Source organism: Centropristis striata, chromosome 13 (assembly GCF_030273125.1).
Source record: "Centropristis striata isolate RG_2023a ecotype Rhode Island chromosome 13, C.striata_1.0, whole genome shotgun sequence".
NCBI lineage: Eukaryota > Metazoa > Chordata > Actinopteri > Perciformes > Serranidae > Centropristis > Centropristis striata.
In genome coordinates, this window is record NC_081529.1 from 28,951,784 (window position 1) to 29,067,056 (window position 115,273).

The window sequence follows — 115,273 nt, forward strand, 5'->3', positions numbered from 1 at the left end:
AAGAAAAACATCTCCCATGGTGTTACTGAAAACAGTCAGAGTGAGGGCTCAGTTATGACAGCTGTAGACATGAAATGTTCTTATGCAGACAGAAAATAGATACGTTATGGGGACAATCATGCAGCATTGTGTAGCTTCCTCAGATGACAACAGAAGTGTGCACAGAGGCTGTAATGGGCCAAGGCATAAAACAATATGGACATGTAACACTGGGGGGCAGACTACATCCTGTAAATCTGTCTTCTATGTCATTTTAGATGGACTGGTTTCATTTAGAGCAGCCATTCTTCGTCCAAATGATGCATGAAGGAAAAACAAACAGGTTTGATTTGCTCCTTAGCTCTTAAGACAGAACAGCAGGGTCCTCCTACACTCATGCTTAATCACTTTGTGTAGCATTTGTCTATAGGCTGTTTTAGATGGATGAACATTTTGAGGAACTATGTCTTTAAGAAGATCATCACTATAAATAGGCAAGTATATAATATATATATAAATAAATAAATAAATATGAATATATACAACATGTTGCTTGTGCAGGACCTGCATTTAAACAGTGCATGTTATTTACCGTGAAACAAATTTGCCTCTGTATGCTATATTAAAGGAACCAAATAAATACTTTGATAGGGTGGTGCTGCATTTGAATGCTGTAGGAAATATTGCATTTAGTGTTTGAGCGAAGTGAATAGACTGTAGTATCGAAGCCATGTTAGCATAAAATCTATTTAAATATCGTTATAATTATTTAATGCTGGTTTTATCATCACTCTTTTAAATTTTGACAACAGTTATTTGTACTAACAAGCCACATACCCCCTTTTTCTGTCACTTTTTCCACTGTGTGTTTTTGATTATATTATATTACATAAGACATGTAAATTGTTTTCGTATCCTTTTTGTTGTTTGACTATATTCATGACTTTATTTTTGAACGCTTCTACTACACCTACGAGATTGCGAGAAAAACGACGCTGTGGATGAGTCAGTGAAGGCGGCAGCGGGCTGTCAGCTGTGAAGAGGGAAGGTGTGTTTAGTTGGAGTGGGGTTTCGGGAGCGCTGTATCGTCTCACTCTCCTCTCAGGGCGCGTTGCCTCGCCTATTGTTTGATCAAACTCGTGTATTTTACCCGTCTCCCACTCATTTTCCGCGGATACACGTTTGAAGAAAAAACCGTTTATGGTCCTGGCTGAAGATTTCACGATGTCTCGCACCGACGAGGTTCACCGCTTGACGGAAAATGTCTATAAGGTAAGGTTCAACTAATGAATAAAGTTTGGAGGTGCATATGGGGATATGATTTCACCTGTCAGACACAGTGTAACCCCACCATGAATCATTTTTTATTAGCAAAGACGCAATCAGAGCTTTTCTTCGATAATCTCTTTAGGGAGAGGCGCAGTAGCTGAGCTTGTTGATTTTTTTTTCATTAGTTGACCAAAATGGTCTATCTTCCACCTTCCACACAATTCTACGCGACACGAGGTTTGGTGATTAAAGAAACCCCTTTCAAAATCAGAATGCTTTCAAAATCAAAGTCTGTCACTCAGTCAGTCTCCCATGTAGGCCCATTGTATTACTACAGTCCATCTGCTCTAATAGTAGTGTAGGGTATTCCTGAGATAGCCTACCAGTGGATGTCTATAGTGAGATTTCTTGCTGAAATGGGGACATAATGCATTCCAGAAGTCAGTGTTTGACTGGCAGAGAAGGTTGGGCTTATCTGTTGTAACAAGTAAACATTTGCCCCATAGGGATTTCAACATTCAAACCTGTTCTGCCTAAAAACCTGTGTGAACTTTGCATGCAATAGTTAAGCCTCAGTACTGAGAAAAAAAACTTGGTAAAGAAGAGGGTATAATGTTGGCATAAGGGCTGCAGCTGGGGATTATTTCATGAAATGGCAGAAACGGCAACAAATCACCGCAATCTCTTAGATCCCAAATTGCTTTTGTCCAACCAGCAGTCCAAAACTAAAATGCATTTAATTTTGCAGTGTTGTAAAACTAATACAACCATTTAATGCAGAGTTAGGATTTCTCATTAACTGACAATGCTTGGTACATGGCTGAAACATTGAACTCATTACTGAAAATTAACCAGAAAATGGTTGCTGATTGACTCTTTGTGGGACCAAAGATTGCTGTGGAATCCATTAAAACTTAGCCTGGGCTTTGTCTAAGAGTGGCAACAACCTACTGAAGGAATGTTAACAAAACTTTGTGTTCCAGCTATGAGGGCTCCGCACCTGTGTCTTGTGATAATCTCAGGTTTCTGTTTTGATTAGAGCTCACTGATACTCAACAAGGTCCCCTTCAGCATATTCCTAGTCATTATTTAAACACAATAACCATTCAATGGCACCCTACTTTTAACTGAGCCCTAAGCCAGCTGTAGTTCCCCCTAACAGAAGGCCAAGAACACGAATAGGGAAAAGACATCTATCAGAAATGAGGTCAGATGAGCAGAGAGCCTGATGCTTCTTTTAGAGCCAACAAGGGATGCAAATGTTTCAGGTGGCTATTTCTGTCCTCAATCAGTCACACAACCTACAGTGTATCCTCCTCATTGTGAGTTGTACGCCATGCTCTGTCGGGGTTTGTCCAAGTGTTTACACATACTAATGTGGGTTAATCAACATAGACACACTGTGGGTGTCTGGATATCCAACCCTCGGGGAGGACGTGGTCTTGCTCGTTCAAGCACAAACCCAGCAGTGGGGCTTTTTCTCTGGGGTGAAATCGCCCCGTCAGAGACCTGACAGCCAGGAACGCTGATGGGCGGCCAAGTGGAGAGACCGAGTCCTCCTTCCACACTGGGGACGTGACCTGGGAAGCTGGGAGGTCACAGAGAGTGTCACTGCATATTTGGCACTCCTCGAGCTGTCTTCACCAACCCCACAGTGTGAAAGAGTTTCTTTAGGGTGCTTTAATATTTAAAGAGATGGGTTCAATTCGACTCCCATCCTATTTTAGCGATAAAAAGCATCAATCTTTCAAGGTTACTGCATGTTTAAAAGTGTTTATAGCCTCCAAACCAAACAAGTTTTATCTTAAATTATGCTGTTTCATTAGTGTTGCAGGAATGAGTCCTAAAATCTGGAAATTAGTTTGCATTTTTGCACATCAGCTTCCCTCTTCTCAAAGGCAGTGAGTATTTTGACTGGTTTTTGGGAGATGCCTGATTTTCAGGTTTTGTTCTAGGACATAAAATATGTAAATATACGTTTTTATGTGTCCTGAAAAAAGCACTTGGTGGTGGTGACATTAAAGTCACGCGATCGTGGTGTACTTCATTTGTAGTCCAACGTTGGCTTTGTTGTTATTCTGCCAATTGCATTTATGCTTAAAAAAATCATAAAAGTGGTGTTTATTTGTGCAGATTATACCTCTATCTAGCTAAACAAAATGTCTTAAGTAATGTAAACTTTTGTTTGCCATGGAGCTTAGTTTCTAAAATACAAAATACAATGGGGACCTCATTTTTAAACCAGCTCAAGTATAAAATTCTACATTATGTTTCATAAAAAGTTTTCATTTCGGTCCATGTTAGGCAACACAAATACTGATACTATTATGTCAGTGATTTGGCTTACAATACCGGCCGACCGATATATCGCTCTTACTCTAAACAAAGTGTTTTAAATTTAAGTGCACGCTGTCAACTTCAATTTTATGAGCTTGTCAGTGACACTGAAGGGAAGAGCTGCAAGGCATGTTGTACTGTCAAAGCCCAGGCTCAATGACTTAGACCAAGAGGAAGAGAATTACAGTTAGTATTTAAATTTGATTAAAAAAAAGTCTTATATAAGTCTTGAAAAGATGCAAAATTGATCCACATTCTAAAATTACACTGAAATGAGCCTGTGTTCATTCCTTCATTAGTAGCCACAGACAGCAGGGTGAAGTACAACCTATGACTATTTTCAATGTCATTTTTTCTTTTTAATTTGGTCTAGAAAATTTCAGAAAATTGTGACAAATGTCCACCTCAGTTTCTCACAATCAATGTGATGTCTTTGAATGTCTTCTTTTGTCAGCTCATAACCCAAAAATATTGAGTTATTATGTCATAAAACAGAGAAATGCAGGAAATGTTTGTATTTGAGAGGCTGAAATCAGCATTTTCTGCAGCTCTAGGCACCATGATTGGATATTACTTAACATAGTGCACCCCCCCCCCCCCCCCCCCCCCCCCCACCCCCTTGAGTGACGGCTCAGTGTTGTACCTTTGACTCTTTGTTCCGTTTCCTGTTTTATAATGCAGTTGCTAATTGTTTGCCCTGATGATTGAACATGGAGGATGTCATGAACCGTCCAAGTGTTGGAAAAGCTCCAACAACCTTTCTCTAACTTTGTGGGGGAAACAAATGAGACTTCCACAACACTGGCTGCCCGCTGTAACCCTGTTCATTCCTCTCCACCATCCACATTAAAAAAACCCTCTGTAGACAGTAATTGTTTGTCTGTTCTGTATGCAAGCAGACTTCTCCTGAGGAAGAGGAGATGTAAAAACATACGGCGGCTGCAAAGTCATTGCAGCCAGCAGCTGGGCAGATACTGAGTAATCGCAGGGGAGGAGAGAGAGAGAGAGAGATAGAGAGGGGGTAACTGCACTGCTGTGACTCATGTTAGCCCAGTTGAGTATGTGTGTTTAACAGGGCTGGGACTGGAGATTCAGCATCTCACTGTGAGCGTTGTTCCTCCGGTAAAGGCCATAGACACTCCTTATTTTTTTTAGAAGGCTTTATTTTAACCAACAGGGGAGTCAACCCTGTAAAACCCAGCAATCCCAGCGTGATCCTCTGTGACTCACTTCACTTCTCCTCCCTCACATAGACAGGCAGTTCCAGACGTGGTGATTGGGATCTAGTCATTCCCGCGCTGACGGGGTGAGACAGATACTTAAGACTGACACTCTGCACTTGCGTGTGTGTGTGTGTGTGTGCACCACAGTCATCTCCACCAGCTGGCCTAGTCGCTGGGTGTTTGAGAGAGCTGGTGCCCCGGGTCAAGCCTCTTAGCATGCCGATGGATGAAGTCTGAGCAGCGACCTGGCTCGGAGGAGGGGGGGAGGGCACGCTGAAGTGAACAAACAGATTAATCAGACTAGAGGCTGAAGAAGAAATCGGTCAATTATGAAACCTTAAAATGCTTTCTACTTGTATCGAGGCGGTTGAACACACCCTTTAGCAAGATATAACTTATACGTATTTATTCAAAGTCTTTGTCACAGGAAGTGCGTCGTTCGCCCCGGTACATGCGGTGCAGGTTTTGAACACACCCTGGCAGGTAAGGGAATAGAAGGGTGTGTCTAGTCTCTACCAGCCCTCAGGACAACATTCATTTTCCCATGCAGCACCACTCCCTGATTGTCAACACAGCCTGGAAAACAGCGGATGCCATTTTCTGAAATGGCTGTTATGTTATGAGGAAGGCAAAATAGTTGTTTGACGGATCAAGTGTGATACTCGATACTCCCGGTTTAAAAGATCTTCATTGTGTCATGAGTCTGATACACTGCAGTGTGGCGTTTGATTTAAAAAAAAAAAAAAAAAAAAAAAAACGGATCTGAAACGCAGTTGTTTCTGCCTAAAAGACATCCTGTTATATAATAGGTTTCTCTCTCAGTTGAAATATTGTCGTGACATTCACTACACTCGAATGAATGATATTCTGATAATGATAAGAGGACTACAGTTTCACCACAATCTCATGTGGGAGATCTGAACAGGTGGTCTCTTAGCAACTACGTGCCATTATTCTTATGTGTTTCTGTCATATCATTGTGTTAAAAGACTTGCAGTTGGTGAAGGGCTGGAGAAGACGAGTGAGAGGGAGGGAAAGCAGTGGATTTTGTTTCCGACACAGATAAAAGGGAGATGTTGAACCTGGTGTAATTGATGAAAAATGCTTCATAAAAAGCCCGTAAGGGGTCCAGTGTAAACCAGCCCCGTCTGCTGTATATACAGTGCTGTGTGGTCCTGCATTAAGAAGTGGTCTGGAGTCACTTGAATGAAGCCATCCATCACTTTATTTACCTCTTCTCCAGCAGTATATCACATCAGGCGCCACTTGCCTTATAATGTGCAATTTAATGGAGTTTTAAATGACTTCAGCTCCTGAACATCTGCCTCCAGAATATAGTGTTTCAACAAGTTTATTCCTGCTGGTGCCCAGGGCCTTGAAAAGATTGCATTATGCGCTGCAGGAGATATCATAACATTCATTGCCTGTGGAACAGCAGATTTGTTCCCTGTGCCTTTGACTGCGATGCAGAGAGAGGACTATTGCTCCACACACCCACCTTCTCTGCACGTCCGGGGGCGGATGGTTTAGAGACATTCTCTCTTTTCTTTTACTCATCACTGCTTTTTCAAGGACGGAGACTGGAGATGCTCATCGCTAAATCCAAGGCTACACTATTGACTGCAAAGAAGAAGCTTCATCGCCGATCAGACGGAAAAAGGTTGATTTGAAGTCACCTAGTTAACATGGCGGTCATGCAAAATATTACTTATCCATCACAAAAGCAGCATAGAGAAGAATGGCTTTATAGAAAGCCTTAAAATGCTTTATTGTGGGGGTGGAAGAGAGAAGGAGATGAAGAGAAGGAAACATAGATGGAGACATTCCACATCCTTGTTGAAATAGTCCCTAATTACTGTGGAGGGTGAAGCTGTAATTACACAGACTGAAAGAGACACAGAGAGGCAGAGACAGAAAATATCAGTTAGTACTGTGGCAGTGGACAATGGCCTTACATTTCTGGGTCATGGGCTACAGTTAACATGCCTGTGGCTAGTGTTACTGTATGTCTCTGTGGCAGATGCTGCTACTTTCAGTAGCATTGGCCACACTCCACCCACTGGGCTCGCTGAGCAGGCAACCACAATGTTTCTCTGAGACGCAGAGCAGTCATGCTATTGTATAGAAGTAGGGAATTCGACTTGCATACCCACATGGGTTGAATGTTCCTTTTGGTGAGGACATTGACACGCAGGGAAACTTTGCCACTGGGATGTAGAGTGACTAATGCAACAGCAGGCTCTCACTGATGTGTAGGAGCTGCTTGATTATGGCTTAATCACAATTCTTTTTGGTCATTATTGAGATCACGATTATTCAGCATTTTTATAATAAAAAAATATTGTAAGAAATAAAATATATTATAAATAATAATCTAATGTATAATATATATTAAAATGTTGTACATAATATTTAAATATAAAAATAATATCTATTTAAGATCATGGTTATTGAGCATTATTTCTCATTCACTATAATGAATAAAATATATTTAAAAAAATATAAATAATATTCTAATATATATTTATTTATATTAGAATATTATTTATATTTTTTAAATGTATTTTTATTCACTATAGTGAATGAGAAATAATGCTCAATAACCATGATCTTAATGAAATATAATATTTATACTATAATGAATGAAATATATATGAAAAAAAAATATATATATATATATACACACACAATTTTAATAATATAAAAATATAATAAATACAAATTAATTGGACTCAACTATGTTGTAACATTAGTGCACTTCCACCACCTTCTAAAAACTACAAAACATGTATATTAATTTTATAAAAAAAAACACAAAAAATGAATTGGACCAAAATAAATTAGATTGAATATGTTGTAAAGACACAACTTACTTAAAACTCCTAAACATATATTCAACATTTTAGTGAACTATATTCAACATATTACAGTCAATAAAATAGGCAGAATTGCACCGTTGTAAAGAAAAGACGAGGTGTTGGAAATGAAATGGTATGCGGTACATTAATCATTTTATAACTAATATATTTTTTTCATAATTGTTTGAAGCCAGTCATAATTGAAATACTTCTGCTACTGTATTTTCTGCACATCCATCCATCTCCTATTTAAATGATTTTTGTGCTCTATTAACTGACAATAATAGCAGGATGTACATATGGTATGACACTGAAAATAGTGCCTTTTCCATGTTGCATTCAAATTGGCAGTGCACTGTGGGACATTTAGAAGATATAAATGTATTTTGAGATTACATCTGTTAAGCGTTAGATACATGATTTTCTGTTTATCTGGGGCTGTGTTGAAATCTGAATGTTGCAAACAGGAGGTCAGCAGTGGGACCTCCACACAACACATCCATAATTCATCAACACCCTCCCTGAAAGCTTTAAAGCCGCCATGCAAAATGTAAATGTGCTGATATCCTCTTCATCTAATCAGCAAAGTAACCCACACAGAAATGAAGTCCGTCATTGCACAATGTGTTATTTATTTTTTTCATTTGGAAAAACAATCATTTCTGTTTATTACCATCCTGCTTTTGAGCTTGGAACAATATTTTGAGGGATTTCAGAGTAATGCATTTCTATCCTCTGCCAAAATTAATGGGTGTTTTGCTGGTCAAAGAACTAAAGCTAGCAAATAAGTCTGGGTCTTGGTTGCTGTGGTAACAAGCGCCTGTGTTGGGTTAGTTGAGTGGCTGATGCCGGGCTGAGTGGGGGGTCACACTGGCTGCAGATGACAGCAAAGCAAACAAACACAGTAAATAGTTTGGTCTCTGGCGAGCAAATGATTTGTTGTGCACCGGTAGAAGCAGACACTGCAGTTCAGGAGGTGGGGGCAGGGCAAAGAACCTGTAGGAGAGGTGTTTTTAGTTTTTCCTCCTCCACCTGAGACCCCTTATAGACCACTGTGGGGTCATCAAGCCTCAAGTCTGACAGAACTTACAAAATCGTACCTTTTTTTTTGTAAAAGGACGCTTGTAATGTGTCAGTCAGTGACAAACATTAACCACACTGTAAGGTAATATGTTTCTTTGCAAGGTGGGTGGCACCTCCAACATGACTAAGCATTTTACTTCCATGTAACGTTTATGGACACAGCAAGCATATAGAGCTGCTATTTACCTTCTGCAAGGTTAGAAGAATGATGACAAATAATTAGCCTGTACCTTTCTACACACTACGCCACGTAGTCCCAATAGAACAGCATAGCAAGGCATGTTTGCATGGCAGAGAAAGGTAATACTAAGGTGCGTTAGTGGATAAATGTTAGTAAGACGTGATTCTACGTTTATGGTGATGGAGATGCATCCAACAGTTGAGCTGACTTGGTTAGCAAAGCTCTTATCTTGCAGCATGTGTCAGGTTGGATTCACATTTGCAAAAACAACATAATTAAGAAGTGCAGAACTACAGAATTGCTATCTTAAAGTGCTTATATGCTTGTCTTGGTTATCTCGTAAACAGTATAAAAGAAGTGCACAGTCACACTTATGTCACCCACTACTATGCTTTGTGTACTGTCACTTTGAAGCTATTGCCAACACTAGGATGCTTATTTTTTTTTATTTTGCTCTAAATTAGACCATTATTTCCTAATTGAACATTATGCTGTATTTAAGAGGACTTGACATTACCAGCTGATACTGAAAACCCAGAGGAAAATGAGAAGTAGGTTGATTTTCTCATATACTTTTATACAACTGGACTCCTTTTTGCAACCACTGGAGTCAAGAAACTATGTAGGTTCACTTCCACTTTGGCTTCACTTTTCAGGCCTGGAGGTTGCCGATTGAGTTCTTGTCAACTTTCTGCTGGGTCACGAGTTTTAATATGACTTCTGTGGCTATAACCCCTGATTGGATCCCTGCTACTAATAAGCTAGATGTAATAACTAGTACTTCATTTCCCCAAGTGAAAACAAAATTCCCCCCGCTGCTCTCAACAGAAACCTGAATAATTCTAAAGGATGTTGTCAAATTCACTACTAAATTTAAGAGAACTTAAAGGGCTTATCAATCTGTTATGTAAGCATTACCTATTTCCTTCAGTTTGCACTGACATAATGAAAGCAACATCATTATCCTTAACACAGGAGCAAGTGCTGAAACTGTCAGTATTTACTGCATGGACAAACAAAGGATTGCCTTGCACTTAGTGAAGTTAGGCGAACGTCTTAGGATCCCTGTCTGTGTTTGACATGACTGATGTGTTATGATACACTCTGTACACTTCTGTAACAAAAGAGCTGCCCTCAAACTTTACAGAGGAGTCTTCTCCCAGCTCACGATGTTGAGAAGTTTGCTCTTCTCAATACAACTTGGAAAGGACACAAATATTCACGTGGCATTCTTGGATTTGATGTTGCCCTGGCTTCTCCTGAAAGCACATGCTGTGCCTACTGCAGTATTAGTAAGACTTTAGCTCTGCAAGAAGGACAACCTTCTTCTTGGCATCTACTCAATGTGTATACCTGGACTTTGCTCTGAAATAAGCATGTGACATGTCTGTGTTTTCTCTGTATGGATGTGTGTACTTTAGAAAGTTCTGTTACTTGTCTTTTAGCTCTCTTGCAGTAACAAGTTGGCTGTGTTCCCTTCACTTGTACAATAGCTCTGCAGTGATTTCTGAACTCCTTCTACTCCACATCCACTGCTGTGTGGTCCCTTAAATAAATCCTGAAAATGCCACTATATATTGCAGGGAACTGATGTCCATCTCTAAATCTCTGGAGGTTTTCTAACGGACATTTGCCATCATGTCATTCCTGATCTAAAAATGGGAGAAGTCAAAACATTGACTTGAGTTTATTTTTAAGCATGACCTTTAAATGAAATCCGCACTCTTCTGGAAAAATGTAATGGGATTTGTGTGGAATGCAACATCTTACAAGTGGCTGTTGTCTTTCTAATATAGCAAGCATGACGCTCTTAGTTTAACAGGAACTGTTTAAAGGAAGACAATGAGGAACTAAATTTCAGGATTTATTTTTTTTAAACTTGTGATTCACAATGTCTTCATGTACGTAATAAACTGGGTAAGTTTCATGCTGCTGTCTATTAGTCTCCAAATAAAAAATTAAATTAAAAGTAAATCAATCTGTCAGAAGTATCGACACTTGGAAGCTTTTTTGATACCACATTTAATTATTTTACATTCAAAATTTAATTCAGGGACAGTTATACACAGTTAAAGTTGTAATTATTTTATTTTCAGACACAATCTGTAATTGTCATTGTGATATAGTTGGAAGAGATTGATTAATAAAGTTTTGAAAAGATATTCACTCTATTTGTCAAGAATAAATACCATTGTCACAACATTTCATGGAATGGTAAATGGACCTGCACATATATTGCTTTGCAACCACTCAAATCGCTTTACACTACAAACTCCGCTCATTCACACACACATTCATACTGGTGGCAGAGGCTACCCTAAACGGTGCCACCTGCCACCATTGGGGAATTCATTCACACACTGATAAATGCAGCATCAGGAGCAATTTGGGGTTCAGTATCTTGCTTAAGGATACTTCAACATGTAGGCTGCCATGGTCAGGGATCGAACCACCAACCCTCCGAGCAGTAGGTGACCGCTCTACTAACTGAGCAATAGGTGCCGAGATAGAAAATATTTTATTCCAACTTTATGTACATGTATTAAAAAATCTGTTACTATAAGTTCTGTGACTTTTTGTACAAGCACTGTGTGCATTTTTTTCTTTTTGCTGCAGTATCAAAATTGTATTGAGTATTGTTTTTTTTGTATTAGTATCGTATCAAAGTTAAAAATCTTATTGTGAAAAACTTACTACATATGCAGTAGTACATGTGATTCACTGTTCAATATGATAAATCACTTCTACAGTTGAGAGCTTTTCTATTCTCTATGACCTTTAATGCCACATTTCATAATAATCACAGACAATCCTTACTGTCACTATTCTGCTTTATTAAATTTCTCTTATATGAAGTTTCTCTAATTCCAGATACTTCCAGTATGCTCCTGAAGGCAGCATAATGTATGAGTGACAGGCAGAGTTTGGGTCCAATGACGGCAACCTGCATTGCACTTATACACTGCAAAAACCAACTGACAACAAATAGGAAATAAATAACTAGGATTAAGCAAATGTATGCTCGAATCAAGTAAAATTATCTGCCACCGCAGTAAGAATTCTTTAAATAAGTAAAAAATATCTAGGCACTGGAAAAACCAATGATGTCTTGAAATAAATCCAAATATATTTATTTTGAGCAACTGTGGCTTCAATAGCCAAACTGTAGTAACATTAAAATAAGCCAGCAGTACTTGAAACTAGCACATTTTGGTGGTAGAAAATGCTTTTTGAAATAACATTCAAACTGCATGCAACTAAAACTCTCAATCAGAGCCAAATTTTTTAGGGAACAACTCACCCTATTCAACAGTTGAATAGCTTGAAAAGCATGAAAAAGCTCACAATGTCAATCTTAAAAATAAGTCTTTAAACAACCAGATAATTAAATAAGCACATTATAATAATACTTATAATTAAATAAGCACATAAAGCTCAGTCAGTAGGCACATTGTACTCAAAACAATATAATTAAGATACTATTGTTAGACATAAGAAGAAAATACTTGGTAAGCTTACAATCGACTGACTAACACAATGCGGTAGATGCTGAGCAATATATTTACAATAACAAGCACACTCCTAACTTCCCCAGAGGCTGAACTAAGTGGCATTGATCTTAACTTTATTTAATTCTAGGTAATTTCTTGTGCACATATTTGCATACTGCAAAACTGTTAACTGGACAAAAAATAGAAAAGTGTTTACCTAGCTTTTACCCTGGCTTACTGTTTGTTTTCAGTAAACATTCCACAAGTAATGCTTCTAGCTTTATCCTTTAGCTTTAGATAATGATATGAAAACATGATATGGCACTAGTTCAGATACTACCCTGGGCAACTACAGGGTTTCCCTCAGGAGAGTGCTTAGCTGAGGTGATGAGAAAATGAGATACTGAAGTTCCTCTTCCTGGTTCCTCCTTCTTCTTCATTGGTGGAGTCAAGCAGACAGGAGATTACACAGCGCCCTGACTATTTTCTTTTGCCGCAGTAATTGGTTTATGCTAAAGGTCTCAGCTGTCATGCAGCTGATTGAGACCCATCATAAACACACACTGCACCTTATTAGGAAAGGAAAGACGGTTTTCATAAGTCCATCGGCACATTATCCTCTCTCTTTACGTGCCTCCCTGATTACATCATTAGGCTCGTCTGCCTGTGCTGCCTGTCACCACATGACGTGCCCCTACAGTCCTCACAAATACAGTAATTGGCGGCTTCAGTGCTCATCTGATCCTGGTCGTTTTCAGGCCCGCGGCTGGTTGCTGTGGAGGAAAGGGGACGATGAGGAAGGAAGGAGGGAGGAGGGAGGGAGGGGAAGGTGTGAAGGAACAGATGATGATGGCATCCTGGATTCTGATTGCGCGTGATTCCCTCTGGTTCTAATCAGCTGGTGTTACTTTGAAATTACCCCCATTGCATGTAATTACTGCGTGTGTGTGTGTATGTGTGGCAGAACCGAGATGGATGAATAATCTGTAGTTTGAATCAGCAATCTATTTAATATACACTGACCTTATTTGCTACTTCCACGCCGAGGAGAAATTCATTTTAATCCGGTGTTTTTCCTTATCTGCAGCCTTTCTGATTGTGCTCCCGACTACTCCATACTCTCCCCGTCTTACCTCCCTGCACAAATTGGTGTCAGGCAGATTTGATTCATTTTACAGGAGACATTTCTCTGCCCTCTTTTTAATTGTCTGCTTTAATTTGTGCCCCGAGTGCTGATAATGAATTCATTCAGTCCTCGTGCCGGCAGTCGCGGAATGGACAGCTTCTCCTTCTCTGGAAAGGAAAAGATTACACTTCTTCAGCCGTGACATATTTCTCATTTCATTATTTCTTTAATTGAAAGATGATACAGAGGACCATATGAATGGGAAGGGATACACGCTACATGATTACTTACACACCTTTGCTCGTAATTCTCGAAATATTCCATCCTTGCAGTTTTCTTTTCTCTCTCTCTCTCTCTCTCTCTCTCTCTCTCTCTCTCTCTCTCTCTCTCTCTCTCTCTCTCTCTCTCTCTCTCTCTCTCTCTCTCTCTCTCTCTCTCTCATTCATATATATATATATATATATATATATATATATATATATATATATATATTCCCTTTTGGTCTTTCTTTGCGTGTGTCTGTCTCTCTCTCTTCCTGTCACACAACTTCAAGTGCCTCCTGGCCCCGTTTCCCAATTAGCTGCCACAATTAGGGTAACAATGTAGTACAAGAGAACTGGGATGACAAATTTAGCAACAATGGGAAGAGATGAAGAAAGAAACTACCTCACTGTTTTTCTTTTTTTCACTCTTAACTTCCCCTTAGCTGCATGTCGCTGCAATTTATGTCCCTTTTATATAATATCTAATCATCTAATTCTTTATGTTCCATAACTGGATGTATCTTCTGTATATATTCAGTGGCAGTAGGTCAGCCTGTGTGTGAGTGTGTGTGTGAGAAAGGCGGCCAGGCGTGTGTCAGCTACCTTTGGCCTCCTCAGTGGGAGAGTGTGCTGTAATGATGCTGCACAGGGCTTTGCTTTGTTATGTAATCCTCCCACCAGATTGAAACACCACCACTCTTTATTATAAAGCCTTGTATTAATGTAGGTGTGTGCGTGAGTGCACGATGATGCACGAATGTGTGTTGCACATGTCACCCCATGCTCATCTATGAGACGCATATTACATCAGAATGAGGCAGAGCGGAGAAACACTTAGGTATAAACATTTCCTTAGCGAGGTCCTGAGGGATGTGTTAGTCTTTTATCTTCCCGGAGGCAGAGAGCGAGGGGATACCTTTTTATACAAGAGCCGTGTACGCTTGAAGATGGGATTCTCCCCAATTACGCTCCTATTCTTCTGGTATATTAGCCTAACCGAGCCGTATGGTAAATAAAGGGAGCTGATTAAAAAAGGAGTTGCCGTCGGATCGCTTTATAATGCTCCTTCTGCCGTCTCTTCACGGTAGCTTTGGAATAGTTTATGTAAAACAATAAGCTGACACGGTGCCCTCAGTAAAAAGCAATAAGCTGTGTATTCACGAGTCTGCAGTATTAATGTGCTCCCTATTTTTTTTCCGGAGAACATTTCTTCCTTCAGGAACAACTGTTGTGTTTTGAAAAGAAGTTTCTCTCCAGAAGCTCACTGTGTTCCCGAGAGCTGCTGAGCCACTGCACAGACTTGCTGCAAGTTCATTTTGCTGGAGGGCTAGACCCAGTTAACAGACAGGAACTTAACAGGGAGCACAGTGACCTGAGTTCAGCCAGCCAATATCCATGGGAACCTGAAGAACACCTGTCTTTCTGCTCACTCGCTTTACACATTTGCATTTTCTGACACATTGACTAGAATTTATGGCATGAGTTAAAATATTTTAATAACACTTTTTTCAGCCTTGCAACCAGGTATCACCTTTTGCTTGCCAAAACTGAAAATATGGTTGCCATTTTGAGTCCCCTTACATTTTCAATGATTAAGATGAAGTTATATGTCAGCCTCATAATGAAGAATAAAAGCTTTATTACTGTTGGTATGAGTAACTATTACAACACTGAACTAGTGAACTGGATGCATCACTTATCAAGGTGTATGTTGTACAGGCTTCGAAGTATAATTTTCCATCCAGCTTAAAGATGCATCCAGATTTAGCTGGCAAGCTATGGAAGAGAGTTCAAATTAAAGTTCACAATATAACATTGTCATCGTTTCTAAAACAATTACCTGCACGAACACAGGTAGATGCACATACATGCAGCTTTATCTGGCTGTAGTTCAGTATATATTAAAAATGTATTTATTTTGGGGTGCATGTTTTGCTCGTTGCTGTCCCTTTTCTTATATGTCATAAAGTAACCAAAGGCCAGTGGCAAGCTGACAGCCAATAGTGTCAAACACAGTTTTTCCGGGTTACTATGCTTCTGAAATCCAGCAAACTATGGATACAATCAGAGCTGCAACAATGTACAGATTTAGTCTATTCAGATTAAAATTGTTAGTCATGTTAGTAGAGTTTCAGGCAGAAATGCCAAACTTTAGCTGGTACCATTTGCTTCTCAAATGTCAGGATTTGATGCCGTTACCTCCACAAAAGAGGTTATGTTGGTTTTACTACTGGCCCGTGAAACTGGATGGAAGGATGCAGCATGGGCCAAGGAAGAACCCATTAAACTTTGGACTGGAAAATTTAAACATAGCCTTTCGTGTGTTGATTAACAAAAGGATTGGTTAAACTATATACAATTGGTGGTGACTTCATTTGTCTTTGTGTCTCTATTTTTGTAGTCCATTCCAGTTTTTTCTGCACCTGCTTTAGTAGCAAGCGTAGTCACAGAGAGGTGTAGTAGAATAGTTACTGTTGGTAATGAAACTATCAGTGGTTTATGTCTGACTCACTGGTTTTTCTACTGTAGGTGGGTTGTGCTTCGTTCAAGCCACTTGAACTTCGACTCCTGATGCGATGCACACCACACGCACACATACACATATACCGTCCTATCCAAATCTTGGCTCTCATTAAAAACAAAAGACAGACAGCGAGATGAAGGAAAGAGCAAAAATGCTGATGTCTGACTGAAGATAAGAAGCATATGATTTTCAGGATGAGCTGCCAGGGTTGTTTCAGGTTGACACTAGTGGCACCTTGCCATATTAGTCTGCCACAGTTTGGATCCGGGCTAGAAGTAGATTATTAAGTGTTCTCCTGCAGTATTGATGGCTTGTGTAGGGACTGCTGCTGCAGCAGTGTTGTGCTTGTCTCTCTGTCCCCTGGCTGTTCCTGACTCGCTGACTGGGGACCGGTTAATTGGAGGAAGCCCTGGAGGAGCACAGGAGGAGGAGGAGGAGGAGGAGGAAGGAGAGGTGGAGGAAACGATGATGGTGGGAGATGTCAGGCGTCATGCATTCTCTGCATTTACTCTTCCTGCAGTGTGGTGTGATACTGTATCTCTACAGTAACGCAGCATATTGCTGATGTCATGGCAAAAATATCTGCTCACTCTTGTTATAATGAAATTTAGATCATTTCATGTTAGAAGTCTGACTGATATAGGATTTTTCATACTGATGTAGTGCAGTTTTGAGTTGGAATTAAAAATATCCCTTATGTCATATGTGCAATGATAGGGTGCCTTTTTTATATTTTAAACAAATAACCTAATTTAATACAATATAACTATTATTATACATTATATATACATTGTTTTACATTGTCAACTAGTTCCAGAAATTAACTGCGAAAATAAAGAATAAATTTATAAAAATAAATGGCTAAATAAACATCATTATTGTCTATTCAGTATCAGTCGATTGCTGACCATTTAAATAAAAGGAAATAAAATGAATAAAGTAAATGGTAGGGTATGTTTAGTATTGGTCATTGCTGATCATTTAAATAATAAATAAAAATAAAATAAATAGCTAAATAAATATAACTGTATATTAAGTGTCAGTTTATGACAATTTGAATAAATATTAAATAAAAATAAAATAGCCATATGACATATTTCTTAATCAACCCAATAATCTGTTCTCTATTATATAAAACGATATAATGTTTTAGCAGTAATTTTAAATCTAGATGCTGATTTATTATGGCCAGCAGCATCATATGGTATGTTCATTTGTATTTCCTACACTACTCTGTTCTCTATTCAGCCATAATGAGCCTTTGTGTCCGTCATGTAATGCTCCAGGGTAACTCCTTGCATCCCTCGATGCAAATTTCACAGTCCCTTTTTTAGTCCAAGAGTGTCTCTCCCACTCCTCCACCACCATCACCAAGCCCAACCTCTCCCACCTCATCCCACCTGGACTATTTCTCTCTATGAGAGGGCAGGATGTGGGTGGAGGAAGCCATTCCTACCCTCATTAACATTCAAGACGAACACTTACTGTGTCCAGAGATTCTGTCGATGGCTGTTTGTTCTGTGGGAGACAGATTTTGTGCAGCTGAAGGTGGTTTGTGTACGTCAGAGAGAAACCAAGCGACAGATAGAGAATGAATAGAGCAAGGTGTAAGTCTTTCTTCTCTGCCCTTGACCCCGCTCTGCTGATAAGTGAACCTCTACCTCCCATTTATCTCTTGTTTTCTCTTTCAGACCATCATGGAGCAGTTCAACCCCTGCTTACGGAACTTTGTTGCCATGGGGAAGAACTATGAGAAGGCCCTTGCCAGTAAGTCCTTTTTTTCCTCATTTATTTTCTCTGTGCTCCCTGTTCACTGCAGGTTTAGGCACACAGCCAACCAGCACTCTGCCTGTCTCTTTCTCTCTCTTTCTCCCTGTATATATCTATCTACCTTTCTTTCTTTTTCTACTGCTAAAGGACAATATTTCAACATGTCAAATGGGCAGGCCTTATCATGCGGGGCCTCTGCCACAGCATGTATTCTATAGTGGGCATGATGTGCATTCAGACAAACACAAAAGGCATCTAATCTGATACAGAAGTGAATATAGCTCTCTGTCAGCAGTCAGATTCACAAAGGAAAACGTGTGGATTTGTGGCACCCTGAACACTTACAGCGATGAATCATGCTTCTGAAGGTTTTTCATTTCTCTGACTTTGTAAGAAAGTCCTAAAACTTTCCCCCCCAAAATGCCCCTCAGCTTAAACACAAGGCAGAAACCCCTCCGTCCAACTAATCCAGCAATTAGTGTTTCTCCCCCTCCTCAAGCCTGTGCTTCTTTCCCCTGACACACACAATAACTAATCCTGGCCTCGGTGTAGGTAGGAGACAGACTGGTAGGGACTCGCTGAGCCATTAAAGACCCACTTTGCAGGATTGGCTCGACCCAAGGGACTAAGAGGCTCTGATTTGCGAGGGCAGGGGAATGGGAGGGCACACTTCCATCCATATGGTGCAATCACTGAAATTATTCAACACCAGAAAAGCCAAAAAGGGCTTCATGGGTAGGCCTGCTGGAGCTGGATATGGGCTCGTTCCAGGTTTTTCAACACAGCAGTGAGTCGCTAAATCTAGCAGCGTTTTGGTAAGTGTAAAAGCAACAGATGCATACAACTGAGTGACTCCAACTGCCTACCAAACACAGCCTGGAATTTATTATACAAGTCCCACGGCAGCATGATGAGGACAATGTAGGTGCAGGAAATGATCGGAGTCCTGATTTAGGAATGTGCGGCTCTTCCACCTCTTCTCTGGAGTAAAGTATGAGTGATGGATCAGTAGCTCTGAGATGAGCCCCTCCCCTACCAATTGTCTGTCTGCCTTGCAATCAGAGATCCGGTAATCCTCTCCGTCTGTCTCTGCGAACCCCTCGCTACACATTTCATTAGACAGGAGTAAAGTATCCATATAGATCCAGCTTATCTACTCAGCCACCCTTCAGCTGCACACACACTCCCTCGCATGCTGCAGCTGTAGAAAAGAAGAAAAAAATCGGTTGCTTGGAGATCACTTTGAAGATCTGCCGTAGCTCCCACCATCCCACTCACACAACCCCTCACCACACATTTGCAAACTTCCATGTGCAGACGCACACCCATTCACACACACTTTCCACATCAAGGCAAGCTGGGGGTCTTTTTGGCATAATGAAGAGAAATAAGCTGTGATGCTCTGGAGGCTCTGCTCTCAGTTCGTAGGTGTTCCCCCAGCAAGAGCGAGGAAGGAGGAAAAGCACGCCGTCTTCTGCCGTTGACTCAGCTGTAATTGGGATTAGCATTAGCATATGTCCCTCAGCCTCCGAGCGGAGCTGCGAGGCTTCCAGCCTGGGAGACTTCCTCTATCACATAGCTGCATCTGTCTGCTAGAATTAGCCTGCCCCTGCCAGGCTATTGTTGTAAATGTGTCTCTCACCTGGCAGCTGTCTGCAGGCACAGGGCCCATCTGTCACCTGGACCGCTGTTGAATTCACCTCTAAAAGTAGCGGCCATTACTCACTGGAGATGGGCCGATTGGCAGGCTGTATGGCAGTCAGGCAGAAATCACTGGAAGCTGACTTTGCCCTGTGTGACCTTTGTTGGCCAGTACAGCAGCAGTTGGAATAATGGGGACTGAGGTGGATATTGATCTGGGCAGCCAGGAGTTCTCTTGATCTTTATTTAGTCAGCGAGAGAGAAGAAGAGATATGGTTGCTGATTAGGATTAACATCGCTGATTGTTTTTGTGCACCCTGAAGATCTAGAGCAGAGGTCAATTATTATGTGTGTGCATACATCCTGGCCTAGTGACCCTTGGACTCTCCTGTAAATCAGTGTAAAAACAGATTATTTGCGCAATTAGGTTACCCCATTATTAAAGCTTAAAAAGGCAACTCCTGTTACATTATTAGACCTTTCATCAGTGCTAATCATGCAGACCTGCTACCTGTAAATTAGGAGCTGATCATTTTCAAGGTTTTTTTTTTTTTTTAAAGAGTTTATTAAAAAATTGTCTGTGGTACAGATCGTTAAGCTCCGTAGCACTAAAATGTTAATTTTACTTCCATATTTTCCCTGGATTGATGTTGGAAAGGTATCTGCCGGTTGTGATAGGGTGTCCCTTATCACATGACCGATGTTTTATGTCAGGGCTATAGACTGTATATAAATAATGGACTTGGTCACCGTGACGTCACCCATTGGTTTGTGGGCTGCCCATTGGAAGCATCGAGTTCAGCGTTATACTCGTCGCCATCTTGTTTCCAATACGGGGAGCAGACCATATTTGGATTGTGGAGGAGCTAGAGGGATCTGATCACTGACTACAGCCTCTCTACACCTCAACCTGACTGAGAGAAGCTGCTGCTAATTCATGTTAGCATTAACTGGGATGTTAGTTTTGGCAAAAAACAGAAAGAAAATGTACGTTTCTTACCGAAGAAAATTGAACAGCGACTCCTTGGAGTGTCTGTTAGTCCAACCAAACGCTGAACAAGACATTTTTACTGAACAAAATGTTCAAATAAAATGTCATTAAGTGAAAACACAGTGAAAGGGTCAAAGTTATGAGACCAAACCCCTAAACGTTCTTTTTTATATCAATATAACGTATATATGACTTTATTGACATGTTGCCATGGATACACATTGTTCTGCTTCTCTCCTGATGACTGCTCGCCTTGTTAGTGACCTGTCAATCAAAGGTAGCCACGCTCCAAATCATATGATTCTTTATCTTCTATTTTCTTCTAAATAGAGCCATTATTTGAACTATTAACATCAAATTGTCTTGAAGAAGATTTTTTTACTAGCGATTGAGACTATAGTGTTGTCAAAAATTCTGAGGTAATTAATCACATTTTGCATTGAAGTGAATGGACAGAAATGTTTTTGCAGCCACACTCGGTGCCCCCTGCTGGAATTTTTGGTAGAATGCAGCTTAAGGCACTTCCTGGTTTGCCTCTTGCACAGACCCGGAGGTTGCCGCCGAACACTCAGCAAGGTGTTGTCACACCTGCTTTTAAGCGAGTCTTCCATGTGAAGGGGACCCCAGCAGGGGTGTCCCTCTGCAAGGTTGAAGCCCTATCTATACAGGTGTATTTGGCTTGATCCAAGTACTAATCAACAGTCTCCCCAAGTCACCGTGTCGCCCTGCTGTCCAGTGTTCAGACATATTGACAAAAAAAGATGAAAAGGAATGGAAGGAGGAAAAGGCCAGTGGTGGCGAACAGCATGTGGTTAACAGCGTGACATTGCTGTTTCCTTGATGGGACAACAATGTTTTCCCACAGCTACTGGTTGGCAAATATTGAATTTATGTGGTCCATTTGGTCATAGATCAAAAAGAGACCAGGAATAAAAAAAAAGCCCAAATATTGACTCAAACGCCAGACATATAAATACACATAAAAGCTGAATCACTCACTGTAATGTGTATCAGAGACATGGCGATAGACAAGCTGATGAAAATGTAACTAAAAAAAGAGTTTGAGAAAACATTAATTCAGGCTTCACTGGGTGTGAAGTGTATGGGGACATAAACCCCATCAATCCTCCCCAATATTAAACTTTCTCACATACTCTTTGTGGTGATAACAACTTTCCTTCTTATTATAACACCAAGCTATAAACAGAATATAACAGGAAACACATTTTGTGTGGCATCCCTATCGAGCACGGGTTATCTGTCAGAAAATAATTTCCTCTTTGCAATCAAGCAAACAGAATGCCAGCAAGATGATGTAATTACGTAGCCACATCAGTGTTGCTTGCTTATTTTCTGACGGTGAGAAGCTGTGATTCACTGCTTCAGAAAGCATCTGAGGAAAAGGGAAGAGTGCAAAGCGTCACTGGCCAGACTGCTGTGACGACTATGTTTACACAAAGCTAAGATGTATTACAATTTATATTTTCAAAATTTGAAGAGACACACTGCACTGTTACTTGTAACATCCTGATTTCTTTTTTGTTCTTGCTGTTTCTAGATGTGACATTTGCTGCCAAAGGCTACTTTGATGCTCTGGTCAGAATGGGTGAACTTGCCAGTGAGAGCCAAGGATCAAAAGATTTGGGTAAGTGACTGACACACACCTGATCTGTTTTCTTTCTTTCATTATGTTGGCCGCACTGGCCTACAACAACAGCAGAAGTCCTCTATACACTCACACACACACACACACATACTTGTGTCATTTACATCAGCTTTCTGTGTAAAAAGTGGCAGGGGAAGCTAAGTTGCATTCAGAGATGTGTGGGTTGATACAGGAGGTGATTTTTTTAATTAGAATTTCTCACTGAATCATTTTAGTTTTGAAGAAGTTTGTTGTTTGAGATTGTGTCCGGGAGGAAATAACTTTTCAATTTATAGCCTCCTTTTATCAGAGGAATGTCATCAGAGGTAGAAATAGGCTACAGTAATGATTGCAGTCAGCCCAGCAAGGTGGGAGCCGAACATCATTTATTTACAACAATATATAGATGATGGTAACATGTTTTCATCCGAGCTGATGATTTTTTCTGGAAAAAGTATTTTCACTGGTTAGGAGTTTGCAGTGTGGTATGTATTGATTCTGTGCGGAAAAATGTATTAGGATGTTGGAAGTGCTGCACTTTATGTGATGTGTGTATCATGCCAATTTTGTGTGTGTGTGTGTGTGTGTGTTCTGGTTAGAAACATAGAGGTCAATTGGCAACCAACACCTGGTCCTCTCATAGGGAGTTGTTTCCTAGGTGATTGGTGTCTCTGAGTGCATCTGTATTTGCTGTCACCAGCCCATGGGAAATCAGCTCCTGTTTGAAGAGATTCCCTTTACGCTGATTGTGCTTTCCGCTGCTTGATCTGCGTGGAAGTAGCAGTTGATTTGACGGGGCCTTTGTTGCAGCGGAGCTGAGATCTAGTTTGGGTTTCCTCCAGCCCAGCCAACAGGGACTGACATGAAAGTGCTCTCAGGATGTTTTATTCAGTAAGCGGCCCCTCTCTCTCCCTCTATCTCTCTATCTCTGAGAGGTTTTCTATTGATACAGCAGTATTTTCGTGTTGAACTGAGCCTCACTTACAGTAGCGAGCTCTTCCAGACATCCTCAGCTGAACTTGTCACGAAACATGTACGCTATCTGACTGACAGCTGATCTAATCTCTCCTTGCACCGCTCAACACTGGGGCTCTAACAGCAAGGAATTTTTTGAAAGATTATGTATTGTCATTGGCAGTGTGTGCTGGTCGACTAGCCCTCGTTGTTACACATATTGGCCAGGCGGTAATTTTCAGACCTTAAAAGTAAAGCCAATGTAGAACTGCCCTAACCTACATTATTTATAATGGCCAGCAGGGTGTCCCTCTAATAATTGCAAAAAAGGAGCCTGATTATAAAGAAGTACAGGTTGACCAATAGGGCGCCACAGGAATGAGTTCTTAAACCAGGAAGCATGTTAGCATTTTAGCACTTTGGGGTCTATCCTCTTAAGCACAATGAGGATTTTAAATGGGTTTTTGGTTAGATGCCTGAAATAAGGTCTGTGGTTAACACAAGCTGAAGAGATATTCACACTTGTTGCATGACATAAAATACACTTGTAAATACCCAAATTGGGAATTTTTAAGTTTTTATGTGTTCTTAAGGCGGTTGCTAACAAGTGGATAAATGAGATTTCAGTGGCTGTCAGGGACATTAAATGTCATCATGCTGGACGGGAACTCTCTCACTAGTCCCCCTCACAGCCTCTAGTCATGTTTTTCAGTGCTTTTGCAAACTCTTGCCAATTGTAGATTAGGTTAACAAACTGTTTATTAGGCTACAGTTTCGCTATCTTGTCAAAACAGCTGGTTAGCTTGTCGGAGACAAGCTAACGCTCGTGATCAAGTCATGCAACCATGGTGTCGTTGGCTATAGCAAAATGTTAGCTTTCTACTTCTGTCAGCTGCATTCATGCCAAAGGGCTTATTTTCTGCAATGATCCAAAATCCAATGCAAAAATTCCATAGGCGAATTCTGAGCCCATGACGATGCGACTTCCGGTTTTGGCTCACAAAAATATGTCATTTTGTTTGCTCTCTATAGTGGATTTTTAAAGGTTGATATAGAAATGATAGTTTGGAGCCAGATAAATGGCAGTTAGCTGATTATCCGGCTGATATCTAAGTACATTTTCAGAGAAAGTGGCCTTATAATGATCAGATATGGCAAGGCTTGCTCTTAGGACGAGCCAAATTCTAACTATTCTGTTTTCTAGCTAAACAGAGGCAGCATGCTTTCAACAGAGCCACAGTTATTTTCAGTCTAAAGCATTAATTATAACATACTATGACCAACATCTTTATTATGCTTGTAATTTACAAGCAAAGCTGTCTTATTCAAAGTTAACTTTAATTTAAATGTAACAAAGTATGCTTAATTGTGAAGCATGTTCCCTAGTTACTGATGGAAGATGATAGTTCCAGCCTCTCATCCAAATACAATCACTTCTGGCTCCAAAAACACGACAGCAATGTCTAAAATGCTAAATTTGAGACTTAAAAAATGGTTTTCCAAACCAATGAATGACGTCATTGTTGCTACGTCCACTTTATACAGTGTATGATATTGCCATGGCAATTTTTTAAATGGTGTGTGTGTGGAAGAATATCAGTTTACTCACCTTTTGTCACAAGTACGACAAGGGAACTGAAAACTGATTCCATTTTCAAAAGCTCAGCCTGGAGGAAGATCTGCCAGGACTGGATATAAAATGACTCATCCTTTCTGTCTTTACATCTGTCTGTTTTTGTCTGTGTTCGACTGAATCGCTCTGTGCAGTTGTAAGTTGTATAACAAATTGTTGTTGTGTAGCTAAAGATATTAGCCCTTGTTGTTCATTGCCATTCCCCAGTATAATGCATCAGCTTATACCCAGCACTCCCCTGCATGCCACTGTGGTTCCCAAGGGAAGCACTGGTGTTGTTTTATTTTCCAGCCACCTGCTCTCGGGTCCCCACCCTGAGGTCGGCGCCAGTGCCCTGACCTCCTGTCAAACCGTGCGCAGGGATGAGTCCCAAAGCTTAGAGTTTCCTGTTTGACCGGTGGTAGAGCACAGAAATAACCAGAGGTTGGAGGGAAAGCGAGTGCTGGAGGTTAGCCAAACAAACCGCTCGTGTTCTAAGGTTGACAACACATAGAATATAGATGTGAGATATGTTTTGAAGATAAATCTGGTTGGGGACAGTGAGAGAGCAGCGCTTGGCCCTCATTACCACCACTGAGGTGCCCTGGAGCAAGCCCCTTTACAGTGTAACTGTCTGAATGTGATCAGGGTGTTCCTGCAAAAGAGAACAGTGCCTCTGAATAAATAAAAAACCCTCCCTTTTGTAGTTAATCTCATATGTTGCCATGCAAAGTTTTTGATGGTATTTTTTTCTCTTTGAATAAAGTAAGTAAATAAGTCATTTTTTCCCCACGGTAATACGGTGTCCCAGCTAATTTCACTTGCTTTTAATGTTTCTGTTAATGGAGATTTTAAAAAATAACACTAAGGGGATATTAAACTCTTCCAAAAAGCCAAGTGAACGAAGCTTGTTCCAAAACGAGAATTAATTTGGGGTTTTCTTTCACTTATGCAAGGAGAGGACAAGTTCCAAAATTGTGTTTACAAAAATTAAGCATAAATTCCTGCATAATATGTCTTTAAAGCTTGGCGAGAGGTATGTTTTTGGTCTGAGGGGTGATGGTTGTTGCTTGCTTGCTTGTCCCATTTAACTCCACCCAGACTAAATTACAGATTTTAATTTTCTCCTCCGAGTAAGGCCTAGCATATTAATTACAATATTGATTTAGCAAGCTTTGTATGATCATACAGTAGCACCTGTTGTGGCTACATGCGTGTTTGTTCTCGTAAGAATGCCACCAACATGATACCATAAAGCCAGCAGGGATTTCCCTACCATTCTAAGACTTGGGTGGATCGCTTAAGAGTTTTTTCACAATGACTAAGACCAATTAACAGAAAAAATATTTTATTGATCTTTGACTGGGTGTACTTGCATTATTATGCTTTATCATCATCATTATATCAGTGTCATTAAATTGTCTTAAAATAAAAATTATATTGTTAATCGCAGTTATTTCTGGGACAATATGCCATCCAACAAAATGGGATTATCGTGACAGGCCTATACCCCATGTTGGGTATATGAATGACCTCAAACACTACATTCATTGTTTTTTTTCACTCAAAACTAATAACATTAGCATAACTCTAACTGATGTGACTGATTTAAGAGTTATTGAGGTGGTTGATCTGTACTTGCACATGTTCACACGTTCATGTACATGTATGAGTTTGAGCTCTTGCTGCACCTCTTTAAAGCCTGTTAATTCCATAGAGCCTCAGCAAGAGACGGGCTGCAAATGGTCCCACCTACACATCTAAGAGTCGGCAGCTGCTCTCCATCTCTTTCTTCCTCCCTCCTCCCTTTTTATCTCCCTCACATACACACACATAAACATTATGCTTAAAGTAGGGAATGAAATTACTTGAAATAATGCCCTCTGTTGCCTTTTTTATTATCGACAAATCAACATACCCTGGCTTTAGTCTTTCCTTTAGTATGTTCCCACAGGAATCCACCCTTGTGGCTATGTACTGTATGTGCATACATGTGTTCATGCCTATTATACTTGCATGCTTATGTGCATTTTCTGTGCATAAATCTCCTGTCATTTCTATGTGTTTATACAGTATGAGTGCTCTTTTAATCCACTTGTGTATATCTCTGCCTAAAGAGACAGAGTCTCTTTCGCCAGCCCCACTACTCCCACACACTCCCTCCCACATATCCTCCTCTGGTTGGGCTAATCATCGCCTGTCACTTTGCCTCCCACGCACACATGCATGCACATACACATGCTAACACACACACCTGCCCTCCCTCCCTCTCTCTCCCTTCTCTCCCTCTGTTTCTGCCATCCTCCTCTTCTTTTATCCCTCTTGGTGAAGAAGGAGTGAGCACTTACCTCAGTGACATGTGTGGCTTTTCAGCCCTTCTAGGGAAATACAGGAAATGTAGGGTTTGTGGAGCTAGATAAATTTACGACAATCTCCACCGACCAGCTCCGCTCCATTGTGTTTATGTTCCTTAGAACTAAGAGGCTTGTTATTTATGACCAGGCCTTTAGGCCAATAGGCAATCCACAGGTTTTAACTCCTCGTGAAATTCCTACTATTTTGATTTGTTGCCGTTCTAAGAGCTCCTTCATCTTTATTATAACAACTGTAGTCCAACCAATCAGAAGACTTGATGCCTCTGCTGTCTTATGTTACAAGCTGATGTTACTGTTGGGCAGTTTTACACCGTATGCCTCAGATACATCCTAAAATGCTATATCAGGTATCTGTGAGTGTGCAAGCCTACTCACTAATCTGTCACCATATTATGTCATCCATCAGTGAATTTATAACAACACTTGCTACACAAGCTGTATATTCTGCCCAATCTGTACACTACATCCTGCCCAATCTGTAGGCTACATTCTGCCCAATCTGTACACTACATCCTGCCCAATCTGTACACTACATTCTGCCCAATCTGTAGGCTACATTTTGCCCAATCTGTAGTCTACATTCTGCCCAATCTGTAGGCTACATTCTGCCCAATCTGTAGGCTACATTCTGCCCAATCTGTAGGCTACATTCTGCCCAATCTGTAGGCTACATTCTGCCCAATCTGTAGGCTACATTCTGCCCAATCTGTAGGCTACATCCTGCCCAATCTGTAGGCTACTTCCTGCCCAATCTGTAGGCTACATTCTGACCAATCTGTAGGCTACATTCTGCCATTTTTTTCTGCTACTTCCATCACTAGTTCTAGAAAGAACAATCACTGTATCCAAAATAATTGCTTGAGGTCACTAACCAGTGAGCTATATTGCTTCTTTCTTATCTCTGTTTACCAAATGAGTAATTTTTAAGCGGCGATCGCACTACTGCTTTTTACTGTTGTATTGTTTTATTAAATTGTGGCTGCACTTCAACAATTTACTGAAGGAATTGTTGCTTATTCCTATAATTATTTTTAAGTTCTATTCAAATTCCAATTGAATGTCCAAAAAGGCAAAAGAAGGTTTTATGCCATTCATCCGATGTATCGGTTCACGTTTAACAAAGGGTTTAACCTGAGCCACGCCATAGAACAATGACAGGAATCTTATCCCATCAGGGTGAGTGGTGCACAGCTGTACCCATTGCATGTCATGCTGCCCTCTCAGTTGACAGTGTGTTTTTCGAAACACCGCCCACTGGAGCACAAGGCACGGCCTGTTATGCTTACTGTGCAATTTTAATTTGAACAGATGATTATAGTTTGTGTTTTTCTGTGTTCAAATGGTATTTTGAATAAAAGTGACAGCCCTGCAATATAGCTGTCAGAGTTCACAGGCATAAAAAACAGTTTTGGATTTAATCTGGGAAAAAAAAAAAAAAGACCAGGACGCCTAGAGGTTTAGTTTAAGAGACCCATTTTTATGTACCTTTGTCCCACCTGAATCTGATGCACTGACAGAATAGTAAAGCATTTATATGGGCCATATACTGAAGGAAATGGAATTCTGGTAATTAGCCTGTTTACGAGTCACTGGTATGGTCGGTCTGTGCCTTCAGTGTCCTCAGGTGAGTGTGAGTGGGGTGTGTTCCACTCTGCTGTCCTAGTATGTCACAGTTTGTAGACTACAAACTGAATAATTGCCTAAATCCAGCAAATATATGTTGCTCAGACATGCATTTTATATCTGCTATGGCTTCCCTTCACCCTGTCCTCAGGTAAACAATATAAATAAACTCCCCCTCGGGCCATTTGGCTGATTATTCTGTGTGGTCTGTTAGAACCTGGACAGGAATGTGAAGTGCTTACAGTTCAGCCTCACCAGCCAGAGGAAATCAAATATCGTTCTCCCCTCTTATCAACTTCTGATACCTTCCTAATTGCCACGTTTTAATAACACACATGTATGATTCAGCACAAAGACTTGTCTTTTGGGAAATTACATGCGTTGGAGAGGAAAAAAAGGGGTCGTATTAATTAAACGATGGATTGCTTAGGTTTGCTGCTGGGGAGAGGGTCCATGAAGAAGAAGAAGGAGAAGAAAGAAAAACCTCATCGTCCTCCCGGTAATTACTTAAAAAAAGGAGGTTCACGAAGGGAAAATGAGGCTGCAAACTGATGAAGCATAATTGTCTTTTTTAGGTTAATGGATCTGGGACATAAGCATTAAATTTCTGCCGGTAAATGGATGCCATCTAAAAGGCTAAACGGCATGTCTGATGTTAAGAGTGGAGGTTAGCGGTGGCGGTTGAAGCGTTGTAACTGACATGCCATATTTGAATGAGCGTTCATGAAAACAGACATTGTATACACACAGTTTTTATTTTCTCTCTCTGTTTCCCCTCTCTGTCTTTAGTCTGGCCTACCTCTCTCCTCCTCCAGCACCTGTCCCTGTTTAAATGAGAGCAGAGGAGCTCTTTTCTTAGCTCTGTCCTACCATCCCAGGGGTCCCTGCCTTTCCCTGCTCTATTTCTGAGTGACGCACTGCATTATGGGAAGTCAGTGGCCCACACGCTCCCTCTCTCTCCATCTACACACATTCACATTGCCCTTCATTTGTTCGTGGCACTGACATGTGCTGCAGGTGAGGATAGGTGCAGCAGGGATGGATACGGACAAACTGGACTCATCTGTCCTTTTACACTCTTACTTACACTCCAGGAGTCACTGTGAGAACTTTTTGCTGGCATGCAACAACACAAAGAACCCCAGTTGGTGTCATGCTACACTGTAAAAAAACTGTTGTTTTTACAGTAAAAAAAACGGCAGCTGTGGTTGGCAGAACTTTACTGTAATAAATACAGTAGAACTTTTTTTAATATTACGTTAAAAAGATATTGGCACGGTTGATTTCACGTTGTAGATTGCATTGAAGTATAAATAAAAAGTTAAATAAAAGTTTTGCTATATAATTGACAAGAAAATACTTTATAAATGAAGCTTAAATCAAAGATTTTACCATTAAATATTACAGTATATTTTTGTTAGAGATATGGTGTTTAGTACAGTGAGAAAGTATTTTTTACGAAAGATAAATGCAAAAATTACAGTGATGCTTGTATACATAACAGAATACTTTTGTTACAAACACGGTGCCAGTGTATTTTACAGTGGAATAATGAAAAAAAAAAAAATACTGTTTTGGCTGATATATACATTTACAGTGTTTCATTGTTACTGAAACTGAATTAGCCCATTTATCATTTTACGGTCTTTTACTGTCATGTTTTAGCAGTTTTTCACTGTAAAATCTACAGGGGTTTTTTTTCAGTGTAATATGATCAACCAGAGTTAATATTGTGATGTGTGAGAATCTGCATTGTGTAGGTGTGTGGGTTTTAGATGTTGTCTGTCATGATTATGTAAGAGCCCCTGGAGTATTTTTGAAGTATAGAAACGTCATGATTTTATAATATCTGGCATCATGCGTGCTGTGTTTGCTCTCGAGTAACTTTTGTGTGTAGATCTAAACTCCAATGGTGGAAAGTAACTAAAGTACATTTACTCAAGTACTGTACTTGAGTATGATTTTGTGGTGCTTGTTCTTTGAGTGTTTCCATTTTAGTCCATTTTCCATTTTACTTTCAACTGAGCTACAGAGGAAAATACTGCACTACGCTTCACTACATGTCTTTGACAGCTTTAGTTTGGAGTTATTTTTGTGATGAAGATTTGACATAATAGATGATATAGCAAGCTTTTAAAATACAACACTTTGTGAAAGACTAAGCCAGTGGTTTCCAATCATTTTGGGTTCTGATATCTTAGAAAAAGCAGTATAGTCAGAGTCTACATTTCAGATGTCTAAAAGCTCCACCAAATATTGATTTTCCCTGCAAACTGTTCACATGGTTGCATTTCAATAAACGTTCAAATGATCTAATATGTCAAGAAAAATCGAAGACAAGAGAACGAGTCCCTGAACTTAAAACTTAGTTTTTTCCCTCTCCCATTAATCATCTCATGAGCTGACATATATCTGGTGTCTCTGTACCTAAAACTATATATAAAGTAAAAAATGTCTTAAAGAGTGATGCTTAAAATGATGCTTAAGGAGCTAATGCCAGGACTTGCTTTAACTATACTGCCCTACAAAGCCTAACTGCAGTAACTACATTTTTGGTTGAAATTAAGTTTTAACTAAAAATGAACTCCTTGATGTCTGTTTTATATTGTGACCAAGTTTTATATTTCAGTTTTGCTTTAATTCAGAGGAATAATGATACAAAACTTTCTGTAACTACAAAATCCAGAAAAAAAGCAAGATAAAATTATATTAAGACCAAAATATAACATTCCTTTGTAATATTAAGTCTAAAATAAAGACTTTTAAATACACTTGTATCAAAATCAATTTGAAAATATTTATTCACTGAAAACAAAATATAAAAACTGAAAGAAGACAACAACATTGTAGTTACTGCACTCTGGTTTTGCTGTAAAAGCAAAACAGTAATGCACAAACAGAGTGCAGTAACTTAATTTTTGGGGTCAAAGGTGAAATATTTGTCATGATTTTTCAGCATAAAAATTACATTTTAAGTAAATGTAGGAATAGGTGTCATATCACTTAGCTACAATAACCCTGTTTGGCTGGCCAGTTAAAAAACATTAAAGCAGTTTTTCTCAGTTTTACCCTTTGCGTAGTTACTGCAATTAGGCTTTTTAGGCCAGTATATTTTGCTGCAAATACCTATGAACTTAAGTAAGATTTTTCATGCAGGACTGTTACTTTTGTAATGGAATATTTTTACATTACTGTATTGGCACTTAAGGATTTAAATTCTTCTTCCACCACTGCTAATATCAGATTGAAATCAATAATAGTTGCATGCCTATCATTGACCGTTTCCCCTCAAAAGTGCATAGTCGGACTTTAATAGACTCTGTGTTTGGAGACCCTTATTGACCCCGGTTACTATGGGCGTTTAACCGGCTGGATCAAATTACACAAACACAGTGTGCCCCTCCTTGAATCTCCATACCTCAACAGGTAGATGCATGACTGCCACGCTGTTTTTCTTTTGCCTCCACTCGAGTGCGAAGGGCTCTGCTGCACAGCTTTGGAGAGAACGGCGCCATCATTAAGGCTTAAAATGCTTTACGAGTTCACGTCAGTTTCTTCTGTTACTTGAGGTATCACTTGTTATTACTGCATTCTCCAGGGATTTTTTCCCCTCACTACACTTTTTGCTCCACTATCTCTGTCTCTGTCTGCCTAATTTGCCCTGCAACAAAATTTGTTTCTCTTTCATCATGGAGCTTTCTTTACTTTGAACTTTATATTTTGGTTCTTAGAGGACTCTGTCGCATAGCAGAGAGACAAAAACACCCCAGATCTTCTAAAAGGACTCACACACACCATAATGTGTATGTCAGAGTAACTCTCTTAAACTGCCATCTTTTTGCACTTCTTGGTCTAACTATTATTTTACTTTTTGTCTCCGTCCTTTGTCCCTCGATGTTTCTCCCAAGTTTGTCATATCTTGCTTTTAATTCATCATCTATTCCCTTCAGCAACAAGTAAAATAAGATAAGTTATCTAGGTTTTGTACTGCAGTAATCAAAGTCGGGCTCAGGGGACATACTTGATTGCTTTTTCAGTTTTCCCATTGTAATAACTTAAAAGAAATCTGAAGCATATTTAAGTTTGTATTTTATGACCACAAGTCATGAAGCTATTTTTTTATGAGATGGTTACCACTAGCCTTGTATGACCAGATACAGTTCATGACTGTAGAAGGTAACATGCAGCAGGCCAAGACATATCAGCTATGCAGAGCAAAATGATTTATGCATAACGAGGGAGCAGGAATTCATGGATTGGAGAGCTGACACGTGGTGGAATGTTAGTTTAATGTTCGCTTGATGTTGCTTCAGCCCAATGGTGTGTGCTGAATGATGAATCACACTTAATCATAATAGTTTATTAGCATTGGTCACACTCCCTGAACACTATGTGAGGGCAGGCGTTGTACCATGTGCAAAAACTCAGGAGATATGCCACAAAAAAAGAAGAACTTTGGTAGTAATGAAATTGGCCCACTGGTAAATACATTTAAACAAAGTGAACATGTGATTTTCCAGTGCAGTAGTACTGGCATTACAATAAAATAAAAAAATGTAAACTGAAAAAAAATATTAGATTATATTTACATATTATAATCTATAATCTAATATCTTATCGAATAATATTTTTTACATTTTATTATTTATTTATTTATTATTATTTTATTTTTTTTCGTGTCCCTTTAGATTTCAAACTGATGTTTTCTTGATTCAAACTGATGTTGTCTTGATTTGGACAATTTTTTAACTAAAAAATTATTATTTTATATTTACATATTATAATCTATAATCTAATATCTTATCGAATAATATTTTTTACATTTTATTATTTATTATTATTATTTTTTTTTTTTTTGTGTGTCCCTTTAGATTTCAAATTGATGTTTTCTTGATTCAAATTCATGTGTACTTGATTTGGACAATTTTTAAACTAAAATATTATTTTATATTTACATATCTTCTATAATCTAATATCTTGTCAAATAATATTTATTTTATTTGTATTATTTATTTTGTATTTATTTATTTTGTGTCCCTTTAGATTTCAAACTGATGTTTTCTTAATTTGGACAATTTTTAAACAATCAAGAATTTAATCAAGATTTTTTTTTTTTTTTTTTTTTTATCCTGGTAATAGTGACCACTCAAAATGTTCTCATACCTAAAAGAAGAGCCAAAATGAAAATATTGGTAAATTCCAGAAATCAATGAGCGCTAAATACCTTTTATGAAGATATTGATACAAACAAAATAAGAGGAAATGTGTTTGTATATTGCTTCATGTATGAGGCTCACTTAGTTGTGGTTAATGTAACGTATTGTAAAGTACTACCTATTGTAAACCCTTCATAATCTTCTTCACATTCAAAAACTACAACTCCCATGAAGCTTTTACAGCGATGATGTAACTCAAGACTCATGGCATATGTTGCTGTAGAGCTCAAAATAAACTAGCATTGAAATGACTCTTATCTTTGTTAAAATGGTGAGATGTAAAAATGTTACAGCCACTACAGAAATACTCTTTATCTAAGAGTCCAGACTGAAAACTGCACTGTTATGCCTTGGCTTTTTACTGTTATAAAACGTGTTGTGTGGTGGTTGAGGCTGGTGGAACAGCAGCTTAAAACGAGGCCAGGATTTTGGCTCGCTGATACCAGATGGTTTGGATTTGCCACATAAAGTCTTATCCAGCAGACAATGCACGGCAGCCTACCTGAGACCTTCTTAGAATAAATGCAAAGATTACTTGCAAACAGCGCTCTGGCCCACTTCTCTATGACAGTGTTACATGTCTGCTGTTAAGCCTTCATTATGACCTAAATGCATGACACCATTGCTGGACAAACTTATATTGGGCTAGTGGGTTGAACAGCTGTGATGGCGGTGCTTCCGATTTTAGCAGCACGTCAAATGTGCTGTATGTCGATAGTTTTCTCCTGCAGGAGCCTTTGTGAATGAACAGTTCAAACAGAGTTTATCATAAAACTACAAAGCATTGGACGGATGAGCTGTAAGCACAATCTGCCCTCACTCCTAGCTTAAATGTGTTTAAATGTGGTTTCACAGGGAGTGTACTCACACACGTGTATACAAACACACACCCACATGGCCACCCAGACTCGCAGCTATTATCCACGTCTGGCACGTTACCCTGCTGCCCCATTATGCTTGCCACTTGTTTGTTTCCCCTGTGACTTGGCTTGCAATGTAGGCAGGTACTAACATCACTATACACACACACACATACTGTACACACGCTGCAGGTGGGATCACTCCACTTTCCTCCCCAGGGAAGTACAGTATACATGCTGATGTAATGACAGCTGATAGTAAGGGTGGAGAATTTCCAACAGTGTTTTGTAACACAGCACTTTGCAGCCGCTGCCCCTCATCTTGCAACTTCTCCCATGGCAACGACCCTAGCATTATCCTGCTTCCATGACAACCCGTAGTGAATCCGACTTGACCTTCACCAGTGATTCAGTTTCTCTCCATCCACCTCCATTCTCTCCCTCCCTCCCTCTCTGTCTCTCTTGTTCTCTCTGTTGCAAACTTTTTATTTTTTATTTTTTCTGCTTCGTAGCCCACATTCTGTTATTCTGCTTTTTTTTCCTTTCTTTTTCTCTACCTGTGTGGGCGTATCATCACTTCTGTTACACAAGCAGTCAATACATCTACACAAGCTGATGTCATACTTCAGGGGACAGTCTGTTCACATGCACCCGAGTCCATGTGTCCATGCTTCCGTCTCTGACTCAGTGGGTTTAAGGCGAGACACTACAGGCAGAAACATCATTTTTTAATGCACCGGCTAATTTTGAGGTGTCTTTTTAGTGGAAGGATTTGTGGAAAGAATGAATCCAAAGCAAACAGTTAGGTGTGTATTTTACTATATTTTGTAGTTTTATCCTTAATTCACTAAAAGTTTGCATTCTATTGCAACATGTAGTACAGCGAGCGAAGTCAAAACCTCGTCATCACAGGCAGCATTAGAAAGCTCAGACTCTCCTGCACAATACTATGTGTTTTACGTGTTCTACATTAATACTGCTATGAATTGGATTCAATATTTTGTCTCCAACTAGTAATTTACATTAAGAATGTATGAAACCTTTAAAAGCCATTTCTCAAATTGACTTTTTTCTCACGCTCTGAGCCATAAATCTCAACTTCAGCGTCACTTACAGACACCAGACTTTCCAGTTTTATGTCTAACTATATTCATATCCTGATTTATGTAACATATTATTCCTAAAAACGTGTTGAAAATGGCTTTATTGGCTTTTGACAGTATTTTCTCATTTGTGAAAATGATGAAAGGGAATATCCCAATTTTCTTCTTTAAAAAACTCTAATATAATCTAATATATCGACCAAATAAAATATTACTATGGAAATTTGCTGTAACCAATGTTCAGATTCATGTCCTGGAAATATATGAAAATTAGTGCATATGTAATTAATCCCCACCTGATTTGCATATCTAAACATAAAATTTCAGAAAACTTGTTTTGTAAAGAAATATTATTTTCATGTAAATTACACACTGGGGAAGTTTTATGGTGATATATAAAAGTAAAAAAAAATAACCTGTTCACCTTTGCTGTCTCCCCTTAAGCTGGCAGGCATGTGACTGCTTGTCTCTGAGCTGCAGGTTCACATCAACATGAGCTCACCTCCCCACAAAGGAGCTATTGTTTCCTCTTAGCCAGGGACAAAGGCAGGGTGGAAGCGAGCTTGGAATTATTGATACAGTAATGACAAGTATTTGAGAGTGTATTTGTGTTGTTGTGTCGAAACGTTCCTGCTGTGCGTGTTCATGAATTTGTCACTGTGGCTATCCATCGACCTGTCTGTCGCGTCGCTCCTCGCTGCTATGCGGATATCCTCGTCACTCTGGCAGCTCGGTCTACCAGGTTGTGTCACGCCTGCCAGATAATTTCTGCACAAAACAATAATGTCGCACAAAACACATTCAAACCCTCCACATTATGCCTCTTTATTGATTCTAGATTGAATTATCTGCTGTTAACTGCCCCTGAAGGTTGCAGTCCAATTTTCTGTGTTGTTGTGTGATATGATATCGAAGTTGCCATGGGAACTGTTTGCATAAGTGTGAATTTTTTTTTTCCATTTCTATGCTGTGGCATCATACATTGTGCAGTAATGAAACTGCAGATGACAAGATGAGATGTCTTGCAGATTCATTCATTCTTTACCTTTCTGGCTTCTTGCAAACACCTCATCCTGCCAGTTTACTTGATGTGCGTGAGTCTGCGTGTGTGTTTGTGTGTGTGTGTGTCTGCGGCACAGAGATGGCTGCTCATTTGTTAATTGATCCAGCTAGTTGAAGCCGCCAACAGAATGCCAGGGTTTCTAAGCCTGAAGGGCTGTGATCAGGGATGAGTATCTGTAAGCTGCTTAGCAGGCCTGCTGGGAACTGACGGGATGCTTTGGCCTGCTTCTCTGCTCCTGTGAGGCACAAGATCAGCAGGTTGCACCATGGGCAAAGGGCCTGGCTATCTTGGGTATACAGGAGTTGTAGGGTCAGTGGTTGCTCTGAGTTTAGCATGCAATAAACGGCAAAAAGCAGAAGAATCTTCAAAACACTATGTTTTTCTCCCACTTGCATGTTTTTATCGATGAAGAGGTCAAGAAAATGATTTGAATAGAATTTGACTAATTAGTAGGTCATTATTTATATCAGCCACTGCTTTATAAAGTCCATGATTGTGCAGAATGTTGAGCTCATGTGGCTCTTCAGGAATTCTTATGAAAATAAGATTAAACTTTCCAGCTTTTAATGAATGTTTTGCAGCATATTAACTATATATTGTATTTTTTGTCCCTCATATAATGTCCAATCTGCTTCACTGTCTGTCTGTATTTGCATTGTATGTGCTGTCTGTTGAGAAGGAGACCACTCCAAAGCCCTTCGGTGAAGACCAAAGTTTGAACTGTAACCGCTTCATCAAAAGTTCTGATTTAAGCATTTTAAAATAGGTGGAGATGTACTCTTACAGGTCCGCTTTTCAAAAGAGGACACAGCAGGGAGTGTGAGATTGAAAAAGCTGACATGCTCCAAGTGTTGCACTTCAGCTCCTACTCAGCCACGAATGTCCAAGATTCTGTACACAGTATTCATTCCAGCAGTCTGACAGATAAATATTACTTTAAGACAGCTAAATCTTGTCTTCGATAGTGCTCCACTTTTGCCCAAATTTGACAGATGTTTATAGATTGCGATTTGAAATGCCCTTGCTTTGCTAATACATGCTATTAAGACTTTCATGAATCATATCTAGACATGACCAGTCAAAACATTATTGATATTTTCATCACTGGCCAGCTATTAAACTCATCTCTGCTCACTTCTCACTAAAATCAATATGCGGCAATCTTAATTTTTATGGAAGCATGCTTCCAGAATTATTAATATAAACCGTAATATGAGCTGAAATCTGATTTTCCCTGCTCAACAAATTCAACAGTTCATAAGAGCTCTTTTGAAGACTTATGCACACCGGTTAGTATGATATCTTACAAAATAAAGCTGTTTTATTTAACGCAGTTTTAAAGGCGTACTATGCAGGAATTGTCGCTTACTGTTTGTAAACACAACATTTAGCTTGGCACCTCCCTGGCTCAAGATTCACTCCCGTTTTTAGAACAAGCTTTATCTGCTGGCGTTGCCCTTCACTATATTTGCATTTCAAAGCTTTGTGCACAAAAGCTTGACATCCTGAAACATCAAGCAAGAGGAAAAAAGATAAAATGCAGGCAGAGGCCTGACTCCCTCATTCGCTCCAGCAGGGTTAGGGTTCGGCTCCAAAGAAAATCAATATTGTAACCATATTGTATGGTTGACTATGAGTGACTATGACCTCTTTGAATCTCACACCCAACACATAGCCCATTACAAAAAACTAAAACTAACACTAAGACTAATACAAACTAAACTAAAACAAGCAAACTAACTCTAAAAACTAACTAAAACTAGCTGAATATGAAAACAAAAATTATCAAAAGACTAATAAACGATCCAAAACTATTATAACCTTGGTATACAATCATCAGTAGTGTGAATTTAATGACTAAATAAGTTAAGGCAAGAATAGACCAGCCAGAAAGTTATAAAGATATTCCCTTAGTTGTCCCACAGCATGGTAATTCAACCTTTGCATTTAACCCATCCTTTTACACACCAGTGGACACACACCATGGTAGGAGCAGTGGGCAGCACATTGCTACGCTGGGGAAGCAGTGGTCGGCTTGGGTGCCTTGCTCAAGGGCACCCCAGCTAGTCCTGGGGTTCAAACCGACGACCCACCGATTACAAGCCTGATTCTCTAACCTCTAGGCCACAGACTGCCCAAAACAAAAGTCTGGTTTGTTTAGAAAATATCATTCTACTGTATTGCAACTAGAGGTAGACCAAAACATCGGCCGGCCGATATATCGGGCAGATATTTGCGTTTATTTACTTGCATCGGCCGATATGTGCGTGCGTTCGCCGATCAATTAGCCCATTTCACTGAGCCAACAGCAGGCAAGGCTCGGTGCAACATCTGCCATTCGCTGGCGAGCTGCTGCTGATACCGGAAAAAATAAAAACGCATCAAATATGTAGACTCATCTGAGGCGCCACCACATTGAGGCCTATAGCATACAAAAAAGGAAAGGAAGATCGAGCAGAAGAATGTTTATTTTGTTAATGTTTCCTTTTTTTTTTATTGAAAAAACCTGTATCGGTCGACCACTAATTGCAACCTTGAGAACCGGGAAAAGGCAATACTTGCAACATAAAGATATCCAAATCTAGTCTCATCTCACAATGACGATATAATATTGATATATTGCCCGCCTCAATGCTCCCGTCGTTATAATTACAACCACTATGATCACTACCCAACAACAAATGTCAATATGTCTTAGTAAGATTTGCCTTCTTGGTCACAATTATGTGTATTATATACAAACTATCATTTTTTGTAGGCATAAAAAGTACAAACTGTGAGTTTAAACAGCGTGAACAAGTAAATAAACCATATGTATAATGTCAGACAGACCTAAGAAAAGGGGCTTTGGATCTTTTGGTCATAGAAATATATGTGTGTCTCATTTTTCTGTACATGCAGATCTCACACTGTCTTTCCACAAGGTCTATATGTGTCCTTCGCTCAATGTAGCTCTTTGTGTTCCTTTTCTTGACAATGCACTGCATATTCAGAAGAGGCAGCCTGTAGGTATATGAAAACGAAACACTCTCACTAGCTGCATGACCCTCCTTATCTATTCCCTTTGGTTATTTTTTTACGTACTCCTTTTTGTGTGATGACTTTAACCTTTCTTTGAGGTGTTTATTTTTTGTTCTAGAAATCACATTGCCTGACGTTAAGATTAATCAAAGAAAGAAAGTCAAAATGTTTAATCTCCACGAGGCATCGGCACTTACACGCTTGAAGAACCAGAATTTAATTTTTAAGCTTTTTGTCTCCTCCATTTCTCATCCTTGTCATCACTTGTTATTGTTTCATTTTCTCTGTTTTCTGTTATCTTGTACCAAAAAACAAACTTTCATCATGTTCTTCGTTGTCCCAGTAATAAGTCACGTGTCCTGTATGTTTGTGTATCTTGTCTTACTGCATGAGCCTTGCACGTTGGGGTCTCTCTCTAGCTTCCTACCTCTCTTCCTCTCTGTTTCTCTGCTCGAGGAAAGCTTGTGCTGCTGAGTGTTGCTCATGTGTTCCCTGTCTCCCTCCTTCTCTCTGTGCAGGGGATGTGCTGTTCCAGATGGCTGAGGTCCACAGACAGATCCAAGTGCAGCTAGAGGAGATGGTTGGTATTCTGAGCTCAAAGGGTTTTTAGCTGTGTGGTTCAACACTGCACCACTCTCTATAAAACTCTGGCTATGTAAAAGGCCTCATAATGTAATATTACAACAACAGTTTAGACGCAATTTATCCCCGAGCTCTGGAGCCCCTGTGGGCAGTACATGGAATACATGATAATTAAATGAACATGAGCGCGTATTGAATGAACAGACATGCTGAGCTCAAATAAATACACGCTGCTACTACAGGAGGTGGCTGGGGAAGTGGAATAAGCTAACTGAACAGTGTGGTATTCAGGGTAATATGCTTGCGTGACAAGTTATACACAGCTCGTCAATATAAAGTTAATTAATGTGTCCAGTATAGAAAAATGCCAGGGCACAAGTACTCATTATGTGGATGCCCTGCAGCTTAAAACGGCTGCCCTTTTTATGTCCCCTGCCTCTAACCACTGATCATATATGTGTAATCTTTCCAATTCCTCACACTGATCCTCCACTGTTAGCGCCTCAGCATGAGTTCAATCTAAGAAATCGGGAACAAAATTCACAGTCCTCGCTGGGCAGAAACACTTTCAGCCACTTTGAGCTGAATTAGCTCAATTAAAAGATTACATTTTCCAAATCTGATCTCTTTCGAATACTATTCTCTTTAAATTTTCAGGGATTCTGTTGGATTATTTGAAGTGAGGTTGTATGAAGTACTTATCTAAAGTCAGTGTATTATCTAAAGTAGATGGCAGCTTGGTATGCCCCCAATTTGGAGAAGCTACAGAGTATAGGCACTAAGCAGTTAGGCGCAGTGGCGGTTCTACACAGGGGCCTCCAGGGGCCACTGCCCCTGTGAAGAAGCCTTTGGCCCCTGCTGTGGCCCCTGTGTCAAATTAATAATAAAATGAACAATTAATAACGATGACCGACGGAACAATTCTTACCTATTTTTTGTTCAAACAATATCTCATTGTACACAAAAGGAACCTATAATGTGTACATTGTATAATAGTCTTATTGTGCATTAAAAGCTAAATATAAAGATCATTCTCACTGTTCTGCACTTTCCAAATTAAAAAAAAGTAATGGTGCACAAAAATGAGAAATGTCATTGTCGTATAAAAATAACTGTTAATGTTGGTAAGTCTCATTGCTTCAATCAATGTAGTTCTTCCAAATATGAGACTTTTAGCTAAAATAAAGGTTTTGTATGCTTAAATATAATTTTTGACGATTTTTAATGTGCCCTTCTGATTAAACACTGGCCCCTCCTTGGCCCCCACAGTAAAACTGGTCTAGAACCGCCATTGGCTAGGCGTCCACTCAGAGGCCGCTGGTCACCTTAAAAAAAGCCCACCTAAATTAATTTCAGTTTATGCTACATTTAGAATATTTTTCCGCTTTACCTTACGCTTTCAGCTGGGGAACAATAGCTATTCCTATGTCCTGCAAGGTAAAATTGCTGTTTTTGTCAATGGAGTCTGGTGGCTTTGACGAGATCTTCAGTTCCCCACACATAAACAGGTCTTTCTGACAGCAACTAAAGCAGTGTAAATATTCTAAATATAGCTCACACGTGGTTAAAATAACTAATGTTATCACTAACAGTTAGTATAAAGAAAATCAATGCCAGCAGGGCAGTAATTGAATACTCTATTTTGATCTGGGAGTTCTTCAGGCAGGTCAGTTTACAATCTAGTGACTAAATATTGTGTCAGATAGCACTGATAATGAAAACTTGAATTAAAAAAGCATTATTTTCGTTAACTGAAATAAAAGTAAAAACGAGTGTTTAAAATAATGATAACTAACTGAAACTGTATTGTGTGGTTACAAAACTAACTAAAACTAACTAAAATTACAGTGAAAATGTCTTTCGTTTTTGTCTTTGTAAACTTTTTTCATACGTCATCCAGTTCCTATTAGAAAGAGGATTCTGTTAATGAGCATGTAGGAACACATTGGTAAATCTGGGAGTTCTTCAGGCAGGTCAGTTTACAATCTAGTGACTAAATATTGTGTCAGATAGCACTGAATCAGTGACAGCGACAGTGATTTACAAGCTGAGAGAGGCTTCACAGGCCAGGACTTTGTTGATAAAACATTTATTCAGTGATTATGTAAATGATGATAACATCTATTATATCTATTATATACAACTTGATGTACTGTATCCACATGCATCCTGCTTGGATGCTTTAGACATTGAATTTAGCTTTCTGTTTTTGTGCTTTCTCCCCAGTTGAAATCCTTCCACAACGAGCTGCTCTCTGAGCTGGAGAAGAAGGTGGACCTGGATGCTCGTTATCTGACTGTGAGTATCTGATTGGCTCGCTCTACCGAAGCCCAAGGACAGCCTCAATCCAATAAATGCACTCCATAATTTAGCTCATTTTTAGTGCTTTATATTACATTAAATCTGTCAAGACCTAATATACCCGGAGTAATAATGGAGGTGGAGGTGAAGTTGTGTTTAAACATCTGAATCAAAGTCTGTCTCTGAGACAATTAGAGGATGTGTGTGTTTAAAAAGATGATTTGAAATAACATTTCACGTCTACTCGCCCATCAAGGACTGATTATAATAAACCCCTCCTGGAGTGTGTATGTGTGTGTGTGTCAGCACTGTGGAGCTGGTCTACATGTGATATCTTTAGAATGAGTGGGTTGCAGCCTGAGTGTAGAGCAGTGCTGCTGCGCGTTGTTTGGGGGATGGGATAATGTTGCCATTATTGTATTGTATTGTTGGAAGGACCACGTTAGGAGCTTCTTCAGCTACTGACTCACTCACACACTCTTAAAATAATTTTAGGAAGAACATTATATTGAGACAAGGCTTGTTTGTAGGCCTGGTTTGGCTTAACAATTCAGTAAATCCAAGTAGTAACTGCTGGGCTGAAAAGTGAAGCCAATGCGGAAGCGACTTAAACCTGCATTCTTTCCAATGGCCACTAGGAGGCAACTCCATTGGTTGTAAAAAAAAAAATTTTAAAAAAAGAAGCCAAGTTGTATAGAAGTCTATGAGAAAAAAATACCCTACTTCTCAATTAATTAAAGTAAAAATGTTTTTAATAAGTGTGTTGACTCATACGCTAGTTTTAAGTTCAAAACAGCCTGATGTTTATTTATTAAGTTACAGTCTCATCTAAAGTAAAATATATGATAATGTACGGTGTGTTTCAGCTCCTTTATGACTGACACGTCACTACCTTGGTGTTGCCCAGTTTGGCTGTTGTTTGTGTTTGGTCTTAAATTTGATTTCACACAATTTTAACATTTTGGTCCCATAAAATTGTCTATTTCAGTTGTACTAAAAGACAATCTAAGGACTTGTCTGTTCATTTTAGCACGTTGTGAATCTTGTTAGTGAGCTACTGTAGTATAAAATAAGTGGACATAGCTTCTGTGACATCGTGGTTGTGGACTTCACTTTTAGGCCTTTATTTTATCATATACTTCTATACAAACTGACTTATTTTTTCGCCGCCTGCTGGCCATTTAAAATAATCCATGTTTTAGCTCTTCTGCATTGGCTTCACTTTTCAGTTCCAGAGGTATCGGCTTTGTGTATATTGTAACTTCTGGCTCCAAAAAAACCAAGATGGCAGATGCCAAAATACCAAATTCAAAATGATGATCCTCTAAAACCAATGGGTGACATCACTATGTTCATATCTTTTATACTGTCTGGTAAAACTACTTTTTGTTCAAATGGAAAAACTTTAGCGTTCTGATTTAACTCCAGGTAATCTTTGACTCCACACACATCTGTCTAATTCTTGTTAGCTGTCTCAGCTGATATGGAAATGATTCATGTTTCTTACATTACTTCAGATGCATCAACCAGTTCAGACATTTCTACCGTGGCATATCCCAGAGGTTTTAACATCCATTACTTTTAATGAATTTCCTCCAGATCTGCCGCGGTGATAATAGCAGTCATTTTGCACCAGACTTTGTGAATTAATAATCTCAAATTTTGACTTCAAAAAGACTTGCAGGAGAGCTCGCTGTTTTCTAGGATGAAATGTGTGTGCTGTTCCCAGCGGTGCATGTCTCTTTGTTCTCCCTCTGTCTCCGTCTCTCTATCTCTTGTCTCACATAATGGCTTACGCTGGGTTTTACAACTCTGAGGGTCAGAGTTTTGGCATAAACCTACAATGCAAAAATCAGCCGATGAAGAGAAGCAGTTCTGGCAGATAAGAGACAAGGTTCAGATTCTTAAGTGTACCAAAGTTCATTTACTGTCCATTCGGTTTCCAATCAGATTTAATCACACTAATTATCTGTCTGCAGTAGTACCAGTGATAAAGAGTTGTGGGTACGGGCAGTGGAAAGAAAAGTCAACAGGCTTTTGATTTGTTCATTAGGAGGAACATTCCAGCTCAATGAGGCAGATGCTGTAGGGACATTATCTTGTTTACCCGACTTCACCCTGCAAATTAAAAGCAAACTTTTCACAATGCCCAATTGTGTCTTCACTGACCATTACTCAACTGCATGATCTATGTGCTGGCTGGGGGTTTTCCGCCGGGAGCCTCGGCTTCTGGGAATTAACTGCATGAATAGCAGAGCAAACCCATATTGGCTGCACTGCTTTCCTTTTAAAAAGACTACAATGACAGGATGAATCATGGTTATTGGGTAACAAAGAAAACCCCAGTGCAAAGGCATGTTGTGGCCCATTTTGTGTGGAATTAATTAAGCAAATCAATATTTCAGAGAAGCTCCTGATGTGGAAAAATGATAAGCAGTGAATACTGATAAAAAGGAAGATTATAGCAGTTTTTATTTTTATTTTGGTGATGATTCCAGTACAACTCAGACCTGCAGAGCTATGAGCACCACTCTCTGCTATGAAATCTGCACGTGTCGTACTGTTAATCCTCCAGTGACAACAACAGCTTCTTTTTGGCTTTCTCTTCAGCTTAACAATACCTCGAGGATACCTGCATCCTCTGTGTTTTGCAGTATGTAAATGTAGGTGTTGAACCCTCATTCATGAGCTCTCCTCCACCAATTCCCCCCTCGTACAGAAACCACATAAGCTTTGTCACACCAGACACAGTTACTATAGCAACAGAGCATGTTCAGCCCGGAAACAAAGTTGTTATTCTCAATAAATAAATAATTAAATAAGCAAATTAAATGAATTAAATAAACAAACTCTGGCTGCAAAAGGATCGGGCCAGTCTGTTTTTTTTTTGTTTTTTTTAATTGCTCATTAGGTTTTGATATGCAGGCTTCCTCTGATTTCTTCAATCAACTTGAAAATTGCTTAAGATGGTTAATCACTTGGACTGGGTGTTTTTTTAAGAGACACAATCAGAGAATGTGTTGCTGCAAAATGAAAATTGGAAATCAAAATGTAAGCAAACCTGGATCTTGTTAAGAATCTTGTGAATTAGCTTGTTTCTTTTGATTAAAAAGATTGCCTTTAGATGTCAAAGCCTCCTTGATCACACCAACAATCCCACACAGAAATGATGTAACGTCAGCAAATGATGAAGGTGAACTACATTTCTAAAGCGAGTTTCAAGGCTCTGCAAGATGATTTTGAATCCAGTGGCCAGGTTTATGATGCAGGAAGTGGTCTGAAAACTTTCAGAAATAGGTTGGCGGTGCTGTTATGTATTTTTCTCTTCTACGCGCCGTCTGTCACCTATAGGCTTTTTTAATTTGTGGTCCTAAATTTGTGTTTGTGTTCTGCCCCATGTAGGCTGCCCTGAAGAAATACCAGATGGAACACAAGAGCAAAGGGGAGAGTCTGGAGAAGTGCCAGGGTGAACTGAAGAAGCTGCGCAGGAAGAGCCAGGGCAGCAAGAACCCCTCCAAGTATGGAGAGAAGGAGATGCAGGTGAGTCTCTTGCTGGGTTAAATAATTAGAATGACGAGGCCTCTCATAACCATCAAAGTCCATTCCTCTGTGAAGGGCTACTCTGAGGACAAAATACCAAAGGAAATTTAAATATAAACCCTCTCAAGCCAGTTTGTAGCACTACTGTACTTTAAGCAGAGTTTGCACGCATGTGGGTGACTGTTGGATTGAAGATTTATGAGTCTTGGTGCAAAATAATGACTTAATTCTCCTTAAAGGAAAGAGAATTCACAAAACAGCAAGGATGGGGGTGGAGGCAAGTGGCGACGCAGTGCCCTGAGTGGGCTACTGTAGTATAAAATAAGTTGACATAGCTTCTGTGACATCGTGGTTGTGGACTTCACTTTTAGACCTTTATTTTTTCATATACTTCTATACAAACTGACTTCTTTTTGGCCGCCTGCTGGCCATTTAAAATAATCCATGTTTAGGCTCTTCTGCATTGGCTTCACTTTTCAGTTCCAGAGGTATCGGCTTTGTGTATATTGTAACTTCTGGCTCCAAAAAACCAAGATGGCAGATGCCAAAATACCAAATTCAAAATGATGATCCTCTAAAACCAATGGGTGACATCACTATGTTCATATCTTTTATACTGTCTGGTAAAACTTCTTTTTGTTCAAATGGAAAAACTTTAGCGTTCTGATTTAACTCCAGGTAATCTTTGACTCCACACACATCTGTCTAATTCTTGTTAGCTGTCTCAGCTGATATGGAAATTTTAAATATAAACCCTCTCAAGCCAGTTTGTAGCACTACTGTACTTTTAGCAGAGTTTGCATGCATGTGGGTGACTGTTGGATTGAAGATTTATGAGTCTTGGTGCAAAATAATGACTTAATTCTCCTTAAAGGAAAGAGAATTCACAAAACAGCAAGGATGGGGGTGGAGGCAAGTGGCGACGCAGTGCCCTGAGTGGGAAGGCAAATAGTGGAGGTTTGATTATGAATTGTGTGCCCTCGCCAATCTTTCGCACATCTATACACATACAGCAGGCACATAGACACAAACATGGAAAAGAGAAGAAGAAAAGCGATACTAATTGACGTACTGGAGGAGTACGCGTTTACTTCAGCCAATGTGTTTCTGCACATGGCTTTGATCAGCGTTTTAACAGAATGTGTAAAAGCACAGCTTGTATAAACACCACAAAATAGCTGACTCAATTATCCTCTAAGCATGATGTGCCTCAAACAGGGACATTTCAAAATAAAAGCTTCAAACAGAATTATATAATTGACTAGATTTTTGCATTTTGCCATTTTTCATTTTCATTCAGTAGTTTATTTTATGTCTTCTTAAAATGTTCTTGCATTATTAATAAGACGAAAAGCGTTTTTTGGAGTAATTATTTGTCATACAAATTGCTATGGGTTTTTATGTTGATATTTCTGTGGTTTGTTGTCATAAAACTAAGGCTTAAATGATGCTGTTGGAATGTTCTGGACACTGCAAACATTATTCGATTTGCCGTCAGCTGTTAAATTAACTAATTATTTTTGAAAGTCAGTTGATCAATTTGAGTAATTTTTTAAGAAAATTCAAAATTATCTGATCCCTACTGCCTAAATGTGAGTATTTTTTTTGTTTCTTTTCTACTTTATGAAAGTCAATAAATGTATTTTGATGACTTTATCTTGGCCTTTGGGACGTCATCATATGTCACCAATGAATTCCTATATTATAGACCAAACAACTAATTGATTAATCAAGAAAATAATCAACAGATATCGTTAGTTGCAGCTCTTTTGTAAAGATGGATTGATTTGTTTAGGGATATATGTCTCTTTTAAACAAAGCATGAAAATGTCTTAATTTAGTAAAGGTGGTTAGGTGCCATTTAACTTGTACAGCACATATGTACGGTGGCCCTGAGAGCTCACAGCGCTGCAAGTTAAGAAAACATGCAAATACACAAAACACAAGCAAATTGAGAAAACATCTTAATCAATTTGACAACACAAGCACAGCATTTAGAAAACGTGCTGCAAAAACCACAACACAACACAATAATAAAAAGCGCTGCAAATAGACCACAAAACAACAGAAGTGTTTTCAGAGGACACTTAAAAGTGATGCACAAGTCTGGACACGCTTGATATTATCATGTTATTTCAAGATAATGATTATTTCACGTTATAACCTGAAATTATCACATTATTTCATGATAATGATATTTTCATGTTATTACGTGATATATAGCGTTAGCCCGCTAGCCCGTATCAATTACATTGCAGTTAAACAAATCGAATAAATGAATGATTCATGTTTTGATTGGTCTCTCTCAAAGGCACCGTGTCTTGGTCTTGCTAGCCCGATAACGCTAGCACGATGTCGATCGCCAGCTAACATTAGCATGCTATCGATCGACGGCTACACATGTGCATCACTTTTAAATGTCCTCCGAAAACACTTCTGTTGTGTCTATTTGCAGTGCTTTTTGTTATTGAGTTGTGTTGTGGTCTTTGCAGAGCATTTTCTAAATGCAGCGCTTGCGTTGTCAAATTGATGATGTTTTCTCAATTTGCTTGTGTTTTGTGTATTTGCATGCACTTTCTTAAACTGCAGTTGCTGTGAGCTCTCAGGGCCACCGTACATATGGATAAAAGTGCTCAAACATTTCTATCAGAGACAAAGTTTTTCAGTTTCACACTTGCGGCTTGTTAAAATAGTTTCGATGTCTAAACGAAACAGTCCCATGATTCCCTGAGGGAATGAGGCAGTGTTTGCTTTGGGCGTCAACATCCAGTGATTATTTCCATTGCAAAGCAGCCTCCGACAGAGCAGCTCAGGTGATGATTTGGAATGAACCCTCGCTGTAAGACATAACTTAATTAGTTATCTGTCACATTTAGTTTCCCATCACTCGACGACCTCCTCGACCGGGGAATCGCTGACGGTGTTCTTTCTCCACAGAGACGCACACATGCCATCTCTGTATTAACCCCCACTGTAGGCCATCACTGTGCTGTTGTTTACAAGTTGTTTATTGGTTTAGTCCTGTTGCCAGTGTTACTGTCAGGCTGAGAAAAGAGTGACGCAGCAGAAAATGGTGACAGTGTGACAGCTGTTCCTTCACAAGGATTTCACTCGAAGCTGGAAGTCTGACTGCCTGGAGGGGTGGAAAGAAAAATCTCTAACAGGTCAAGGCTTGCAGGGTAATGACTGAGCTGCAGTGGGTTTTCCTGTGAAGTGCGGCTGCCTATGAATCAGATCAATGGCTGGACTGGAATCATGATTCTAGCAACACTTATGTATGAAATGAGTTCATTGCACATCATTGGGTATGAACATGTTGCTCCTAGCCTCCCAGGATCCGTTCAGGGCTGTACAGTCACACACACGGGTGGCATGACAGGGCTGGATTGATCTGACTGTTGTGTCACATTCAGTTTGTTCCACAGTGTTAGGGAAACCCCATGAGGAGCGGTTGTAAGAAGTGTCATCTCAAGGCATCAAAGCTGGCATTGTGTGCAGCAGCAGTCCAGTTTTGCATGTAGAATGGTTCTGGATGGGAGCGGTGTTTGACTGTGTAAGCTGGTAAATCTGAGTCAAGATGGCAAGTTGATACATGTTGCTGACTGCCTCATGTGTTGGATAATTAGGCCTCTGCTAGGTTAGATGAAACACAATTTGAAGAACAGAAGCAGGAATGCAGGAAACGTTTATTGCATGAGTTGTTTTTTTCCTTTTTTTATTGAGACAAACTTTAATTACCATCACTACCTAAGGCTCTAAAAACTGCAAAACTGTCAGTAGGTAAGTCCAACATGTTCACGCTCATGTATGATCACTTTTTATCTATTTAGAGTAGATCTTGACTTTATTTTTAGATTTATTCTACTTAATTATCTCTATTCTTTTTCATCTATGAAAATAAAATGAGATAAATAATTGTTCATCAGTGTAATGACGTTTTAACTGGGCCAAGGCCGGTCCGCCGGGCATAGGACCAGCAGTCACACTTGTGTCCAAAAATGAAAGGAACAGAGATAACTAACTATATTCAATCTTAAAACATGAGTCTAAATCCATATCAATGGCCCACAAATGACAGTTTTGCTAAGTATTTTATATATTAGTTTGAAATTGTATCCTAATGGTGGTGCAAGAAAGGAAATATTTATATTCTTGGCATTTCTTGGCGATCTACCCGTTGGACTTTTATATCTAATTTGTTCTAATTGGAAGTTTGGCCAGATGGTGACAGCAGACAAAAGGTCAGGGATTTACTGAGAATTGTCCTCTGAGTAAGATGACATTTTATTATAAGCTCACACTTTAGGTACAAAAATGAAGCCGACATATCCAGATACGGGTGATTTGTATACATACAGTAGTGTTCAAAATAATAGCAGTCCACTCCTTTCAACTAATTGCCCAATTGCACAGCCTTAAGAGCATGCAAATCATGAAGGCTGGGTCTTGTTGGTTTTCTGAGAATCTACTGCACCTACTGGTAACTTGTTTGCCATGTAGCAATTAAAAATATACTAAAAACCTGGATTAATTCTGTTAGTCACATTGGACTGCTATTATTTTGAACACTACTGTATATAGCCAGAGTCTGTGCAGTGATTGGCTGGTGGAGACGTGGTTCTGAGGTCCCGCCCTTACACCTACCTGACCAACTGTGGGTTAAACACAGCTACAATTCTGCAATATCATTTAGCAGATGCTATTATCCAAAGCGACATACATTTGAGAGTTCATATAAGTGCCATGGGTTGAGTTTCATTCCAGCTGTCAATCATGGCTTTACATCCCCATTTTATAATTTAACATTGGAAAAATTAACACTCATCAGCATGATAAGAACCAAATAAAAGGACAGAATGAATTACATTTAATTAGATTTTTTTGGCCCATGTCCCATTCATTAAAAAGGAGGGGGTGGGATTTATGACCAGTACAGCAGCCAGCCACCAGGGGGATGCCTTGGCTTCACTTTTGGGGAGCTGTCATGTTGTCTATCTTTTATATGCAGTTCAGTGGTGTGATACAGTATCCTGCTGTCAATGTATCGATGTGGGGATAGACAGACCAAGGCCTCTAGCACAGCATTAAAAAAAATAAATTAAACTTTGTGCATGTAGGACATGGAGATTACATCAAACTCTTGCTGAGTCTCTATAACTGATCAATTGGACCCATGTGGACAGAGAAGCAGCTTATCAGGCTCTGGGCTCATAATGTCCAGTGAGTTAGCACAGAAAAGGAAAATCAATCTCCCCTTCTCATTTTCAGCCTGCTGACTTTCACTGATCATATCAAAGCTGTGGGTGTGTGAGAGAAAAGTCAACTAGAGTCCCCGAGGGAGGACGACACACAGAGAGGGAGAGAGTCCTGCACTCCCGCAAGACCCTTTGCTTTACAGGGACATCCACTTGGAGAGGCTTAGACGTGGTGTGGAGTGTTTAGTTTAATTTGTGCGGGCAGAGTTGGGTTCTTTCAGGCGCTATGAAGCAGTTGAGAAAGTGCAAGTAAAAGTTGCGAAGTCAAGATCAACATTTCCTCCTCCTCCTCCTCTCCTCCTCCTCCGCCACATCTGTGTTATTCTAACAGATGAGAAGAACTTAGTTTTCTTTTTTATCTGCTCTCTTTTCATTAAAAAGTAAAGTACGTCTGAGCAGTCTGGCAGCGGCCACAGATGGCGGCCGCATTTCATTGATCGCTCTCTCTCTCCCTCCTTCTTTCCCTCGTACTCTTTGCTGTTGTCTCTCCCACTTCTGTCTGCCTCTTTGTCTGTCCTTCCTCTCCTCCCTGCTCTCTCCTGTCTTCACTGTGCCATCTCATCAATGGGCAAAGCCCCCTGCCAAAATGCTAATCAGCTCATTATGTGGTTCAATAGAGTGGACCAAGGTAGCAGTAGAAAAGGGGTTTCATCGAGATAAACTCCTTTGCACTGCATAGGATGTTTAATAAGAGCTCAGCACAGATAGAGAGGCGGAGTTCAGGATTCAGAATGAATGTCTCGAGATGTTTGATAAGCCCCGGGTTTCTTTAGCTCCGTGTCATAACACTGAAAAGTGATTCCAACCTGGAATTGTACATTTTTATAGATGCAGAGGGGAAAAAAAAGATGTTGTTGGTGTGCCGGTGCAGTAGATAAGCACTGACAAACACACGCACACACAGCAGATTTAAGCAGGTACTGTAGGTGTAGGTGCTTTCTGTTATGCCTCGGAGCGTTACAATTCAATTCTTTTGAATCCAAAGAGTGCTGATGATGAAGGAACAGAAGAGCAGACCTAAGCAGCTCTTAACCGTGCACGAGAAATGCTTTTGAAACCCCACAGGAAGGAAAATAAGTATAAACAATTTTGTTCTTGTGAATCATACGGCATGCTTTGCTTTAAGAAAGGTGTGAATCGCTCCCTTCCCAGTGCTTGTAATTGCTCGAAGCTGTGTTAGTGCAATATAGTGCGTAATGTCACATTCTGTCCCGAATACGTCAGTGAAAATCTGAATGTAGGAACGGGTTGCAGGTTTCATTTATATTCATAACCTTTGCAAAACAAGTCATTCTAGCTATGATGTAACCTGAGGTCGCTCAGATATAATAGTGGCTGGTGTCTGCCTTGGCTTCTCCCACTGCGCTCATTGTCTTGGGTTACTTCGGTGACCTTTTGAATGGTTCGAAAATTGGGCCATGTGGATTTGACAAGAGGAGCGAGCCCTTTAGCTTGCCGAGGTGACACTCAGTCCTTTACCTGAACACTGTGCCTGTAAAAAAAAAAAATAGAAAAAATAAAGCAAAGGATTGAACCAGTTTCAAAGCACTTAAATTGAGCTTAAGGTGTACAGATAGAACAGAATAAGGTCAGGCTGCTCTCAGGAGAAAAATGCGTTCATCATCCTTTCATCCCCGTCTTGATTTGACAACTTGGCTCTGTGGATTTGTGTAATGGTGTAGGTGGATTTCTTCCGCCGCTAATGCAAAAGGCCACTCTTTAAAAGACAAAAATGTTTGTGTTCAGTATCATTTAGTCACCAAAAATATTCCTTCACACTTGGAATCCCAATGAAGTAACCTCGTGGCTGGTGGTGGTGGGGAAGTAGTGTGCTCTGGCGGTTACTAAATGAGATGCATCTGCTCCGTGCGGCGGCACCACAGGATCTTACATTTGGCTGCAGGGAGGAACTCCAACTTAACGAACTTCATTAGCTTTTTCTATCTTCCGTCTTTGTGGGATATAATGTAAAACTTTCTAAAAATGCACTTTAGTGCTTTGAGAGTACTGAACTTGAGGAATCATGGTAATTATTCTTTTGTACGGCTCAGACTGAAATGACAAAAGTAATAACCACAGACTCATTTCTTAGTATGGAAGGGTATTGGAGTTGTGTCAGCAAACCAAAATCACTTTATTTTATGCATTTCATGTGTTATAATCTGCTTATAGCACTGCATACAGGTGCAGCTCAATACATTTGTGGAAAAGTCCATTTCCAGTAGTTCAAGTCAAATAACCCCAACCAAGTATTGAGTGCATATACATGGCCAACATTTCTATATTAAACATACTTTTTAAATTGGTCTTTTGTAATATTAAAATTGATTTGAGACACTGAATTTTAGGTCTTCATTAAATGTAAGCCATAATCATTATAATTAGAATAAATTAAAAAAATGAAGACATGAAATGTTTCATTCTGTGTCTAATGGATCTATATAATGTGTTATTTCCACTTTTTGAATTTAATTAATGACATAAATAAACATTCTATGATATTCAAATTCATTGAGATGCACCAGTATGTTATAGAAAAATATTCATAATGCTTTATTACAGTAATAATAACACATTATGAAGAATTTTCAATAACTTATGAGGGCAAGTATCAGAATACCTTATACCTGCTGGTCATTTACTGACATTTTGTGCAAGCCCGTGTCTCTAATGCATTATAGATGGCCACAAATCTCAAACTAAAACCATCAATTATGGAGGACCATCTTCCCCCTTCCTACTGTATATTATTATATTATTTTGTGAATTCCTCTAGCATACATAAAGTATTATTTGCTGATCATACAAATGTATTCTTATCGGATAAAAATTTAATATGATATGCAAAATCATCGGAATGAGGAACTAATTAATGTAGATATATGGTTTTAAATGTGATAAATTATCCATAAATAAAAGCAAGACATACTTTATTTTTATTTCATTATAAAACCGTTACCATCAGAATAAACAACCATGTTATTGAGAGTGAAGTCAGTCAAATTCCTGGGCATACATATTCAGCTTTGTTCATAATCCAAAACAAATGCATGTGTATATGTGTATTTCCACTCAGTAATTTATATGAAAAACATACTCCAAAACTAGGGTTGTCAAAAGTATCGATACTTTTTTGAGTATCGATACTTAAACGTTGTATCCAGATACAATACTCATTTTCAAAAGTATCGAGTATCTGAAGCTTGTTATCATAGTTGCAGTTTCTTTTTGCACAACTGTTTTTTATTATAAATATTTAACCCGTGGTTCTGTTCATTTTTACATGTTGCATTTTTCTTACTGACAGTAATAAAAATATTTCTGTTAAATTTTGGGGTTTTGTTTTTATCCTTGTTGTATCAAAAATGGTATCGAGTATCGAATATTTTCCTGAGTATCGGTATCAAGTTGAACATTTTAGTATCGTGACAACCCTAGCCAAAACAGACTTCAAAACCCACCAATACTCCAAAGAAAAGTTCAGTCTGTCAAATCACTGCATGTAAATATAACCCTGTCTTCTAGGTCAGTATTTCTCAGCAGATGTTACAGCATTAAAGCCATGAAACTGGGCAATGTCGACCTACTTTGATACTACAGAATGAGAAACTTTCAGCTTCTGTTGTTTGTAAGAAATAGTGCCTGACGTGTATTCACAAAAAAAAAAAAAACTAAATGCCACTTCCTCTTCAAAATAAGACCCCTTGTGGTCACTTTGTGTGTGCGTGTGTTTGTGTGTGGCCAACTGAACTGAACTCTGTGACATTTCCTGTTTTTAGAGAGCTTGTGCTAAAATAAACAGACAGCGCTGGATATCTTCCTACCTTTCCGTGATTCACTCTTATTCATACATTAACCTACCTGGTATTTGTTATTGTCCGACACGTAAAACGGATTAGTGGGTCTCTGTTAGCGGTTCCTCCTCCACACTGTGGGATCTTCAGTTATAATTGCCTTTCCTCTGTAGCGCTCGGGAGGGACAATCTGGTCTGAAAAGTTACTAAGTAAGGCTCTCTCCGTGTACAATTACCTACAAGGTGCTCTTAGCACCTAATTGCTCCAGTGGAGCTGTGCAGCGATTCACAGTATAAGACTGGCATTGACGGAGCAGCTCTTAAGTGTCAATATGAAGCAGGATGTGATTTATAAAAGTACTTACAGCTGATGTTAGCTGGCCCCTAACACCTTCTGTCCATCTGATTGAACTGCAAACATTAAGATCTGTAGATATTATGTCTTAAGTTCTTGTGTCATTGTGTGTTTCACAGTTTGTGGAGACCATCAGCAGTAAGCAGACTGAGTTGGACACCTTCATCGCCGAGGGATACAAGACAGCTCTATCTGAGGAGCGCCGCAGGTACTGCTTCCTGGTGGACCGCCAGTGTGCCGTGGCCAAGAACAGCAGCGCCTACCATGGCAAGGTAAGTCACCTGACCACCAAGATCTTTTTTTCCATCAAAGAAAGATAAGGAGCAGTGATGGGAATTTCGGCTCTTTTTAGTGAGCCGGATCATTTGGCTCAGCTCACCAAGAAGCTCCACTCATACCTTTTATAATTCAGCGAAATTTAGCGCTGTTTTGACTTGTGATTTGTATTGGAACACATATATCACTTAAATTTCAATAATTTGCTGAAGCCAATTGCATTTACAGTTGTAAAATCCCTTGTCACTCTAACTTGGGGGGCTGTGCCTCAGTTGGTAGAGCGGGTCGCCTACCGATCGGAGGGTTGGTGGTTCGATCCCTGACCATGGCAGCCTACATGTTGAAGTATCGTTGAGCAAGATACCGAACCACAAATTGCTCCCGATGCTGCGTTCATCGGTGTGAGAATGAATTCCCAATGGTGGCAGGTGGCACCGTTTAGGGAAGCCTCAGTATGAATGTGTGTGTGAACGGGTGAATGAGCGCAGTCTGTTGTTTAAAGCGCTTTGAGTGGTCGCAAAGCGACTAGAAAAGTGCTATATAAGTGCAGGTCCATTTACCATTTACCATTTACTTGCTTGAAGAACCACTCTGCTACACAAAGCAGATAGAAAATGCCTATAAAAACCTAAGCATAGAAATTAAAAGAGGACAGCAATTTTATTTAAACACAGACACCTAACAAAACAAGTAAAGTACTGAAAAAATTGAAATTAAATACAGCAATCAAGTAAATGTGCTTTGTTAATGCCAACTACTGACATCTGGACAAAAATATATATATTATATATTATATATATATATTTTATATATTTTATATATTTTATATATATTATATATTATTATTATATTTTTTATATATTTTATATTTTATATATTTTATAATATATATATATTTTTGGTAAAAATGATAATAAATAAACAACATAATAAAAAGAAATCTAATACAATGTGCAAAACGGCAGCATCCAACAGTTTTAGGTGTCAGTCTCCTCACATGATTGGTTCGCACAGCATGCACATGACACCCGTAGTCGGCGTCCGCAGCACCCGCAGGTACTTTTCCTAACGAGAAAAGTAAAAAACAAAAAGAGAGAATGCTGACGGACGTGAGCCAGCTCCCACCGTTTACTTAAAAGAGTTTGCAACCGTTTGCGACTGACACATCACTAATAGGAAGAGGTATGAACAGCATATAATTAGAATAAATGAGGATATATTTAGTGTTTAAATCGTGTGTTTGTAGCAGGACAAAGTCAATATTGGCACGTCATTATATTATATTCATGGGTAAATAGGCAAAAATCAGAGTTTAAGTTGAGAAAAAAAATATTTCTGTAATACTAATTAAGAGTTTTCCACTAAAAAAACTAATCACAGTTAATTGACAGTGTTGGCAAAGCAAGCAAATAACCCCTAAACCTTCATCATATTTTAATTGAAATGTTGCTGATTGGTTCACCGAAATGGATGACATCATGTTTTTCCAATTAAGCCCAGCCGGCTTATAATCATCGAGAAAGCAAAGGAAATTAAATAAGCTTTCATTTGAAATAAGCAAACTTTAGAACGTTTGAAAGTTGGCAGAACCTAGTGTGTCCATGTTTGTCTTTATTGTTCATCGCAAGATCTGATTGAAATTGAGGGTTTCTAATAAACACTATGCACAAATAAGAGTTTATAGTTAGAATTGGTGTTTGTCTGATCATCAAGTATATGTTTGTATATATATATAAGTATATGTATGTTTCAGGCTAATGGAGCTTAGCCTGTTCTCTAGGTGGCCCTGAGAGCTCAATGCACTGCAGAAGATTGCAGACAGACACAGTATAAGCAAGACAAGTAGCTCCCAACATAACAGAAACTGTTATGGGGACAATAAAAAGTGATGCACACAAACAAACAGGACATGCTTGTTGTTGCAACGGTTTTTGGCTTATGAAGTTATTAATGTTGGCACTCTGCTGCTGGAAAATTACTTTAAAATGTAACAGGGTTTTAGCTTGTTCTTACATTGATTTTACCTATAATAAATGATTTGCATGATCCAGATATTATGCAAAAAGCCATTACATTTTAGGTAATTTTTCAGTCTCACTGACCAATTTAAATAATGTCATTAGCCACAATGGCAGCTTTGGTAGATGCTTGATCCCAACCACTGAACATTGGCAATAGTTTTTTTTCCTACTGGTGAAGGCATGACCTGCACTACCCTACTCTCACTCCTCCTGCCTAAACCAAACCATCCCACCATCATTGGGTGGTTAACAAGCCTGACTGTGTGCATCACTCTTTAGAGTCCCTTGGAAGCAATTTCCGTATTCTTGTGAGCTTCTTGCAGCATGTTTCTCTCACTTGTATTGTCAAATTGGTCAAGATGCGTCTTCATTTGCTTGTGTTTTGTCTATTTGCACTTGTTTTCAGGAAGTTTGACCTCCCAACTAATCACAAAGATTTTCTTTTGTGCTCAATGTCCAAAGAAAGTGCTGTGCAGAGTTCCTTTTTATAAATCTTGCGTCTTACCTTTGTGCTATTGTGTTGATTCTAGCCAACTACTCCCCATTTGTCACCTTTGTTTTATTTGAAACTCGCCTGCTGTCGACAATTGTTCAACCCAAAGAGCATACTAGGATATATATAATTCAAAGTCGCATTAGCTTTGACCGCTCACAGGGGCCTCTTCATTTTAAAAATTCATTAAGACTGGAGACAATGCCCAGCTGACAGACATATCTGAAGCTGTAATCCATCATTGCACCTTGGTGCGTCTGGCCAGCTTCACTGGGTCGAGAGCTGCCTCACTCCTTCGGTTCAAGAAAGACTTTAATAGGAAAAGGCATCAAAACGCTGAATGAGGAGAAACATGCGCTGAAATCAAAGCTCAGTGAAACAAACAGGACAGGAGCTGTAAACTGTTTGTCATCTGTTTTGTTTGCAACAGGCACTGGAGGATTTTCTAATACCTCCTTGTTATTTTCACATTTGTGCTGACATTTAAAACAAACAACCTTTTGAATCCGAACAGATCCCCCCCTACTGTATATCATACCATCAAAGGTAATGGAGCGATATTAATGAGGATTTAGTTTTTTTATACTTGTTGTTGTGTCCATTACCCAAGAATTTGATATTCTTGGGTAATGAAGTATATCAGTCTTCTGGGATTACTGGTGGGTGTGAACTGCCAGCCTGAAGATGTGGCTGGAGGAGGACAGTATGTGTGTGTGTGTGTGTGGACTGTGGACTGCCGCTTCTTTTTTCAACATGGAGTCTAGTCATTAATCAGGCTGGGGGTGTGCGTGGGAAGAGTTCACCTTCAGCAAACTGAAGAACCCTCTCCCAAAGGGTTCCTAGTGTGTGTGTGTGTGTGTGTGTGTGTGTGTGTGTGTGTGTTTGTTGGTGTGCAAGACCTTGTGTGTCTGTGTGTGTGTGTGTGTGTGAGGGAGGAAGAGATGGTGAGAGCTTCAAATTAGCACATACAAAGGGACCGAACTGTCCATGTTTTGTATGTGTATCCATGCACGCATCCTGTACTGTACAGTCATGTACAAATGTGTGGATTCCTGTCCATCTATTAAACTCTGTTTGTGTGGTTGTAGAAAGAACAGCCGTGTCCACAGGCTGTGAGTCGCTGCTGTGGGCAGCACGGTTGTATGTTCGTCTGTCCTACTGCCTCACCCACGCAGCACATTATCATAGCTGGGGCAGCGGTCAAGGATACAGAGTGAGGAAAAACCTCTGAGAACTGAATGTATTTTTTTTTTTAGAGAGAATTGGTAGAAAATTGAAGGTTTAGCAAAGAAAAACGCTTAACTGAGCTTCTTTTTTTTCTCTGGTCACATTGCAGCTGCATCAGTATCATTTTTTTCCAATCTTTCCTTCCCACTCCAGGGTAAAGACCTTCTGACCCAGAAGATCCCAGTGTGGCAACAGGCTTGCTCAGACCCCAACAAGCTGCCAGAGAGGGCCATGCTCCTGGCCCAGCAGATGGGATCTGCCGCCCTCGGGGGCACAAGCCCCCTGCATACCTCCAAATCCAACTTGGTGATCTCAGACCCTATCCCCGGGGCCCAGCCTCTTCCCGTGCCCCCAGAGCTGGCTGTTTTCATGGGCAGTGGCCTGGGACACCCAGCGGTGAGTTTAGGAAACGAGAATGCTAAACATATGTCTATTTTATTTATGTATTTCTTTGTTTCTATTAGGGCTGCAACTGACTATGTTCCTTATTGATTAACCTGATAATTATTTTCTCAATTTAGTTTGGAATATGAAATGTCAAGAATAAAATAGTGAAACATAGGGCTGGGCGATATGGACCAAAAGTCATATCCTGATATATTTAGGCTGAATTTTGATATATGATATATATCCCGATATTTTTATCGTAAAGTGAGAGCAAATGTTCAGTCACAGCCAAAGCCAAATATGACATGTCACAAGTAGTTTTATTGAAACCGTTTAAGTGACCATAAATGCTGTATAACAACAGGAGTAGCTTTTTTTTTTTTTTTTTTAAATCAAAGCTCCATAAAGTGCACATTTAAATAAAAAAATATCTTAAATAAAGATAGCCTATGAAATTAAATATAATAAATATAGTCTTTTTCTGAAATATATTTATGTGAGAAAAGAATAACGAACATTACAAAAGAACTAAATATGACAAACCCTAGTAAGGGCAGCATATCCATATAAAGAAAGGGGGGAAAAAATTGAACAATATCAATATATGCGATATGGTCTAATTCCATATCACATTTAAACACACATTTTATTTTTTTTATATTGATATATTGCCCAGCCCTAGTGAAACATGTCCTTCCAAATTTGTCAAATTCCAAGGTGATATCTTTTAATGTTTTGTCAGTCCAAATGATTATTCGATTATTAAAATAGTATGAACTTATAAGTCAACTAATCATTGCAGCTTTATTTTTTGTTTGGTAAAAGAAGCAGTCTTGGATAGGACACATACAGATCACAGACTCAAACGTATTGGCAAATAATGTACTTGATCTTTTTAAGAGAAGTGAATTACATAACTAGAACTACTGCACCTTAATTTCCTCAGTAGTAGCACTGTAAAGGAGCTAACAGTCCTTTCCTAATGTCAGCATGTCCACCTCTGGCCCACCATAAAGATGCAAATCAGACAAACATCTCTCTTGTCTCACTTTAAAGATGGCACTCAGGTTAATGAGCTGTTTAGAGTCTACATTTCATGCTTTGCAGCAGCTGTCAGACTAGACTTCAGGTCAACTCTGAAGTTATAACCTTTTTTTAAATCAAGATATGACCCATCATAACTTCAGCCTAATGGAAATATTTCATGGAGTAATTGCAAATAATTTGGTTCTTACCAAGATAAGAAGTGTTAGATAATTTATCTTGTTTCAACAGTTCATTTCTTATTTTAAGCGTTCAACGGGTTTATTTCTAGATTAAAGAATCTTAATTCAAGAAATCTTGTCAAGTGAAATTATCTGTCCATGCAGCAAGATAATTTCCCTCAGATTTGGTGTTTTTATCTTGTTTTTAGACACCCCTTTTTTGCAGTGTACTTTAATGTTGCCATTTTCTTTTTTTTTGTCATTTACTTTTTATTGGTTTTTGATTTTACATGTAAATGAACAAAAAAACAATCAACATGAACACTTAAAGACAAATACAGAAAATATCAAAGGAAAAGTAAAAGCGTACAAAAGGGGATTGGAAAACACCTCCAGTCGTGAAAGTGGGGAAAAAAAGGAAAGATACAAAGAAATGAAAGTATTCTGATAGTCCAATCTGAGATTACCTGAAGTTCGGTTTTATGGTAGAGACATATGTAATCCATTTTTTTGATTGCATATTTTCAATAAATACCTCTTCTCGTGTTCCTAAATTGAAAGTGTTGCCATTTTAAAAGTTTTACTTCTGGAATTTGTGTATCTGGTTGTTTATTCCAGAGGCTGATGGGCCCTGATGGTATGTCCATGGTAAATGGGACAACAGGAGTCCACGGGGAGGAATATTGGACGGATGGAGGGACTATATCCGTGTCCCAAGTCAGGCCTTCATCCCCTCAGACCCAGGCGCAGGGCCAGTCCCAGGCTCAGCCCCAGAGACAGGTCAGCGATGTCTACTCCAACACCCTCCCTGTCCGCAGGCCTGCCCCCGCCAAGAATAAGAACCCCGTGGGTAAGATATCCCACCGCTGCTACGGATAAATGTGCAACAGTAACACTGCAGCAAGAAAATCACAAACAGAATATTTGATTGAGCCTTAAACCTATTTCTATCCTTTGACGTAAAGCTACACAGAGGGACATTTTAACGTCAAAATAAGATTATCACCTACTAAAGTCTATGCTAAATTAATTTTGGCCAGAACTGCTGCTCCTCAGTGTCACAAAGGAGGAGCAGGGGGAAGCAGCAACATACACTTGATTTGTTGGCAAGAGATTGTTAGCAATCATCTTAACTGTAGTCTTGTTTATCCATGGTGATTATCAGTTAATCTGACAGTGATATATGGATGTTTATGCAAAAGCACATTCAAGAAAATGCTTAATTTAGAACATCTGCCTGGCTGCTGACTCTGCCTAAAAAGACATAAATGTTACCTTCAGTTAGACTCCAGTTATCCAGCACATGTGGTGCTCTGAGCTCTTGAGTGGATTTCATGTCACTGACCACTGGTTCTGTCTGCAAAAACACCACAGGAGAGACACGGACCCTGCCCAGGTCCAGTTCCATGGCAGCAGGCCTGGAAAAGAACGGGCGTGCCCGCGTCCAGGCCATCTTTTCCCACGCTGCAGGAGACAACAGCACCCTGCTCAGTTTCGCAGAGGGAGATGTAATCACCCTGCTAGTGCCTGAGGCCCGCGATGGCTGGCACTATGGGGAGAATGAGAAGAACAAGATGTGAGTAATGTGTTCATTCATCACATATACAGGTACATCTCAAAAAAATTCATCATGAAAAAGTTCAATATTTTTTTGTCAATCATTTCAGAAAGTGAAACTTGTATATTATATAGATTCATTACACATAGAGTGAAATATTTCAAGCCTGTTTTTCTTGTAATTTTGATGATTCTGGCTTAGAGATAATGAAAACACAAAGCTCAGTGTCTCAGAAAATTAGAATATTGTGAAGAAGTTCAATATGTGAGTCCTGGGTCAGTGGTGGTTTGGGGCCATGTCCTCTGCTGGTGTTGGTCCACTGTGTTTTCTGAAGTCCACAGTCAACATAGCAGCCATCTAGCAGGACATTTTAGAGTCTTCATGCTTCCACAAGCTCTTTGGAGATGCTGGTTTCATTTTCCAGCAGGACTTGGCACCTGCCCACACTGGCAAAGGTACCAAAAGCTGCTTCAGTGACCATGGTGTTACTGGGCTGGACTGGCCAGCAAACTGGACTGACCTCAACCCCATAGGAGTCTATGGGCTGTTGTAAAGAGGAAGGTGAGAGACACCTGAAGGATGCTATCAAAGCAACATGGTGCTGTAGGCTGATCACCTCCATGCCACACCGTATTAATGCACTAATTCATGTAAAAGGAGCCCAAATACAAAAAGTATTGAGTGTATAGAAATGAAAATATTTTTCAGAAGCCTAACATTTGTGTTTAAAACATCCTTTTTCTTTATTGATCTTATGTAATATTCAAATTTTTTAGTTTTGTGTTTTCATTATCTCTAAGCCATAAACATCAAAATTACAAAAAATCCAGGCTTGAAATATTTCACTCTAAGCATGATGAATCTATATAATTTACGAGTTACGAGATGTACCTGTATGTCGGAATGGGGATCGGTGCTGGATACCTTGATGGTATCAAGCGAAACAAAGTAGAATTTAAACTTCTCCAGTCAAACAATATCTGCATTTCATCTTTTTTTTACCCAGATCTAGAAAAAAAGACATTTGTATGATTTTGCTCGCAGTCAATCACCCCAAGTGTTCTTCTGATGTATGCAATGTGTGATTGGCCCATTACTGCAGCAGCTACAAGCCATACAGTCTGTGGAATGATGAAGTCAAGTGCTTTGTATTTGATGAAGTTAGCAGTTCAGTGTGCTGAAATGCGACTAAAACGTGGAAAAAAAAGAAAAAAAGGTATCAGATAAAGTGCTCATTTGGTTTAAGTATCCCTTTAAATTATGATACCAGTCCCCTTAAACGATACCCAGCCCTAACTGTAAGTAGCCTGAGTCCATACTGCAAGATTGGATACATATTTGTCCTACATTTATGTACAGTGAGTGTTTAACAGGGCGTTTTTTTTTTTCTTAGGCGTGGCTGGTTCCCTTTCTCCTACACACGTGTGCTGCCTGAAAGCGACAGTGAGAAGCTCAAAGTGAAGTATGTATCATTTCCCTATCTGAAACTGTGTCCACTAAATGAGCCTGAGTGAGCTCAAGTCTGAGGCCTTTTTGTTTTCTTGCCCCCCCAGCCTGCACCATGGGAAAAGTAGCAGCACAGGGAACTTGTTGGAGAATGATGGATCACTGCCCACACCTGACTATGGCCTGACTGCCCGGCTGCTGGCACAGAGCCTAGCACAGACCCGCCCACGCCCCTACAGCATGGCAGGCTTTGGCACACAGGTAGGCACAATTTAACATGTGTAGTATCTGTGAACAACACACAAACACTTGTTACTCTTGCTCACTTAATTTGTAGCCCCCATCTGGTTTAGTCTTGTGTTGCATAATTGGATATGAGTAATCCTGCAGTAACTGAACGGGAGATTTTGCTCAGCGTCTGCTGCCACCTACTGTTTGCATGCAAGTGCAGCAGGTACTTGAATCAGAGGAATGCAAGCACACAAAGTAAAAAAAAAATGCTCCTTTTATCTTTTCAGCCTGCTATTGAGGATTATGACGGCCGCTTTGCCACAAGGTAAGTACCTTTTCTGCCCTGCTCTCTAAGTAATAACTGATATGACTGCTGCTGCCATCTGAATTGTTTAATTTCTATAGTTTGGGGAGTAGTGACTTATCAGTAGAAGACATGAAAGCCAAACACCTTAGATAAATGGCATTTCACCTGAGTTTCTACATGCTGGAAGAGACAGCAAGGCAACTGGTTCAGCAAGCAGCGTAGAAATTAAACAGGTCCAGAAGATGGTGTGTAGCCTACATTATATTCCAAAAAGTCAGCATGGATCCTAAAAAGACCTTAATTTTATGTATCTTGTTGATATACACCATTGTCTCATTTTGCAATGAAAAAAAGGAACTCATGGAGTCAATCACAGTTGCAAAATATTCAAGGACCAGTGTGTAAGATTTAGGGGGATCTCTTAGCACAAATATTACATTTATAAGTATTATTTCATTTGTGTATAATCACCTTAAAGTAAGAATCGTTGTGTTTTTGTTAGCTTAGAATGAGCGCTTCGTATCTACACAGGGAGAAGGTTCCACGGAGCCCGCCATGTTTCTACGGTAGCCCAGAATGGACAAACCAAACTCTGGCTCTTGAGACGGTCTTACCTGTTTTTATGTAACCTGAATGACATCATAGGTTCTCCGATACGCTGGGAAAGGGAGGGGTTAGGGAAGGGGTATTAGGTTGTTTGCAGTCACTAACCTCACCGCAGGATGCCACTTAAATCCTCCACACTGCTCCTTTTAAGACAAATAGGAGACAATGATAGATAAAGGTGGATGCGGCAAAAGAAAAAGCAAAACTATTTAATGTTTGCTTTCATTCTGTGAGTCTAATTGGCAGAGGCATTTCAAAGTCACATTGTAAAATACATTAATTACTGAAAAACATATATATATTAATACATGATGTATACAGTTAATATGTTATATAAAATCAGGTAATGGACTACAGTTTAACACAGTGCCTGAAACAAATATCAAACACAATTTCATAGCAGTGTCTATAGATTTTATTTTTTGTTTAAAATAATGGCCCAAGTCAATTTTTGACAAAGAATATATACATTTGGCCTAAATCATCTCCTCATGATCTGGTAAATCTGAAAATCCAGAAAAACCTGAAAAAATGGCCATTATTTTAAGAGGGTGTCGATATGGGAAGCTAGACCCAGATATTTTTTGTTGATCAAATAATTGATTAAGAGGAATATATTTTCAAAACTCGTGAGAAATCAGGATCAGAAATACTTTATTGATCCCCTGGGGGGAAATTGTTTTTGTTTTTTTACAGTTGCTGCTGTATAAGAAATATAAATAAGTAAATCTGTAATGAATAATGTAATATGCTGGCTACACTAAATATACAACAATATAAAATATAAATGCAACAAGTATTAATTAATATAGTTTCTTTAAAAATCCTCACCTCATGAGATGTATGCAGTGTTTCCTTTGAACATTTTTTACTGTCTCTTTGTCCTTTCTTCTATGCTCTTGCTTACTTAACTTTTTAAAAAAAGCTCTTTAAAGTAATGAATGCAGTCTAGCTGGGTTAGTTTATTGTCAGAGCACTCTTTGCCCAGTATATTTTCACTGTAATCCTATCAAGTCCTTGCTGACTCAACAGGGTGGTGTGAGGTTAGGGTCAGGAATGATGCTGTGCCTGTTTCTGTCCAATCAGGGAGTACATCTTTGTGTACATGTTTATAAATGTGTGTGTGTGTGTGTGTGTGTGTGTGTGAGAGAGACAGAGAGCGAGAGAGAAGTGGCCTACTGTACGTGCACTTGTATTGGTGTTCGGTCGAGTACATGTTGTGACAGTAGACATCATGCTGACCTCATCTCAGTCATCACTGCTTGTCAGCCTGGGGCTTTGGCCACCAGTGTCAAGCTGTTTTACATACTCTTGTCTGCTCTGAATGTGTTTTTTTTCTGTATCAGTATTTTGAGACAACACTGTGCTGCAGGGTGTATTCACCCAAACAGACTAATCTAACACTACATCCCTCCAGCTAAGGAGATGACTTGATTTTCTCATCAACAGTAACTTCTGGGGTTTGTCTATTTTACAGTGACAGAGAGAAATATTTCCTTAAATTTACTTGGGCGATAATATCGAACCAGCAAATCTGGATTAAAAGTGTTGATGAGGGAATTGGAAGTCCAATCTTCCTGATCACGGCAGGTGTGTTTGGAGTTGGAGCTGTAGGTGGGGCGAGCTAGATTTTCGCGACCCCACCTACACTTCTCCAGAACTCTCCCCTGCCTCCTTGTGCCTGTCTTGTCTTTCTCCATTTCTCTCTGAGTGTGTCCGACCTGGCAAGCTTCCTTCTCTCTTTGTTCCACAGTGACAGTCCTGATGGCAAATTGATTTCGACTGTGTGAGAACAGACATACAGACAGACACAGACAGCTCCGGATAGCACAGGGGCCTCTTCCTCCCCATCTTTCCCCTCCTCTTAGCCTCCCTCCTGTCCACTTATCTCCACCTCTTCCTCCTCTGCCTCCACACACACCCCTTCTCCAAGTGGAAGAGGCCAGTTTCATCCCTCCTTTCTGTCCTCTCTTCCTCCTCGGGTCCCTCCTTTCCTCCTTCCGTCCGTCCTGGGTGCTGCTGCTGGTGGTGTCGGTGTGGACAGTAGCGGTTGGTGGGTGGAGGATTGCATTGAGCGAGAGAGCCCGAGCGGGGCCTACCTGCTCGGCATGCAGCGATATGGACTCTGAATACTCTATCTCTGATCACAGTCCACCATCACGGACTGATCTCTCAAGAGACTGCCTTTGCTACTGCTTGTCTTTCATGCATGTACATGGTTGTGTCATTTTGTCAAACTAAAGGACATGTTCATGTACTGTACAAGTGCCAAAAGACTTCAATGTCGTTGTACTAAAGCCACTGGCTGAATGGCCTTTTTAAGCACACGTGGGCCCAGTATTATCGAGTTCCTGCCCAACACACATGCTCAAAAAAAAAAAAAGCTTTGTTCAAAGTAAGGCTGTGCAGCAGATTACTATGTTTCTGTTCTGAGAGATCCCGTTGGTCGCGCTGTGCTTCCTTGTGTCAGTGCTAGACTTGATTTTCCGTCCAGAGGGTGTGTGTCATATTTGCCTTACTTTGCTTCTTTTATTTTCTATTAAACACTTTCTGTGCAATGAAGCAAATTTTCAAGATGAGCTTCAAAAATATACAGTATATATATCTATATATATATCTATAAATTGTTTCCGTCAGTCCAACAAATTGCACTGTATTATGATCATTCCAAAAAACATGTTTGCTTTCAAATTTTTGGTAACACTTTGTATTAAGGTACACAAATTCACAATTAACTTTTTACCTATAAGCATGTCTATTACTGGAGTAGCACATTGGCTCTTTATTTGTCATAAAGCACCTATTTTGGCATTTTCGGACAAACGTCACATTTTTTTCTTTTTGACATACTATACTATAGCGTTTTTCAATTTTTTTTTTTTTCAATTTTTGGACATCCTATAATATGGCGTTTGTTTGTTCTTTTATATATATATATTTTGGACATGCTATACTATTCCAAAGCATTTTAAGGCACTGACTTCACTGACTTTTTTTCAACATACTATGGCGTTTTCTTTGTACATAGTATAATATGGTCAACATAGTATTTATGGGGTTTTGGAGGGTTTTTTTACTCACTAAATATACATGGTCATACTATATTATGGTGTTTTGTTTTATATTTTTGGACATACTCTTACCATAATCAACATGCTATTCTACAGCATTTTTTGGCATTTTTGGAAAAACTACATTATGACTGTTTTTGGACATACTATACTATGGCTTTTTTTTCCTCTTCATTTTTGGACATACTATAATATTTTTTTTTCTTTTTTTATATTTAAAAAAAAAAATTTGACATGACATGAATTACCCTTAATATGTTCTGCACATTATGGGTTAGGAGTTAATCCCATAAGAAAAGTGAATCTCCCTTAATAACACTTATTATATGTGGTCTGTTATTATGAAACAAAACATCAAGTGTTAATATAACTGTAAATGAAGTTTGTCTAACTCAGACGTGTAGCTATAATTGTTCAGTGCTATTAACAAACTATAATACATTATAGACTTAACTGAAAGTGTTCAAAAGCCTTAATAAGTGCTCTGTGAGGATAAATAAACAGCAAATATGCTACTAATATGCATGTTAATAAGCAGTTAGTTAATGGTAAATATGTGTGTCTTAATATGAAGTGTTACCAAACTTTTAAATTTAACTTTCAACCCTCAGCCCCACAGAAACTGTCTTTTTGTCATTCTTGGCTGAACTTGCTGGCAGAATCGTCAGTAAAAATAAAATTGCCTCACTCTAATAACCTTCAGTTTGGTCTTTTTTCTGAAGCTAGTGAGTTGTTTTTTTGAGGGGTCTTTGATCTTATGTTGAGTATCCTCAATAACAGCTGTGAATTAGTTTTTAGGTTAAATGACAACCACGGCTTTTGCAGCTCTCAGTGTTATTTATGATTGTATTCCCTGAGTGGCTATGTAGTTTTTGGTCTTTTCTTTAAAAAAAAAATATTGTCCTTGTAAAAAAAAAAATAATAATAATTTTAAAAAAAAATCCGAAACCATGAGAAACTGATTAGTTGAAGTGTTTATCTTATGCATGCTGTGGAGGGAAACCAGAAAATGTGATACTACAAATTGACCTTGAATGTATGGTGACTTTTTACAAAGGTATTCTAAATAAAACATATCTCTATATATTAATAAACAGTCTGGTCTGACGAGAAATCTGTTCTGTCAGTGACAATGACATTTTCAGTTTTGTTTGAAAATGTTCTTTCCTGTTTCCAAGTTATGGCTCTGAACTGATTCTCCTTTTTCCCCCCAATTAAATATTTAAATTAATTTGTTTTCTTTCTTTTCTTTTTTTTTTTTCTAAATTTGCCTCCCTTGTGTAAATCATTTCAGGCCACAGCTGTGTCCCAAGCATGCGGTCCCATCCCTCCCCCTCCCCCAGTTACACCCATAACATCTGTGGTGCTCTCTGTGTCACAAAACAAAGACTGTCAGTGTGTGTGTGGTGGTGTTGTGTGTGTATTGTGAGTATCTGAACTGCCTGCCTGCTTATCTTCTTGTTTTGGTTGTGTTTTTGGCTTGTGTTTGAGTTGTATTTGGGTGATAGAAATAATAATAATGCACACATTTAGAAGACATAACTCCAGAACTCCTGCCTGTTGATTGCATTGCATTTGCAGTATATGTCCAAAACGACGAGGACACCTTTTCTCACAGTTTATAGGGTTTGAAAAGGAGCATACAGTATATGGCATGTTGAGCATGAAGTGTGTACCTCCATCCCTCATTTCAGTTGGTTATTATTATTATTATTATTATCAACGTACTGTATGTTCATCATGCACCAGACTAACCAGCAGTGTCGTAACAAAATGTGACCCATGCATGATTTGAGAGATGAGCCATTCAAACCCAAAAGTTCTCTTTACCTTCCAGTTTGGGTCCAGAATTGTCCCGGTTCTGAGGGAACAGGACCTCCGTAAGTCACCAGCCTCCATTGCCTTTCAGCCAATCCCTTTCCTACTTCTCTCTATTACTGCCTCTCTGCTGTCATTGGCTGTCTGGCTGCAGTAGGGTGCTGGGAAAAAAAGGTCTTTTCTGTCCTTTGGCCTCCAAGGATCTGGCAGCATTTCTGTCAGTCCAGCAGGCTTTGGGTTGTAAAAGAATTACTTCTCTCTTTTTCTTTAATGTGTGTTTATCACACCATCATACAGAGAAGACTAACCCTGCATGCATGCCTGTAGCAAGCTGTTTTTGTTCTTTTTCCCTCATATCTTACTTCTCATTACATGCTTGCTAAAACTCCCAGTAGATACTGTAACTAAGAAACGCGACTATGAGAAGGCAGATTTCTTTGGGTGTGGTTACGTAGCTGACCATGTATCTCTCTCTAAAGTCATGCGTTCAACCTAACTGTCACTGTTCCTTGTCTCACCCCCTCCTCTCCCCGCAGTGACCGTTCCCTGGAGGTCTACCTCAGGCCCACCTTCACTGATGACCGATCTGCACCCATCTTCTACTAGCAGCCTGAGAGAGAAAATGTTATATGATGTTATCACAAGAGGGCCCACACTACTAAGAGTTTAGTTTCTTTGCTGTGGGAAATTCACTCCAAGAATTTCCAGTTAATCCTTGTGATGTTTTTTGCTTTCGACAAACATTGAATGCCACAGCCTGAACATTCAATATCAAGAGTGAGAGTAGATTTTATTAGTTATTTAGATCACACCAGTTGTGGTTAAGGTATGGCTAATAGGTTTTTATTAGTAATGCAGCCACATTATTATTTATCTGCACTTCTACTATGGGATTTTGTTTTTTTCCTTCAACACTATACACTGTAAATTTCATTTGAGAGTTATTTGCATTAATGAGCAGTGAAGACTTTGCATTACTTGTTTAAATGAGGCTTGAGGGTGAATAAGATTGTTGGTAACAGCTTTCAGTGCATAATTGTAATATGCACTGAAGTGTTGATTGTATATTTGCCACAATAGCTAGAACTGGTCAGTTGGTGAGTTAACTATGATTCTGCTTTTGTTAAATGATATAGTACGATATATATTTACTAGTTGTGATACAGTATACCCATATTTTAAATGTGGGAACTGTGCCTTCTATTTTTTTTAAACGTATGCTTCATGCAGCATTGATCCAATCATTCTGTAAACTGGTTTGCATCACAGTTCAACTTGTTTTTCTTTTTATATTTCTGAAAATATAAGTGGGATTATGTCCCTTTTGTTTGTAATGTCAAGATTTCTTTTTTTTTTTTTTTGCTTAGCGAGCTCCAGTACAGTGCAATTTCACCAAATTAATACAAGAATATTTTCGCTATTCTTTCCTTCTCTTTAAATTTCAATAATATCTGACCGATAGAAAAGAGATATGAAAAAACAGTGCATATGTAATAATGGGTCTCTTTTTTTTTTTTTTTTTAAATTTGCATGAGGGAGTGGTAGCTTATCAGATAAGGTACAGTATTATCGTAGCTTTTGATCATGCATTCTCAGTATTATATACTCATCTGGGAGCAAAGCGTAGAGCAGAGGCATTAATCTACAGTATGATGTGTGGGGATAGAAGTGGAACTGTATGTGATGAAACAGCAATAATGTGTGTGGTTGTGTGAATGAGCTTAAATGCCTCTTAGACTGCAAGAAATCAAGTGACACGGATGAGTCCTTTACACTGAGTGATATGATCAGGCTTTTATTACACAGCTCACTTGGGCAGCAAGTTTCAAATGCATTTTTTACTTTTATATAGCTTTCATTGTGTCCATTTCTCACTTTTGTCCCTGTTTGTATTATATCTGTACTGTACAGAAAGTGCATATAAATTATCATGTCCAAATAAATCGAAAAGGGCAGAAACTTCATATTTATGTGTTGTGTTGTGTCATGTTTCATGTGTGGTCAGTGTGGATAAATATATAACAGACACAAGAAGGGAAAAAAAGTATTTGGATTTATTTGTTTGGGATAGTACAGTAGCAATGAGTGAGGGGAGGGGGATGGAAACAGCAATGATGTTACTACCGGTGCACAGAACAACCCCCCTCACCTTCTCCAAAGGTGTCTGCCACTTTAGCCAATAGGCTTTGTAATATCTCTTTGGCAAGTTTTAGAGACCGCCATCCTGGATTGCATCTTTTCAAATTGTACAAAAATACTAGCGACGTTTTCTCCTCTTGCTGAACTTAAAAGGCAAGGTGAGAGGAAACTGAATTGGCACTTTGAGCTACAGAAGGATAGAGAGGGGGAGGGAGCCGTCGATACAGCAGTAGTAATTCAAGTCAAGCTACCTGCTACATGTTGATAAAACATTCATACAATATGTGAGATATGTCATATTTTGAATGTCTTTTTTTGTTCGCCTCAGACCCGGGCTTTCAGCACAAATGCAATAGAATACATTATGTATGACACTATGGACAATACGTAGAAAAGATGCATAAAGATGACATTCAACATTTATGACTGGCATATTGACATGACACCGCTCAAGTTGTGTTGAAACACCTCTCAATCCATTTGGTGTTGTTACTCTATTGCTGATGTAATGGCAGAAACAAAGCTAATATGTCACAAAATAAAGTGAACCTGTAGCTGGCACTGTGGACACGGATAAGTACGGAAGCCCTGAGAGGCCAGTGAGGAAAAAACAAAACAGATCTGGTGATCAATTTTTATAAGTTTGATTTTAATTGTTTTCTCTCCTGCATTATATATATAAATAAATAAATAAGGAATTTCTAATAAATGAACATTCACCTGTTCTGACGTCATAGAACAGGTGAATGTTCATTTATTAGAAGTTCCTTATTTATTTTTTCATTTAAGAAAATCTGTATTAAAATAAAAATTTGGGCAGGTGAAAAAAATTGTTTTGCCAAGATCTTTTAAGTTACATGTTTGTCATCTGCAAAAACAGCTGAATAAACCTTTTTGGCAGGTGATTTTTTAAAATGTTTTGTTGGTGTAATACTCATTTTGGCCACAAGAGGTTGAAGTGCACCACTACCCATGTTTCAAATAGGACTAAAAGCATTATGTTTTCTTCCAAGTGAGTTTCAATTTATTACTCTAAACACAAGGTCTTGTAGTCAAAATGATTATCACATTAACAAACACCTAATTTTAAGAATAATCTTTCTAACAAAAAAAAGAAACAAAACACCTGACAAAAACATTATTTTGCACTTTAAAAACTATCCTGGCAAAACTTTTTTTTCAAAAGATTATTTTATTTCACATAACTTTTTTCCACCAGTTCCTTAGTCATAAAAACAGGATAGAAAACAATTTAGACCAGACCTACAACATGGACCACTTGAGTTTTTTTCTCTTCTTGCCCCTCAGGGCTTCCATAGATAAGGAATCGCACATGTTTAGATACTTTATTCCATGATGGAGAGATGAAGAGCAACAGAGCCATCACTTCCACAAACAAAGACCCAGTTTGGCTATACAAAGTGCTTCAGACAGACATAAACTGCAGGTCAATAACCAGAGTGAGTGGTGGTGATAATTAGGGAGTGACGACACCTTGAGTTCCTCTATTATGTTTCCATTAACATAGCACACTAAATCCACCATCAATATGAGTTGGATATGACTTGTATTAAGGGACAAATTAAGTTTCAGCACCTCCATCTTCAAAACACCATCACCACCACCCACGGCTGTTAAAAAGTCTCATTTTGTGTTTGGAAATCAACAATAGCTTCTTATGCAACAATCATCAAGCATTGTTCTCTGGCTCCAGCACTGGGAGCTGTAACAGTCTTTAAAAATGCCAGATCAATGGTGAGCAGATGGACCAAGGCAGCCAATGAGAGGAGCAGCTATGAAGCCTGTCATTTTTTTGTCTCCTTTTATTTTCATGTATTTTCCTTTTTAAATTCACAAATTAAATCAGCTGTAAGGTCACCAACAGAAATCGAAGCTGCATCGAGCAAATGCTTTATCGTCATACACTGTATATATTAAACTGATATACTGATGATTTCTATTTTCCGCAAACAATATGATTTGATTTTGTATCCACCCTCTTGGTTGTCTCACCCAGACTGCCTTACCAGCATCTCTCTCTTTACAAAATAAAAGAAAAGGTGCAAATCATTGAGGGTCTTTCACTACAATATGAGGCACTGTCTCATAAAGGGTCACCAGGGGTCAGATGCCCCAAACGTTGATAAAAAATAAAACTCTGTAAAACATCTAGATATAATAATGCTGCTTTTCTGTGTTGAGAAGGACAAGGACTCATCCTCCTCCAGTCAGGACCGTGGGCCGATCAATCTTTCGGGCTATCTTCGCTGTTCCCTGTTGGAAATAATTGATTGGAAATAGGCTTGAATTGTAATCAAACTTCTATTTCTATAAAAATCTATTTTTCAAATTGTTTGAAAGATAGCTTTTAAAGATGGGGAGTTGTGTCCCCCATAGAGAAAATGTGTTTCAGAAGAACAGATTACAAAGGTGACAGATTTTCTTTTTTTATAGGACTCACCATCTTTATTTTTAGTAAGTTGAAAATGTCAAATATTTACCAAAATATCTCTCAATATGCTGATTATTCTTTGTGTTACACTAATGTTAAAAACGCACAAACTACAAAAATTAAGAGCACAACTTCCATCTTTTACCAGCTGTATTTCAAACCTATGGATCCTTTTCCTTAAGGGAGCCATTTTCTTTCATTAAGAAAACTAACTATCACTGACTAAATAACATATTTTATGGATATTTCATATTATATTCAAAGCATACAATAACGTCAGAAAAAAAAACCCTGATAAACTGTACAATTAACCCAAATAGTGAATATGTAACAGCAGTTAGCCTGTGTAAAACAAGCAATAAATGAACATTATACAGTAATAACAATCCAAACTTTACAGTATAAGCAAAACATTTAATACAGACCTGTTGTGTGGGGGTCGGAGACATGTGTGATAGAGAATCGTGACACCATAAAACGGTTGAGTGCTACAGCTGCAGGTTTAGGAGCCTCAGGACTGTTGGAGGTGGAGGTGGGTGAGGTCGGGGGCTCAGGGATGGTGTCAGGTGAGGACGGGCGGGGCTCAAACGAGACGTCGTCTTCCCATTCATAACCCCCGCCTGAATGCACACAGACAAGTCACAATTATATTGAACAATCCCAGATAAATCAACAAGGACCACTCTGCATTTTGCGTCCCTGGTAAACTCACCCTCTTCTGAGTTATTCCCGTCCATTTCTTCAGAGACACAGAATGATTCACAGGATTGAGCTTCAAGTTCGGGGTCAGGTTGCAGCTGGTGGTCTGTGTTTTTTTCCTCTGGAGATTCCTGTTCACTGGACTCTGTTCCCGCAGAGAAGGCGTAGTCAGCCAGCTCTCCCGTGGGACTCTCCTGGAAGTCATAAACAGGAATATTCCTCTCATACACTAAAAAGCTCAGCTTCTTACCGCTTTTAACAGATGACATCACATCACTACCGTTTTAGCTTCTTTGCACTGGCTCTCTGTTCGTTTTAGGATTAGTTTTAAGATTTTACTGATCATTTTTAAAGCTCTTTTAGGTCTGGCTCCTAGCTATTCAACAGAATTACTAACTCCATACGAGCCGACCCGTGTCCTTAGATACTCGGGTCCTTCTGACCGTTCCAAAGTCAAAATTAAAAACCAAAGCGCCCCAACTCTGGAACGGGCTGCCCGAGGAGATAAGGCGCGCAGAGTCAGTAACTTCTTTTAAATCACTCCTTAAAACCCACTTTTATAGACTTGCTTTTATGTAATGTTGTTTTATGTAATGTTGTCCATCTCCCCACTCCTTTTTACGTCTTCCATTTTTACTTTTTTACTCCTTTTGCTTTTTATTTTCTGTGTATCTGAGAAAGTCTTGTGATTGTTCCTCCTCTGTCTCTTATTGTTTTTCTTTTAATGTCAGAATTGTTTTTAGCCTTATGGCATCATTGTCGTTGTGATTAACTGCTCTCTGTCGAAGCACTTTGTAAACTGCTGTTTTTAAAAGGTGCTATATAAATAAAGTTATTATTATCATTGTTATAAAGTTATTATAAAAAGCAATAATCATTAAACATTGAACAACTTTGACCGGTTAACGTGTCATACCTGGTCAAACAGGAACACCGTCACGTCGTCGAAAAAGGACACAGCCTTTTTCTTCCTCTCCAACTCGTCACAGAAGGACTGCGTGAGCAGCGTGGGCATCTTCAGGAGGCTGCGGAGGTGTCTGGCCCTGCTGCAGTCGCTTACCACCACTGGCACTATGCTGAAATCCTCCTCGCTCTCCTCGCTGTCTTCATCCTGGATGTTATAGGTCCTCAGCTCCTCATCAGACTCGCTGTCATCCGAGTCGTCTTCATCCTCCGCCTCCTCCAGCGGGGCTCTCACGTCTTCCCCGCACAGCTCCAACAGCGACGAGGACGAGGACAGGTCGACGGGGCCGTTGGATTCTTCGCACAAGCTGTCCTGTGAGTCACATTCCTCCGCGTCTATGTCCTCGAAGTCTTCCTCGTTTATTCTCACACCTTCCCTTCTGTCTTCAGTTTCCTCCTTGACGTGATTGAATTCGGGCAGCTCCTCCTCTGTGGATCCTTCGCCGTTTTCGTTTTCTTTGGCGGCCTCGTCACTGTAGTCGGTAATGGTGGAGTCAGAATGCAAAGACTGGACGGGGGAGCAATCTTCTGCCTTCTTGTTCCCCTCCTCGGGGTTTCCAGAGGCCTCCTGGACGGTGGAAGAAGCTTCAGACCCAATAGAGGAGCTCAGCTCCGACGTGGGCTCCTCTCCCGAGTGCTCCGTCTCCAACCCGAGATCATCATCAGCCGGGGCCGACTCTTTAGTCAGGCAGCCGCCCATCTGTGGAGGAAACGGTGACAGCATAGACAACCCAGGGGTGGGAAGGGGATGCTGTGAACTAGGGTCTACCTCCGAGAGACTCACCAACGCACAACTTTTCATATGAGTCAAATGTGTTAAATGCTCCTCGTTGCATTGCCTCTTGATGATATCATCAACGCTGATGGAGCTCAGTTTATCAGAAGGAAAGTCACAGTTACTGGGACCTGCAAAGAACTTACTGCCTTCCTCTTGAGGGCTCCTCTCGTTTTCAGCATCATAGTCAGAGAAATAGGCTGAGTCTCTGTATGGGTTCTTATCAGTCAGGCCCTTTAACTGTAGCTCTGAGGTGTTTGTGGAAGTGCAGACCCCTTGGCCCAAACCCACCTGCAGGACTAGTTCAGGTTCTCCACCCAGCCTCGGGCTCCTCTCGCCACCCCGAGGATCTCCAAGCTCTTTGAAGAGAAACTCTGGAGATTCGTTGTTCTCTGTGTCGTAGCCACTGTCCAAGGATTTTGGGAGGACCGGGGTGTTGAAGGGGTCGGGGCTGAATGCCTGATCACAGGGACTCGCCATCGACGAGGACAAATTAAGGGTGTCGACAGAGTCCGGAGTTCCCTCTGGATGTTTCAGTGGGCTGAGCTCTTCCTCCTCTATCTCAGCATAGTCCAGGTTGAAGTCGGCAAAGATCCCTGACGTAATATCAGTGATGTCATCGTCGTCATCCTCACTGTAGTCACCGAGCTCAACCAGGCTGACGCTGGAGTCTCTGACCCGTACGCCGCTGTCCAACGACCTGCTGCTCTCTGATGTCTCTGGATAGTTCAGCCTCTTGTCTCCCACAGCGAGAGAGATTCCCGTTGAAACCCCCTCCCACATGTTACCTCGCTGCTTATCTGACAGAGCTCCTGTTTGACCAGTCTGAGGCTCCTTGAAAGAGGACGGGGACTTAATATAGCTTGCTTCAGGTATCATTTTAGGCTCAGAGTACAGCCTCTCTCCATTAAGGAACAATTGTTTTTCATATTTTCCCTCCATTTTTCCACCCTCTGTACCTCTGGTATTAATACCTGAGCTGCTCAGAGAATCAATACTTCTTATATTTTCTGCGGTTAAGTTTCTTTCCGCTTGAGTGGCAGCTTCCTCCGTTTCTTTGTGACATAAGTGAATGTATGAACCTAATTCAGAAGGCTTGCTAGCAGCATTACAACCTCCTCCTTCTGCTTCAAATGAGCCACAAGACCTGGAGTTGTGGAAGGTTCTGGTGGTGGCCTTGGTCAAAGACCATAATTCTGTTGTGTTAGCAGCATATTGAAGGTCCAGATAGCTGTCATGCCCACTGCCCGTGTGCCTGCTGTCAAAGCTCAGGCTATTATTGTTTGCTGAATGGTTTGAGGTCCAGTTAGTGGCCTCTCCCTCAGAGAAAAGGTCATCCTCAATGTCCTCGCCTCTCTGCTGGCCCACCAGCAGGCCGTCGTCAGTGCCTACATCAATGCTGATGTGGTTAACAATGGGCAGTGTCTTTCTGAGGGGACCCATCATGTTATGACAGTTTTCATTAACCGTGCTCCGCCCTGTGCTGGCTTCAAGGTAGGGGTCGCAGAAGCCTAAGCTGGGGCTGCTGACCGCCTGTGATAAACTGCGAGGGTTTTCTAAATGCCCCACCGGATGGAGGAGGTTCGACCTGGACTCTGGCGATGCATCCAGTTCAGACAGACAGGATTGGCGTGACTTGTATGCTGATTCACAGTAGACCGTGTCGTCCTGACTGGAAGAGAAGGAGTTGTGTGAGTGACTTAGCTTTACAGGACTGGTGCTGGATGGCTGTCTCAGCAGGGGCTCCATGGTGAGTTGGACAGTGGGGCTTGAATCAGAGTCGTAGGCAGTAGATTTGTTGTTGTCAGTTGACCAGTAAGCACTGGGCTGTGCCTTTAATGAACCAGTCCGACTCTCTGAGGATAGCTTGCTGCTGCTGGCCTCCAGTCCCGGGCTGTAGTCCACCACGCTGTCATCCAGGTTAATGTTGCACTCTACTGGTTCCTCTATGCGAATGTAGTACTCGCTGCTGACTGAGGGGCTGTGGGCACTCAACACCGGGACCACCCCCGGGTGTTCAGGTTCGTAGTAGGATGGGGATATGCCTGAGGTCAGGCTGTCGGTCTTGCAGCCCCCTGAGGTGCTTCCTCTACTTGAGTAGTAGATATCCTGGTAATATGGGTTCCCCTGACCCAGTGGCCCACTGGTTGAGGAGGAGCAGTAGGGCTGCTCAGCTCGGGCCTGCTCCCACTTGTACTCAAAGTTGAGACCGTGGCTGGTCTCCGTGACAGTCAGCAGGTCGTCCCCTGTGTCAGAGTGGAAGCTGTCAGAGAAGTGCTCCAGGAGGGGGAAGGAGGACGAGGCGGAGGAGGCCAGCTCCACTGCCTGAGTTTGGTCTGGACTGGGGACATCAGCGGAGGCGGGTGTAGGGGTCAGGACCAGGGCTGTGGATGTAGCTGTGTGGGAGGTGCTGCCCAGCAGGTTGGGTCTCAAGGTGTTCCAGCGTTGTTCGAAGTCTTCCTCCGCCTCACTGGAGCCTTTGGCACACAAGTATGTGACCAGGAGGTGGACTTCCTCACTGCTGGGTCTCAGCTCTGGCTGCAGCCAGCAGAACTGCATCACTTCATACCTGGACAGCAAGAGAAGAAAAGACCGGAGGCAAAATAGATTAAAAATTATAACTGGTTTACTCGTGTTACGTCTGCATAATCATTATTCATAGGGTTGTAAGTAATAATTATTTTCATTATCGATTAATCTGAAGATTATTTTTTCTTAATTTTTTAGTCAATAAAATGTAAAGAAATAATTAAGTCCATGTTGTCCCGTCAGTCCAAAACAGAGATATTTATTTAAATATGAAATTTTTAAATGTCCATAAATGAGACCTGAAAACAGCATCTTCCACCATTTTTAAATGAAAAATTAAAGATTGACTAAAAAAAGAAGATCAAAAGAAATGGCTTGTGGTTGTCGATTGATTAATCGATCTGTTGTGTCATGGAAGCTCTACTTAATAATGTCTACTGGTTTTTATGTAAGAAGAAAAACAATTGATTTTAGACTGAAAACAAGGAAATATAAAACAGAACTTTTGATGTCAGCACTTTCTAGCAACACCTAGTTCTCGTTCAAGACATATAGAGTGTATGAAGGAGGTGCAGTGCAGATGCTGACATAGTTAAAAGAGTTTACTCGTGTGTGTGTGTGTGTGTGTGTGTGTGTGTGTGTGTGTGTGTGTGTGTGTGTGTGTGTGTGTGTAGCACATTTAATTTACTGAAGAACAATTTTGAAAAATAAATAAATAAAAACAATATTTGGCTGGCGTCCCAGGTAAAGATGAATGAGGTGATTCAACTCTGGTCAATGCCAAGGGGAATCATAAAGAATAGGGAAAGTATTGATCATCTGCCCTTGCAAGCAAAGAGAAATATTGCTACAGTGGACTGGCGCACCACCATAAGCAAAAAGCGATTTTAAAAAGCAAGACACACTGACTTGTTAGAAATTAATTGGTCAGCGAGACCTGAGGGGCCTAGTAATGTCTAAAAAGTATGTGGTATCAAGATATATAACATTCTGAGTGTCCGTCTGTGTATGTGTATGTACTGTAGGTTTCCCCGAGTGTGTGTGAATGCAACTATGTCTCACCAGCGCTCAGCCAGGGGGAATTGGAGCAGAGGTTTGGGTAGTTTGAGCTGCTGCTCCTTCACAGCATATGTCAGCACCTGTCTGTCAGAGTAGTGTCTGTACGGCTGGTTTCCCAGCTCAAACAGCTCCCACACAGTCACCCCCAATGACCTGGAACAGGGAAAGAAATCAGTATGTGTGTTCACCACTCATATCCCACATATGGCCCTGTTCCAAACAATCTGTTCATTTCATACTGTAGCCTTCTTTATGTTTTGCATAAAGAAGACTGTTGCAAGCATGTTGGTGCTGTACACATATTTGCAAAGAATTTCACAATAAAAGAAAAAGTAACATTCTAGCATTAAAATCTGCATTAGAGCATATTATTCCCATTTTTATGCACACAATGAAAAGTCAATGTTAACCCTTTGATGCACAACATATGGACAACCCTTCTAATGCACAACATGTGTCAACAATGACCCACATTCATTTCATGCTGGTTGTGTGTTTCTTTGCTCTATCTTTTAAAATCAATTTATTTTATGATTGAATGTTTCAAGTATTCTTTGAATATCTTTTTTTTTTTTATTACAATCGATCATTATATCCTTTTTTCCTTTCATACTTTATGAAGAAAAATAGTTTTTGTATTATTACATCAATTATACACACAAAAGTGACTCATTAATCCAAATTTGATTTAAAATTAAATGACCTAATACTATAATAATAGTAATTTGTTTCAAATAGTAACTTTAGCAGTAAGAGGGGCCAAACACTCATATTTAATATATTTAACATGTTTATGTATCATTTTGTCACACATACTGTGTATCTGGAAGGTTTTCACAGCACTTCCCTTTTTCCACATTTTGTGAAGTTACAGCCTTATTCCAAAATTGATTAAATTAATTTTTCCTTAAAATTATACACACAATACCCCATAATGACATTTTTTACCCATGTGCATTAGAAGCATAGTGATACACAAAGGGTTTTTATTCAAAAAGTAAGAAATGAAAACAAAAAAATAGGATGTATGATGATCAAAAACAAGTTGATTGAGGAAAACCTGGAATACTGAATGATGAAATTAATTTATTGCAAAGTTATAGAAAATAAAAACTCAGTTGGGTCACTTTAGACCCATGTGGTGCATCAAAGGGTTAAACCATTTTTAGATTTTTAAATATAGGTGATGTAGTGTTATCTTATTAAAGTGACAATCACATTTTCAGTTTGTCACTATCTCACCATATGTTGCTGGATTTTGTTTGGTCGACGACCAGCAGGTTTCCGTGGACCTCATCTATGAGCTCAGGTGCAATCCAGCGCAGGGGAACCCAAATCTGGTCTTGTGTTACATAATAGTCATCCTAAAGAACCATAAATACAAAAAAAACATGTTTGAGTTGTGACAGGGCAACAGGGTAAGATGCAGTTAATAAATATGACACAAAAAAAGACTGGCTGACCTTGTATCGGCTGTGGGAAAGACCATAATCTCCGATCTTAACTGACATTTCTGAAGTTAAGAGGCAGTTTCGCAAGGCCAGGTCACTGTAAAAACAAAGGAAACTGTCATCTAATTGAACACAACTGAGCTGCATAAACAAGCCCATATTTATTCATCTTCTTTAAAGGCCCCGAAAAAGCTTTTAGTCTCAATCTGTTAGAACATTTTAAGGTTATTTTATTTTTCATTTTTCAATCATTTTTGTTCTCTCTCTGACCTTCACACTGGTTTAAAGTGGGCGCGGCTCAGTTGAATACTGGATTTATCGGCATTTAGATCAAAATGTGATGACATTTGTGGCATTGTTGTCTGTAAAAATGGATTAAACCACAACCACACAGTTTCTGAGTATTAAACTTTTAATGTTTTAATACTAAAATATGTTTGTTTGTTTTTTTAATTGCTTCTTATTTAGTCATAAGCATTTAATGTTACAGTATAGACAATGTGGGAACCTGTCAGCTCTTGGTCTGATGACGGTTTGGCCTCTGAGGGTAACAGACAATCTTTTTCGGGCCAATGCATTCTGCCTCATTTGCTCTCTACACGGACTGTTTACCTGCACTGAACCAAGACCCGCTCACACATGATTGGTCAATCCTACTTGGACTAGAAATGCCTTCAATTGGAAAATCTTATCCCGCTGCCGACATATTCTGCATTCATTATGCAATTGTCTAATAGTATAAATACTTTAAAATCAGGTTTTCGGGGGTTTTAAATTAAAACTTGAAGTTTTTATGAATAATATTTTATTTTTTTCCTGTTACACCCAATGGGTTTTCTTTATTTAAGCATGGATATCATTATCAAAAATACATTATATTTGCCATATTGTCAATGAATATGTCTCACAGCATTAAGATTATCCTATGTAGCCACAGAAATGATGAAATCATATCATTAAATATGCACAAAGTATCATGTTTCTTCACCTGACCATGTAAGGACACAGACTAAACTAAGTCGCTGTTTGATCTCACCTCCTCCACGAACAGGGAGCTCTTTCGCCTGGCAGCCACTGATTGGTTGCTATGGCAGCCACCACATGGCTGAGAGAGAGCGATAGGGGCTCGCCCCCGGCAACAAAATCACTGATGCTGGAGTTTGTGACAACTACTCAGGCAGCACCAGGATGTTGTTGCAGGGAGAGACCAGCAGGGGGCGCACCGAGCATTCGGGTTCCTCTCTAGAGCATTAATATTCAGGCTGGTGAGGGGATAGAAAGAGCTGGACTGACTGATATACTGCACCTGTGTATGAAGTTGTATTTGTGGAGTTGCAGAAGGCCCGAGGCAATGTCACAGGCCATTCGCTGGAGGATCAACGGGTCAGGAGTCTCAGAGTCAGACACCCGACAGCTGCGCAGATAGCTCTTCAGATCACCCTGAGAGGGAAAGGAAATGAGGTTGTGAGCTACTCTGACTGTATAAATAAACCAAATAACAATGTACTTAGAAGGGAGATAATGAGGCAAGTGGGAAGAACTGAATAAACAGAATCTGATCATTAAATTGTGTCTCACCAGAGGGCAAAACTCCATGACCAGCAGATAAGGAGTGACCTCTGAGCACTGTGCCAGGCACTGCAGGAGGGCAGGGTGCTGCAGGGTCCTGGCAGAGGAAACAGGGTTTGAGTAGGTATGAATGCACAAATACTGTAAAAACTAAAAAAATATCTGATCATTTATTGACTGTGTGATCTCTGATGTTTCAGTGAACTGACCGGTATGGCTGCACCTCCTCGAGGAACTGCATCTGATCCTGGACACTGGCACTGGCCTTCAGCTCCTTTACCACCACCTGGGTGGTGCTGAGGCCCGCATTCACCTCGCCAAGCAGAACCTGCAAAGTATACAGAAGTAAACATACTTTTAGAGCTGTTAAGATTAACAATTAGTGGTCAACTATTTAAATGAAACACATTTTGCTAATCAAATAATAATTGATTCATCCTTTTTTACTAAAATATAAATTAAAAAAGTTAAAATTCTTTGATTCCAGCCTCTGAAATGTTAATAGTTCCTGGTTTCTTTACTTCTCTATGACAGTTAACTGAATATCTGAGTTGTGGACAAAGCAAGACATTTCAAGATGTCATCTGGGCCTTTGGGAAAAACTGATCTTTCATTTTGAGACATTTTACAGTCCAAACAACTATAATTTATGAAAAAAATGATAGATATATCAGCAATGAAAATCATTAGTTGCAGCTCTATAAACCTTTGCACCAAACTTTAGCAATGTAGAACAGAATTGATGACAAACCGCATCAACATGCAGTGAGAAAAAACAACAAAAGTAGAATGAGAATGCTGAGTGAGTAAATCTGAGTGATGCAGCAGCATGTACTGTACAGTAAATTGTGAGGAATTTACTGTGACTGTGAATTTCGACTCCTCTCCCTTAAACACAAGTGCCAAAGATTAGCTTCGCTAGAATGAGATCATCATCACATTACGCTCGCATTCCTCAGAGAGTAGAAAGCACATTTGAGAACAGTTAATACGGGAAGGACGGAGGCAGTTAGAAGAGTTAAAGCAAGTAATAATGAGGACAAAATTGGTTCTACCAATGTAAAAACCACTGTGGAATTGTGTGTTTGTTTAAAGAAAAAAAGCATTTTTCACCTTGCCGAACCAGCCATGTCCAATCTCCTTTAGATAGAGTAGACTATGGCGGCCAAGGTCTGATGATTTCAGCAGCTGGACTGGAAAGGAAGTGTGAAAAAGACATAAGATTACTTTAAGACAGGAAACAAATGGCTGGATAGAGATGGAAAATACTGAGAAAAGAAACAGCAGATTTCTGAAAAGATGGTTTGAGTAAAGTCAATAAAAGCCAAACAGAAGGTTGGGAGTTGACACAGAAATGGATCACAGACATATTTAGAAAGCGAAAAAACAGAAACTCCTCTCTGCCAAACAATAAATGTACATTTTCCTGAATAAAAAGTTGAATCAACTAAAGGAGAAGCAAATAAACCAACCCTCTCATTAAATCGTATCTACAAGAGCAAGACAATTGCACAATTCAAATACCTCCATGGATCCTCATTTTTCAAAAATGGAGATGATGATGATGGTGAGTGGAAGGATGATGGCGGAGCAGTGGAGCGGCCAGCCACTCTAAGCACCGAGACAGCGACTGAGTCCCAGGCAGGGGTGAGGCGCTGGTTCAGAGTGTGAGAACCGCGAGCCCGTGGCCCCAGCCCCAACCCCAGGCGTCTTAGCTTCATTGTGTGTGTTTGAGAAAGAGCCCACGGTCGCAGTGTGTGTGTGAGAGAGCCTCGGCAGGATTTAACCCTCCGAGCCCTCGCACAGCTGAACAAGCTCGCCACGCTGCCTCTCCCAGTCTGCACCGAGCTCATCCTCCAACTGGGACACACAAAAACACACATACTGTCCTCGTCTCGAGCTCTCCAGCTGTCGAGCAAACACCCAAATCCTCGGTTCCTACACAGACTACGTTTAAGCCGAGCGAGATAGAAGCAGCTTCGAGTCGGCGGACCAATCTGAATCTGCGGACGGTTCAGATTTCTGCTCTGGGTGCTGAGATTTTCTGGTCATGTATCACGCCTGATGTGACCGTCACGCATGTTGGTAGTGTGCCGACTGACGCGCCAGCTCTGTGTGCAGCTTCAAGACACCCAGTAGTGACATAAGGCCCACATAATGCCCCCCTGTCACCCAGGACAGCAGCATTCCTCAGCCAAACAGGACACAAACACTGCTCTGTCAGATGCAGAAAAGACCTCTGTCATACACACTCACCACCCCTATCTCAAGCCTCCCCTCCCCGCTCTTAGGTCCTGGTGCATGCCACCACCCTTCCCCTGTCTCTCCTCATTCTGTCACAGACCCTTCACTGTATTCTCCCCATAATGCCAGTCCTCCACTGGTGCGTTCCACGGACGTTTCAGCCCGGCCTTATGCTCACCCACTGCCCAGCCGGCCTAAATCGGGGCCATTGTTTGGCTCGCTCACTCACACGCTCATGCTGCGTCTCCTGGTACCCAGTGCGCCAAACACACACTCACACACACACAAACACTAATGTGCAGACACACACAAGGCCCATTCTCCACTGGAACGCTGGGCAGAGGTTGTCACGGTGATAACAGACCCACACTTCTCCACCCCTCCCCGACGGAGAGAAATTAAAAAGTGGTATTATTCCGAATGTGGAATGTGTGAGCGTGAGTCTGCATTCCCGTCCCACTCTTGGCATTCCCAGAGAAGATGGTGGGGTCCAGTGAGACTGTGGGATTGGTGGGTGCATCGAGCCTCTGTAGTGAAGCTTTACACGACCTCTTGAATAAAAGATTAGACCAACAAGTGAAAAGCAGGACTGTGAGATCAATGGCTTACGTTGTACTGTGTGTTCATACAGATGTAGAAGTGATGTGAAATACACCATTCATGCTTAGAGTATTAACTATATAAGTAGTGTTTCTGTTCAACATGCAATTACTAGGCTGTTTTTCATTATGTCAGTTAGGGGGTGGATAATTTATGACGTGCATGATGTTAATATGTATAGGGGAGCTCGCTCAGTCTTTGACCTGCAGCTCATTGACGTAACACATTTGAAATATGATTCCTGCCATTTCTTATCCTCACAATCTTTTCACATCTTCATATTTTTGCATGCAATTTCAGATATAAGGAAACCAATGGAGAGGCTGCAAAAATTACACATTTTCAGTACTCCAATGAGAAAAAAGTTAATATAATAGTAATAATGCCATATTCTACTGTATCTACATAATAAAGGAGGAACGTGTAAGAGAGCATTCTCTCTGACTCAGTGAAAGGAGACATTCTTTCACAATCTCGTCTCCTTTCGCCGTCTATCCATTCCTCGCCCTGCAACACCTGGTCCAATCATACAGCGGTAGCTATGGAGGACGGAGGGGAGGCTCGTGATTGGCTGTGAGCCTGAGGCTGCCTTGTCCAATCATAGCCGGAGCTCACATCCTGGGATGCTGAGCCCCAACTCACCTCCCTTCTGGCTGAGCACAGTGCAGCGCAGACAGCCAGTGAGTCATGCAGGGAGAGGCACCCAGGATGTGGCTTATACTGAGATTCACACACACACACACACACACATACACACACACGCTCAACATACATGCGCATACACATTTTAACAGGCTGGGCTCGAGGCAGTATGACCTTAAGAAACACAAACAGGCTGTGACGCTGCTGAGGAGGATCATGGATGCAGTGCTGAAGTTTGATTATGTAAGATTCAAGTAAAATATTAACAAATGTCATATTGGATTCATGTTAATGTACCGTCGCATGCATTGAGGAACACACAGAAACACCAAGAAATAATATACAATAGGGTTAGGTCAGATTCCTTCCTCTCGAGTGGGCTGTCGTTTTCACATACAGTGTGTAACTCTGCAGTAGGTCCATTTCTAAATGCATTATACAAGGGACAGATGTCTGCTCCTCGCTGAGAAAGGGAGCGAGAAAGAAGAGACATACAAGACAGGATAACAAACGAAAGAGGCCACTTCTGTTCCAACTAAGGTAGACAAAATGAACTCAGTTTTATCTCATCCACACAGAGGCTGTAAGATGTTGCATAATTCACTTGTGTGATGCTCCAGAGAAGTAACAACCTGTTTTAATAGTCTGTTAGCTTTGCAGAAATTCTAAAGAGCTGGGAATGAATTATGACTATGGAAAAGAGAGAAAAGGAGAAACCAGGAAGAAAAAAAGAGGTCATAAAAAGTTCAAGCAGATGTAACTTTGAGATGTTATGCGTTGATGGTGTTCTTACTGGATCTGCCAGGCTGTTTGGAGACAGGCAGGGAGACCTCAGTGAGGGGCAGGATGTAGACCTCGGGGCCATTCTGGGAGGAGGGCGAGGCCAGGGCGGAGAGATCTGCCTGGTACTCCTCTCCCTCAGTGTTTTCAAACTCCTGGTGCAAAGACACATGCTGGAATTAGTCATCCACTTGCAGCCATCCCACCACTGAGATAGTGGGAGACAATGGTTCAACTGTGAGGGCATTCAACTGCACTGAGGCAAGCCCACAGAGCTATATACATAAGTCATGTACGTTGTGGGGTGTATTGTGTGGGTCACGACAAAGGCTCTGTAGGGGGAACACACTAATGTGTGTGTTCAGACTGTAAACACAAAGCCTGTCTTTCTTTAGGTCTGTCTTTTCTTTCTTCCTCATATACACTCACATATACAAACCAAGGTTCTTAGGACAAAACTAAACTTTATATACTTACCGCAAGCAAATAAAAAAATGTTATGGATAGTTAGAGTTTCTTTGTTTGTTTGTTTGTGCAGTAAAAAAAAAGTACATTTGTTTTTTGTTTTATTTTAGCCCACTTCTTCTCAAAGGAAGATTTAGTTTGGATGCAACATCCCCACTTGCATTTAGGGCTGGGCGATAATTTGATATTACAATGTAGCGTCTTTCAATGGAATTCTATTGGATGATATCACCTAGATATAGTCAAACACAATTGTATTGTCTGAATTGATAACATGCACATGCTAACTCAAATGTATTTATACATAATTTGGGTTTTCCTTTCTGTATTTTTTTATTGAAACTTCTGTTCAATTTGCCCAAAGTTCTTAATAAAGTAAGAAAATACTGAGAGGAATCACTGGTGTTCTGATTTTTTTGGAGCTCCATGATTTAAACCATGCTGTAACATCTGTCAGTACAAGAGATTGCACTAGTACAGTAAAATCCCTGTTCTAAACCAGGATGAATAATAATCACTAGACCAGAACTTTCTGTTGAAGGTTTTCCTATTTTGTATATTTTGACCTTTCTCCCAGTTAGCTGCAAGTACGCAAAATTCCAATACAACAACCATGTAATGGTATCTGCCGAACATCCTCTAATGTGCACAATTTATCAGATAACCAGGGGCACCTTTTGCAATACAAAAGGTTTAGTGTTTAGTGTACTACTTTCAATTAGGGGTAAGAGTGACATTCAGTCCATCTATCAAAAGCTATGCAAAAAAATCCCTAAAAGCTTTAGTCCATTCACTGCAGATTCACCCAATGCCTCCCTACTAAGATGGTTGAGGAGGACAGGAAGTGGAAAACAGTGACCCTCTCTGTTTCCATCCTTGTACATCATATCCCACATCCTCTGCTCAGTCCGCTACTGTTCTTACTGCCCTCATCTGTTGTTGCTCCAGTCTGCTGCAGTGTCCTTGATCTCTAATTGTTGTAGCGTGTCCCTATAGAAACCTCCATACAGTATGTATTAAAAGTGCTGACATACTGCATAATAGGAAGGAGACAGATTTGATACTTTGCACAAACATACAAGAGAAAATAATTGCATTGTCCTATATGTAGTCTCTCATCTTCCTTTCCCACATGTGGGTTTTAAATCTGATCTGTCTTCCCTTGGGGTGTATAAAAATATGCATAGTCTGTGTCGGTTTACAAACCACAATTTCCATATTTTATTAATAGCTTAAGTAAAGAATCATAACAATAGTGCTATGATTATGGCTGTTACAGAAACTTTGATAAATGCAAGTATATATCCAACTGTTCTGATTGAATAAAAATAAAACATTTTTGTTTGTTTATTTAGATTTTAAGCATGTGGTGGTGCGTTCCTCTGTTCCCATAAAACAGATCACCTTGCTTACAGTGTTTTAACACAGACAACCTTCCATCAGCAGAGTGGTGGATGATACATAGCCAAAGGAAACAGTTTATTAACAGTAAACTAGATAAAGTGCATAATCTGCAGCATTAGGCAGATCACAAGGTAGATTAGAAAAGTATTGTCATGGTGAGTCAAGAGTTATGGGAGGAAACAACTTCCCTAGCTCATATGAGTCCTTAAGAGTCCTACATGTTCATTTATATTTGCATTATTGTTACATACTTATTTTTGTCTGTATGGAAACATTGTAAATTTTGTTCAGCAGAAGCACTGGTCACAGTGTTTAACTAAATCCTTAAAGATTAATTAACTCTAGTCACTCCGGGCTGTGATTTGGGTTGAAATGTATTAATTAGGATGCCAGTATTTTGGGGGAATTTTCATTAAAATCTACTCTTCTCCTGGAAGGAAAGCCTGCAGCAAACCAAAATTATTATCATTATATGTGCGCTTATGCCCCTGTGCCGAAACAATGCTCTGAAATTGCTCAAGTCAGCACTAAAGATGCTCACACATTCCCTAACAGTCGATACATTAAAACAGGATTTTAAGACAGCTGGACATCAGAGGATCAGATAATTCTTCATGATGGACGTGCACCAACAAATGCTGTTCTATGAAAACTATCACCACATAATCTAACTATAATATCAGAAAATGTAAGTACATTTAATATTATGAATATATGCAGATCAAATTCAGAAATTTCAATTTCTGGCTAGGAATTCTGTTTTTCTTTGCAAAAAAAATTGCAGTCACAACCTGTCTTTAGGGAATAACAGATCAGAAGTAAATCTGACATGAAGCAAGTGACAGAAATCCACAATAAAAGAGAAGAACATTATGCAGCTTCTTTTTTTTTTAACTTTAAAATAACTAAACATACATTATTATGATGCTACACTGACTTGTAACGGGTACAATGGTGCTTCTGTTATTCCCACTCTGTGCCCCTGAAGCCTGATCTTGCACAATGAAACTTCGGTTGCAGGGTAAAGTCTCCAAGTGGTACATAAGGCAGCATTTAGTATCATCATCTATACTATATCTATTTGCATTGCTTCATTACACAACATAAACGGGTGGTTGGGGCAAACTAAATGAGTGAGTAGAAACTGAAGTAACTCAGGCACTGAAATGTGACAGAAATGCTGCAATTATGATGATTTCCTTGTCTGCATCATCTTTTTTAGGTTACAGCAGACCTCAGACTTGAATCAGGCCTTCCCCTCATTTCATTAAATATGTCAGATCCTTCAGTCAAACCCCTCTTCATGCTCTTCTGACCGTGTCCTACCACATGAAGCAGCATCCCACAACGATTCAAGTCAATCTCGTTAGCAGTTTCTAAGACGGTGGCTATGTTGGGAACCAGGCCGGCAATGGTGCTCTGTTCACGAGCACTGAGCCATTTACCCCTTCATGCATCCTCTGGTTAATGAACTGTAACCCATAACAAGCCTATCTCCCACCTGCAGCAACCACAGAGGTAAAGAAAGGAGAAAAAAGTGCAGAGAAAACCAGAGGAAATGAGAAAGGAGGGGAGCAGGAGAGTGGGTTGCAGGATGGACAAATATGAAATATTTGAATGGCTTATTATACATGTGTGTGTTTGTGTGTGTTTACAGGTGTCCTAAAACACTAATGTGTGTGTGTATATAGGAATGTGTGTACATGTGTTACTCATTCAAGAGGACCATCTGCCACTCTCCTCAGAGCGAAGTGTGAAAGCGAGCACCTGGCTGTGAGTCAGCGTTGCATAGCTCCCCGGAGAGCCTTCAGTTTAGAAAGCACTTAATACTCAGCCTCACACTACGCGCTCCAGTAAGAGCACCGCGATGGAGAGGAATAATAAGGCTTTTTGGACGGAGCAGCGATGCGATTTTGCAGTTACCACACGAATGCACACCTTAAAAGTGAGCTATTGAGGGGCAAGCTGGTGCCACAGAGAGGGAAGAAGACTGTTTAACCATTCTGTGACGTTTGCTGCCGAGCTAAACAAAGATTTGTTTGTCTTGTCTGGAATTATGATGAACTATTATCAAGAAAACGAGCCCATGTTTTATTCACTGGAGTCACAATACTGTTTTAGCAGAAGCCAAATAAATTTGAATATTTTAAATTGCCCCACAACTGAAACTTGTGCTCCTTTGACAGAGGATTCCTTGTTAGAAAACCACAGTGACAATGCGCTTTCTTGTTACTGTAATCCTTTAATTGCCTTTTTTCTCAAATGGGCACCGCAGTTTTGTTATGACTTGTCAACTGTGAGTGAGCTCAAATAAGGCTGTTGTTCTCAATCTATTTTTCTGTTCAATTTATGCGTGACATTAAAAAGAGGAGACCGCAGTGAGCTAAAAAACTTAAAAGATATCAGATTTTTTTTGAAGTGGGGTTGTATGAGGTTCTTATCCACAGTGAGTGCATTGGCTACAGTAGATTGTAGAAGCCGGCAGGAGAACTAAGATAAGAAAAATACTGGGACAGGGACAGTAGCTAAATGTATTAAGACACCTAAAAAAAGAACCGTAAAATATACACTACCGCTCAAAAGTTTGGGGTCACTTAGAAATGTCCTTATTTTTTAAAGAAAAGCTCTTTTTTTTCAAGAATAGACATTATTAATGTGGTAAATGACTATTAAAGCTGAAAACGTCTAAATTTCTTATGAAATATCTATTATATATTGTCAGCAACCATCACTCCTGTGTTCCAGTGGCACATTGTGTTAATCCACGTTTATAGTGTTGAAAGGCTCATTGGTCATTAAGACAACTGTGCATTATGTTAGCACAGCTGAAACTATTTTTGCTGATTGGAGAAGCAATAAAATGATCCTTCCTCAGGCTGGTTGAGTATCTAGAGGTAAAGTTGGAGATATGTACACTACAGGTTAAAATTAATATTTCTGCCCTCAATATCTTTACCATATATTTTTTAGATTTATTTTGCAACACATTTCATGAAGAACACTTTGTTTTCATGGAAAACGACATTTCCTGGGTGACCCCAAACGCATGAGTGATATATATATATATTAGTGTTTATGTGTACACTACATTTAGAATATTTTCACCACTTAACCTTGGCGTCATACTGCCCTGTTTACATTTACACAAGGGAAGTGATGCTGTTTATGTCTTCTTTAAAGCCACCAGACTCGATTGAAAAAACATAAATTCAAAACAGAACACAGACATTGCTGCTGTTCTTCTGCCTTGATTGGTTACTTTATAAATGTTATTGTGTGACTTTGGTTATTCCAACCTAACCCTTAAATACCCAAAAGTCACAGAATAACAAACAAATCAAACGATCGAAGCATTGTAAGCCAGGAACTCCTGCGTTCTGTGAGGTAAAATTAAGGATTGTATCGAACCAGTTTAGTCACGAGAGAGAAAGCATAGATTATGATGTAAACTTAAACAGGGAAGTTTGATGGCAAGGTGAAAATATTATAAATACAGCATATACACTTAAACTAATTTGACATTTCAGGATACGTTCTGCTGCTGCCCCCGTCCACTGCAGTCATTGCTTAGCTTCTGTATCGGTACACATGCCTGCTTTTCCAAACTGGAGGCGTAACTATGAATAAGTACCTCTTAGAACCCCACTTCAAAAATCTGAACTGTCTCTTGTGCCTGTCCTGTCCTATGATTTTAAGAGATGCTTGGCAAGATGCAGAGTCTTAAAAATAATTTTTCAAACTATACTTGCCTCTTATTCTGCAGCTTTAAAGTACCATAATCCCAGATATATTGTAGTTTAACTTTCACCCTGAACCCTCTGATGACAGGGTGCTATAAGACAATATCCCTGCAGGAATCAATAGTGTCACATTGGTAAAACAACCAGGCTCAATGTGGGGCTGTGGCCAATCAGGACAGAATAAATCAACTATTGCTGTTTTAGCAGTTAGCCATCTTTCTGTCATTAGTCTTGTCGAGGTTAAAAGCAAGCCAATAGATAGCAGACGCAGAACTCGACTCCCAGTGTTCCTGTAGGCTATTAAAATACACATTCGCATAATGATGCAGAGGCGATCTGGTATGTGGAAGACAGACGTAGGGGCACAGACACTAAAGTCCAGAAGTTGTTAATGATGCCTCTGTGTGCTGTGCTCATTAGTGACACCGTTATCCCAGCAGCATTTACCGACCACAGGCTGTTCCTACTCAGTGTGAACCCTGAAGCACAGGCCTGACTCTCAACACTTACAGAAACAAGCTGCTCTGCACTCATCCTCTTTCCTGTCCTCTCCTGCTCTCCGCAGCTCTCTAATCAACAACAAAAAGCCGAAAATTATTTTTATTCCCTCCGTTCCTAGGCCCATAATTCATGCGAGGAATTATGGGGGAATATTGTGTATTCAAATTGCAAAAAGATTTGCATAAGTGATCTTAACAGAAGGCTGTTCACTCAGGGCTGTAATTTATCCATTCTCCAGCTAAAAGAGATACAAACATTAAAATGCATGAGCAAAATGAAAAATATGTTTTGATGCTAATGTCGTAATATGAGCGGCAAGTTAATGAGGAAACTAGTAGCGACAAGAAACAGCCAGCGCAGCGACTCTGGGGTTTCTCCTCCCTCTCCCGCTCCATATGCCTCCTGCCTGTGTCAGTCTCTGTTAGCCCCCATCAGCCGCTCGGTTCTGTGCTGATGTTTGACACAGCATGGCTGAGTCACACTGGCAGCTGAAGGCAACACAGACACAATGTGTGACAGCCTGGGATGGGTAAGGGTACTCGATTGCATCACTTCCACAATGAGGCAATAGTCCTTCAGCATTTACAGCAAATGTAGGTTATGGAGCTTATGAATGTGATCATAATCCGACATCTCCTGAGAATCAGTTCTAACTGTAAAATATATGGTTCTCAACCTCCCTGATTAGTTGATTAAGCTATTAATCAATAGACAGAAAACTAATTTGCAACTCTTGATAATCAAATGATTTTTTTTTGTCATTTTTTAAGCAAATATGCAAAACATTACTGGCTCCAGCTACTCAAGGTTGAAGTTTTTTTTTTTAATCATAAATGAAAGAAAACTGAATATCTTTGGATTTTGGACTGTTGATTTTTCAATAAAAAATAAACAAGACATTGAAAGACGTCACAGGCTTTTTTTTCCACAGTTTTCTAGTTTTCTGACAAGAAGCAAACATTTTAATATACCAAGTGAAGGACAGTAATGTTCCTTTTCAAAGACAAATTTATTCTTTATTCTATCTACAAAAATAATTGATGAGTCAACTGACAGGAAAAAAACAAATTACTCATAAAGATAGGACAGCTGGAGATGGACAGAAAAGGCTTGGCAGCCTGCGTACATGGGGTGCTCACTCAGGTGAGCTATCAGGGCACCAGCAATTTAATATTTAAGTAATTTAATGCAAACAAAAATAAAATATTTGTTGGTTCCAGGATTTACTTTCCTCTGTGTATCCTTGTAAATGCTTGTCTTTGAGTTATTTAATGGGCACAGCAAGACGTTTGGAGACATGAGCTTGGGCTTTTAGAACTTATGATTGACTTTTTTTCATGACTTTCAAGTAATTAACTGAGCAATTAATAATAATCAGTGTACTTGACACTTAATGAGAAAAATCTGGTGCAACTTGACTAGATTTCAACCTCAATTCATACTTTACTTGGTGTTAAAAGAGGTTGAATGGCAGTTTATTAAAACATATGTAAGGCTTTTAGATGTTTTTTTCCCATGTCTGTGCAGTGTGTTTGTACTAGTAATGCACATTTGATTCCTTAAAACAGGGATGGGCAACTGGAGGCCCGGGGGCCACATACGGCCGGCACCCTCATTTGAAGTGGCCCTCAGTACAACTACATGCATTTGAGCATGAAATCTTAAAAGTGCAGTGTAAAAATGCACAAAATTACTTCTTGCAATTAATGTTGGTCTGCTGTTCTTGCATTGATAAAATCAAATTCTTGGTTATGGATATTTTTTATTTGCTTCAAACCTTTTGTAGTCCTATTTATACTGTTATACATGCATTTGAGCATGGAATATGTTAAGTTACTGCACTGTAAACATATTTAAAAATTGCAGTTTCATCATATCTGGTGAAGTGCACGGTCCTATATGTGGCCCTGTGGTAGTGTCGATGAAAAATTGTGGCCCCCTCCAGCATTTAAGTTGCCCATCCCTGCCTTAAAAGTTCTGAGCAGGGTTTCCATCACTGTGCACAGTCTGTGCTCTCCTCACCACCTCCAGCAGGGGGCAGCAGTGAGCTCACCTTGAAGCCAATGTCGCCCTTCTTGCAGCAGAGGCAGGCCAGCATGAGGAAGACGAAGGTGAAGAGGCCAGAGAAGGAGACAGCAACCACCGCCAGGGATGAAGGCCACGACAGCTCGCTCAGCGGGGCCCCATCTGCAACACGGGAGGATAATGGCAGCGTTAACAGGGTGGAGCTGTACGGAAATCAGATGGCAAACCGTAGAGTCAAACAGGAAATTAAAAGCTAAATAGAGATCAAGGTGATTTGTATACACGCAGATGATTTGTGACCGTTTTATTGGCAGCTTGAAGAAAGAGGCATGTGACTCATAATTAGCATTCTCTTCCTATTCATCGTTAGAATCTGTGACTGAAGAGAATCATCCTGTGGCTTAATTACAGTAGTTATTATGCACTCTGAGTCATCGAGGCTAAAAGTTTCACACCACCCACAAACACAGTGACTCCCTCTGGATAATAATTTAATAAAGCAGCAGCAGAGTAGGTGTAGTGGCTCGTTCTGTCTCAATGTAAACAACTGATGAATGAAAATGCTTACTGTGAATCTATAATCTGCTCTTCACTTTCTGAAATGCCCTGCAAAATCACACTCAAAGCAACAATTCAAAATACAACCCATAATTTATTTAACTGGAGTTACTCCTTTCCAGAACAATGCACACAATCCCAGCACACAATGAACTGTAGTTATGTTTGAATGCACCGCATTTTGGAAAAGGTCTAATTCGACCGCAGTGTTTTTCAAAGGAGTGTTTTGTGTGGATCTGTGACTCATGAGCAGAAAGCACACAGATGCTTTTGGTGTAATTATTTGTCCTTCGTGAGAGTTTTTCGCCATCTGTCATCTTCTTCCTGTGTGCATATATGGAGCACACATGTGTCAGTTTGTCTTTCAGCCTCTAGTAGCTGCATGAGGACATCCATGTAATCTGATTTAGAGTTTTAAACCTCCTGCCAGAACAGATGAAAGAAGAGAGGAAGAAAGACAGAGGGAAACAGGAGAGAGAAAGAAACTGAAACCTTCACTAGACGATCCTTACCATTACACTTTGATATTTTTACATCCATATATACACATACCACATCTACATGACTTTTCAGCAACATTTCTGCCAACTGCATTCAGCTTAAACCTAACATATAAATACACCTGTAGCTTTGGAGCAACAACTGGTTGAGGGACTCAACCTCAATCAATGACGTATTGGACACTCAATGGTTATTTTACTACATCACTTAACCACTTCCTGCATTAGCCGTCTGCTGGGAGCAGTGAGGAGCGCTCTAATGTAGCCTCCATCTCATAGGACACCTCTGGAGAAAAAATATAGCATGCACATAACTGACCTTCAGTCATATTCAGTGCTTTGAAACGGCCTAATGGAACATTGATTTTCACATTTGCTTGTATGAATTATTTAGGGTGCCATTTTATTTATTAAAAGTCCCTTCACACTTTTTAACTAGCCCTTATTAATGTTACATCTGAATACTTTGTGGGTAATTCCCCAAATTAGGCTCACACACACAACTTAAAAAATGTTTTCATGGTTGGAAATTCCCAGTTAAGAGCTTTCCCTTTTTATGGGCAGCAAATCCTTTATTTCTTATTTCCCCATGTTGTTCATATGGACCTCTTTAATGTGAGTTCTTACTCTGTTTTTCTCACAACATGTACTCTTGTAAAGAACAGAAACTGAATATTTTCAATTCTCAGTAATTGTGAGCACTATACCCACAAATTTAACTAGGCAACCAAAACAATCTGGCAGAACCCAATCTGTCAGCACACACCATATGCCAACATGTCTCCTTTTAGAAATGTCCGTGTCATGCAGCTACCCATGCACATGTAAGTTTCTATATGTGATGTAAATCTATCTTTCATAGATGTTAAAGAAGAGCACAGGCATATTTCTGCACTCCAGCATTCTCTCTATTCCTCCATCCTTGTGCGGACAACACACGCATGGCACTCCATTGGGCCCACTAGGAGTTGTGGTGGTGTGTGCGCACATTTCCAGCTCACTGACTGAGACTCAGCGGTCCTGACCCATTTGGCTGTGGGGAACACACTGTTCCAGTCCTGACAGCTCCTGTGGCCCAAACAGCACTGTTCCAACCAACGCTTGACCCTGAGGTCACAGCCACAAAGCCTGCACTCACACTTGCACAGGCAGGCATGCACATATCCAAGCAGACAATGAAAACAGGCAGGCAGAACGCAACCACGTCCCTGCTAACGCATCACCATGGTAACAACCTTGCCGGCCAACACATATCAGTTGATTGTCATTTACGGCGTCGTAACCCCCCCTTTTTCCCCCACTTCTTTGGAAGAAACACAGCATTTTTACTGCCTTGTTTACTGGCACTCTCCTGTATATATACCCCTGTATTATGCTATGAGTGTGTCTGTATACTGAAGTGCATTTGAGGCAGAAAAGAAATAGAAGCCAACCCAAGCAGTGCCCTTTCTGGATCCACCACATACCACAACAGCCTGAGTGGGTGGAGGCGGGACACATTGTGTAGGGCTGATAATGGAACAGATGAATCTTCACATCTAAGAATCAAAACCAACTATTATAAACATGCATTATTCCTCCCCTACTATCATACAACTACATTACCAGCCTAATTTCCATAGGAATGTGTATTATTCAGCCATTTAATGGAAATTCATAGGTATTTTTCAATGTAAACCTATGGATGTGTAGATGGATGTGAGAAAGATAGACGGAGTACAGAGGAAGCACACTGTGCAGATGGTGCCAGAAACAGTGATGACACATGCTGAATCAGAGGCGGTGGAGACTCCGGGCCCGCTGAAGGACACGACATAAACCATGCACACATGTTGTAATTTCTATTAAATCGGCCGTCATGATGTGCAAGCCCCGGGCTGATCAATGCTATTATTACACACCATCTTTCTATTTTTTTCAGCAATGTTCATCTCCTTTGGAAAAAAAAAAAAGACAAACATTTCCTCACCCTGAAGCTGAAAGCAACAATATGCAACTTTTCAATTTAAAGTAGGAAGTGTAAAATCTTGTCCACTTCCTCCTCAGCTGGTCACATTCCCACCACAAAACCTCATTCATCTTGGTAGGCTGTCTACCTTAAAAAGCTACGGAGCCTGAGGCAACTGGCGACTGTCGAGCCTCTACAGGCAGAGAGCAGATGGTGAACACGGGCACTGAACAGTGGACCAACCAACCTTTTACTCTTTCACAGATTATACAGGAATCATGGAAATTGGCGACCCCCTTAAAATTGGTTTTGTAAGTCAAATGATTGTGTGTCCTGTAAAAGCAGTAAGAGGGGGACCACTTGTCCTTGTGCATTGGGAGCAAAACCTGTATTTGAATTTTTAAAGCCCCTGCTGAGCCAACACAGCAGTTCCATTCAAATGAATAAGGGGGGAGTTTTTTTTTTTCATGTAGTGCTATTGTCTGTCTGAGCACAGCCAGATGTCTGAAACCATGGCATTTTTTTGGAAACTATGACGGATCACTCCAAGAATTAGCACCCTGCGGTTGCATGGCTGTGCCAACCTTTCAGGTTTCAGTTTACATCCATGTCCGTCCAGTCTCATATGTAGTCATTACGGTATAGAACTCAAATATGGCTTTCTCTGCAAAGATGCTATGCATTCAAAAACAAAAAATGGATTCTTCATGCACATCTTTTACCCAACAGCACAGAGGATCGATTCAATCAGTTTAGATGGGCAGCTAAGATTAGTGTCACTAATTCAATATCAGACCGTTCCACGTCCTTATATTGAATAATGGCCAGATAGGTGTTTTATGTGAAATTTAGTGTATGAATTCCTAAATGATGGCCCCAAACTTATTTTGTGAGTTCACAGTGATCTTGACCTTTATCGTTTGACCGACTGAAGTGGACATTTGTGCCAAATTTGAAGAATTTCCATTCAGGCGTTCTTGAGAGTTCACATTCGCAAGAATGGGATGAACAGATGGAAAAAATCCACAACATGCTGCCTACAGCCACAGCTGTCGCCAGCACGACTGCATAAAAAACATGACCATGAGCTCCAGTAATGCCAGCGTTTCAGACCAGGGCAGTGAAGAAAGAAGCGAGGTAAAAAGCAAAGCCACCCATTAGTCAACCTTCTGTCAAACCATAGCCACGAGGTTTGGGAAGTAGTATTATATTCTATTAGTACTTTATTTTGCATGCAGATTTTACTAAAACAGAGCATCAGTGAGTCTTCTTTCACCAACAGAGAGTCTGATATGGTCATCCAGAGGGAAATCAGTGGCACTATTTTCATAAGTGCGGCATTTGAAGAATTCATCTCCCGCTCTCTCTGAAGAACTGTGAGAGAATGACGACCCGGGGTCCTCCATAAATATTTGAGGAGCACACATTACTTCACCAGCTGCATGCCGAAATGAAAATAAAGCACTTAAAGCTGGGCTCATACCCGCTTTATTAAAAAGCTGTCTTCGGGACTGGAAGACGATGAGCCATGTCCTCCTGAAAAAACTGGAGGCGAGAGCAACGGAGGCACCCTGCCACTTCCGCAATCCAGGCCGACAACGAGGAGGACCCAGCAGAATGAAGGGAGGGATCGGCTTCACTCAGCTAACCTGTGACTCCTTCAGCTTGGATTATTGAAGCCTGGCTTGTGCTGTCAGATTACGGCCACAGAATTTAATAACAAGCAGAGTGGAGGGATGCACTTTTCAAATCAGTAGTGGCAGAAAAGAATCAGTCTGCAAATTTTCAAACAGACGTTATTTGGATAAACTGACCACAATCTGGTGCTTGTCTGACCTGGCCAGCGGTTTGCACATTTGCCAAAATCACCTAGAATACATGAAACATGATAAGATGATATGACACAGTGGAAGAAAAATATAGATATGTATAGCACAGAGGCCCAAGGAGGAAGCAGGGAAGCTAAAGAATGCTCAATGTAATGGTGTGTGTGTGCTCATGCGTGTATGTACAAGATGAGAATAGTAGTGTGTTAAGCACAGCCACTGAGCTTTACATGGTAGATCATAAATAAAGCATGCACCAGTGAGGTAGGGCTTTCTGTTGCTGTGCAGCTGTAGCAGGCAGCTGAAGCAACTGAACTCACGGTCTACAGCTGTTGGGATATTTACTACGTGTATCTACCAGGTAGACAAGATAGAGCTCATCGTGCATTCAGCAAATCTGCTCCAAATGGACATGTGTAGGAGACGGCAGTTGCAAGGAAAGCTGTAGAGAGAAAATAGGGATTCTATTCAAGGCAGAGTGCGGCATATTATGATGCCTCCCACACTCGTATCAAGGCCAGGGCAGAGCCATGTGTTCAGATTCACACAAGAGCATAAGACCGTGAACCCACACAGAAAGCCCAGTCAAGGTGTCGCACTGGGCTGCATAGGATAACTTTGGAGTTTCCGTGGTAACTGAGAGCAGGGGGTTGTTGCTGCTCATGATAGCAGCAACCCCTCGTCCATGAAGGCGAGCTCAGAAACACCACAGATCAGAACCTGACTGTTTTATGGCCAATGACATTGTGTAAGTGTGTATGGTATTGGTATGAATGTGCTGACATGAAAACCTTTTTTGCAGAACATATAATGCAGAAAACCTTGCTTGGGGTGATTTAGAAACTGCGTCTTACAGCTATTTATTTTATGGGTAGTTATGCTTTTTTTTTTAAATGGTCAGCAATTGACTGATACTGAAGATTCATGTTGATTTATTTAAGCTATTTATTTTATTTGTATTAATTCTTTATCTGAATGGTCAGTATACAGCATTATTATTATTTTTGATTTATCTATATTCTGTATTTAAATGGTCAGCAATTGCCATATTCTATACTTCTATACTATTATATACTATTAAGCCATTTATTTTATTTTTATTTATTCTCTATTTAAATTATCACCTAATGACAGATACTATACATACAATACTATTTAGCTATTTATTTTATTTTTATTTATTCTTTATTAAAATGATCAGCTAATGACAGATACTCTACAGACAATAATATTTAGCTATTTATTTTTATTTTTATTTATTTATTAATTAAATGGTCAGAAATTGATAGAGTGATTGTTGATTATTTAAAATTGTATATATAATGTTTAATATGCACACGGTGCACAGTCTACATAGAAGGTCTGTTTTCATTGAAGCTCCAAAATTCTCTATAACGACGACCATAAAGTTAAGCGCTGAACTTTTCCACTCCTTCTCACAAAATCCCACATCGGTCGGCCTCTACCACAGATAATGTTGAGTGCTTTGACACAGACCTGCAGAACAGAAGTCTCTTTCCCTGTGAGCTGCTGCATTCTCATCTCCCCTCTGCGGTCTGTTACTTTTTTTACCTCACTCTTACCCTTTTCTTGCTGGTTGCTATGCATGCACAAACGCACACACACCGCTTCTTGTTTTTGACCAAGAGACCAAGTAATGACAGTGCTGCAGGATGGGCAGTGTGCCAGACTACACACCACTGCAATCAAATCGTCTTGAGAAAGAGTGAGGGGGAGACAAAGCGGGGGGGAGGGGGAGATACAGTTTCAACTGCAGTTAGTATTCAATAGATTGGATACAAATAGGGACATACATTATGCAGCTATTGTGTTATGTAAAAGTCACCATTTGATGTGTGTTCAGTGGTCACAGACTGAACTTTGTGTCTGGAAGGAAGGCTGCGTTGACTTAGAAACATGTCCAGGTGGCATTAATAACCAAGTTGGATGGAAAACACTGCAAAAAGACTGTGGGAAGTTTTAGTCTATAGAGGCAATTGTCGCCATATGTAACAGGAGGCTATCTTCTGCCATTATTTAGTCACTTAAGTGCCCTTCCACCTCCCATCAATGCTCCTAATGGGTAAACATATCTCACAGAAAGAGAGCAGAACGAGCCCCAAATCTCTCTGAGCATGCGTTTAAATTCAGGACAGTGCTGCAGGGGCAAACAAGCTCCTCCATCTGCCCTGCCTGGGCTGCACCAAGTGGCTTCCAACAAAAACACATGCACACTCACACACAAACACTAGAGCTGCTCGATTAGGGCAAAAATCATAATCAGGATGGGTCAAAATGTGGGATCACACTTATTTAACATGATTTGAAACATCATGCATTAATTAAACTTTTTTTAATTTTGTCTTTTTGATAGTGAATTCTCTCACTAAAAAAAACTCATTACAAATATTTGTAAAAAAAAAAAAAAGAAAAAAAAAGATATCAATGAGGAATATATATCCCATACAAATGTATTTACATTTTAAAAAATATAAAAATAATGAAAAAAGGTAAACATGAATAAGATTAACTATGTTTTAAAGACCAAAATATATTAGAATAAATATGTTGTAGTGCAGCGTACCACAATCTACTGAAAACTCCTAAAAATACATTTTGGTAAACTACATAATAAAAATATTGCAGTCAGTAACTCATAAAACGAGGGCACAATGGTGAACTTTTGCCCATTTTTGCTAACAAAAGACAAAACAAGAGCATCATTGTGAAACTGAATGTGGAACTATAATTATTTCATCACAATTATCTTGTTTTCATAATTGTTCGAGGCCCAAATTGTAATTGAAAATAAAATTTGATTAACTGCCACAACCCACACACACACACACTCATAAAGCGGTGAAGAAGTGCTTAGGATGCAGCAGACTGGATAAATAGAGACAGGAGAGAACTGTGACCTTTAGGTTTAGATTTACAGGTCAGTCAGAAGGCAGCAGGAGCAGAGCCAAAGAATTTACATACAGTATAAATAAATAATTCCACACACACAGAGAAGACTTTCAGAGCTACAATGACACAATGAAAACAGTCGGCTTACTGCTGAATAAGAACTCCAGCTTCAGGTAATTGACAGAGAGCTGCCTTTTGTATGAAGATCAAGCTAAATATTGATTCTCCACTGCTTTTGTGCATGTGTAAATAGAATGCATGACGACAATCATTACGGATCAATTGTTGGCTCAAGTGGTAAGCTCATCTTTGTTGTCAAGATGTAACTTGAGCGCCTGTTTTAAAAGACTCATTCTATATGTACCAGCATCTAGGGATGCAGAGTGGCTAGAGTTAGCTCTCCTCTTTTTTTCCCCACAGGGAGAGGTAGTGGGGCTGCATTGAAGGAGAAGTGAGCTGTGCTCTGACACATCCCGGCTTCCCAAGGGGGAAAGACATCCGACAGCAACCCTCTGCTACGGGCTGCAGGAAGAGGGGAGAGATCATGAGTTAGGACAGAGAGACGGAAAGAAAATCCCCTAGAGAGAGGAGGAGAAGGAGAGCTAAAGCACAAGCTGCAAGGTTGAAAAAAAGGGAAAGAATGCAGAGCAAGAAGCGTCAGACTGAGATGAGGGAGGGCTGAACATGGAGAGGAAACACTCTGCAAACACACATGTGCACGCGTCAGTCTCCAGTCGACAGCGAGGGGGATGCGATTAATGGCAGGGTACCGAATCCTCCACCCTTTTACATCCTCTCTGGCGTTCTCTACCCAGGCTCTCTGTGAATGACTGCAGATGGCAGAGGGATGCGCTGGCCTGCAGAGAGCCATGATAACTGTCATTAACTGGGAGTGAGAGCCCAGGAGGACCACCATGGATCAGCATTACAGGCCTGTCATGTCCGTCCCCTGACAGCCCGGGCAAGGGCACACTGCTGGAAGTAAAGGGTCTGAATATCAACCGTCTCTCCCTGACGGACGCAATATTTTAGTTAATTTCACAGATCAACTAACTACACGACCAGGGTCTTGCACGTAAAGGTGTAATTACAATCAATAATTAATTTATTTGAGACATCATTATAATTAATGATACAACGGATCATTGCAGAGGAGACTGGCCCCGGTTCTGCATTTTGCAGTGTGGGCTGTTGGGTCAAATTTTGAAGGAAATCTGCTGAATTGGGCGATTATTATGCAGCACAAAAAGAATCAGAGCTACTGTTCCTTCTGCACAAATGGAACAAAAGCTGCTTACAGTTTATCACACTGGAAAACACACAGCTGAATGAATGAATGGAATGAAAATATGTTTATCCTCTTGAGTCAAGTAGAGGAGGAAACTGTACTGGAGGATTCAAGGATCCTCTTTGCAAGAGGAAGAAACACAGTTTATAGGAAATGTTGACGAGGACCAGCACTCACAATCCCAAAATAGGTGCTGCCGATCTTTTTAAGCACTGACATAAACGTCATCACAGTTACTATGTAACCATGGCAGTGAAATGCTACACATGGTGCCACATTAACCACTTGAAAAGACATATTAATGTACTCATAGAGGTTTTACCTTCATACATTAACAAGATGCAATGGAAAGGTAACACTGGTTAAAAGAAAACCCTAACAAAAGGGGCACAAACATGGATCTCTTTCACAGTACAAGATTGAGGTGTTTCCTCTGAACACAATTCTTTTTTTAAACCACAGGTACAAATGTCAATCATGGTCAGCTCTTAACAGAGGCCTAAAAGGACTCATGCAGCCAGTTAAATCAGTGGCTTTCAATGTTTTCAACTGGAATTTCAAGTAGTTGGTAGTCTGTGTCACAGTTTTCAATCAATACCAGCATATGAGGATATTTTAGATATCTATTCAACTTTTTCAACTATTTGTTTTGTTGGGTAGCTATTCATTTTGTTCTTCAGTCTTTTGTTCAACTACTGCAGTGCCCGTAGGAAGTATGTATTCGTACAGTGAGAGATTAAATATGCAGCGATAGTGTTGGCTAATGCTTCTTGCTAGTGTAACCTTAAATAACACAGAAACGCTATCTTTCGTCCGTATTAAGCTGTCAGTTAATAAAGTTTTGTTTTTACTGTTTTCAATGGATCAAACTGATGCGGAAGAAAGGGCTTAAATCTCAGATTAGCATACTAATCGCGAATAACAGAATTTGTACATTACATGCAGACCATTACAACGTCTGCAACTCCATAAAACACGTACTTTTCATAAGGTACGCACACCATCCAGCACATACACATTGAACATTGATATTCGCTGGAAACTATTGGAATATTATTGGAAAATCGAACCTTGTAGCGCACTTTAAAACTCCGAAAGAGTTTGTAGGCTAAATACACTTACAGATGAGATGAGTCAGGAGAATTGGGTCACTGACCAGGTGTAGGCCTATCACACAATTGGGCGGAGCAACCCTAAAAGTCGTCCGATCAGAAACAGTGCAATGCCGCAACACGTCCTACGTAAATAATGATATTCTGAAAAATGAATTGAAAAATCTTCAAAATCGAGGATGCACACCTTCGTGCCATGCGCAAGCCACATACGAAATCTTAGGTCAGTCTGACTAACGGTCAGCGAGATATGCCCTAGAGACACATACACATACACAAAGACACTTCTTGCTTTTATAGATACTGTAGCAACGCAAAATCCTTAAAGTCAATGCCTTTAATTAAACGGAACGACACAAGGTTGCAGCACAGTGTTTCCATTTCAGCTCAGTGTGAGAGTCTTTACTAAGGTTTGGCTAGTTTCTCTCCTCCTGTTTGATCTCTGTGTTTCATTATGGTGAAAGCTTTGAAGACCTACACCCGGTGTGGACTAGAGAGAAAGGTCTGCTAACTTGTTTTGTCTCACTATCTAATATTAGCTGCAGTGTAGACCAAAAATATGTGCATTCGGGCTGAAATTAAACTGTGGTGTTCTGTCAGGATTAAGCTAAGAGGAGAGGAAAAGTCCACTAGCTGCAAGGCTAATTTATTCAGTGTTATGTGCCATAGGCTTAAGCTAACTGCATATTCAAATTTGTTGAAATGTTTTATCATTGGATTGGATAACTTCCTCGCCATTCAATTACATGGGGCATACAAGAAATGATATTTCATTTAAGATTTAACAAAAAACTAGTGCAGAGCCCATTCAAAATGTTAATAGTTTGATATTGGCTTAGCAGCAATCTCAAGTGTAAAAACGCACTATAATGACTGAACTAATGCTACCTGTAGTATCAACTATGACTAAAGCATCTGCACACAGACACAGCTCTGCACACACACTCTAAGAAGGTCTGATTGGGCCCTGCATGTGTGAAGCCTCTGGCTGATAAACACAAATTAGATGCATGTGCAAACCATATGCAGACACAGAAATATGCACTTGGAATGACATTTTAGCCCCGAGTCTCATGATGCAGACAAAGACAGCGTGTGTATGTGTACGTTTGTGTGGAGATGTGTGTGCTTGTGTGAGGGAAAACCAACATACCTGAGCAAAACAAGTTAGTGTGAGCTATGCTGGCTGCCATGCACTCATTATTCCTCCCGTATTCTCCTGGATTCCTGATGGTATTATTAAGTGCATATTCCTACTCTTGACACACAGGTGGTGAATTCACCGTGTCACACTTTTCACCCAAATGTCTCCCACCTGTCCAACCAATTTGGAGACACGATTTGAACACACGTATCTGTTTCTCTCCAGCCATCATCATAAACCATCCCTAAACTCAGTCCACCACACACTGCAAAAAAAGAAAAGTTGGGTGAACTCAAAATTTAAAGGCAACAAACTTCGATAAAATTTAAGTTGGACAATTAAACTAAATATTTAAAGTTTTGTTTTTGAGTTTGCTCAACTTTCTCTGGCACGATTGTAACGCCGCTATGAAATGTCAGCTAATGTTGTGACCACAATTTTGAGTTAGCATTGATATGCTAATGGCTACTCTTGTAGCTGTAACAAGCAGCGCCGCTAGCATCAGTTAGCCGCTAGCATTAGTTAGCCGCTAGTATCAGTTAGCCGCTAGCATCAGTTAGCCACTAGCATCAGTTAGCCGCTAGCTTTCACTAATGACCGAATTTCACAACAAAGAAATAAGAGTTAGCAGAACTATTGTCCCTTGTTGTGGACCCCAACTTAAAGATATAAGTAACAACAACTCACCAACTTGTTTTTGAGCAGACAACTGGCTTCCTTTGTTGTGCTAACTTTCATTATTGCCCTAAATATCAATAATTTATATTTCCAAGTTTTACCAAATTTAATCACTGTTTTAGGCCAAAAAATACAAGTTGGCTTTTTTGCAGTGCACTTACCTAGCAAACATCTCCACTTCCGTCCACCACTATGTGAAGGTGTTAAATTGATCTCAGGGTGCTCTAGCATTTAAACTCAACGACAAGAAATGATACTTTGTGATGAATTAAATACTGCACGAAGCCTGTTAAGTACGGAACTGCACACACACACGAGCCTTCAACAAGTATGACACCAAGAAAAACCCACTTCCCCCACATCATCACACAGAGAGCACATAGAGGAGACGTAGATGGTTCCCCTTGACTGCTTAAATCCACTTCATTCTCATTCTAGTTCCCCCAGAGGCTGACTTATGTAACTAAAGTGCTTGGTTACACATGGAGAGATGAATAATCAAATAGTCAGTGATGGCTGGCTCGTACTGACCGAGTCAGGGGGAGGAGCTCTGAGAGCAAGTCAAGAAACCATTTTTAACATCTTTCCTCTCCGGTATAATCACCATGTTTGTTACAGCCTGTAGTGGTGTGTGCATGTGTACGCAAAGTCACATGTAAAGCTTTCCTGCATGTGGCATGTGAATTATGCATTCTGCTGCAAGTATGCATGAGTGACAGAAAGCGTCTGTGTGTGTTTTTTGCATCTATGCCAAGATACATGCACACTGGCAGTCACTGCCACCTCCAGGCACCAGAGGAGACTGCTGAAAGACAGTCTCCCACAGTTGCTGCATTGTCAGCTTGTTGGTGTATCGGTGCTGCCTTCCAGGTCAGTCTGTCTTCTGTTTGCCCTGACAGTAAAGCGATGCATATTTATTCTGCTCACAGGATGCAGCCAGGTTTTCAAATAGCTACCCTTCACGCACACACACACATCTGCTCCCTCTCCTGATGGGAGAGCTCTCCAAGGTGCTGAAGCAGTAGTAAGCCAGGTGCAAGGTGCAGAATGGCACACAACTTTCCCTCCGGCCGCACACAAAGCAAGGGTGCACTCCAGTACCTATGCTACCACACTTTTTAGTATGCCAGAAAAAGATTAAGGATGTCTGCATATGTAGAGTGTAAAATGCAGTAAAATACCAGGATGTCCTACTGCATCCAGTTGCATCTTGCAGCACGGCTATCCTGACCCACGATCCTCTGTGCAGTATATATGAACAAGAGGGTCAACTTCAAGAAGGGCTGGGCAGTAATGTAATGTAAGCTTTCAGTGGAATCGTAGGGCCATTAAATCATGATGGAGATATCATGTTATGAAATTATGCTGTATAAATCTGTTGCCAAATTCTCATTTGTCTATCAAGATGTGGTGCTGTGGAATGACATACAAAAATCTAACAGAATCATGTTCCTCTTTAAATACTTTTAAGACAAAGCTCAAAAAATCCATACAGATGTTCTAATCACCTTTGTACCATTGTTTTGTTTGTATTTTGTTTGTATTTTTTTTTTTTTCATCTAGCTATCTAATTTAAGTAAAGTATAGGCTAAAGATGGAGGGTCGCGTATAAGCTTTTTGATCTTTCCTGCATTTTTTTGTCTGTTTCTTGTACAGTTCTTTCTTTATGATTGTATGTTTTTTTTAAAGTTCAAAGAACAATAAATAAAAATAAGAATAATAAATTGATCATAACAAGCACTAGGGCTGGGCAAAATTACAATATATATCATCAGAATGTACAAAAAATGTCTACTGTTTTTATTTTTTTCTTAATTGTTTTTATTTCAAAACAAGCAGCATCATTTGGACTTTCCTTCAAGTTCTGATCCTACGTAGAACAAAGCTGGAGCGAACTATAAAAGGCGCCATTTTTCTAACATGGAGTATGGAGGATGCAAAAATCGGCTTTACCATGTGTATTATCATTTAGTGAATGACCAGAAAACATGCTACATCGGGATAGAAGTAGAGATAGACCGATATATCGGCCAGCCGATAAATATCGGCCGATATTTGCGTTTTTTACTTATATCGCCATTGGCCGATACGTGCATGCGTTCGCCAGTCAATTAGCCCATTTCACTGAGCTAACACCAGGCAAGGCTCAGTGCAACATCTGCCATTCTCTGGTGAGCTGCTGCTGATACCAGAAAAAAGAAAAACACATCAAATATGTGGATCATCTGAGGCGCCACCAGCTCGAGGCCTAGAACAACATACACATTGTTTGCTATCCAACTGTTAATATGTTTTGTTTGTTTTGTTAATAAATGTTTCTTTTTTTTGTTTAAATTGAGACCTGTGTAACATTTGTTATCAGTGTCATTTTTATCATATAAATGAAGGGAGAAAAGGCAATATCGGCTTCAAGAAGCAGCACATATCGGGGATCGGTCAAGACTGATATCAAAATAATCTGTATCGGCATTAAAAAACCTGTATTGGTCGACCACTAGATAGAAGATGTAAGTTATAACATCCAGCCCTAAGTTCAAGGAGCAGTGATATGATGAAGTAGTATGTCCTAAATGTATACATACTGCATGCTACAGTATGTAGCTGCAGTATGTAGCTGCAGTACAGACTAAATGTAAAAAAGAAAAAGTATGCAGCATTTGAGGCCCAATGTGGTCATGAGATCCAAAACCCTGCTACGGTGTGTCTGCCCATACTGATGGCTTATATAATGCCATGCGATGTGACGGCCGACCTGAACCCCTTAGTTGTTTTTTCTCTGTCTAGATGTGTGTTTACGCATGAGTGACTGTTTGTGTGAGTGTGTGCAGAGGCAGAGCACACCATGTTCTTACATAGCCCCAGGCGTAGGGAGGCAGTGCAGCTGTGGAGGGCGGCTCGAGCGGTGCTACAGTTCAAACACCGGATTTTGTGTTTGTAAATCGAGGTGTGTTTTATTAATCTACTCCTCAGCCTCAGAGACAGCACATTCAGCAACTACAAGCTGACTGTGTGTCCCTCCCCTTTAAGGGACTCGAGCCTTAGCATTGGTCATGAAAATGACTGGTTCCTCCTCACACGCCCCTCTCCATCGTCTAGGCAACATTGATTTTCAGTGCAATTACTAGGAAGGAACAGGGCCGCTAGTGAGGTGCCGCTCTAATGAGAAATGTAGATCATTATGACAGGGAGGTGACGATCCAGACTCCATCCTCCACTCCGGCTACATACAAGTTACATGTGCATGCCTACTCATGCCCCACCCTCCTCCTAAAACCAACCAATCCCAATGCACATGCTTATTAAAGCCTAACCCACCCTGACAGTCACTGAGACTATTTATTCAGCTACCACCTAAAGGAGAAAAATAAGTAATTAATTAAAAAATAATATTTCACTGCACATTCCTGCAGGGAAATGTTCAAAACCTGAGATCTCCTCCAGGAAGAAAATATCAAGACAATTAAATTACAAGATGCCCCAGAAGAGCTACACTTAGCAGGCGTTTTACCCATAATTCAGCTGGGAACCATTTATCCTCCTTCAAATTAAAAGAGTGCACTCCTTTGGTGGGTTTGTATCATCTTTCACAGAACAAGGGAGAGCCAGCTCAGCACTCACTACACATTCCACATCGAGACGTGCTTTTGTCACGGTTTCCTAAATATCTAAGCACTAAACCACTCTGTGTTTCTATGTGCAGTGCATTTTAAAGAGAAGCGATATATAAGATCTGAAACAGGTCGGACATTATTTATGGACAAACCCTTCAAATATGTGATGTCATTTCAATGTACAATATATAGCTATGTTAGTCGCAATATTATTCTAATAATACCAACATTTATTTATTAATCTAACTTTTCTTTTGTAGTTTTGTTTCCCTAAACGCTCCATGTGATGGTTAAAGCATCCGCTCTAAAGAGGGCTGCTTGATTATGGAAAAAAATCATAATCACAATCATTTAACATAATTACTGAAGGACTTTGGAAAAATCATGCATTTATTTAACGATAAGAAAAATAACTTGTATTTCTTAACAGAGGATTTCCCTAAACTTTAAATATAATTAAATTGAAAACCTTTTTTTTATTATAAATTAGATAAATAAACAATACTAATTTAAAATTATTATATAAAATAAAATGTTGCTTCTACAAACCACTAAAAACTAATGTATTTAATATATATTTAAAAAAATGAATTAGGTCAAAAGAAAAAAAATGTGTTGTAGCATACTGCCGAAAACTATTGAAAACTCTTAAACATGTATTCAACATATTCCAGTCAGTAATGCATCAAAAACTGGCATAATTACAACAATGTAAAGGAAAGGAGCCCAATGATTTTATCACACAAGACAAAATGAGAGCATCATTGGGAACTAAAATGTGGCTTTTTATCTTGATTATCTGGTCGAAGAAGAAAAAAATCAAAAATAAAATATCAATTGCCAAGCCCTAGTTCTAAATATGAAAATATAGTATCATTCATTTTGCTATGGCATTTACAAAATAAAACTGCATTTTAGTTGACAGTCAAAATTGTCTTTTATTTCTTGCTATAATGTTGAAGAATGCTACTGTAAGCACAGAAACTTCAAAATGCACAGGGACGGCATCTCTCCTATAAACGAATGGAAGCCCCTTTTAGTGTCACATTCTGAGGGACAACAGAGAAGAGATGCAAGAGGTGAGTCACAGGAAGGTGGATGAGGGTGGAATAATTGGACAAGAGTGATGACTGAGAGTGTGCAGTTTGGGGAGGACAGATAGAGCCTGAAACTTGAGAGCCACTGGACTCACCGTCATTTGTATGCTCAGCACACTGCACTTAGTGCAAGGACTCTCTCAGTCCTGTTTACACTTGCACACAGTTATTTATTCTGCTCCAATTCAAGCCCTCACACAGGACAGCCATGACTTCCTGCTCGGTGGTCCCGTAGCACTGCAGCAGAGGCACAGCAGCACCTGGGTTCTCCTTCCCATCACCCTGACACCCAGGGGATGATTAAACGCTGCATCCAAGCGGTCAACAAGAACCGCAACCTCAAGCAGTACAGTCATACACCTCTGTCAGCAGGTCACCTCTGTCATGCTGTAACACACACACTGATCATGGCGCACACATGCACACACTAAGCTGCATGGATGTATGTGTAGGACTATGCAGAATCTGTGCAGGCACAACTTTTAACCCTCTTGTCACCAGACTGAAGGGGACCAATTGGATGTAAAAACATACATACTGAGCTAATCTTTTGCTGTGATGATGATGCTGTTATGGTGATGTTGCTGCTTCTGATGACTAAGAAAATGCTATAGGCTATGCAATGATGTAGCACCAAGACACAGTGTATGGCCTTGCATTAAATGGCAGTTTCAGATTCAGATCACCCAGCTTGGTCATGAGGGAATCAAGTAGCTCTGCAGCAAATGGACAAACGCACACTCATTCAAGCCATTCGTCAGTTTGACCCTTACCTGTATCAAAGTGGGAGCTGAAGGCAAAGCTGGGATTGAAAAACGCCGAAGACATGACAATCACATGTAGGGCAAAGACCATCCTCCTCGTTGCGTTGCAGAAAACAGCAAAAGCCTAAACACAAAAAAAGGTCAAGAATAAATTCCCGACTCAGGTACGTTTTAGATTGAAGTGACCTGTAGTAGAAGCGGTAATGCGCAGCATTTTATTCCATCACCTCACAGAGAGCACCCCGAAAACCCAGCTCCACCTTCAGCTGGAACAGATTTGGAGACAGATGTTGACAGTCATTTCTATGTTACCACATCTGTTAGGTGACAACAGAATCCTGTCTCGCGCCGTCTTTCTATTGATTCTGGACAGGTTTAGTGTCGGTCACCCGTTATTTACACCAATTTTATGCACTAAAATCTTGGCTGCTCCAAACATTTGGTGATCTCCCATTTGTGTGCCTTTCAGAATAAACCTCTGGTTGTTCCTTGTCCCTTGCTACATCTAACATGCCGTCTTCGGGAAGAGCAGCTGGTTCTTTTTCCTAAAAAGACTCGTCGGTCAGCGATGCGCATTTGGGTTTCAGCTTCGGTCCAGAAAGAATGAGCGACATCTTGCACCAGTGTCAAGCTAAACGAGACACACGGGTACTTCCGTTTAAATCTTTCAAAATAAAAGTACGCATCAAGAAGCTCAAGCTTGTGTTTTATTTTGATGGGGGAGAAACAGGTAGTGGTCCCGCTTTCTTTTGTTTCACTTGACGCTGCTATTTCCAGTGGGATCATGTTAGTGAACGTGCACGCGCACATTTCATTTAAATTTATCCTTGTGTTTTTACCTAAATCACCATACCTCCTGCCCCGAAATCCCATCGGTGCCGGCCAACAGGTGAAGAAAGACACAGAGGACCAGGATGCAGCCCACATAGGCCTATAGCTGCTTGTGAGGAAGGACGCCATGGTTGGTTTTAGAGACTCTGGAGCACAAGGCCAACTAAAAGCTCCGCTGAGTCCATCATGGTCAGATAGTTCTGTCGGTGTTAAATAACAACAGTTAAAGTTGGAAAGTTTTATTTCCAAGAACATTGTGGAGATGCATGAGGAAAGTTAGTGGAAGAG

General features: G+C 40.0%; 2 protein-coding genes across 9 annotated transcripts; one reads left to right on the forward strand and one right to left on the reverse strand.

Annotated features, from left to right (window-relative positions):
• Positions 1 to 1,010: 1,010 nt before the first annotated feature.
• Positions 1,011 to 72,645, forward strand: baiap2a (BAR/IMD domain containing adaptor protein 2a). Of its 6 annotated transcripts, none has more exons than XM_059347413.1 (15): positions 1,011 to 1,251; positions 18,026 to 18,101; positions 22,295 to 22,381; positions 40,727 to 40,788; positions 43,017 to 43,088; positions 46,494 to 46,631; positions 56,155 to 56,307; positions 60,206 to 60,448; positions 62,263 to 62,494; positions 63,019 to 63,220; positions 64,596 to 64,664; positions 64,756 to 64,909; positions 65,167 to 65,204; positions 70,701 to 70,743; positions 71,218 to 72,645. In XM_059347413.1, exons 1-14 carry the CDS (start codon positions 1,180 to 1,182, stop codon positions 70,726 to 70,728), a joined length of 1,626 nt encoding a protein of 541 aa, XP_059203396.1. In that variant the 5' UTR covers positions 1,011 to 1,179; the 3' UTR covers positions 70,729 to 70,743; positions 71,218 to 72,645. The 6 variants fall into 6 exon arrangements, 5 of the variants coding, with proteins under 5 accessions (XP_059203396.1, XP_059203395.1, XP_059203394.1 ...); XR_009395423.1 differs by having other exon boundaries at positions 1,018 to 1,251; positions 67,837 to 70,743; XM_059347412.1 differs by having other exon boundaries at positions 67,546 to 72,645.
• A 1,495-nt stretch (positions 72,646 to 74,140) lies between these two features.
• aatka (apoptosis-associated tyrosine kinase a) lies at positions 74,141 to 114,822 on the reverse strand. 3 transcript variants are annotated; one of them, XM_059348189.1, is made up of 15 exons: positions 114,382 to 114,822; positions 114,164 to 114,278; positions 96,747 to 96,880; positions 88,597 to 88,738; positions 85,431 to 85,510; positions 84,527 to 84,645; positions 84,327 to 84,414; positions 84,055 to 84,188; positions 82,761 to 82,845; positions 82,540 to 82,661; positions 81,301 to 81,450; positions 76,888 to 80,278; positions 75,985 to 76,165; positions 75,698 to 75,892; positions 74,141 to 75,094 (listed from the first exon to the last, which is right to left on the reverse strand). In XM_059348189.1, the coding sequence occupies exons 2-15, from the start codon at positions 114,243 to 114,245 to the stop codon at positions 75,066 to 75,068; spliced, it is 4,932 nt and encodes a 1,643-aa protein (XP_059204172.1). In that variant the 5' UTR covers positions 114,246 to 114,278; positions 114,382 to 114,822; the 3' UTR covers positions 74,141 to 75,065. The 3 variants fall into 3 exon arrangements, with proteins under 3 accessions (XP_059204172.1, XP_059204171.1, XP_059204173.1); XM_059348188.1 differs by having other exon boundaries at positions 114,164 to 114,822; XM_059348190.1 differs by lacking the exons at positions 88,597 to 88,738; positions 96,747 to 96,880; positions 114,164 to 114,278; positions 114,382 to 114,822 and adding an exon at positions 85,842 to 86,770.
• Between the last annotated feature and the right edge of the window lie 451 nt (positions 114,823 to 115,273).

What these genes read in the sequence shown, in the direction of transcription:
- aatka (XM_059348189.1), bottom strand. Translation starts at nt 114,245, where the DNA reads ATGGTCTTTGCCCTACATGTGATTGTCATGTCTTCGGCGTTTTTCAAT. An exon ending in CAAACAGCCTGGCAGATCCA is followed by an intron (nt 85,511 to 88,596) that starts GTAAGAACACCA and finishes CTTCCTTTCCAG; the next exon opens with TCCAGCTGCTGAAATCATCA. An exon ending in TTTCCCACAGCCGATACAAG is followed by an intron (nt 82,662 to 82,760) that starts GTCAGCCAGTCT and finishes ATGGTTCTTTAG; the next exon opens with GATGACTATTATGTAACACA.
- baiap2a (XM_059347409.1), top strand. Translation starts at nt 1,180, where the DNA reads ATGGTCCTGGCTGAAGATTTCACGATGTCTCGCACCGACGAGGTTCAC. An exon ending in TGACGGAAAATGTCTATAAG is followed by an intron (nt 1,252 to 18,025) that starts GTAAGGTTCAAC and finishes TTTCTCTTTCAG; the next exon opens with ACCATCATGGAGCAGTTCAA. An exon ending in GTGGCCTGGGACACCCAGCG is followed by an intron (nt 60,449 to 62,262) that starts GTGAGTTTAGGA and finishes TGTTTATTCCAG; the next exon opens with AGGCTGATGGGCCCTGATGG.